The sequence below is a fragment of the Simochromis diagramma genome, unplaced genomic scaffold, assembly GCF_900408965.1.
Source record: "Simochromis diagramma unplaced genomic scaffold, fSimDia1.1 OVJJ01000501.1, whole genome shotgun sequence".
Classification (NCBI taxonomy): Eukaryota; Metazoa; Chordata; class Actinopteri; order Cichliformes; family Cichlidae; genus Simochromis; species Simochromis diagramma.
In genome coordinates this window covers 1,378,496-1,499,674 of record NW_024387320.1, presented here as the reverse complement: position 1 = coordinate 1,499,674, position 121,179 = coordinate 1,378,496, and the positions used below count along the sequence as shown (strand labels likewise).

The following is a 121,179-nucleotide window of genomic DNA, read 5'->3' as shown; positions in this document are numbered from 1 at the left end:
AAATAATTGTCTATTATCATTCTGATTTTTATGTAATCATGCGTAAAAAAAGACCGGCACCTCGGCAACACCTCGGCAAGACCAGAGGTGGAGGTTTGTGCATTTATATTAACAATGCTTGGTGCATGAACTCCACTACTACTGAGAGTCACTGCTCACCTAATGCGGAGTTTTTAATGGTCAAATGCAGACCTTATTATCTCCCCAGAGAACTCACTTCGATCATACTCACTGCCGTGTATATCCCCCCCGACGCTAATGCTAGGTTGGCCATGAAAGAACTTTCTGCAGCCATTAACAAACACCAGAATAAACACCCCGAGGCTGCTTTTATTGTTGCTGGCGACTTCAACCACACCAACTTAAAGACAGTCCCCCCCAGATTCCACCAACATGTCTCCTGCCACACCAGAGGAGACAAGACTTTAGACCATGTGTATTCCAACCTGGCTGGAGCCTACAAAGCCACACCCCTCCCCCACATTGGACAATCGGACCATCTCTCCCTGTTCCTCACACCTAGGTATTCACCACTCATCCAACGTGTGAAACCTGCTGTGAGGACAATTAAAGTGTGGCCAGAGGGGACAGACGCAGTGCTCCAGGACAGATTTAAAAACACAGACTGGAATATGTTCACCCACACAGACCTGGACCAGTACGCCTCATCTGTACTGGATTACATCTCCGAAACCACAGACAGTGTCACCACCCAGAAACGGATCACCATGTACCCCAACCAGAAGCCTTGGATGAACCGGGATGTTCGTCTCCTCCTGAAGGCCCGCAACACCGCCTTTAGGTCAGGAGATGCACACGCCTACAGCACAGCCAGGGCTAATCTAAAGAAGGGCTGCAAAAAAGCCAAACACCATTACAAAAAGAAGGTAGAAGAACACTTCTCCAACTCCAACCCCCGACGCATGTGGCAAGGACTCCAGACCATTACAGACTACAAGACCACCAAACCCTCCCCCGCATCCTCTGATGTCTCCTTCCTCAACGAGCTCAACAACTTTTATGCTCGTTTTGAGCGAGGGAACCCCACAACCACAACCAAAGCAGACATGACGCCAGACCACCAACCTCTGACTCTCTCCCCCACCGATGTAGGAGCGGTGCTGAACAGGATCAATGTCCACAAGGCTGCAGGCCCTGATGGCATCCCCGGACGTGTTCTCAGAGCATGTTCTGGGGAGCTTGCAGGAGTGCTCACAGACATATTCAATCTGTCCTTGGCCCACGCTGTGGTACCGGCCTGCTTCAAATCCACCTCCATCGTCCCGATACCCAAAAACTCCAACCCATCTTGCCTCAATGATTACCGCCCAGTAGCACTCACCCCCATCATCACTAAGTACTTAGAGCAGCTGGTCCTAGCACACTTCAAATCCTGTCTCCCCCCCACCCTGGACCCCCACCAATTCGCATACCGCCAGAACAGGAGCACAGAGGATGCAGTCTCCATCGCACTGCACTCTGTCCTCTCACACCTGGACAACAACAACACATACGCCAGAATGCTGTTTATAGACTTCAGTTCAGCATTCAATACAATCCACCCCTCACAACTCATCAGGAAACTGACAGACCTGGGCATCAGTTCCCTCATCTGCAAATGGTTACTGGACTTCCTGACCAACCGCCCCCAACATGTCCGGCTGGATAACCGCTGCTCATCTACCATCACAATGAACACCGGTGTACCACAAGGCTGTGTGATGAGCCCTTTCCTCTACTCCCTCTTCACCCACGACTGCAGACCTGCTGATGGTTCCAACACCATCATTAAGTTTGCAGATGACACCACGGTGATTGGCCTCATCAGTGACAACGATGAGGCCGCCTACAGGGAGGAGGTGGATCGTCTGGCTGAGTGGTGCGACAGAAACAACCTGCTGCTTAACACCGAGAAGACCAAGGAGCTCATCGTGGACTACAGGAGGAATGCTGACCCACATCCACCCATCCACATTAAGGGGACGGCTGTGGAGCGTGTGAGCAGCTTCAAGTTCCTGGGAGTCCACATCTCCGAGGATCTCACCTGGACGACCAACTGCTCCAAGCTGGTCAAGAAGGCTCACCAGCGCCTCTTCTTCTTGAGGACTCTGAGGAAGAACCACCTGTCCTCAGACATCCTGGTGAACTTCTATCGTTGCATCATCGAGAGCATCTTGACCAACTGTATAACAGTCTGGTATGGGAACTGCTCTGCCTCGGACCGGAAGGCGTTGCAGAGGGTCGTGAAAACTGCCCAGCGCATCACCGGAGCACCACTTCCTGCCATAAAAGACATCTACAGGAAGCGGTGTCTGAAAAGGGCTGGGAAAATCATCAAAGACCCCAGTCACCCATCACATGGACTCTTCACCCTCCTGCCCTCTGGGAGGCACCACAGGAGCCTCCGGACTAAGACCACCAGGTACCGGAACAGCTTCTTCCCCACAGCTGTCAGACTCCTGAACTCTGCCTCCTGACATCTGACCCACGTTAAACTCATGGACTGAACATACACACACCCACAATGGACAACTGTACCCTCAAACACACAATAATAACATGGACTGAACCACCACTCACAACCACTAGCACTTTATATAGCCTCTGTAGAAACTATCTACACCCTCACTTATCTTAACTGCACTACTGTATAGCTCTGTGTAAATAATCATTCTGTACATTCGATAATCTTTAATCCTACAACTGTTTACAACTTGCATAGTTCCCATTTCTATATAGCTGTATATCTCAGATTCTGTAAAGTTATTTATTTCATATTCTGTATAGTTTTTCATATTTATATCCTGTTCATAGCCTGTACATAGCTTGTACTCACTACAGCCTGTACATACTTATAGTTATAGAATATTCACAACATACTTCATACCGTGTACATTATAACATACCATAATAGACCCATTTCTGTAATATACTCACATATCTATATTATTGCTAATATATATTGTAATATATCTATATCACTAAAGCACTTCTGGATGGATGCAAACTGCATTTCGTTGCCCTGTACCTGTGCATGTGCAATGACAATAAAGTTGAATTCTATTCTATCTATTCTAAAAATGCTATAACCTAAAAAAAATAATCACATCAAGAATGTAAAATTATAGATATATAAATTCAACACTAATTAAAACTAAAACACAATTTTGTTATTGTAAGCTAGTCTGTATATTCAAATATGTGTTATGAAACCTCGCGTGTGCTGGATTTGCATGCGTTTCCCACACTCACTGAAACAGGAGCTCAGGTACCTTTGTAATTTATGACTTCCCCATCCCTTTCTTTGATCTCGTTCTCAGTTAGTTCAGAATAAATGGATTTCAGCTTGTCTTTTTTTAAAAATGTACTTTGTGCATTAGAGGTAGGATCGTAATTTAATCTACTTTTCGAGTCCTACTGATCACTCAAAGTACTTTCAACAAGTCAACAGCTCTAACTATACATTCATACAGCACTCGATTTCACATTCACTGCTGATACAGAATCACTGACACCTGCCAGAATTTTGACCAGAAACCTCCTTGCTGTGAGATGTTAAACACTTTGATACAATGCCAACCTAATGAAGAGCATCTGTCCGTGTCAAGGAGTGTACAAAAATGCCTGAACAAATATATGAAATTTTAAAAAACTTCCTTTTTTCTGTAATGTGGTCACTTCACTTGATTTGTGAAAGGCTGCATGAGATTTGTTCATGGCTAACCCAATCAGAAGTTCTAAACTCAAATAGTTATTCTTCACATTATTTTCTTCATCAGTATGTCTTTGGACTTGATAGTTCAAAGACATACTGATGATTGGTCTGCAGGACAAACAGGATGTCTGGAAAGTACTGAAACCTCTCCAAATTATTGAGGTTAAAAACTCCATTCCAGTCAGCCACCACCTCTGCACTGAAACATTTAGTGTGTAATACTGTGGTAATCGCCGTTTATATGAAACAGTAAGATGTTCTCTTATATTGTGATTTGTCATTCGTTGTCACACCATTATGTAAGATGCTCGTTATAGTTTCATAATTAGCATCAAATTGAAAATGATGTGAATATATCCAAGTATTGCACGATTGTAACATTCTAAGGACGTTTATATAACACATAACTTTGTCAAAACAGGTTTTTCCCCCTTATTTTTAGTCTTTATTAAGCTAGGACTGTTATAATTGCTGGTTTGATAACAGCCAGAGACATAAATGCTGTTAGCATTGTGTCAGGAAGAACATCTGGTGCAAAACCCTGGAGGCTCAAACATGTGGAGTTACCTGCTGTGCCAACCCCTTGTGACAATGGAACAGCTGAAAGTCACTTGTATTGAGTTGGACATGGAGGAAGACAGGAAAGCTGGGATGACACACAGTAAATGGGTAACCTACTCCATCTGGTGAGCTACACCAGCACACGGAGATAGTTTTACAAATGCAAAATAGACAACTAGAGGTTTGCAGTCAGTGTAAAACCTTACCAACTGGAATTTCCCCATAACCAATAATATTGGGCAAGCCTGTAACTTTAGAATCACAGCTCCATAAACTGTATTTTTAAATCTATTTGATCCATAATTCATATGCCTCTGGGCCACATCAGGTTATTGAGAAATAAATATGCATTACTGTCTCCCCTGCAGAGTTAAGGCTCCACAACAATTTCCCTCAATACAAACACGCCAAAACATGTAACTTTAAAGCTGTACAGCCAAATAAATAAATAAATGAATACGGCACTCAATTTTAATGTTTAATTTATTCAATTTTATTTTTGCTAAATTAAAACCTGACCTGGTCTTTTAAACATTCAAAATAACTTAAACATTTAGCACTGTGGAAAAGGAGAAGACAATGGCCAGTTGTAAAAACTTTCAGTGAACAACTGCAAAGAAAGGCTAATTTCCCTTGAACACCAAAAATAGCAAAACCAGAGCTTATTTCCCTGTTATACACAAAGCACATTCAGTAACTTAACAGTAGAACTCTTAGCATAACTTATTATGAATTTTTACCAAGAGACATTTGGTCTTCACATTCTCTTGAGTCAGAGAGACCTGATTACAGCTGTACTTCAGATTTAAGTTAACCAGTTATGCAAATGAACAATATTACTCATTAAGATCATTGAAAAGGGAACCTGCCTATTGGTGCAAAAGTTAAATAATCGTCACAGGAACAATCATTATTATTTTATGCATGCTTTATAAAAAAAAAAAAACGTAGTTGGTAACTTTACGTTGGTTTCCATTATTAAAATTAATGGCAATTGTTTTTAGTCATAAAGCAAGCAGAAGATGTTAATGGGACAGTCTCATGTGAATTGCTCAGAAAGAAGAATTTTCCAATTATTTGTAATTATTTTCCATAAACAGTTAAGTACCATCATATCAGATACCAAAAAAAAAGTCAGTTGTAAATAACATCCCTTTGTTTTCCAGTGAAATTAAAAAGCAAAATCTCAAAACATTTCCTTTTTTTTTTCCTAGTTCACAATACATCGTCATCAGTGATTCTGCCCGTTTTACATATTCAGCTTGCATGGTTGGTTCATGAAAGGCTTTCTAGCTCTCCATGGAGTCGAGGAACTCTTCTTCTGCGATGTGCTCCAGCCTCATCAGGACTGCATGTGAACTGGCGGGTGGGTAGTCTGCAACAGGGAAGTAGGTTGCGGGATCGCTGGAGGTGGGAGGGCTCTGGAAGGAATGAAAAAGGGTGCGAAGGAAAGGCAACAGCTGGGTGATGGAGGAGAGGGAGCGCTGAGGGAGGAGGGGGAACTCCAAATGCTCAGTAGAAGTTTCCTCACTCAGCTCGTCCAGTGTCTGAAATCATGCAACAGGGCAGCATAATCAGAGTGAGATGACTGAACATTACAAATAGCTTCTATTAAAATATATTTTAAATTAAAATAGAGATAACATAAGAAGTTTAAGGTAAACCTCCCTGACATTTCCACTTTGATTGTGTGATTTTGATTTTCAACGCTGAGAAACTAATACACTAAATGTGAGACACTTTTAACTCCTGATATGTATTCCTCTTACAACTGTTCCTTTCATCAGAATCAGAATCAGAATCAGAAAGGGTTTTATTGCCAAATGTTGAGCGGGTTTACAACATTAGGAAATTGCTGCATGTTGTGTGTTATCTAACACAGCTCTCTATTTGAACTTTGCTCCTGATAAAAACTCCAATTCAAGAGTTACTTTGGCATCTGCACTCAAGACAGAACATCAAACGCCATCTAGGTGACCAAGCCCTTTGTCATTCACGCATATGCGTCACTGGCTAAAAAAGCGTTACTGGTCTGTTGAAAAAAAAAAAAAAAAAGCTACAAAGCAGGCCTGATATTTGTCACTAAAGCTACAGAATGTGGTGGTGCTGCTGCTGGAGTATAAAGACGCTCCGTCAAGAAGCTGATGCCCACCATCCGTTCATTAATGATGTTTAACAATGTGCTGCTGCTTGTGCTTTTACACTGTTCCACTCGAAATCATGTTGTACAAACAGCATTTACATCCAAGTTTGAGAGTTTTGAGACTGTGTGCTTATTCAAGAAACACAAGAGACATTTCTGAATGGTTATTATGAAAATTATGGAAAAGTGGAGGTGTGAAAGACCACAAATATCTGAACTGTGAGGCCGTGATTGTGACCTGGTTTATGACTCGTTAAGCAGGGATCACAAGTTCTACGTCGGCGAATCCGTTACGGTTTGCAAGGGTTCCACTATGACATAAATTTCGTCATCAGATGTGTGACCGTCTGTGTGCCTGCCTATTTTTTGTGTATTTACATTACAATGCACAAACTATGCATGCACCACAGACGCTGGACTTCAAAGAAGTATAACAGGAATGACTACTCACCTGTCCATGTCTGCAACAGAGTATACATGGTGCATTCCTGAATAAGTCGAATGTCGGAAACTTTTTGTGGAACACACCCTCAACTTGGATTTCCCTCTTAGAAAGTCAGAGCAGACCAAAATACCCCGAGAACGTAAACAGCAGTAAAACTGTAAACTTTTATTCTGTAGTGCCAATGTTGTGTATTTTTAACTCACTCAATAAGCTATATGCAGAACACTAATCAGGCTCTATTTATGAATGTGATTTTTAAGCATACACAAATGCTGTGTTGGTAGTGATACCTCTGCATGGTTCCACCCTCCCAGAAACCAAAACAAATCCTGTTTTTCTCTAGCTATTTTCAGGAACATGCTAACGCAGAATGCAACATAATGCGGGCTTAAGCAGGCCTGCTTTCCTTGCATGCTGGAGGAAGATGATCATCTTGTCCCATTTTTTCTCCATTCTAGTGACCCTAATTATGAGTGTTTGACTCCAAAAAGTTCAAAACACTTGAATTTGGGGAAACATTGACTGTTCTTACCCCATAGCGTTGCTGTATTCCTTCTAGTACTCTCACAATGTGTGGTATGCATTCCTGTTCACCTTCTATCAGTGTATTTTCTGGACCACTGTAGCGGTTTACATCCACCTCAGGGACAAATGCCCAGCGATACCTGTGTGATGAACAGATAATCATGCAAATGAGTCAAAAACAGACAAAATTAATAATTATTAGTCAATCTCACAAAATATCTAAGCATGCTTTAAAGTCCCTTTGACCCCATTTCCTCTCTTACATCTGAAAGAGTGGTATCCGCTCTGGGGGAAAAGCCAGCGAGGTGTCCAGAAACTTGCAGGCTGACAGGTACATGTCCAACTCTGCCTGAGAGAAATTAACCTGTCCATTTCTGTCAAGGGTTCCACGCACCACTTTAGCCAGTCTTGGTGATTTACAAGAAGAAAAGAAAAGTTTTTAGACACTCAAAAAGGTGGAATGAAACAGGAATTTGTCAATAAAACAATTAACCCACTTTGAGTTGTCTTTGTCCACCTGCAGAGCCTTCTCCAGACGTGTAAAAGTGCGAATCTGAAAAACAGAGACAGACAGAAAATAGATGCTAAACACAGTTCGCTCCATGTATTAATCCACATTCTTAGAGAAATTAATTATTACCAGTTCCGTAACCATTATGGGCCAAAGAGATGTCAGGTGCTGGGTGGAAATCCGCAACAAGAAAACGCGAAACATCAGGAACATCTGGGCTGAAACAGCAGGGCTGGGGTTCATACGTAAAGTCTCTGTGAGACGCTCTAGAAGGAAGAGAAAGAACAAAACAGTTTTTTGCTTGTTTTTTGAGTCAGATTGAGCTAGATCACCTTTAAATTTGCAAAAATATCCAGTAACAGCAGCTAACCTTGAATGAGGGGCAAATAGAGGTGGTACTGGTCCAGTTCTCCGCTGAACATTGCAAATGCCTGGCGTTTCAGCAGCATGGGTTTCTGGTCAGCGTTAGCAAACAGTTTCAGGGAGCTACTCTGCATGCCTGCAGTACAATGAAATGGAGATTTATAACAGCGCCCATTTAAATTGGTAAACTACATTATTAAAAGTGACACTGCGACTGTTCTGTTCAAATTCTTTTTGTGTCTGCACATCATTTTGAATCCTTGAGTGTCCTGAACTCTTTTATCACACAAAAGCTTCACTTTTATACTTTCAGTGTCTTTCCAGAATTAAACATCTCCTGGTGTCTGTACTCACTCATGAGGTCTTTAAACATGGTCTTCTCATGAGTCAGCAGGTGGTCAATAATGGATTTCCAACTACAGAAAACACAGAACAGGCAAGCAGCAGAAATTAGAGGCTGGTGACGTCAAAGTTATATGTGTAATATAATTTCAAACTTGTAACAGATTCACATGAAATTAAAATAAGGGAAAAGTTTTTTTTTTTTAATTAATCCAACTTTTTTTATGTTCTTTGAATTAGATGCAATAAAAAGTACATAGCTGTTATATGATACTAATGGGGCATCTTAAGGTGAAAGTAAATACTTTTGTGTATTAGAAATTGACATCCAACACACAAATATTACTAACCTTTGTGCACAAGAGGCATCCATTGTGAAGAAGAGGGGGTCCATGAAAAGCTCAAAGACCTCTTTCTTCCAGGCCCTTTTGGTATAGGCATACCCACTCAGACTGCTAAGAAGTTGTGCACCCGCCTCAAAGCTGGGCATGTTGTAGGCACTACAGGAGAAAAAGTTAAAGTTAAAGGATTCCATTAAGCCCTATGAGACCAAAGGTGTTAAGATTATCCAAGTTACCTGTGGTTCTTCAGGTAGGGGAAAACATAATACATGAGACGTGAGATGAGAGGAACAGCTTTCTCCTTCTCGTCACTGCGATACACCATGTCCAGAAGCGGTGCCAAGATCTACATGGTTAGAAAGTGTGTTAAATAGTGCCTGAAGCGCAGACAAACCATGAATCCATTTATTTAATAACAAATAAAATCCCACCTCAGCCAGAAGTACAAGAGCCTGCACGCTGTAAACTGAGGGAGCAGAAGAGGAGACCATGGTGCTAGCTTGAGCTGCTGACTCTGTCAAGGACAGAAAGAACAGCAAGATAGTTTGTTAGTTGTAATAAGAGGTGTGTGGGTGCTGTGGCCACTACGTCTGACCATGTTAGTGCTTTGAATCTAGAATGGCAAAGGAATGTTACAACAGTATTCAAGTAAAAAATGAAGTAGACAAGAACCCTCAAGCAATGATTCGCTATCATGGTCGCCAGCCCGTAATGTGAACGAAAAACGAACACCTGGGTCATTAAAACATGGCCAGATGATGCTCTCCTCTAATTACAGGACTGTTCTGATCGGACAGACTGGTACATCTTTGAACAGCAGGACCTGGAGACCCTAACGGAAAACCTTGGATGAAGAGTGAATTACAGGGTCTGATCAGAACTCTGTACAGCACTGCAAGAGCGAACCCGAAGAGGGGCATCAAACAGGCCAAGGAGGCCTACAGGAGGTGGAGAGAGGGCCTGGAGAGGTACCAGAACTCTCAATAACTACAAAGGCCAAACCTCCGACACCAGAGGACCTCAAAACCTTCTTTGCTTGGTTTGAACGGCCTGTAGACAAATGATTATACACCAACCTACCCAATTTCGTTGTACATGTGCAAGGACAATAAAGGGCTATTCTTCTTCTAAATGAAAACAAACAGAGATGTTGGGTAAGTTTGATACAAAAGGAAGGGGAGTGTTTATGGTGTGGTCCTGGTACTGAACTTTAGATAACTTATCTACAACTGAAAAAAGTGCTCTTTGAAAGACTGCTGACAGGGTGTAGCCCTCCCGTGGGCCTGAACTGGATATAGACTGATAATAAAATACCCATATAACATTCACTGTATGTCTGCACTGCTCCCATAGATATTGAATGATGATGCCATTTGAGTTTAAACTATTACTCAGTTTAATAAAAGCGGAAAATTATAATAGGCCCCCCTTTAACTCAAAGAAATACACCCATTCAGGCAGGAAGCTGGGCTTGGGATTCAAGGACATTCAGATGTGAAATGCAACAAATAAAAGAAATTAATAAATTGTGAACACAACAGCCTCAAGCTTATTTTATGGCAGTTAGCAATCTCTGCTAGGTCCAACATGACTGAGGCCTGCATTTATACCCATGTCTTAACTTTCCTCAAGCAACAGGCAAATGGCCGTATCACAGTCAAGGTGACACATTTGTCAAAGAAAGTTACCACAATGGTCGCCATCCCCATCACCGTCATCTGGCTCATCAGCTTCCGGGCACACTTGAGGTTGAACTTTGACCTCAAGGCTACGGCTGAGCCAGCTAGTCTGCTCCAGAGATGACCCTGCAATCCCACCTACTGCTTCAAGGATCCTCTGAGTCACCTCCTGTGCAACAATTTAATAATTAAACACTTGCACCTGCTTACTGAGTCAATCCACTGCTTTCACTTACATTAGCACACAGCATCTCACCTGCAGATCTCTAGTATCCTTCTTATTGTCCAGGTTAGGGAGCCTGTTGACAAAGTCATTCAGGATTCTGCAAGAGAGAATCTGTTACTAAACATCAAATCCTCCCAACTGACACAAACAAGTTAAATATGAACAAGATTTAATACATCGAAGCATCTACATCAGTTTCTGTGGCAGAATTAATAATCCTACTTTTCAAAAGATGTTCTAAATACTACTGGTAGTCAAGTTAAGATGAGAACTGACCCCAGCAGTAAGAAATGTCCAGGGGGGGCCAGGTTGAGCTGAACAGACTCCCGTAACAGACTGAGGAGAGGTGCAATGTTTTCCTGCAGAGCCTGAGCTGAAATACTATGTAGGGAAGAAGAGATGGTTTCAAAATGGGATTATTTTTAGAGCATTTTTTGATCTATATAAAGCCTTGGTTTGTGCTTGAATTATGTTCTTGCTCATACCTCTGGATATAGGTGAAGCTGAACTGCAACATGGGTATATCGACCAGTGTCGACTTCTAATGGAGAGAAAAATGGGAAAGAAAAAAAAAGATTCAAGAAATGTACAAATTACAAATCTTAAATGTCTTTCCATGCACCTGTGTTTTTGTACCTGTTCTCCTTTGATCTGATGTGGTTTTTTCACCACCTCTTTGACCAAATGTAGGACAGTGTCTGTGTGCAAAGTGCTCAGTGATTTCACCATCTCCACGATGGTCTGACGAGACTCGCTGGCTACGGGCAAAACCTGAAGGAGAATAGAGTGTGAAGCTGCCACCGAGCGACTCGGATATGAACGCCCTTTCATCGTTTCCACGCGCACTGTAGGTCTTACTTTGTTTTTGTGCTTCCTTTTACTCTTCCTGTTGCTCCACACGACTCCAAGTGACGCCATTACCTGAACGCCATACTGACCAGTTAGAGGGAGCAGGAACTCCAGTATCCGCTGCCGCAAGACCTAGAAATGGCAACATTGTGTCTGGATGAGTTCATGACTTCTTCAACAACACATGCGGCATTAATGATGACTGCGATGATGCAGTCTACAGTTAACATAGTTCCAACACTGTGAACGAAATTCAGTGCTGCACAGAAAAGCTTACGGCTATTGCCGATTCCCCACTTTTCGACTTTTCTAAACAGCAAATACACACCTTGGTCGTTCTGAAATAAACAGAGGTAGAAGTGTGTCTGCTGCTCTGGCCAGAGTCCGATGCGCGCCGCTGAAACTCTTCCCTCATGACCACGCCCCATAACAATGCCATGCTACTGAGCATCTGTGGCAGCGCCTCAATCACAGCGTTGCGTGCGTTACGGACATCCACAGGGTCGCAGGCTACGAGGGACTGACGGAAAGCCAGAGAGGAAATAAAATGAGCATTAAGTGGTTGTAGATGTAAGAAGTACATACTGTATCTGTGCTCTATTTTTTACCCTTTTGTTGTCCAGTAGACAATAGTGTGTAATGGTGGTCAGACCCTCCAACAGAGTCAGTGGGTAATCAGGGGCAATGTTCTCCTTCCTACTACTCAGACTGGTAAAAAGTCAGAAGAAAGAAAGAAAATGTTGCATTAAATGTACAACTAATATTTGTCTGTGAAGGTTCTCAGTCATCCAGGTCATCGTAGTCAAAGGAGCTTGCAAAGAAAAGCGTCTGGACTTCTTTAAGTTGCTTGAAGACGTTTCACCTCTCATCCGAGAAGCTTCTTCAGTTCTAAGGTCAAATGGTGGAGAGTCCCAGATATAAACCTAGTGGGAGTATCCCCCCACAGAGGGACAAAAGGACCCCCTGATGATCCTCTAATCACCTGAGCCAAGGTGTGAAATTGGGTGTGGGACCCAATCAGCCAGAGTTTCGGGTGTGTTCATTGTGAAACCTGGCCCCACCTTGTCATGCGAATTCCTGACCTTAGAACTGAAGAAGCTTCTCGGATGAGAGGTGAAACGTCTTCAAGCAACTTAAAGAAGTCCAGACGCTTTTCTTTGCAAGCTCCTTTGACTACAACTAATATTCAAAATCCCATTCTAGGAATTCCTATTTTCATATCCTGTTAAATCCTGTGTATTTAGGTTACCTCTGGTTTGTCTTCCCTCCATCATGCTCATAGAGCTTGACGAGCTCGTCCAGGTTTCTGCAGATCTGACTGATAAGCGGAGTGACAATGATGCCTAATGAACGTCCCAAGTATGGCAGAGAGGAGCAAAGCAGCGACACCCAGTGGGGGTGCATGGCATAGCCGTATTGGGGCTGCAGAGCCCTGGCTGCAGCAGAAACAAACATGCCTTGGGCTGTGATCGGGTGGCTTTGGACGTACTGGGCTGCTTTGATAGACTGTTGGAAAAGGACTGCAGTCTGCCACTCGCGAGCAAGGGGGGTGCTGGCAGGTGAGTATTCACGAGTCTCCCCTGGTTGGCCAGGTGTCCCGCCCGGCCCAGCTGTTGAGGCAGCTCTACCTGACCACACATGGTATTCCAGGACTATTAGAGCCTGGAGAAGGTTGAGCAATTCCATCTGTAAGGGGTATTGTTCCTGTCCACCTCCTGCCCCGAAATTCACCAGACTTTCCTCCGACAGGCCTCCCTGCTCCTCTAGCAGCTCCACACCTTTAGATTGTCCCTTGTCTGTCCCCCTCTGGCTAATGTACATAGATGCAGAAAGTGTAAGCAGAGCATACTGCTGCACTTTACAACCAGAGAGGAGTCTGCGGATGGACTCCATATCGGACGCATCCTGTCCTCGCGCTGTGCAGCAGAGCTGGTTCACAATGCGGGTCAACACCGCCACGCTTTTCACCTGAACCTCTCTGTTCCCCTGCAGGTCAAGGGGACTCAGGCTCAGATAGGAAGGGTAATGAGAGCGAAGGAATCGCAGGCACAATGAAACCAGCAGTTCAATGAGCAGGGACGGGGGTGCGGAAGGAGTGGAGGAGGGGGAAAGGAGGCAGCCGTAGAAGTTCTTGCCATCTTGGGCCTGTTGGTGACGCTGCAGAAGGTTAGACACCAGGTTTAAATGTGCAGCGGAGCTCGTGTCGAGCGAGGTGAAGGATAGAGCATCCACCAGAGGGCACTCAGCACTGCTCCTCATCAAACTGTCCAGCAGACCCAAGCCTTGGAGCAGATGGCGCCAACCACCCGCCACAGGGTACAGCAGCACGTGGCGGAACAGGGAGTCGATGGCTTCTCTCTTTTCACGTTCCTGTTTTAACAGGCGAGACTTGGCCATGGCCTCCAGCTCCAAGTCCTCCTCATCTTCACTTGACAGTGAATCAGATGCCTGCGTGTGCCCAGACTCAACCCTCCGCAGCCCGTTGACCATTCCTCCTTCCTCAATGCTGGGATATGGAGTCGAGCTTGAGCTGGTGTTATCTGTGGAAACCTGAGCACCGCTGGTGTCAGCTGACTCAGTGTGTTCACTTTCAGCCTCCTCCTCGTCCTCTTCCTCTCCTTCTTCCGTCTCTTCACTCTCGCTCCTGGATGCCACTAAGCTGTCCGGTGGTTTTGCAGGATCTGGGCCGCTGTCCAACTCTGCCCACAAGGACTCTCGGTCCACAATGTTCAGGACATTTAAGGTGGTGACTTCTGTTGCCATTGTGTCCGCTGATCCTGAGGTTTTGCTTGAGCTTCGACTTCTACTGTTTAAAATCTTCAGGTTACCTTAAAAACGATGGACGTGTTAGCTCAGCATAAATGAACAGGACCAAACGCATAAGACCAACTAAAAGGTTTCATTTCATCACCAAAACAACACATGCTGAAAAACACACTTACCAGCAGTAACATTCTGTTTGATGCTCTGAATGGAGCAGCGCTGAGTGGAGGGATGCAGCAGCAACAACAGAATAGGCTCCAGGATCCGGATGACATCACTGAGGGACAGAGCCCGGACCAGCCAGCACTGAGCTGCTGCACTTATTGAGCCATCGGTACAGCTCAGACTGTCCACCACCACACACAGAGATCTAAGAGACAGGAAGAAACACGCATTTCAAAATCTTAGTAAGCAAACCTTTTGTTTCAAAGGGGCAGCAAATCAGAGGAAAGGGAACCAAGTGGGTGCAACAAAGTATAAGTTAAATGAGGAAAATTTTGAACTATCGATCATCTAAAGCTGCTCTAGTAGACTTCCAGAATAAAAGCATGGAGCTTCACATGAACATAATTGGTCCTCTTTAGGAAGCCACCAGCAACTGTTACTCAAACAGTTTCTCATTGTCATCAACTGCAAGCCTCTATTTTAATTGAGTAAATTTTATGATTATTTTATTCATTTGGCACACAACCATACTAAAAACTGCAGGAGCACTTGAACAACAATATATTTTACACATAAGAATGCAAGAATGTTAAAAAAAAAATCAAAATCAACATCAACACCCACATGACTCACAGCAAACTTAGGAAATCCAAATCAAGGATCCCAAACTGTACAGCTTTCCCACCTAATACCACACTCTACTATTTTACATCCTGTTGCATTACATATTCACATTAGGCAGCTGTCAGTGGCTGTGTAAACATTCTCTGTGGGAAAAACTAAAGTGCCAATGTTCAAGCTGATCGTTCAAAGCGGCATTTACATGCTGTTTAACTGCTACCTTGCTGATGCCAAAGAGTGTCAGGTTAATCCACTTTTGAACTAGCACCTATTTCCAGACCATTTATAACCAAACCATCCACTATTTCTGTCCGATGTACTAACCGGTCAAAGGAACGACTGAGGGACATGGTCCTGTTGGTCTGGATCTCCCGGGTGAGGTGCCACAGCAATGTGAAGCGATGTAGTGCTTCCAGCCTTACTGCCTGAGGAAAGCAAACATACAAAACTTTCACTTATTTGCTCAACTTGTCACATCGTCCATCGGGCGCATTTGCATGATGAGCTAGTTAAACTGTAACATGTCATAAAGAGATAAAAATGTAAATATGTGAAGGAAAAAAATGCAGCGAAGCAGGTCCGCAGGCACAGATACCTTGTCCTTGTGCAGCAGCGCCTGGCAGATGATGTCCTCACAGATGGATGCTGATGGAGCCAAACAGTGCAGCCTGCAGAACAGTTCCACACAGGAAATGTGCTGCTCTCGCCTCTCCGTGTCCAGCTGACTCCACAGCACCCGAGATACCCTCTGAGTAAAAACGAGCAAAAAGAATCCAAAAATACATGATAATAAGAAAAAAGAAGAAGAAGAAGAAATCACAAACCAAAAAGACCAAATTCATCTCAAATGTGCTGATGATATGGTGATTAGACTGAATTTCATTCAAAGATTCGATGAGGGTAGCTCCTTGAATTATCTGTCGATTACAGATAGTTAGCACAGTTTTGTATTTTGTAATGAGTTCAAGTTATATCCGTTTCAGTTTTATTTTTAGTCTTAATTCTTATTGTACGGAAGACATATGTCAGAGGCAAATCCGTACGAGTATATACATTTAAAAACCACGTAATTGTTTTGAAAGCAGTTGACTCTCAGTCTTGTACACATTCAAAGCCTCAATAAACACATCCATCAGTGCATCATCGGGCAAGCAGTAATTATGCAGTGTGATAGAAATTAATACATTTCTGTGATACTGCTGAGATCCATGACGATGAATTGCCTCACAGTTTAAAAAAAAAAAGGAGGTTGATAAGAACCTGGCTTAGAGAAACAGAGCACAGAAAACTCGAGTACCTGGGACTCTAACATAAGAAAGAAATACAGCCTGCAGTGTTGACATGTAATGAAAACAGAAATGGACTGGCATTCATAATGAACCTTTCTAGTCACTCAGCTTTAGACTACAAGCTACCCATACATTCACACAGTGCTTTATTATATGCACTTCTACCTCACATCCATAGCTAGTTTGACTCAATGACCTAATAGCCTAACAAGCATGTCTTTGGACTGCAAGAGGATGCCAGCATACACAGGAAACCCACACAGGCACAGCAAAAGCTCTTGCTGACTAAAGTACTTGCACCTAGAAGCTTCTTGCTACATTACTGACCCTGCAACACCACTCTGTACTGGGCAGTCTGGCTACTGGCTTGCATTTAGGCAGCTTAGAAACAAATGAACACGTGTAATTTATTATTAGTTTATCCAATTATCTCATTCAAATCCAGCAGATTTCTTGAAGGCAGTTTATTCTCTTAACTCTAAGTTTTCCTTCACATTTCCTCGTCTTACCACAGCTGCCCTTACAGAGATCTTGGTAGCTAATAATAAACACTTTGCATCAACTTGAAAGATGTTGGTGTAGCTTAAAAACACATGCAAATTAATAAATAATAATTATTATTATTAATTAATTCAATCTTATCTTACTAAACCTTACATTGTTTTATTTGACTCACGGCATGGGTTTGGAATACATTTCATTACTTTTGCGATTTTATTTATTTATAAATTTGCCTTTTTAATTGTTTAATAATACTTTTACTGCTGAGGATCTTTCATCTGTTTCTCTACTGTCTTATAATGTAAATCAGCCCATTTACACCAAGTTAGAACAAGATTCGAATGAATGAAAACCTAACCTGATAGAAGTCGGTGCCCTCCTCTATGGTGCGTAGCAGGGCAGGGTAGATGGGTGGCACAGTGACCATCTGCAGCCGCCCACTCAGTGGGTTAGACTCAGAGCTCTGGTAGCGTCTCTGCTTGTCCTGAATAACCAGTGCTAAGGATTGGGAGTGGTTGATCAGTTCCAGTAGGGAAGCCACTGCAGTGTGCTGGATGTTGTAGTCTCTGGACAGGCAGCACAGAGTCATTAAGGACCTCAGCCACACTGGGAGGCTGTCCACTTGATAACCTGATGAAAAAGAAGAGTTGTTATTCACTTATCCCTCTTTGTAGGATAACTGACAGCGGTATTAACACACACATCTATGCGCTGACCTGTGTGACCAAACATATCTGTGTGGAAAGCTAGAGTCTCCTCTTCACTTAGGTAAATGGGGAAGGTAGTGCACTCCAGCAGAAGGTGGCAGGTGGCGATGAAGGCCTGTCGACAGGCCTCAGAGATCTCTGCCTTGCCGCGGGGCATATAACCAGCTGACCAGTCCAGGTGCCCCGAATGCCCGTGATCCCTTTTCTTCTCAGCAGAGGCTGCTGAGACCCGGGTGTCAGAAGAGGAACGGGATTTACGTTTATTTGGCGTGAACAGCTCCGTCAGTTTGTCTTTGATTTCACGCCCACCCACATTCACCAACAAAGACTTCTGATCTACAGAGGAAGCACGCAGATCAGGATGAGGCTCTTCAATTGGTCCCCTGACATCCTCCACTTGCACCAACAAGTATCTGCGAATATTTAGAAATCACAGTTAATAAAAGCGGCCCATGATGATCATTTAGACTACAACCGGCTCAGATGTTCACCTTGTGGTTATGAAGGCCAGGATGTCCTGCAGACACTGGGCCATGGTGTCTATACTGCCCCCCCTTCTCCACACTCCTTCGCCTTCTTTGAAAACTCCATTCTCCTCAGTCCCCATCGTGACCCCTGGTGGCAGGTGCTGCTCTGAGGGTGAGGCGCTGATGCCTAATCCGCTGTCCTCAGACCTGAGTGTTGGGAAAGCACCGTTTGCTGTCTCTGCCTCAACGCCTCCATCTCTGTTTATCTCTTCATCCTCGTGATTCCCGTCGGCCTGACCGGGGGAGCAGCTTTTCTCTCCTTCATTCTCTTTATCCTAGACAGAGTATAACTGACATGATGAGGTACAGTCAAACTTCACGGGGTGTAATTTTTAAAGAGACACGACATCTTGGATGCCAAACCTGAGTCTCTGCGCATTCCTCTTTCAGTGACTGTAACTCCTGTCTCCTCTGCCTGCGGCCCTGCCTCAACATCCATGTAAGCCACAGGCATCTGGATCTTACTGAGGACCTTGAAGCATGCGCGCAGTCCCTGTGTGATGTCTTCCAGGCAAACAGCATCAATGTGACTGCACAGGGTTCGCAGCATGGTGCCCAGCATCTCAGGAAGATAATGTGACTGGATGTCTGCATGGAGCTCCTGTTGCAAAGAAGAAACATGATGATTGCGCTGTTTATGAATGGGTGTATGCGTGAGACTGACTTGCGATTGCTTTTTCTGTGACTTTCTGGCAAATAATCCAATCAGTTCTAAAATACCGACTGGCTGATGCTGACTCTGATCTAAAATGCAGATCACATCTCCCTGAGCTGTTGACGACAGCCTTCACAGAGATAGATCAGCAATGATGTGCAGATGTTTGTGACATTTACCAGAGGAAGAACATCAAGCAGGAAAATGATGAGGATGGACATCTCTGAGACGGAGGGAGCGGGATGACTGCGGTCCTGTTCAGGAGGCGTTGGTGGGTCATCCTTGTTGCTAGAGTAGAGCGAGAAACAACGATCCTTGTAAGGTGATGTTTGACAGCAAACAAGAAATCTTCACATACACGCTGCGTATAATCTTGGCACTTGTTATTTGTTTGACTCAGCCTTTAGCTTTTTAGAATTTCCCATGCAAGAATTCGGTGTCATCCTCGTACCCGAGAGAGGCGCAGAAGCGTCGAGTCATGTACTCCCAGAGATATTCGCTGTTCATGGAACTCACGAGCATGTTCACCGTCTTTATGATTTCTGATGCATTCTTATTCTCTTTTATCTTACTGTGGAGGGAAAACACAAGAAAGCATGTTTTTGGATTCATCTCGCCGTTTGAAGTTTTGTCACATGCAGTTCATGCGTTTTACCATTTACTGCTCTTACCTAGCTAGCTGGTTGCCTGAGAGTCCTGAGCTGGTGATGGTTTCCTCTCCCAGCATTTCTCGACAATAGCTGTAGAAAGCTCGGACCACCTCCAACAACACACGGCTCAAGACAGGCGGACCTGAGGAGAAATATGACTATTATCAAATAAGTGATTGATAAAGTAATTCAGACTTTTGACGTTTTTGTGTACTGCACACATGCTGCTTACCTATCTCCGGTTTATCGAGCAGGCTGATAATGATGCGAAAGGGCCTGAGGTAACTAGTCACATTTTCCGGGTCACTATTCACATCCTTCTGTTTGAGGATGTTAATCAGAGCCTGAAGTCAGAGACATAAACAAATGAGACTTAGAGAAACATGTGACAAACATCTATTGATGCACACTTTAAACAAGTGTACCTCACCTGTTCAAGTCATGTGAGAAAACGCAGACGCTTAACCGATGCATACCATTCTTTGATGAAGAGCACACATTTTATTGCTACTTAGTGAGAGGTTTGAACAACATGTGACCTGCAAATCAAGTCATGTCAGAGATACACCGCAGTATCTCTTACTCTTATTCTGTAACCCCTCGTTTCACTATATCTCATTTTCATTTTCAATGAGATATGAACTGATCTTTTTCATTTGAAATTAAATAAGTTACACTGCTTAATATTCTCAGTATCCTCCTTTAGTTCCATTCCTCTTGAGAACACATGGGATGCAGTGAAAGATGCGACAAATGTGTAAATGCTATTTTTACTTCTAAGTATTCACCGTCTCACAAACCACAGCATGAGCAGGTGTGCCACTTAGCTTCAATATTTAATGTAAAATAATCTTAAAATGCATAACCAGAAAAAAAAACAACAAAAAAAAAACAAAACAAAACAAAAAAAAAACACAAAACGGCCACTACAATGCAATCCTACTTGTCAGACTAAGAAAACGGTCTATTTAGATGATGGACTCCTGCCTGCCTTTCAGTGGTGAAAACTCCAACACAGTTTCAGTCTTAGTTGCAACACTGACCTCAGCTGAAGTTTAGTACTGTAGTAGTCTGTTGCTTCGGGAAAGAGGTCTGGTGATCAATCTACTGTCACAGAACCTTAAGTGCTTGCTAAATTTTTTTTATGATGAATCGTATTTTTTTTATTTAAGTATTATTATTATTATTATTATTATCCACATTGTTAATTAATATCATTAATTTGTTCCAATGGAAGATAAAAATAAGCACAGACAAGTACATGTACATGAATGTGCAAAAGTCTTGAGTCAGCCCCATTTCTTGATATTTTGCTTTGACTGTAAAAGCAATTCCCAAGAACTACTTAAAACAGTGATGAAAAAAAAAACTGCCTTTCAAGCTCATTGTACACAGTCAATTTTTGTCCTTTATATTTTACTATATTTCCATGTATGTTTGCACATGCTTCAATAAATAACTGCACCCACTTCTCATTTTTCTACCAAAATATAAAGAAGTGAGGGGTGGCTCGTGACTTTATTAGTACTATACATCAGGCTAAGGGGAAATCACACCGAATGAGACCTTCAACACATGTAAATAACAGCTTTGCTCCAAGTTTCACTACAGGAATCTCTGCGGTGTACCAGCAGAAGCACTTTGAAACTACTAAACCTCCATAAAACAGTCAACCAGCCACTCGTACTCATTTTTACTTCACTCTCATGAGCAACTTCCTCTCATTTATGGTCATTTTACAGTTTTGGTAAATACACTACACATCTGCTTTAATGCAGTTAGTTAAACAGAAGTTATGTGGAGGACTGTTTGCAATCATTTTTAGAAGACTCCATAAAAAACTGTTTAACACAAGATCTAACAGGCCAGTCAGTGATGGTTAGATGTAATTTGTGATATGGTTGAAACATCCACATCACCTGTTACTTTTTGTTTACCCCCAACCTTTAGGTTAAGTAAACCAGCTACTGGATTCAGAAACATATATTTGATGTTTAAACTAAAAAGCAAACATGCATACAATATGTTTTTGTGTATTCTTGATGTTTTTTCTCTGCCTATTTGCTATTAAATACATTAGCTACCTTCACAAGGAAATCCCTGGAGTAGGTGCTGAAGTAAAATGCCGTATGCTCCTCCATGGTGGTGGAGAGCTCGGGATGTGGAGCCACCATTCCTCCTTTTATAGCCGTCCCTGGAAACGACACACATATATAGATGAGAAGTGTAAGTGAACCAGACAATTTTGCCAAACGGTGGTACGTATGAATTTTCACTCTGGTATATTCTGATGACAAGGACCTAGAAGCCAGGCGTAGAGGCGTCTGTTGAGGGACATGTCTCTTCTGAGCAGCGTGAGTGAGGCTGCAGAGACGACTGTGATCATGTCTTCAAAGCTCAAAGCAATGGTGGGCTCTGCTGGGTTCTAGCCAACAACAGGAAGATGCACAGTTAGCCGAGTAACAACAAAAAAAAGTCCTAATACTATAACAGTATTACCATAAACACGATACATGTGTTTTGGTATAGTCAGTCTTTGATTTGAGAGTCTGAAAAGTTGAAAGGGTGCAATTCACGCTGCCCCCCCCCACTGCCCAACCCCAAATCTAATATATTTGTTTTTGCCTTACATTTGTGTTGATCATGAAAACATTCATTGATTGTAATGCTTGAAATTTTCAGCCAATGCTGGATCATGAGCACAAGGAGCATCATGTTTTACAGTTTAACTCAATTATTTCAACTTAATTATTTGTTAGGAAAAATAAAGCACTAAAATGCCAACATCCGATGGACTTTTTCCACAAGTGAACGGAGAATGAATACGACACAGACGCGTGCTTGCTGTGTTTAGATAACTGGATTAACTGACCGTCTCACCAGACTGTTAAGCACTGGTGCACAAAATGCTGTGATAATGAATAGAAACAAGACTGGTTATAAACAAATTGTTTTCTTTGGACATAAAACTGGAAACGGGTCTTAGATTAGGATAATAAATGCACTTAGTTTGCTTAGTGTTAAAGATATAAAGTAAGAAAACAAAAGAAAACACAAGGAGTGCCTACCAGGGATGTTGCAAATGGGAAAAAGTAGAGCAGGATTTCAAGTGTGTTCCTCTGCACCAAGGCATTTGAATCTTGCAGCGATAGACAAAGTGACTTCACCTGTAGACAGAAAGAAGTTCAGACATTCGATAGCATGAATTGTACCCATAAGCAAGGATTTCATGTGCAGAGGCACTCACCACTACGCGCTGATCGTAGCCTAGCATGTACGCTTGTTGGCTCAGTGAGGCCATTCGGTCAAAATGTGTGACTATAAAGACGGAGGCAGGCAGCCGCACCATAGGAGTGACCAGCATGCTCCCCCACAGGGCACCATAGAAGACCTGCTGACCCACGAGCAGTGACAACTTGACCAGCAGAGCATCGGTCCTTGACAGCAGAAGGGCACAAAGTGGAGATGACTCAGTGACACGCACAAAGCAACACGTACAATTACAAATCTATATTTCTACATTGCCGTCAGTGATGTCACGTCAGTGTTGTTGTCAGTGCTGACCAATGATATCCACTGACTGAGTATAGAAAGAATGAATAGTCAGGACACGGTCCTGTGGAGCCCAGTGACTCACAACATAATTTTCACTTGTGAAACTTTTGCCGCAAGTTAAGTCCTGAATAATGTTTGACTGTTTTTCCTGTCTACATCCAGTGCTGTGTACATTAGTGCAAAACAAACAATAAAAAAGGCATTTATGGTTAGACTAAAGCTGAAATGTTGACAATGCATGTCTGAGTGAGCAAACAGAAAAACGGTAAAGTGAGGACTCGCTCTACTGCATTAGGTCAGCTGAGAAGCAAACGTGTTATGAAGGCATGCATAAACAGCAAACTTGAATGACTTAATTTTTATATTGTTTTGTGTTTTTTTGAAGTGCCATCCTTGCGCACACCACTTTCAGCATTCCTGCCATTTTTGGATCAGTACCTAAAGATTTATTTATTTGTTTTTCATGACCCGTGCTGGATTTGGTCCACTGTATCGGGACGGTGACCACGTTCAGCCTGAATCTCACGTTGCAGAAAAGGAGAGGGTCACAGGTATCCATATAAAATTGTGAGTGGTTAGTGATGATTGTGTTGGTGTGGTCAGAAAACTGAACAGGATGCAGGATGGATGAATTGCAAATTTGTTCCTAAAGAGGGATCAGACTGGAACTTCCAGGCAGTGATCCAAATGTAGCAGGAGCGCTGGGAGTGCTGATCAGCTGCACATGGAGGCAAATTTCTAAGGAACAACAACCAAACTTAAATCATATATGGGGTTCTTTTTCATTTTTTTCAAAACTGTATAATTGTAAAATATTTGATAGCATCTCATAAATAATACCAGAATTATACTAAAGCCCCTCCCTTATTCACAGGGCTTGCCACGGCGGCCAGATCTGGATGGCTTGTTTGTTAGATGCATGCTGCATGCACAACAAACACCAAGAAAAACCCTGAAAATGCAAATGTCTTTGTTCCTTCAGAGGTGCAAAGAGATGTTTTGCATTTCTACTTTCATCTTCGGATTTGGTGAACTTGTAGGTACTAACAGCATACGTGGAATTCAGTCATAATAAACTGTCTTTTTATGCTACGTACCTGTCGTAGACCTCCAGTCCTTCTTCCAGGCCTGGTAGGAGGCCTGTTATGAAAGCCTGAAGACTGGGCAGCAAAGCCTTCTGCAGAGGGAGATAGTAACGCTCATACAGCGTCAGCAGGACGGGCTTTACTGCCATGGCTGCGTGGGCCAAAAGTGGGAACAATCCTGAACTAAAAAGCACAAAAACACACAGGCTCAAGTAAACTTATGAACTCTTTGTTTTTCTTTAAGCATCAAAGGTTTGGTTTTTCTACCTGTAAATGAACAGATCCTTGGCTAGCCATTTTGTTCCAATGATTTTGAAAATGACCTCATAGGTCTCCAGAGCCTTGAGGTGTACACCGCTGGGCAGGGCCGGGTGTAAACACTGAGCCAGACGCTTCCCTATGATCAGCCTCTTGGGCAGGAGGGAGTATCGCAGATTAGTCTGTAGGGCCTGTTTCAAATGCAGAGAAAATAATAAGAAAACTATTTAGATGACGGCGAAAAACCGTTAAGAGGAAATGTGAGAACCTGTCAAAACACGACGACTAAACTAAACCCCCCCACAGATTACACTTCAGTGCTTAAAGTCATTTACAGTTTTAAATCAATCAGGTAAATTTCTCCCTCGCATTCCAACTGTTCGACATCAGCACACACAGACACTCCAAAGTCAACATCTTGCTGTACTGAAAAAAAGGACAGTGGCTCATTTATTACTAGTTATAAAGCTGTTAAACACATAGGGAGAGTTTTTATGTGGGAAATGAGAACTAATGCATAACTATAGGGAACTGAAAGACAGGCAGCAGCGGTGAACCAAAAATGTCAACACCAGGAAGACATGGAAAAAAAAGAAAGAGCTAAAAGCATGTCATCTCTGCACATTCAGACTGTACCTTATTGAGCTTTCCCAGGGACGAGATGAGATCTGCCCACTCACTCGAAGACTCGAAGTTTCGCAGCGCTTTCTCGATGACTGCCGCATAGCTACGATAACGGTAGTCATTCTGAAGTTCCAACTCCTCAGGATCCATGATACTTTAGTCTGATCCCAGCATCATCAGCATAATATCTCTGGTAAAAATGGCAAATGAGAGTTTTTGAGGGAAAAAACTCAAAAAACAAAAAAAAACAGTAGCAGCATAAATGTGTGTGAAACCTGCTGGATGTCCTCAGCCTCTGAGGCTTGTTTATTCCAAATAAAATGATCCAATTAGCTCTGTTCACTGACATACACGAGCTCTGAGGCAACGGAGACAAATGCCCTCATTCATGACTGCTCGGTGTTTGGCTGTCTGACCTGTCTCTCAGTCTGAGGAGGAGGACTCTTTCTAACACGAACTGTGCAGCCCTGCGAGCACAGCCGCAGAAAAACAAGCAACGAGCTGAGCTTAAAAACACACAAAGAGATGCACTTTGCATCTCTCTTGTCTACAGGAAAATTTAGAACAGCATTAATTGATTTTTGGGCCCATGGGAAGCAAAAAAAAAAAAAATGGGGCAACATTGCAGCTCGCTTAGCTTTTAGGTTCAGCAGAGAAAACTTGCTAGCAAACAGTGGCCTGCAGACACAAATGAAGATTAAGATTTTTTTTTTTTTTTTTAAAGAGTTTGATTTTGGACCACCTGTTGAATAAATACACTGAAACCGTGTTTCAGTTTCCACCAACTTTTGACTGAAATGTCTGGCCCTTAGGTTGATTAATGCTCCACCGGTAAAGCCCAGTTATTACCTGCTTTGTTTTTGCGGTAAAGACAGTGGCTTGTGAATACATGTGCATATTATGTGTTCAAATATAGCTAAACAAAGGGATGTGTGGGGGAGCAGGAAGGCAGGATTAGAGAAGCACGGGCATCTGGACTCCCTGTGGCTGATCTAAGAGGGCTTTACCACTGTAAACACCGTCCCGAGCACATGCTCAGGACGACAGTTCATTGACGGGGAAAATCACATGCCATTTGGCAGATTTATAACCTACAAAAATTTAGGAATTGATTGAAAGAATTCAAATCTAATAAAAGACAAAATGTTAAAGCCTACCAATACAACTCTGCCTAGGACACCAGTGAAAAATAGACAAACCCAGCTCTAGACTGAGTGAGTGAGGATGTGAAAGAGTTGAGGTTATTTCATGTGATCAACTGAGACCTTGCTTTTTCATATCGTCCTGACAAAGAGCCTACTCATTTATGTCCTATATAATTGACGTTTGTTTTTGGTCTATATCTTTTGACTTATTTGAGCCACCCTACTAAGTCCTGATGTACTAAATAGAGGACACCCTGGGCTTTCCATTGATATCTCGTGTGTTTGGGTGGCTTCTTTTAGCTCCAAAGAGGAAGGAAATCACAGAAAACGTTCAATGGGAAGATTCCCCTTTCCTCGGTTCTCAGGAGGATATGGGCATATTATATTTTGGCTTTTCTTCACTTCATTGTGATCAGTGAAGTGTTTTACACGTTGTTGGACAACAGAGTCTTCACTGTGTTAGGCTATTAAATAAACACACTGCCCCATATTTACATTTAATTTCTGAAAATAAAGAATAAAAACTTTTTAAAGGCTCTTCTTTGGACATTTAGCAAATTTAAAAAGAAAAAAGTACACACAACGAACAAAACAGAAAAACACAGGCCTCTCCACAAAGCTGTGTAGGCTAACTGGCCGGTAGATTTGAAAAATGAGTAAACATTATCCTACATATACAATTACTGGTGTCATCCTTAAGTTTTGGCCTTCCAAAAAAAAAAAAAAAAAAACAAAAAAAAACCTGGTTGGTGATTTTTACAATTAGTTTAATAAAGCTAAAAATGCATTTCTTTTTTTAAACAGCAAAAACCAAACAAAACCCAAATCTTTCAATTGTACCTTTTTTGGTCTCTTTAAAAATACTCTTGGATGAAACTGGTGAATTCATCTATCCATCCATGCTCCTCATCTTATCCAATTCAGGGTTGCACGGTGGGGAACCAGCGGTGGGCAATTAATTTTCCAAGATGCCGCATGAGAAACTGGGTGTATGAGCTCACGTTATCAGTGTGGCCCTCCACAATAGTCCCAGTTTCTCATGAAGCCCCTTCGCAAAATTGGTCCTGATAGATCACCACTCAGCCACAGGGCTAACACAGAGACAGACAACCATTCTGTTGTCCATATTCACATCTGCAGCTAATTTAGAGTCATCAGTTAGCCTAACATAAGAGTGTTTGGACTGTGGAGGATACATGCAGGCACACAGAGAACATGCAAACACAAACCAGCGTCTACATATTATTGTGTACTGTAATTTGGGAACAGTGACAAAAATATGTGGAATGGAGTATTAAAAAGACTGAAGTCACTGCAGCCATTTTCTGCGCTTCTCGTCTGAGCTTTTTGTGGTCTTCAATGTTTGTTTGTTTTTTAAACTGTTCCTCTTCTGTGTGAACTTTGCTGTCACTCTGTTTCCAGTTCAAACTTTTCAAATAACTGTAATTCGACCTGTTCATTAGATCATCTTGGTGGAATGGAATTCAGGAATGCACTGTCCTTGTGCATTCCCACAATTCCCTCCCTCTGCATGGCTAAAACACTATGCAAAGTGCCCCCAACATAGAATCTTACATTAGTCGAATGTCATGCAAAAAGGGGTGACACGTTTTAAATACATAAAGTGTCCTGCAGTGGTGCCAGGTTTGCTAAATGACCTCAGACATCGTCATTTCTGTAGTGCGGATTCTTACTGCTGGTCATAAAAACATCATTGTGCACATCTGTGACAAGAAAATACAGGCCGATCATGTATTAATCTTAAAAAAAAAAAAGTGACATCTTCTTTTTGTGTGTGTGTGTGTTTTAACTGTAATGTGCATTGAATATTAAAAAAGAGCCGGTTCAAAAATACCCAGAGCATCCATGCACGAGTGTGTATGTGTGATCAATGACACGTGCACGTGACACATGTTAGCTCTGTTCACAAAGAGTTTTCTTGACCTACGGACCAGCACCACGGCAACTATGAGGTTAGACAGTCTTTCATCAAGGCTTGCTTGCAAAACCAGCACTGTTTGTAAAATCCAGGCTTTCATCCCTGTCACGGGTGGATTGGACTGATGATATGTTTCAAAGTGGGGGGTTTTCTCCCCACTAACAGAACTTATATAGAAGGGTTTCAATTAGAAGACAAATAACTCTAAACACTTTGACCAGTTTAACGTGTTTTTAGTCATACGTCTGCCTGCAAATACTCTGAGTGTGTGTCTGTGTGCATGTGTGTGTGTGTGTGTAGCGACTGGGGGGGGAAAAAGCATTCTGGAGAATCACAAGTGACAGCTTGATAACCAAATTGTGCAGGCCGGGCAGAACAAAGTTTAAATTCTCACTTCCTCATTGTAAGTACCGGCAAAAACAGCAAGTGTGATAAACCCGTGCATTTCTACAGAAACAGGAGTGTGTGTGCTTTGAGGGTGGACGCACGCTCCAAGGCACACAACAAGCCCCGTCAGCTGACTAACACCACCACCACCAACACGGCCACAGCAGGCTTTAACGTGACGGTGCTGGCGCATATGATGATGATGAAAGAGGCTGTGGATGCAGCATGAAATGTGGCCAAATAACAGTTGGCTGCAGCAGCCTTTAGCCTGTAAGTACACTGTAGCATTAGAGCCTACAGATTATGTAACAGCACGACTTCAGACCAAAACCTGCATGATACTATCACTACCTTACAGGCTAGGAAATATATTAAAGAGTAGTCAGACACGTTTTTCCCCCATAGGTAAGCAGATAAAAATCCTAAAAATAGAATTTTCCTATTTTTTCCTAACGTCACAGGAAAATCACATTTGTTTTCTTTGGTTGGGGTTTCTTTGGTTATAATAACAAAGCGCATAGTGTTAAAGCAAAGAACCCCGCCGCAAACAAAATCAGCTAGCTACGTGGTGCATGAATGACTCACCGACAGAAAAAGCAGCACGAGATGCGCGGGGCCACGCTCGCTTCACAGCACTCAGACACGAGCGGCAGACAGTCCGGTCCTGATGGTGCATCCTCCAGGCAAAAGCCGCTCACAGGAGAAAAAAGGATGCGTGTGTGAAAACAACCATACCCGGAGCACCAGGGCTGACTCTCGCAACTGGGCGGGGATCTCCTATAGCTGATCAGCTGATCCAGCACCAGACGCTCACTTCCTCACAGAGAAGAAGAAAGGGTGGGAGCCGGGAAAGTGTAGTCGGTAAATGTAAATATTCGCCTTCTTGGTGCCTTAAAGAAAAGTCGATACACGACAAAATGTGTGCTAAAAGAAGCATAAACTAAACACTTTGTGCAGTTGTGAAATTGAGATGTAGACGGTAATGAAATGTCATCACTCCCCCTCTGCTTTGGTACGTTCCAGGATGTGCAGTGTTTACAAACCTCTCACCTCGCCGTCAGAGATCTGACCACGGGGTGCGTTCGGTTAGGCCGCATTGCTAATGAAGTTTCCTTAAATTTAGCATATTGGCATTTATGACTGTAATATTTTGTTATAATAATGAGATTGTTAGCTAAAAACTCACTATTTTTGTCCTTAAGAATTACTCCAATTTGAATATTTTTGAAAAAACCAAAATTCAATATTTCTAGACTAGGACAATATGAGGTCATGGAGAGATTTCCATAAATTTTGGACAGTCACACGCCCATAAAACATGCGCTCTGTTGCTTTGTTGTTTTACAAATATAACAGTTGTCTGACACAAATTTAAACCTGTTTAATTCAAATATATCTCCATTTTCATCCATTATATGTGTTGCAGACCAAATTTGTTTTGTCATCCATTCTTCCACAAGCATAGATTTCCTCCGATTCAATATCACCCTATTATTCCACAATGGAACGGTGTGGGCACTAAAGTTATGTTTAAACATTAATTTCCAATTTAACAAAACTTGTTGATGAAATTTGGAGAGTTTTATGGGCAGTTTAGAAATTTCAAAATCACATACTAATAGAAATTGGATATCCCCAACTTTGTTGAAAATAAGATGGTATCAAGAACCAGATCTCATCAATTTTTTAAGAAAGATCAGAGCCAATTAATCTTTAACATGCCAGTCATTATTTCAAAATCGATTGCTTTTAAACCCCCCTCTTCATAGTCTTTTATCAAGTCCCTGTTACTGATATAGTGATGTTTATTTTTCCATATGAAATTAAAATTCACCTTATTGATGTCTTTTACAATCCTTGGTGAGATGACTAGGGAATAAGCTGGATAGATTAATCAGGACAAAGATTCAACCTTGGTTAACATTGTCCTTCTGAACAACGTTAAATCTCTCTGTAGCCAATGGTTCAAAGGTTTTTTTTGCATTTGTCAATTGTGTTCTGAATATTCTTTTTTTTCACTATCAGCCATGCATTTAGTTAACCAAATTCCAAGATATTTGATTTCATTTTTGACAGGTGTATCATACAAAGAAGAGTGAGAACAAGTATGGATACTCATGAGTTCACATTTGTCCAGGTTCAGGCGTAGTCCAGAAGCATCAGAAAAGATCTTTATTGTATCTAAGGCCAATGGAATTTTTTCTTTATTTTTTTTAGAAAGATTGTTGTATCATCGGCAAGCTGACTTATAATTAATTTGTGGTTATTTATGTCTAATCCTTTTTATGTTTGAATTTATGACAGTAATAGCAAGTAATTCAGTGGCTACAATGAATAAAAGAGGTGAGATGCTGCAGCCCTGCCTGATGCCTCTTTCCACCCTGAACCTGGGACATGTGCCTTGAAAGGGAAACACAACTATTATAATATCAGTGTATAACATAGTCATCATATCCAGAAATGCATCTCCAAACCCAAAATGTTTAAATGTCTTAATAATAAAAGTCCTTCAAATACAAACAAACACGCCTAGTAGCAACTATCACAACCACCAGATTCACAAGACATGCTATTTTTAACCATCACGTTTCGCGCAATTTACAGTAAATTGCATGTTTCATACTGTAATAAATTACATTTGCACAGTTCATTTGAATATTCTCCTCTTGCAAGAAAAACACACAGAACTAAATAATCCACAAGTCCAGCAACAAAAATATCCCTGTCCACAACTTTCAGTCACACAACTGACACAGTGCCCCTTTATTAAATCCAGTGTTTTTAACAATAAACAAAAAACCCCACGCGCCTTCTCCTTTAACATTCCAAACTTTGTAGTAAACGCTTTTTTTGGACTGTTCCTAGTTTACATAAGTGACATAAAACAGGAGGGCAAGAACATGTTGTGGTGAACTGAGATGTGCGTTTTGTAGTCCAATTTCTGCACATTGTAGTTTCAACAGGAAGAACATCATTCACACTCTTTTTTTCTAACTCCTTATCTTTTCTCCTACCTGCCGAACATAATTAGTAAAAGGAAACAGGAGATAGTTTCATTCATGTTGGAACGTGTTCCCAGATAGTACAAATACTACATTAATAGTAAGATTACTGCAAATTAAGCATTCTAAAACACATGAGTACTGTAAACAACAAAAAAAATATTTTATTTCTTGATTTCTTGATTGATCAAGAAGACACAACATGCACCACCATCTGTTCAGATATGGTACTGTACTGGAAGCAGTGGGGTCAGTGCAAGACATGTTGGACACTTTTTTTGTGTTATATCCTGGAAAAAACAAAACAAATGAAGATGCTGATATCAGTGTATCTGAGACAGCCCAGTAATACAGTATACAGATCAGATCCAGGTTCTAATGATTAGTGTCGTGAGTTCGTAAGTAGTGCTTTTCTTTTCTGTTTCTGCATCTTTTCTGTAAGCACTGCTTTCTATGTTATGTTTTGACTGTTTCAAATTCAGTGTTGTGCAAAGGACATTTTCATGTTGAAATGTAGTGAAAGCTGATAAAAGCTGAGCAGGCTATTTTACAAATAAAAAAAATATTAAAATAAAAGTGCCCTGCTAGGGACTTTTATTTTATTATTATGAACTGTCACAAACACCAATATACGGTGGCTTGCAAAAGTATTCGGCCCCCTTGAACTTTTCCACATTTTGTCACATTACAGCCATAAACATGAATCAATTTTATTGGAATTCCACGTGAAAGACCAAAACAAAGTGGTGCACACGTGAGTGTACACGGGGTGTGTGTAATTATTCAGCCCCCTTTGGTCTGAGTGCAGTCAGATGCCCATAGACATTGCCTGATGAGTGCTAGTGACTAAATAGAGTGCACCTGTGTGTAATCTAATGTCAGTACAAATACAGCTGCTCTGTGACGGCCTCAGAGGTTGTCTAAGAGAATATTGGGAGCGACAACACCATGAAGTCCAAAGAACACACCAGACAGGTCAGGGATAAAGTTATTGAGAAATTTAAAGCAGGCTTAGGCTACAAAAAGATTTCCCAAGCCTTGAACATCCCACGGAGCACTGTTCAAGCGATCATTCAGAAATGGAAGGAGTATGGCACAACTGTAAACCTACCAAGACAAGGCCGTCCACCTAAACTCACAGGCCAAACAAGGAGAGCGCTGATCAGAAATGCAGCCAAGAGGCCCATGGTGACTCTGGACGAGCTGCAGAGATCCACAGCTCAGGTGGGGGAATCTGTCCATAGGACAACTATTAGTCGTGCACTGCACAAAGTTGGCCTTTATGGAAGAGTGGCAAGAAGAAAGCCATTGTTAGCAGAAAACGATAAGAAGTCCCATTTGCAGCTTGCCACAAGCCATGTGGGGGACACAGCAAACCTGTGGAAGAAGGTGCTCTGGTCAGATGAGGCCAAAATGCAAAACGCTATGTGTAGCGGAAAACTAACACTGCACATCACTCTGAACACACCATCCCCACTGTCAAATATGGTGGTGGCAGCATCATGCTCTGGGGGAGCTTCTCTTCAGCAGGAACAGGGAAGCTGGTCAGAGTTGATGGGAAGATGGATGGAACCAAATACAGGGCAATCCTGGAAGAAAACCTCTTGGAGTCTGCAAAAGACTTGAGACTGTGGCGGAGGTTCACCTTCCAGCAGGACAACGACCCTAAACATAAAGCCAGGGCAACAATGGAATGGTTTAAAACAAAACGCATCCATGTGTTAGAATGGCCCAGTCAAAGTCCAGATCTAAATCCAATCGAGATCTGAAAACTGCTGTTCACAAACGCTGTCCATCTAATCTGACTGAGCTGGAGCTGTTTTGCAAAGAAGAATGGGCAAGAAGTTCAGTCTCTAGATGTGCAAAGCTGGTAGAGACATACCCTAAAAGACTGGCAGCTGTAATTGCAGCAAAAGGTGGTTCTACAAAGTATTGACTCAGGGGGCTGAATAATTATGCACACCCCACGTTTTAGTCATTTATTTGAAAAAAATGTTTGGAATCATGTATGATTTTCGTTCCACTTCTCTCGTGTGCACCACTTTGTGTTGGTCTTTCACGTGGAATTCCAATAAAATTGATTCATGTTTGTGGCTGTAATGTGACAAAATGTGGAAAAGTTCAAGGGGGCCGAATACTTTTGCAAGCCACTGTATATCCAGCTACATTATTACCTTGCTTTTAATTTATAACAGTAAATATAACTAATGTTATATTCCATGTAGGTGCCATGACCCTTTCTATTTTCACAGAAAACATTTTGATCTCTTACAGCAGAACCAGAACAGATGTCTGTATAATGAATGGTGGCTGAAGCTGTGATTTAAAGGTTTTGTTATTGCATGCAGGCTCACTGTCACTCTGACGTGCTCTTTTATAAGACATGACATGACATTGTAGTTACTGGTAATATGCTGATATATCAATTTTTAGAAGTTATAGTTTTTCAAATGCCTGTTCCAAACCACAAAATCAAACTATATATTTTCATAAACAAGCAATCTGAGGTTTCTGAGTGTCATCTTAAACGTGACTTTCACTTGCCAAGGTACGTGTCAAGCATTATTATTATTATTGTTGTTATTGTTGCTTTAATGTCATTTCAAACAGTTTTTCCAGATAAGAGGAGTAGGCTATAACTTACAATCCAATATTATTTCAACACAGACTGAGTTATATCTCCACACTACACATGAATCTGCGCTAGCCTCTCAGACCAAATTTAAGACCTTCTATGTCATTATAGAACCCATCTTACTGGACAAATGCACCAATTCATATAATTGAAGTATTATATATTGCATAATAAGTCTTAACTGCGACTTGTGCAGTTATATAATGGCACTGCTTTTGCAGATGCTTCCACGCATTGAAACCTGCGAAATCGAGTTTACGTCTGTAGATGGAGCTCTTGTAACTGTAGATATCTTTTTTTTTTAAACTCCCGCTAATCCAGCTGTCACCTTACTTAAACACCATGACAATGCTTCAAGCAGAAGTACAAGTGAAGCATTTTAAATACTACAGTTTCCTCATATTGCAAAATTGAAACATGAGACATACAACATGAGTGTGACATAGTGCAGCGTGTGGTGCTTGTCTATCTCTGACGTCCCAAGTTTTTAACAAAAGCTACAAAAATCTTGTACTTTGACAGAAAGACAAGAGTTTGGATTATTCTAATCAGGTTTTTTAAATATGTGTGAGCCGCTGTAATCGGGCACAGTTGTAATGAGAATGCCTTCTTGTGCACTTAACAGTGGTTCAAGTTTGAAGAAATTCAATGTATTTATAAAACTAAAAATGTTAGCAGCCCCATTAGTTATACCTCCATGTGTCACAATTTGGTAGGCAGATGTTTCACAAAAAGTCAGTTGCTTTGTCATTTTTGTGCAATTTTTTCTTCCGTTTTGGCCATTTGCTATTTGTTTGATAGACTCCTTTTTGGCTGTCTTATCTGTACAGGAAATCTGATGTGTTTTAAGTTCAGTTGAGGTTACACAGCCATGTCTCCAGGCTACTAACAAAAGAATGTGACTTTCATTGAATCAAATAAGTTAGGCTTCATACAGTGCTTCATGTACTCTCTGTCCTAAACTTCACATATGTGATTACAGTCCAGAGCCTGAAAGTGGCTGTCTTATTTGATAAACATCTACACATCTCATACAGGACAGCGGATTTTCTCCGCTGTCACATGGCAGGAGATGACTTGTAAGTCCATTGGGCAACATCTGATAAGAATCCAGGCCTGAACGCGTCTACACGCATGCAGTAAAACCTCAACTTTAACTATGTGGCCTGATGTGTGTGAAAGTTCAAGGACGTAATCATCACCGTGTGGACTTTATTCTTTCTCATGTAAACGTTAAATAAAATACATTTAAAGCAGATACACTTCTATCATTTCTTACAGGTTTTGGGGATATATTTTTTCAGTAATATCCCTCACGATGTAGAAAAGAAGAAGTTTTACACTATTTGAAATAATAATGATAATTTAAATGTGCTTATTTTTGCCAAAAAAATGTTGTTACATTGTATTGCTTAGGCAAGGTCTGGAGGATGAACACAGAAGGAGTAGAGGTGGTGAAGTTTAAACACCTGCAGTGATTTGTGACAGAAAAATGTCAGCAAGAGTTTAAAGATGGTATAAGACCATCTTATTTTCAGTGGGAGTGACTGGGAAGGATTAGAGATGAGAACATCAGAGGTACAGCTCAGGATGGGTTAGGAGATATGCAGAGGCGGGATAGTGGATACGCTGTGTGAAGGATGTTGAAGATGGAGCTGCCAGGCAAGAAGAAAAGAAGAAGAGCACAAGATTCATGGATATGGGGAAGGAGGACATGCTTGATGTGACAGAGGAGGATGCTGGGAAAGAGTGAAATGGAGGTAAATGACCCGCTGTGGCGAGCCCTAAGGAGCGCAGCTGAAAGAAGAAGAAGACACAGATTCTTCCTTCTAACACAGCGAGCTATAAATAGATGCATACTGACCATTCTTTGCTTCAGATGGTTCACAGTTTACACTGATGCTGGGACACAGAATAAAATAGTTTTTATGGTTTTTAAAATATGACACCCACAATTTCCTCTTGTCATTTGTGATCGTGGTTGCCTCGTGACGAAAAATTATATATAAATATATTTTCAGTTTAAAGTTAGTTGAAATAAAGTGTATCTTATCATCACAATTACTTGTACAGTGTGTCTGAATAAGAGGAACATCATGTAAATCTGAAATCGGAAGCTCCTTTTTTCATGTTATGTGAATACCAGTGAGTGGCATGTTATCAATAATCACTAGATTTGGAGACTATGTCTAATAATAGAAAAGATTTATATGGGTCGAGTGAGAAATTCCAGTATTGGGAAGTGCTTGCTCACTGTGCCCCAAAAATGGATCAGTGAGTGATAAACATCTTATTTGCTTTGTACACACAGTTCATGCCAAGTCCTGAGAATTTGCCAGGCTATTTTTAACACAAAGATTTCTGAGGACGTTCAATTCAGGGGACCACGAGGGCCGTTTGGAAAGCTTCAGCAATGTCTCTTGAAGCTCCTTCTCATGGATTTTGAGTTTTGCATTTTGGGTCATTGTCCTGCTTTAGCATTCACCCTGCATTAAAAACATAGTATTTCCACCCCCATGCTTACTAGTGTTCATGATGCTACTATCAACAAATGCTGTTCCTTCTTTCTCTAAACATCTTTCATGACTCTCAAAGAGCTGATTTTGAACTTTATCTGTCAACAGCACTTGTTTCCAAAACGACTCTGGCTCATTATTGTTGTGAACGCTTCAGACACTGACTTTTGCGAGGAGGCCGCAGAGAAAGTTTCCTTTCCTCCTCGACATACATCCCCATTGTGCAGCCTTCGCCAGCCCTCCTGAACATTCCTGCATTTGTTTTGCAGTCACTTGGGTAACTTTGTGTTGCCTTTCTGCTCAGTAGGCTTGCAGTTGTTCTTAGTCCTCTGAATCTCTTGTGGATCCCCTTAACTGGTAACTATTAATAACAGTTAACTTCATTTTAGATATCTAGTCAAGACTAGAAACACCCACTGTAGATTAACAGGCCTACCGAGTTAATGAGGTTTTGTGTGTCTTACAAGTTTTGTGCACAAACCTTTGACTGCTCTTTAACTAATGAATTCATTAGTACTAATGCTACTGTAGTGTGGAAACTTGAAGATCTCTGTTACTATGGACATAAATGCAGACGCATATTAAAGTGCATAATGAATACTTTCTAAACTGGACCGTTTAGCTTTTGTAGTTCTGATGCTCTCTGAATGCTTCCAGGTTTTAAATTTCTGAGCCAAGTTAGCTAATTTAACTCAAACATGCTTTAAGACAAAAACACGGATCCTATAGCTATGTTTACACTCTAAACACAAAAGTTGTGCTACAGTATTTATGATCAGACACAACAAAGTTGGACAAAGAGGAGGGGAAAGATTTGATTTATCCTTCTTGTTAGTCTTCTGCCTCTCTTTTCTTTTTCCTGTCTGTTTCTTGCCCTCACGTTCTCTTTCACTGATGACTGGTTTCTCATTAATACGCTGTTAAAATCTCACATACATTGTGTAATTTCATCTTAACTGATACTACATCTGCTATGGATGAACTATCCCAAATGGCACATTTCTGTGCTCCCTGGCCTCAAGGTGGCTCCACAACTACACAATAGATTTAAACAGAATAGAACACAATAGAAAAAAACATAAAATAGAACTTTATTGTTTGTTTTTGTTGTTGTTTTTTTTCAGAAAAGGACTGTTTAGCAGCTCTTGGATTGCCAGCAAAAGAAAAAGTATCCAACAAAGTTACATAGCGAGGTGTGCAACATGATAGTAAACAGTGCAACATGTGGTCCTTCCAGATACACCTGGCTTTCTTTGGGAGTCGACCAGTCTGGATATTTCTGAGAAAATGTTAGTCATTCTGATAGCAGACACGTCTCTGTGATCTTGACTAACTGAACTAACATTTTACACATACAATACTTCCACATACCACACCCAAGATACAGGTGCCTTCTGCAAAAGAGATCTGTGGTTTGTCTTTCTTAGAAGAATCCAAAGAAAGATATTATAAGAAAACCCTGAAAACAAACTTAGAAAGTACCAGCCTCAGTCAAATCAAATCAAATGACTTTTTATTGTCACATCACAGTGCTGAGTTCCTTACGATTACACTTTAACTCCTAAGTTAACATTTGTTATGACTTTGACCATGAATTAAAACAATACAGCAGCTGCTGAGATGAACAGCGTCAACCTTATTTATAGGCACCTGCCAGACGAAGGACTTTTCCTTGGATATTGTGTCCTACATTTCTCTTAATATGCAGTGTTGGTACTAACAACAAATTCGAGTGACCTAGACTACACGAGACACCAGAGGTTTTCCCAAAAATACCTTTTTGGGTTAACAAAGAAAGTATTCACAGCTGTAACGATCCAGCACAATCTCCCAAAGTCACCTGTTTACCGAATGCTTATTACTGGTGTGAACGTGAGTTATTCTGCACCCCAGTTCTCCCGCTAACATTTCCTCTATTTTGCTTGAACATTGAATGAGGTAGGGCAGCAATGTGTGGATAGAATGAACAACAATGTTAACGCACTGCAGTGTGAGTCATATCAAACCAGTTAGGCGGGATAGTTTTTGTCTTTTTAACAAGTTTTTAAAATGGCTGTTGGAAAATAGTGTACACATATACTTCTAACCTTCAGCACTAATCCAACAATACTAGGAAGTCAAACCTACAGTGCAGGAACAACCACTAAATAACTGGGACTGTAAAGTGTCTTGCTACTCTCCATCTGTAACGCCTGTCTTCTATAACAATATCTAGATAATTGCAATCTCATTTGGCTTTTAAATGTGGAAGGCTTGCAAAGTGAAGAGTGTATCTTCTTCTTTTGTCTGTGTGCACAGATGTGCTGTTAAGTGCAGTGAGCCTTTTCTGTGTTTGATCGATCTGCATGCTGACTTCAAGCTCTGCATCAAGTCTTATTCAAGTGAAACAAAATTGTCTTACTATTGCTAGGCTGAGGCTCCTTCTAATAGACGGCAAAAATAACAAACTAGTATTTATTTGTAGTCTATTTATAGTCATTTCTATATTAATTTCACATTAATTGATCTCAGGTTTAAGTAAAAATTGTAAGCTATGATCACATTGTCACTCTTTGTGATTTAAACTGCCACGACGAGAAGGACAAATGTTGTAAAATTACTACTGATATAGAATCTAAAAAAAGCACACAATAAAAATGTAACTACTGTTCATATAACAGACTACCCATTACATTGCACACCTACTGTTCTTTGACCTGAAAATGTGTTGAAATATAGTGATTAAAACATGCACTTTAATGGGCAACTGACCAGGCTGTTATTTTAGGGTTCAGCACTCATCCTAAGCAATTAAACTACTTCAAGGCATAAAAGCCTGTTTATAAATAACCTCACAACCAACAGGCCAGAACCAAAATTGTCAGTTTGTTTAATCCCCCCCCATTCGCAGCTGTTCAATCTAATTCCGATCAACACCACAGGTTTTATGACTGTGACGATGAAGCAATACAGAACGGCCGGTGTACACTGGAAACTCAAAGTCTTTTCAGATCTCTTGGGAGAGGCTTGTAAAGGATTACTCATTCAACACATGACACTGGGTGGCATTATTTTGGCATAAATAAATAAAAAAATCATATTGGTATTTCAAACAAAAATGTTTTGGGACACTTCGGAGGTGCTTTTCGTGGGAAAATGTAGATAAAGCAATTCAAAACAACAGAAAATAAAGGACACTAAAAGTGAAGAGAGGAAAAGAAAATCTAATATGTAGGTCAAAGGTTAAAGAACTGTAAGATCAAAGTGCAGACACTTTCACTGCTCTCTGAATAGATTTTAATGTTTCGAGTGGGATGGATTAATAAAAAGGCTTATTTGAGTATACAAACTTCCAAAATTCTGTATTTATTGAAGTTCAAGCAAAGCATCGGCATCAGCTGCTGGTGGTGTAATGCTGTGGGGGATATTTTCTTGGCACACTTTAGGTCCCAAAGTAACAACTAAGCCTCATTTAAACACCACAGCCTATTTGAGTATTTTGAGAATGTCCATCCCTTTATGACCACATTGTACTCATCTTCTCATGTCCGCTCCCAGCAGGAAATCACACCACATCACAAAGGTCAAATCATCTCATACCAGTTTTCTTGAACATGAAAATAAATTGTCTATATTCAAATAGCCTCCACAGTCACCAAATCCCAAACCAATGTGTTTCTAGCACCTTATATAATCCATGCCACACAGAAGAAAAGCAGTTCTGAAGCCAAAAAGGGGCTGAACCCAGTACTGGAAAGGAATACCTAATTAAGTAGTGGGCGGGTGTATTTATTCCACTATGTGATTTCTTCTAGGACGTTATACAGATATGATGTAAAACGCAAATAATTTAGACAGGGATAAAAACAATAACAACAACAAAAATTATTCATTCATCCATACACATGTTAGTTTACTGCAGTAAAGTTTCCTACCTCTTCCTCATCTCTTCAATCAATGATGCTTACTGGGTACAAAAACCATGAGGCAAATAATTTACTATTAGTCTCCCATTTGACTTAAGACTGTAACTAAGGAAAAAAGGGGAAAAGGAGCCCCTCTCTAGCAATTAAGCGCTCAGGCCATAGTCTGGTAGGGAATATAACTAGGTTTTACCAGAAAAATAAAAAAGTATAAAGTCCAAAATAGATTAAATTTAAAAATAAAACAACAACAAACAAAAACACACACGCGCTCACAAAAGTCAATCAATTCCCACTTCCTGGTGAAATCGAAACACACCGCTGCCATAGAGCAACTTAGTGTCGCGCAACAAAAACGCAACAGAAAGAAGATGCGCAATGCCTGCTGGGAAATGTAGTCTTTCACGAAATGGAATTTTCCAAGATATCTGCGAGAGAGGAGTGAGTGGAAATTTACTCCGTTTCCCTCCCTCCGTAGTATGCAGAACTGTGTCTGCCGTGCAGGATGTTTTGTTGAAACTCAACCAGTAGAATCATATTCTTATCTGTCTGCTGAGGCTGTTGACGGTTATTATCATGGTCAGGGCAACATGCCTGATTACAGCAATATCTTTTGGATTATTATTGTTATAATATTGTTATGCTCTACAACCTTCTGGTACATTCTTTATATTATTTGCTCAGTAGTAGTGCCAGCTGTTTTAACAGAACCCAAGCTGTGCGGTTGATTATAGTGAGTGTTTTAACTTGCATTGCAAGCCTCTTCTAACACAATCTACACTATGCAACATACACACGCACAAACAGACACACACTGAAAATTTGGAGCATGCAAATATTTGCAAGCGGTAACATTAATGCACACACCTACTTCACATGCACACACTATTTAGGGCCCACTCAACACAAGAGGTGCTGCTGTCTGATAAGAATCAGACGCTTGCTTTTCTCCCAACTGGATGTAATGTTATTATGATTGTTTATAGAGAGCAAAGCTCATGTGGCTCAGCTCTGTGTTGCAATGCAGTGATGGCACAACAGTCACTATAAATTAGGTGTTGATGATTGCTGGTGTTTTCTCTTGTTGCTCTACAATGACAACTATTTCCTCCAGATTGCAAGCCCGATGCTCTCCAACAAATAGCAGCGTCCGTGCCAGGTCACTTGGAAAATGAAAACACGTGTTGTTGCAACAGCAAAGTATGCATAACTTTATTCCTCTGATGGGCATTGTTGTTGGCATGCGGGCCAAAAATTCCTTTCTGGGGAGACTTCAGCAAAAAAAAAAAAAAAATCTCATTAGGAGCTACACTTCAGTGACCTGGCCTTGAATGGGTTTCTAGCAGTTTCCCCGATTGGCAGCAGCTCGAGACCTTCCAGGTGTGTTAGTTCAGGTTAAGCAGCCACCTTGGTATCTAATTACGGGTACATAGAAGATTATGGAAGATTTGGCAAGCTTAGGGATGCTTTGTCTGATCAGCAGTGGAAAGTTACTAAACATTTAGACAACGTTACCCAGTTAGACAAACCAGTAAATACTAACATCTATTCTTCATTTTCACGTTTAAGTAAACCCGACACTTTTTAATTTTCACGAGTTCGTAAAAAATGCATATGCCTAACCTACTTATTTTGTTTAAGGACAAGCAAATGATCTTCCTCATTCAAAGCACGCTGAAGAAAAGGGTGGGCGTGACCCAAGGACTCTCGACTTCCCGTTGAATCGCTCAGTGTGCACCTGCCTGTCTTCCTAAGCTTACATAAACAGACAGGTGACCAGGAGAACCAGTAGCCTAGTGATAATAAACCGGAGCAATTTCTAGTAGGCGGTATTTTGCGCCCTGTAACACGTCACGGGTGTAATACACGTGTGGGGCGTGGAATCGAGCGGATGCCTATAAGGAGCGAGGGCAGCATTGTCTGACGGGCATCACAGCTCTCTGTGAAAGTCGGAAGAGACACGCCGGCAGTTAATGTGAAGTCCACAACCTGGAGAGGCGACCTAGGTGAGCCGAGGAAGCTGCGAGCATTCAGTACGAAGACGCTTCTCCACACACATCTCCGCCTATGGGGCGTGGAGAGAGACGGTTGTGCATCTCTTTGCTTTTGGCGCGTTCGCGAACACTAGCGATCCAGGTACATGTGTAGCGACTTGTTTTGACTTTTTTTTATCAGCAGAACCGGTGAGTGTGTGTGTGGAGGCTGAGCTGTTTTCTCAATAAACCAAAATATCCGAGCACGTGCCAGCGGGAAGTCCATTGAGGCTGCTTTTATTTAAAGCTACGCTAGGTCTCATTCAATGGGGTGCCAACTGACTGTTGAGCCACCAGACTCATGTTTTACAGCTGACGTCAGGCAGGGGGAAATGACGGGTGTTTTAAAGGGTAAAAAGTGTGAAGGAGTACGCGTAGAGCCGTCCGTGTGTGTTTGGAAACGGGTCCCGCATCTCGAGGATGGCTAATGATGACGACTGCTATCTCCTGGAAGATGCGCAGTTTTTGCAGGCGGATGAATGAGTGACTGTTCTAGAAATTTCCCCCCACTACTTAGGTGCAGTTGGGACTACTTGCCTGACCGTGGTAGACTGGTGTCGCCCTCCTCTCTGTATTCACAAAGGCACTCTCAGGCTGTCACTCTCAGGCTGTCAGGCACATCTGGCATTGTTCTGTACACTAACTATCCATTATACCACTGCTCTCCACGATGGCGTCAGTCGGCCTTTGCTCCAAAGCCCTTGATCTCTTACTGTGTTATTAGACATTTAAAGCAGAGGTGCCACATTTGGTGTCTCCCTGTAGGCTGCTGTGACCGTTGCCAGAGAGCGACATTCATTTAAAATCCGGCTGTGCAAAGTAAGCTGCTCAGCATAAGTTTAGTCCCTAACGACTCCTTAAATAAATTGCAGCTTCTGTTTATCCTCAGGGTTTATATATTTTATTGTAATTCATAATCCCAATGTGGTATTGGCACAAGCCAGGACACGTTTGTCTTGGCGTGCTTCTCTGCTGTCAAGTAACTGCTATGCACTTGCACACTAGACCTTCTTAGATAGGTCTTGGCTTAGAAACAAAAAAGAAGAAGAAAGAAACTTTAACTACATGGATTTATTAATGTGTTATGCATGTGCTAAAGTCTGCCCCGTGGCATTATTTAAACCCATGATGTCAGTATGTAGGAGCATGCTGCGCAAGTCCCCATCCTGGCACACCGGGGTGTTGGTGATTGAGCTTGACTCTTGCATTAAACAATGATATTGCAAATACAATTCTATTTGTCTGCTGAATGAATGAATGCTATATTTCAGAGTCAGAGTCTCATGGGCAGTTTGTGGTGAACACATGGAGCGCAGGCCTTGATGATGAGATGGTAAAATGAAAACAAAGGCTTCTTTTACAGAGAGGGATGGTTATGCATAAAGCATGGTTGTGAAGTCCGATGCGTGGGGTTATTTTCTCCCATGCATGGCAAGCTGAAACCTCAGGAGGGGCCTGGCAGCCAAGTGTGTGTTTGTATGTTTGTGTGTGTATGTGTGTATGAGACTGACACAAAACAGATGTGCTCTGACATCCCCTTGCATATTACTTTTTGCTGACACAAGAATTTTATTTTAATCCATCCCTCTTGTAAACTTATGTTCCTGCAGAATTTGGAATATTTAGCATATGCAGAATGCAGTTAGCTATAAACTTTTGGTGCAGTTAAATGTCCTTCTAATTTCAGGAGTGGAATATGACGATGCCAGTTTAACAGATTCAGGTGTGTCCATAAAAGCAGACATTGTGAATCGGTCCTTGTTTTGTGTGGTATATATAAAGGAGCTATACTCCTTTAGCTCCATATTTAAACTTGTAGCCCTAAATGTATTTTTGCTACCTGTTTATTTTAATGCGCTGCAAGTTTTTGTGTAAGACACAAGTCAAACTGCACATTTGGTTGTGGCGCAGCGGCATAGTCTTTGCCACATTTCATGATGTCTTACATAATGCTTCTTTGAAGGTTTTATAGTAGTGTGGCTTGAGTCCTTTTGTGTTTAAACAGATTAACGAGGAAAGTCACAGGAAGTCTAATCCCACTGGAAAAATACTAGAGTTGCAAAGCTGGAAATGAGCAATAATATATTGAGCTTCATGTAGTTTACTGAGCGTATTTTCATATATTTACATATATTTTCTTTTATTAGTGATTTTTGATCTTTTTATTTTTGTCATCAGATGCAACACATTTCTGTAATTTCTTTTTTTTTTTTTTTGCCCCCGCTACACTTCAAATCAAACCTCTAATGTGGTGTTTTTCTTTGCTGTCTTGCAGGAATTTTAACTCTTGGCTTTTCTAGACCAGAGACGTGCAGCATCCTACGCTTAAAAACTAGAACGACCTCAGTGCCAGTGGATAACCCCATCCAAGTAGTGTATTTGACCAGACAGTGGATCTTAACAACTTCCATCCAGACAGCAAACCAAAGCACAACATTTCCATTCCATTTAAACAAGTGCAAAATAAGTATATTTATATATTTCCATTTTTCTTTATTTTCTTTTCTTTTTTTTTTTAAAGTTTCCCGTAAGACTTTTTTTTTTTTTTTTTTTAAAACATAATCTGTAAAAAAATGGCTGGTGGAATGGAAGCAGCGGACATAGCTGTGGTGGCACTGTATTTCGTCCTGGTGCTAGCCATCGGGTTTCTTGCCATGTGGAAAGCCAATCGCAGCACTGTGAGCGGCTACTTCCTGGCTGGACGCTCCATGACATGGATTGTGATAGGTGCCTCGCTGTTTGTCAGCAACATTGGCAGTGAACATTTCATTGGCCTGGCTGGGTCAGGAGCAGCAAGTGGCTATGCTGTAGGAGCGTGGGAATTTAATGCACTTCTACTTCTGCAGCTGCTTGGCTGGGTGTTTATCCCTGTGTATATCCACTCAGGAGTCTACACCATGCCAGAGTACCTATCAAAACGCTATGGTGGCAAACGACTCAAGGTTTACTTTGCTTTCTTGTCTGTGCTGCTTTACATTTTTACCAAACTGTCTGTGGACTTGTATGCTGGAGCTCTCTTTATTCAGGAGTCCCTTGGATGGAATCTCTATTTGTCTATTGTTCTGCTTATCAGTATGACTGCTCTGCTCACTGTCACTGGTGGATTGGTGGCAGTGCTCTACACCGACGCCCTTCAGGCAGTGTTGATGATCGGTGGAGCCCTCACCTTAACCATTATGAGCCTGATCAAAGTCGGTGGGCTAGAGGGTGTCAGAACTAAGTACATGCAGGCAGTTCCTAATGTTACCGCTATACTAGCCACTGGAAACTACACATACTCGCCTTCATGTCGCATTGACCCTAAACCAAACTCGCTGAGCATCCTTCGAGGTCCCCTGGATGAAGACATTCCTTGGCCAGGTTTTCTTTTTGGCCAGACGCCTGCATCTATTTGGTACTGGTGTGCGGACCAGGTCATTGTCCAGAGAGTACTGGCAGCAAAAAACATTGCTCATGCAAAGGGCTCAACACTCATGGCTGGATTTCTCAAAATCCTGCCCATGTTTCTAATAGTCATTCCAGGAATGATATCCCGCATCTTGTTTGCAGATGAGATTGCCTGCATCGGGCCGGAGCACTGCATGGCTGTTTGTGGTTCCCAAGCTGGCTGCTCAAACATTGCCTACCCACGTCTGGTCATGGCGGTGATGCCTGTGGGACTCAGGGGTCTTATGATGGCAGTCATGATAGCTGCCCTGATGAGTGACCTTGACTCGATCTTCAACAGCGCAAGCACCATCTTCACCTTGGACATCTACCAGACCTTTCGGACGAAGGCATGCCAACGCGAACTGTTGATTGTGGGCCGCATGTTTGTTGTGGTCATGGTGGTCATCAGTATTGCCTGGGTGCCTGTCATTATTGAGATGCAAGGTGGACAGACATACCTCTACATCCAGGAAGTTGCTGGCTACCTCACTCCACCAATTGCTGCCCTTTTCCTTCTAGGTGTATTCTGGAAGCGATGTAATGAGAGAGGTGCATTCTGGGGAGGCATGACGGGTTTTACCCTAGGTACCATACGACTGATCCTGGCATTTATCTACCGTCAGCCTCGCTGTGACCAGCCAGATAATAGGCCTGCCTTCGTTGTTCGAATTCACTACATGTATTTTGCTGCTGGGCTGTTCTGGATTTCAGGGTTGGTGGCAATTGTGGTCAGTCTCTGTACTTCTCCACCAGATAAGGAGCAGGTTCGCACCACCACCCTCTGGGGGCTCTACAGCATTGAAATGACTCCCCCTAAGAACAGAGAGGAAACGTACCGGCTGACTGAGAAGAACCACTGTAATGGTGACACAAGCCTGCGTAAAGAGCTGCCCCCAGACGTTAAAAAAGAGAGGTGCGTGGACGGGATGGATATCAAACTTCTGGTCCCTTCCACAGACCATGACCCAGCAACACCAAGTACAGAAACATCCCCTGCCACCACTCCTGGAGCCCAGATTGGTAACAGAAATATGGAGACAATCAGAGCAGAGGAAGGCTGCCGCAGTGGTGCAGAGACGAGCAGGTGCATGCGTTTGCTGGACTGGGTTTGCGGCTATAAGGGAGAATCGCAGAGCGCTCAGCAAAAAGGGGCGAAGGAGGACGCGAGAGCCATCGCAGAGATGCTGTACGAGCCACCTCGAGTCAAACTTCTCCTCAACCTGGGCTTGGTCTCAGTCTGCTCTGTGGGCATCTTCATGTTTGTTTATTTTTCACTGTAGTAACAAGGACCGAGTGGGGTGGGAGGTGTCTGGGGCTTTTAGAAAGAGTTGACTTTTCAGAGATGTATGAAGCTCTGTCTGTAATATTTACAGTTGTATTTTGTAGCTCTCTAACAGGGATCTAAGCTTAGTGTAATCATTTTTTTTAAATGATGAAAGCTTCTTCACATTTAAAAAAACCCCAAACCAAAACAAAAAACTATGACTTCTCTATGACTCTGAATCTTATTTGACACTAGCGTGTCAATTTTGTACAGCGCTTATTGTTAATCCTGTATTCAAAATATCTACTGGGATTTTTAGAATTGTTGTACTCTAAGTGAATTCAATATTTGCCTTATTTGACATATGCACTTGTCTTTTTTGTATTGTGAAAATAAATGTATTCTGTGATTTTTTTTTTTTAATTTTTTTAATTTTTTTTTTTTTTTTTTTTTTTTTATTTTTTTTTAAGCTTTTTATTTTACTCTTGTTCTCAGTGACTGTAGGCTTAGTTGCTGGTGTAGCATACATATATTGGATATTAACAAATATCCATTTATTTTTAATTTTTTCTTTTTATTTGTTTGGTTGAGGGGCCATTATGAACTTTGGGGGGAAAAAAAGAGTTAATGCTGCGAAGCATTGCATTCGCTGCTGGTATTGAATATTACCATTATATTTATTGTGATTATTATATCTGTTTGATTTAGCCTACTGAAGGTGTTGCATCTAAATTTAGTGAAACTTACGGTTAATATTTAATGTTTTTAATATATACATCTTTTGCAGTACAGAGAGAAAAGAGAGAGCAGAAAGAAGCACAAGACTAATAATGTTGTTATTATCGCTACTATCATTTCCCCTTGCAATGAATGACATAATGTAAATGGTCCATTTGAATTGGCTGTTTACGATGTTGTCACTGATGACCTAAATCAGGGCATAACTGGAGCTGTACTGCTATTTTTATTATACTACATTTCCTAGTAGTGTGTTTTCTTCTTTGTTTTCATTACTTTCACTGTTATTTTTATCTTTCTGTGACTGTATTGTGTTGAAAGTTCATGCACTAATATTGTATCGTAACAAAAAGTCACAAGTACCAACAGTCATGAGTTGAGTTGTCAGATTGTGTTTTATGCAAATTTCATTTTGTGCTCTACATTACTGAAATTTGTCTCTATTGCATTATGTCCTCATTGTGTACAATATACTTCAGGGCTCACTGCATCACCTACAATGTACATTTCTTCTATAGCAGGCTATCTGTTGTGTATCTACTGTGTGTTAATGTATTTCTAGTGCACTGCAGTGCTGAAATGTCATTTAATCTTGTTTGAAGTGCATCTTTTATGAACCTCCTACCGAATGTGTCTTAGTGTGCAATGTTAAAGTGACAAAACATCGACGAACACAGACTTTAAGTTTTTTAAGTACTGAAACTTTGTGCAGTAGATACCACATTTCTTCTTTTTTTTTTGTTTGTTTAAAGTCATTTTCAGGATTTTGTTTTTCTGTCATGTAGACAGTTTTAGTTAGCATTAACAGATAATGCTAAGCAGAAATGACATTTCAGGCATTTGTTGACAAAGTAGCACTTTACTGGACGAGCTTAATCGTGAGATTATTAAGAGCAATTCAGCTCTTGATTTAAAAAAAAAAAAAAAAAAGCAATTCAGCCAGGGTGCTTGAAATCATTGGCCTTCTAGATTGTGGTCATTATTCCCACAGTGTAACGTGTTCACGCATCAACACCTCACCCCCAGAATACAAAAATAAACGAAAAGTACTGTGTTTGTATGTATTTTTGACACCAATGTTGAATGACCTCAGTCCAAAACGTCAGTTTTATAATGTGATAGGCCAATCCCTATCTGTGTCAGGCGTGAATGATGCATAACATGGAGGATGGTTAACAGACGATTGCTGTATGAGTATGGGGAAAGAGCTTTAAAACGCTTTCTTTCTTTCTGAGAGACTTTACATTGTTATTTTTATGGATTTTATTTTTAGAGATTGAAAATAAAGTTTTCGTGGAGACTAAAGCCAAATGTGTTTTCGTTCTTCATAGTCAAAGAAATGAAACGAGAATGAAAGAGTAATGAAGTCACTTCTGGACAATAATAGCATTAAGTTGAAGTATGCAGCAAACGATTTGTTTGCTGGTGGGGTTTGCTGTTATTGCAGCATTATAGGCACATTTTATTGCAGTGTAATTATCTGCTGGTTCCAAGATGCAAGAAGTCATAGGCATCTGTTTAAAAAACAAACAAACTGCTAAATGGTTTTAATTCAGATTAGTTTAATTATGGACCTCACTTTTCAATTCCTCTCGTGGTTCTGTTGGTACTGACTTTCATTACAACTTCTGAATAACTGCATTGTGTCTAAATGGCATTTTGCAACTTGCTGTGATTGAGATGTTGTTTTCAGAGCTGCTGAAGAGATGAAGGATTCCACGTTGGATTTCTATAGTAGCAAAATTTTCATCCCATGTGTGTGCAGTGTTTATATATGGAGGGAGCTTTTACTTATTGTTGACCAGGATTATATAAACCCTGGCAAGGCTCTAATAATCTCCTCAGGGCCAGACATGGATTGGGTGATTCCAGGCCCACAAGATTCAACCAATCAAAAGGCCAGCATTGGTGGCTTATAAATCTCCACTGCTTACCAGTTTAGCTCCATACATCCTTTTATCCTCTGGCGACCAAACCTCACACTTCTGTAATTTTCCACAATTAAGGGTGGATTAAAAGTTACATTGCGAAAACAGACATTCATCATGCAAATTTGCTTGGCATGAAGCACAGATGCCAAAGGCAAAATGCTATATTGTACGGTTAGGTAATCTGTTGACTAATACGGTGTGTTTTTTAGAGTGACACAGTCATCACTGCCATTAACTGCTTCTAGTCAGAGGGTGGTATTTAGTGGCCATGATCTGTTTCAATTTAGACGATGACTCATATCAGCGATGTCCTGTGACTCCCCATAGCAACAAGTTAGAATGTAGCATTCACATTTCAAAGGCGGCTGTGTGGGTAGCACATTGGAATAAAGGAAGACAAACACAGACTTTCCTTGGCAGGTTTTTCTGAAGGTGTCATGACCGAAGCATGTTAATTAATAACTTAGAATTGTCACCTGAAACCCTGCCTGCAGATTCTCAGTTGGTTTTGGGAAAAGCATTGTTTTGTTAGAACTGTGTCACAATGTTGACCTCACCGTGAAGACATGATTAATGTTTATGGATTATTCATACAAGGATGAGGACCATGAGTGTCTGAGCATGTATAGCAATGGACTTCATTTGCCTCTTATGAAAGAAAATCTGATAAACAAGGCAAAAAAAAAAAATGGTTTAGTGAGCTGATCAGGCAATTCCTCCTCTATGGGTACTGGTGTAGCAGTTCATTTATTTTGAAAGTAAGGTAACCAAGAACATTTGCTGAAGTACTGTATGTAATGATAAATCAGAAAATGTTGCCTAAGCTTTTTAGTTCTAGGCCACTTGGCTTATTTTAGGTTATTCAGTGTGTGAATGTGTGTGTGAATGGGTGGATGACTGGATATGTAAAGCGCTTTGGGGTCCTTAGGGACTAGTAAAGCGCTATATAAATACAGGCCATTTACCATTTACCATTTATTTTAGGTGAAAGGTGTTTAAACTATTTTGTGGTTGTTGCCTTGGAGATGGACTTGACAGAACATGCCATGACCGCATTGTCTTGAGAAAAAATGAATACATGGCATGACTGAATAGCTTGTGGACCCACCTTTAAGAGCAATAACTTGAAGTACTCATTTTCTGTGTGTGTTTGTCAGTCTCTAAAATTGCCTAGTCTTTTACAACATTTCTTCAGTTTATTGAGGTTTGCATTCAGCATTCATTTATGCAGAGGTCTTTCAATTAGGTTAAGGTCTGCACTTTGACTGGGCCTTTGCAACACCTTGATTCTTTTCAGCTGCGCTTGAGATCATTGTCCTATTGCTTGACTCAGTTTTGACTTAGCTTTCTTACAGACGACCTCACATTTGACTCTAGAGTATTTTAGTTTTCAGAGGAGTCACGCTCAGCTCAATTACTGCAATCTGTTTGTTTTACAGTCACAGGATGTAAAACAAACCCAACTCATCAGCCCTCCACCAATGTGCTTCACGGCTGTGAAGGTGTTTGTCCTTATATGCTATGTTTGGTTTTTTCCACATGTGGTGCTGTACATTATGAGCAAACATCTGCTCTTTAGTTTTGTCTCCAAACGGACATCGCTCTAGAAGCCATACTTGTGACATTTGTAATTCTGTTGTTGTGTTACTGCTTTGTGTGTGTGGACGAATGTCTGTGTATATAATGCATATGGTCCCTTCTGTTTTACTGTGTAAACCTTTGTTTCATGTGCAGCACTTTTGTTCAACTTTGTTGTCTTTAAATGTGCTTTATAAATACATTTGGATTGGAGTTTTTTTCTGATTGTACTGTCATGAACCTGTTGAACCTGAATGCCAGGTGAAACGCAAAACCTCTACTGTCACAGAGGTGCTCACATTCACAGCTGATCACTTAATCAATGTGTTTCATTTGCAGCACCTGGCTGCTATTTACCTGCTTAATTCCTATTGAAGCAGGAGGGGGGGACTTTTTTTTTTTCAAAGTATTGCACAGTATTTCTTTTTCACATGACCTTATATTCCCCCCCACTCTACCATAATATATACACTCACCAGCTACTTGATTAGATACACATGTTCAACTCCACATTAACAGAAATACGAACCAGCCAGTCACAGGACAGCAACTCAATGCATTTAGACATGTAATAATGGTGAAGAGTGCCTGCTGAAGTTCAAACTGCGCCTCAGAATGAACAATAAATGGATTTAGGTTACTTTGAACAAGGTTGCTGTTGCCAGATGGGCTTCTCTGAGTATTTAAGAAACTGCTGATCTGGGTTTTTCTCTTGCAGTCACCTCTAGGATTTAAAGAGAATGGTCCAAAAAGAGAAACTATTTAGTGAGAGGCAGTTTTTTGGGTGAAAATGCCTTGTTGATGGCAGAGGTCGGAGGAGAATGGCCCGACTGCTTTGACCTGATAGGAGAGCAACAGTAACTCAAATCACTGCTTGTTACAACCATGCTGACCTTGTCCATCCCTTTAAGAGCTCAGTGTACCCATCTTCTCATAGCTGATTCCAGAAGGATAATGCACCATGTCACAAAGCTCAAATCATTTCAACCTGATTTTCTGAACATGACAGTGAGGTCACTGTGCTCAAACGGCCTCCACAGTCAACAGATCTTAATCCAACAGATGACCTTTGGGAGGCAGAGTGTTCATGACTGAAAAATAAAAATGATTGGCCAGCTGTGATGAATAAAGAAAAAAAAAAAGCAGACAAACCTAAAAGTATTCATTTTCTTTCCCAGACATCTTTTGTTGGTCATAACTTAGTTAAGTACACTTTGAAGCTAATATTACGAATATAAATGCATGGAAGTTGCAACTGCAATAGCTCTTCTTCAATAAATTCACCATCATTATTATTAGTACTGCTACATCCAAATATCCCCATTTCAGATACAATACTTTAAGATCCTCCATTAAAACCAACAACCTGCTCTTAAATTAAAGCCACAGACTGGGATTCCAGCACTCTGGTTTTGTTGTGATTTCATATCACTGCTGAAATATACAAGAAACCACTTGACCCTAGTTATTTAAAATAGTTGATTTCTTGTTGCCATATATCATTCCAACTCTCTTACAAACAGGTTTTTCTCCTCAACCAGCCCTCACTCGACTCATACCTTCCCTCGTTCCCAAGAGGAAACTAATGATATTGTCCTTGTGGAAAAATACTGGCATCCAGGCCATGCTTTGTTCATTGTCCATATTGGACAGTGAAAACACAAACAATAGTCTGAGCAAATGCTTGAAATGACAGTTTGGATAGAAACTGTGTCAACATTACAAAGTGTCAACAGCTACATGTAATAACCATCAAGTAATACATTTGTCATTACAGCATGTATGCAGCTTCATAAAGTTTAATGACATATTAATTGTTTCTTATAAATTGGATCAAGAATAGTCACAGAACAAAAGGCTATATTTTAGGACAGAATAAGCAGAACAACACAGCAGCTTCAGAAGACAATAAAGTGCTGTTTATGGTCCTGAATGGATGTTGAGGAGGAGAGGGTTTCCCAGTTAAACATAGCAACTTCAATGTAACGTACTTCTTTGAAGGAAACATATAGTGACATATACAGTACTTCCAAGGAGCCAGATGTTCAAGAAGCTGCAGCAAATGGTGAGCAGTATCTAAAAGTAATTTCCTTAAGAAACAGGAAAAAAATCCTGTTAATAAATGACGTTGACATGGAGGAAGAGATGTACAGCCGTCTGTAAAACATGGTGGGGGCGTGGTCTTTATTTATTTATTTTTATTATTTCAACCAGTGGTGTTGGGGAACTTGTCGAAACTGATGAAAGAATAAACAGGGAAATGTATTGTAAGATTTTAATCAACCACATGATACCAAAATTGATTGGCAGCAGTTTCATTTTTGAGCATGACATCGATCCCAAACTCACTGTGAATGCAGTAAAAACACACCTGGACAGAAAAACACACAATGCAGCACTATCAGTCATTGATTATGCTTTCCAGAGCCTGTACCTCAACTTTACTGAGGCTGTGTGGGATCGTCTCGACAGAGAACAGAACAAAAGGCAGCCAACAACCAAAGAAGAGCTTTGATTGTTCCTTATAAAACCCGGAGAATTATTCCTGAAGACTGCTGTAATAAATGACAATAAAGCGTGCCTAATAGAGAAAGAGAATGGTAGTAATAAGAAATTGTGGTTGTAAAACTTAGAATTGCACATATTTTATAAACTGGATTTACATTTTTTAATAAATTGCTGCACCCATTTCTGATTTTCCTTGCGAAATATTATAAAATGAGGTGTGACTCTTTTCTTTTGCAGCAATACTGATATAGATAGAACACCTGTGATTATATAACATTAGATGATATATCTTTTTTCAGAGCTCACAAGAAAAAAACTAAAACAAAATAGATGGCACGATAGATTGCCACCTGTGCAACAAAATAAAACAAAGAAACAAACAAAAAAATGCCATGAAGCCACTCCTTTGTTCAAGCACAGGTAATCCCCTGCATTAAACCTCCACCTGCTTCACGCTTTAGTTGAATTAAGGTATGTAAGTCTCTACAAGTCTGAGTTTCTAGCAAATGCCCCCCGGCTGGTGGCTAAAATTCACACCATATTGCCAACTGTATTCACTCACCCATCCAAATCACTATGTTCAGGTTTTCCAATCACTTCCACGGCCACAGGTGTGTAAATTCAAGCACCTAAGCATAGGTCGCTCTCAGGAGCACCGTCGATTCCGGCATGGCATCATGATAGGATGCCAACTGTGCAACAAGTACAGTCATGAAATTTCCTCACTGCAAAATATTCAGCAGTTAACTGTTAGTGGTATTACACCAAAGTGGAAGTGCTAGAGATCAAACTTCATGCGGCCTCCAGATTATTGTAACAGTGCGTAGAGAGCTTTATGGGTTTCCATTGCTAAGCAGCTAAATCCAAAGCTTTGTATCATCAAGCACAATGGACAGCATTAGATGCAGTTGTCATGATCCGACTGTGTGCAAGCAGGAAGAGGAGCTTTTATTGCTGAACAGAAAACTCTACAAAACCTAAACTGGGAAGAATCTAACAAAACACACGCATTGTGCTCAGCCCCTTAGTTCCAGAGAAAAGATCTCTTAATGCTTCAGCACACCAAGACTTGCTCTTAACTTTGTGGGGACAGTTTGGAGATGGCCCTTCTATGTGACTACGTACTAGTGCACAAAGCAGGTCACATAAAAACATGGACGAGCAAATTTGGTGTGGAAGAACTTGACTGGCCTGCATTCACCAGTCTCGCAAGTTTCATATACATTTGAAGGTAGACGAGCAAATAGTTTTGGTAACAAAATGCAGCTTTTAGGGGGCATTTGGCAAGTTCTAAATGTCTTTAAAGTATCAGCTTTAGATGTTTTCAATGCCTTTGCTATTGGCATCTAAATACTAAATTCCCACCTGCTGCTCTGTGTCCCACTTTTAAGCAATTTCCATCTATGTTCATTAGAGCCCTTTAGAACCAGAAGCTGGACTGCATTATGAGATAACATTAACAAAGTATTATACAAACCCTAGACTTGTACTTACCTAAACTGGTGCATAGTATCACTAGTTTTGGTGCTTTGAAAGTCCCTCTAAAGTGGCTGCTATCTCCTATCCACATGTAAGTAAAGGAGGTTGTGCAGGCCATACCCCCTGTAACCCCTGCAAAACAATAAAAATATTACGTATTATTTATTTTTTTACGATTTTCTTGAAATGAACAATTTCTGGTGGCACTTTTGTCTTCGTCTGATCCTCGCTCTAAGTCAGTAGCTGAATCCAGGGGCATGTGGATGTTGCATCTTGTTCAGTTTAGATGCAACAGCTCTGCAAGCTGAGTTTATAGGGCTTATGTTTCCTAATGCCTTTATCTCTGCTCTGACATCAGGGAGGCAACGATGACAGAATTATTCATGAAGCCGCTGAGTTTGACAGAGATAAGTGGCAGAGAATTGTGGGTGGTCGATAACCCTTTTCTTTATTACATTCAAATCTATTCAAAACTATTACTGCGTCACTGGGAGCTGATACGTAAAAATTATGATCCTACCTGTCAAAATATAAATGAGTACTGCTAAAATAAATTAATCATAAGTTAATACAGTTTCTTTTAATTAATATAGTATTAGTATAAGTTATGTGCAGAGGTTGCACTGCCAGTGAGGTGTGCCACTTCTGTTGGGAAATGCAAATCTGATGGAAGTGGTTTTTTATTCCAGTAACCTCCAAGTATGTTCCAGGAAAGGCAACCCAGCGGCTTTCTTTTTTTAAAATATATGTCTGACTTCACAAGATGGTACGATAAGGTAACTTAACCTGAATACATTCAGTCAGCCATTTAGTGACTCTTGTGCTTTAATAGTAAACCCAACTGACCAATTTCAATGTCAGTCAGTTCACATGATGTCGTCCAGTGCAAAAACTTTCAGGGCTCTCAGCTTTGTAGGACAATTAATGGTCGTTGTTAGCTGATATTTAAGATCACATTTTACTTAGGTGTTGTTCAAAGATTTTTTAAAGTATGTAAGTATATAACGAAAGCGATAAATATTTGTTATTAATGCTACTTTGAGTGTGAAATGAACATGTTGCAATGAGCTGAGCTAATGAGATAGCTGCAAGTTGTAAGTTGTATCGTGCGCCCTTTTAGGTCACGTTGCTATCCAGACACTTTGAAACATCAAAAACGTCTCTGTTGTTCTTTCTTATTGAAGTGACAACGGAAGCAGCCATGTATGCAATGTGCTGTGACCTTTCAAATATACGGCAAACACATAGTCAATGCATTCCTGACGTTCCAAATGCACCGCACCGACTAAACTATGGCGGCATGCCTGGGATTCTGCATTAATCCATGGAATAGGGCTTCAATGGCAAAAGGAAATATTTACCTCTTTTAGAAATAACAGCTGGGAGACTAGTGTCTAGGGCCCCAGCACAATAACTGTGAATCACTGAAGCCAGCGAGGTCTTTTCCTATCTTTCTGGGTCAAATTGACCCCTGACAACAACATTCTTGATGAGTTACACCTCAACAACACAGCTGCTGATAAAGGGATTGCTCAGAGAGAAGCAGCAAGTTATTGATATGATGTGCAAAAAAAAGTAGACCAATTTAGTTAATACGCAACCAGCTAAATCCTTATCAATGCTGGTCAATACTGTATGTCATTATAAAGAGATAAACAATCCTTATCACTCTTCTTACATTAGTATTATCATAGGACAGTAAACTCACTGCAATAACTTCAGGCAAATAGGTGAGAGTGAATGGAAATATTTAAGAGTGTGTTATATTTCAGGCCCTCCAGGGTTAGAACTTTACTCTCCTGCCATGTGTTGTATTTCTTTAATACAGGCACGTGCTGTAATAGAAAAACATCAATTTTCCATATGGTCAGCACTGTTACCAAAGTCTGCTTGCAATAGGAATAAAAGCAACATCATATTTGCAATTATTGCTAGGCCAAGCAATGTATTTTTCCTTCTGTTACCATGCCGAGTCATCTTAACTTTGTTAATAACATATCCCAAGCTTTGGCCCGCAGCAGAATGTGTGCATGAAACATTTCCTTTCAAAGCAGATTAAAATTTATAATTTACATTTTATGGCTAGTCCTGTCTAATTTGTGGAGCATTAATTTAAGTGATAATATCATCATAATTACTGGACCCCATGACCCAAGAGACATATATCATACTGTATCTCTAGTTAGACTAGCGAACTGGGTATCCATCACATTAAACAGCTTTAATGTCTTCATCAATAAAGTGTAGGGTTCTTTAATTATTTTGTTTTTCCTGCTTTATTGTTTCACAGCCAGTGTCAGGCACTGCAAACAGATGAAGTCCACACTTCTTTATTAATCACAGCATCAGCTTTCCTGTCGACTTGTGGTTTCATTACAGACTGAACTGTGTGCACCACATGACCAGTATGTGGAACGTTTTCATTGGTAATCCATTACTGTCTTTTGCTTTTACACATACACACATATGTTTTTAGCATCAAAATGAGGACTCAGAAACGCAGGGAGATCTCTGTTTTGAACATATTCATGTTATCCTTTACTTTTTCTGCCCTAACGTGCACTTGCATCCTCATGTAAACACAGTGTGACTGCTATCTTTTGCAGTATCTCATTACAATTGCACCAAGTCACTGAGATAGGAAGAAAGAATGCTAACGTAAGAATGCTCATGTGTGGAAAAGTACTGCAGCTCCAAGGTCAGGTGAATCACAGTGGAAAGACACAAAGGCTCAGTGTCAAGCAAGTTAAAACATGAGCTATGTCAACATGATTAAAAGGCATAATTGAAATTTGCATCAAGGTGCCCTCTTTCTTAGAAAGGTATTATTTATTGAACTGCTACATACCTGATCAACTGAAAAGACATCAAAGTCTTGACTGTACTTGTCGATGATTATATAACCATGAACACTGACTCATGTGAACCCAGAATTTGCAAACCAACACTTCATGGTAAAGTGCTGCCAGGACCCCATGAACATACACACAAACTCTTTTGAGGAAACTGAGTGTGCTTTTTTTGAATGTCATCCTGCAAGTATTGTGACAAAGAAGAATGATCAGAATGTAGTTTTAGTGTGTGTGTAGTTTGTGTGTTTTTTTTTTTCTTTTTGCGTTTCTAAATCTGCATTTCAGAGTTTATATAACTTTCTGGCCTAGCTATGGTTCGCTGTGTCCGGTGGCACTGCCCTCTGTTTTGCATATGTCACCCTCGCCCTTGGGGTTTCTTTTGCCATCCGGTCCTTCCGTGACCACTGACGTTTAATCCAGCCAGGCTTGCGATGACTGCCTGTGTTGCCCTTTTTTCAGATCACGTTGTTGTACATTCCACTCATCCTTTTACTAATAATTCGGGGAAACTCAGTTTCTCTGTCTGGCTCTGTACTTAATTTTTCTCAGAGTTTTTCAATCTGCCTCCCTTTAGAAGCCAAAAAACATGTATTCAACACAGCCCTGGATTTCTAGAAAGCACTCAGGACTCCATGCCAGAGGACCCATGTCAGTGCAATATTGAGTTTGATATAATCAGAGGTCATTTTAGGGGTTTTCTTAGCTTTCATGTCAGAGTATTGAAGCAGTTTTTCTTTAGTGCTGCTTGATTGTGACCTTATAAATGATTGCCGCACTCCTCTTTGATTCATAAACCCGTTTAGTTAACATGGTTTATAAATAAACCTTGTTAACTAAGATACCTGCATTTGCTGCCTGTGACAGTAAGTGTCTGCAATTTTAGAAATGCATGAACATAAAACACATGAGAATGATGGTATCATAAGTAAGATTATATAGATTATAAATTACAATTAAGGATTTAAGGGTAACGATTAATGTCACACTCACTAGTGTTGCATTAAACCTTGCAAGTCAAAAGCTAATCTGTCAACTAGTCTATAGTTGCTTTGTACTCTAAAGCATCATTACAACAGGTAATTGTAGTAATATACGACAGACTCTGAGTGACTTATTTAATGCCCATCTGCTGTATGCTTGCATTAAGTGCAACAGTCAAACTGTTCATATAACTGTATGTTATTTTTTTCCATTCATTTCATACATAAGGTGGATGAGATAACAACTCTCTCGAGGCTGATGTAGTGTACTTGCCTTTTATTGCGAAAGCATGACATGTGGTCTCCCGCTGTCCGTCCATTTCACCACATATTGTGTTGTAAGGAGCTTTCATCAGACTAAGCCAACTGGAAAAATTCACCTGAAAAGTGTCTGAAAACTGACCAGAGTTAAGAGAAACAGAGAAAAAATCCAGGGTCAGCGTGGAGACCCTGAAACACTTGGACTTTTTTTTTTTACTATGCAAAATCTCCTTTTATCTGATTTGCACATGAAAATTTCCATCAGACACCAGCCTGTAACTTTTCCACGAGGACCTACATTTGCAAAGTAGATAAGGCAGTTTCTATTTTACTTTTTAAGACTCTTTCCCCCCTTTTCTTTCTTTTTGGCACACTGGTTGAGGAATTTTGCAAGACATATTCCACAGAATGTCTATCGGGTTACAGACTTACTGTTTTCATCTATTCTGCTTCTGTTGTCTCTCTCCTTTAGGCTAGAGACAACTCTTTTCAGTGTGTCTCATTGCACTGATGCTCTTTGTGCAAAACCTTCCATATGCCTTAAGTTTTGTGTTTACAGGGAGGAAACCCAGCAGCTATCCAACTGCTGGCCCAGCAATACAAAGCATGAATGATCTGGAAATGATCAGATATAGTAGGAGTCATCCCTTACAGCAACGTGGCTCTGTTGGGCAAAAACACCAGGCTTTCAAACAATTATAAAGTATGTTATCAAGCATCCTTTTTACACACAGACACAAAGCTGGAGTGTCCTTGAGACAGACCTCTTATTGCTCTTGACAGCTGGTACTGGAAAATTTACTTTAAACAAGGACTTCATTTTAATTCCTTGGTTTTTCGCTGAATATGGAGTCAAGCAGTGTTTGCAATCTGAGAACTGATTTACTGGGGTAATTCATTAATATATATATGTATATGTATATATGTATGTGTATATATATATATGTGTGGCTCTTAAATGTGTTGCATTACGTGTTGCTGCCATCTAGGGTAAGCCTGTTTAAAACTGCTTTAGACTGGCTATCATTCAATTTTATACTGCGCTCCCTCTATGAGGGCAAATGAGGAATTACATTTCAAACAAGTCAGGCCAAACCAATAACAATAAAGTGATGTTATTTCTTTTTGTTATATGGGAATTAATGGGCGTATAAATGTGTTTTTCACCTTTTAACCACTATCAGCACTCTTATGTCTCAAGTATCCAAAGCAAATATCAACATTTGAATATGCCTTATTCAAGGTCATGCCTCACTATCGCACACACACACACACACACACACACACACACACACACACACACACACACACACACACACACACACACACACACACGAAAGATAAAGACAGCAAATAAAATATAAGCAGCTTTCTGTGAGGTAATTACTTCGTAGGTTACTCTGACCGGCGACGCTCTTGTGCTCTCTCCCTGTTTTTCTCTGCTTTCATTCCAAAGTGATTTCCTGATCAGTTCCATGATGTGGCCTTCTCAAACATGGCAAAAGGTTGGTACAGTTGAAGCTTAAATGTTTATAGTCTTTGTCACTCAGTAATGTTAAATTGTTAAATCTATCTCTGTATATTTAAGAGCAAATTTGTCTTCAGGTGACATTAAATGAAATAAATAAAGGAAAAATAACGCACTGTTACTTGTTTTGTGTTTTTGAGCTCTGAAAACTCATTTTCTCACCTGATAACAAATGTGTTACTTTGTGTATTCAAAAGGGCACATGAAGGGTGCATGTTTTAGTTGGTTACCAAGAGAAATGTCAGTTTTCTATGCTTTTTCTTTTATAAGCAATTAAAGAAAGAATTTCAGTGTAACAATAAAAAACCTAACATCATGTTTTGATCAGACTTGCAGTGTTTTACATTTTATGCTGATAAAAAACAGTAAAGTACTGTTGACGCAAATCAAATGAATTGAAAGATCAACTTTGAATGAAAATTGAATTAAAGAATACCCAAGAACATCTTCTTTGCTGTTTTTTCTTTTTTTTCTTCTTTATGTTTTCCTTTATTTTTTGTGTTTGTGTCAAGCAGATTTTGGATTTACAGAATTTAAAGCAAACAAATGGGGCTATAAAATACATTTTCCATGTTTTTTCAATTTTTGATAAAAGTCTTGTGGTTCTTTCAACTAGTTGAGTGACACTAATTGGTCAAACTTGACCCTTCATCTTGAGACGTCCCTTACCAACGCACTGAATCACTTCCTGGATAACTGGAGGCGCAACGTGACTGCTGCAAGCAACTCTCTGGACAAGACTCTGGCTGAGGAGAACTTCAGGGACGTGATCTGGTATCTCGCCGTGATGATCGGCATGTTTGCCTTCATTATTGTGGCCATGCTGGTGAACACAGTCAAATCTAAAAGGAGGGAGCACTCTAATGACCCCTACCACCAATACATCAAGGAGGACTGGACTTCTCAAAAACAGCAGGGCGATGTCATAGCTAATTTTGAGGCTAGATAATGAGGGCAGAATGAGGTCACAGCAGAGATTTGCTGTGAAGACCAGCAGAAAAAAAAGTCATATAAAAAAAGAACCATCATTAATCAGTTACCATTACTAATGAGCACAACAGCAGATTTTGCAAAGTTATTTCTTGATGTCCCACTGCTAACCTGTTAGATGAGCTTCTGAAGAACAGCTTATATGTAGATGTATAACAATGCAATACTGGAAATGTATTAGGGAACAAAAAATGTAGATTTTGAGATGTTGCGCTTTGAAACATATAAAAAATTTGCACTTTGAGCTGTTGTTTCTTTACTCTCACATATATGCACCCACACAAACATACCTAGAGACAAGACAGAGACGGAGAGAGAAAGAAAGAAAGGAAAAGAAAAGGAGGAGGTACACCAAATAAAGGTTTATAATTTTTAACCATTGTGATGGTTGTGATGTAAATTTCCAGAGGTATTTGTTGGACAGCACTCACATAAAAACATTTTTTCTGCCAATGGCCATCTGCTGTGTGTGTCCAGATGGCACCTATTATCTCATTTTCTTTACTAATCAACTCAACTTACAGTCAGTGTTCCCTTGTTGTAAGTAAGTATGGGCTGTGAGTTTTGGGCAGAACTTTACTTGATAAGTAGCACTCTAAAAATGTAATTGAAGTATCAGAGGTCTAAGGTTTCCAAAGCAACAAAAGTGCATAGTGAACATAAAGACATTCTGACATTCATGCACATTTTTCAAAGATTCAGCTTTGTGTAATCACACCTGCACATGCATTCCTGCTGTGCTGTGGCCAAAAGTGCTATGAAAAGGTTTGTCAGCAGCCGTACATATTTTGGCCTGAGGAGGGCAGCAGTACCTCTATCCCGAGATCTTACAAGCACCTACAGTACTTCAAGCAGGAGCATGAATGCAAGACACCAAAGCAGAAGTGTTTCTAATGCTTTTTTGTGGTTTCAGTGGTTATTAAAGATGCAGTTTACTAGCAAAATTGTGTTAAAATCATTTGAGGTACATTTAGTTATGAGAAGCCAGTGAGACATAACAATTCAATCACATTCCAGCCAAAGCAAAAGCTGTTATATTATCAACACACTGGACAGCAGCACAGTGACTGTTCTTTTATTTGCTTGTCCTTTGCACATCTGTTGCCAGATTCCATTAAAATACACCAACATTTTCCACTGTAGCACCAAGCTCCTTGTGGACTTTTGGTCTTCACCGATATCTCAGAATAACTAAACCCTCAAATCTCTAGTGCTCAGCGTGCTTGTCCCACATTACTAACTCTCCCAAAGAGACATCACAGTGAGCAAGTACTGTAACTCATTATTAAACCCCGACTGTCATCCTTCACTATCCTCTGTTCTCAGTTTGCTCTTCTATTTTTAGCATTCAAACAACTGGTCTCCTAAAAATGGGCCTATCCTGCATGAGTAGTGGAAGGGGAGTGCTGCTATGTATGGTATCCACCCCCAGTGTCTTGCAGCCCTTGCAGTACTCCTCTTTCGCCTTTGTGTCTGCAGGCGTGAAGAAGTAATGACGAAAGGAGTTTCTTGGCCCAGAGGATACGTTAAATTTTTGGATTTCTTTGGACACCGGGGGATGCCTGCAAACTGCCACTGACGGACCAGCAATATTTCTGTTTCTTACATTTCCTCATCCTTTCATAGGCCTTATAGGTGACCTTTCTGACCGTGCACTTTCTTTATACTGTGAAACTAAATCATACTCTGGGGGTGTGTGGTAACTCTGGACCATGCTCTCCCTGTGGTTGTTCTTGCTCCCCTGCCTAAACTTTGTGCCTCAGGCCCTGTCTGAGAAAGGCCTGGAGTTGCCACAGTATGATGGGAAAGACCGTGTTCTTGATATCAATGACAAGAACTACAAGAAAGCTTTAAAGCAGCACAGCATGCTCTGCCTGTTCTACCATGAGCCCATAGCAGACAGCAAGGAACTGCAAAAACAACACCAGATGACTGAGTTGGTGCTGGAGGTAAAGTATAAGGAAAAAGAAATCAATGTATGCATTGCAGAAAAAGATTTGAAAGGTCAGGGAGAAAAGTGCAGATAACTTTAAAGAAAGTTGAGTTAGCACTCAAGGAGATGCAGCAAAGAAAGGAAAACTCATATGATTTGGTTGGGTGACAGCGGTGTGAGACAGAGGGCGCTCAAAACCCATCAAACAGACTCATAAGTGACTCTATGTTAGTGCTACAATAAGCAGAGAGGGACCTGGTGAGCTATAAAACTCCAGAGCTCTCCATTTTAATCTCTGTATATATGAGCTTCCTCAAGGTCATTGTGTGCACAGATGCAATGAGATGCAGTGCTGCCACTTCAGGTTATTTCAGCCAATTCAGTGTGTGCCTCCTATCCACAGAAATGCGTGAAATTTATTCTCCTTGTGATTATTCTTTGCTGGCAGAAATAATCCAAGAGCTCATTTATATAATGTTTTTAAGCCACACATGTGAAGGCCGATGCGACCTTCTCTTCTTTGGTATATTAAAGGTATTTATTAGATTGAGTAAGCAGCTGGAGACACGTCTATATAGGAGATTTTAGTCTGTCTTTGTGAATCCTGTATGAAACTGTTCATTCTACCCGTCTCGTGTGACACATGGTGGAGGACATGTTGCTCTTTGAAATGTTAAAGGAAACCTGAGCCCATACGTGCAGGCAGAACAGGTAGGCCACGTAGTTACTCAATAAGGCAAACATGACACCATGCACAGTGTATTTGTAATAGCTGAAATTAAAATATAAATTCCCAGAGACAGGATTAAGTTGTGGCACATTTTGTTTGTGCATGTAAAAGTAAAGAAAGTTGTTGAAATGAACTTAAGTCAGGCTTTGAAAGACTGGCAACCACAGCTCTCACCCCGTGACAGCTGGGACAGACTCCAGCCTCCTCACAACACTGAAGTGGAAAAGTAGAAGTAAATGGGTGGATGGATGGACATGTGAAATGAAAGTGCTCATATAAGTAGATATTTCTGCCAAAAGCAGACGTCCATTTAAAGACGCAATAAAGTAATCCTGTATTAGTAACTACACTGAGCTCTATTCACTTTTTTTTTTACTGTAAATCTTGATGCACTGTTTCATTTGGAACAGGATTGTAAAATAAATAAAATGAAGATCCACTCGTGAGTTCTTTTTAAACTCCATGTTATAATTTTACCAATCTTGATTATTAGTTAATCAAAGTATTAGTGAAGCTCATCCACCTTATTTCACACCACAATTGCCAGGCCAGTCATGTGTATAAACTTACCTGGCTATATTTAGAACAAGGCAGTCTAAATGATTATGTAACCGTATCTCTGTGTGGGCAGCTTGGACACCTCTGTCATATTGCCAACTTTGGTCATGCTGTCAAGCTCCCATTCACAAACAGTCCCATTTAACATTTTAACCGAACCTGCATTACTGTTTCCAGTACTCAGAAGCCAAAGTGAAAGTTTCTTTTTGTCTTGCCTATTTACGTGCTATGTGTTCAGTCCTGTTCTTACAATTTAGTCCTCTGTGATGTTTTTGTGTTGGTTGCAGCTTGTAGCTCAGGTTATGGAGGAGAAGGACATCGGGTTTGGAATGGTTGACTCCCACAAAGATGCAAAGATAGCAAAGAAATTGGGTGAGTATTGGTAGTGGTACAGACTAAGTCTTTTATTTAACCTCAGTCTGATTGGTAGATTTTGATGAAGAGAACTGCCTTTGATAGTAGTCATTTTTGTTAAGAGTTGGACAACTTTAGGTGTTTGACTGAATCTAATATCTTATCATTTCTTCTGATCGCAGGCTTAGAGGAAGAGGGAAGCATGTATGTTTTTAAGGCTGATAGAGTTATCGAGTTTGATGGTTTGCTCTCTGCTAACACTCTGGCCGAGTTCTTGTTGGATGTAAGTAAACTTGCTTGAGGGTTGATTCCCAGTTGCTTGCGCTAATCACCACCAGTCACACCCTGCAATCCTCTCCTCTTGCTTTATGCTTATATTCTAGCTGTTGGAGGAACCAGTGGAAATCATAGGAAATGCTCTGGAGCTGCGAGCTTTTGACAGGATGGAGGAAGACATACGTCTCATTGGTTACTTCAAGAGCGAAGAGTCCGAACGTGAGTGTGTATATTTGTAAAACTCATGTTTTTTTTCAGTCTGAACACACCACACCGCCTCGTTAGATGGATCTGTGAAGGACTTTCTGTGGCCCATGCCCTTCATTATAACATGGATTTTTAACCCACTCGTCTCCATGGATTTACAGATCCATTTTTACCGCTACTGCACGCGCAGCTGCCACTGCCTGGCCGCCCTTTCACACACTGTGGAACAACTCAGCGTAGTATAGTTAACTTGCAGATACATCCCATCTGACCAGCTGTGGGAGTGATAAGCTGAGGTCAAAGTTCTGCTATTTCCGCTCCCCATTGTGGAAATGTCAAGTACCCATCGGCCAAAGAAAGGACAAACAGATGTACGTCCAAAAAACAAGGAAAAAAACTGTTTAAAAAGCTAACTTGTTCTTTCTTCCTCTTTCTTTTTTACCTTAGACTATGAAGCTTTTAAAGAAGCCGCTGAGCAGTTTCAGCCCTACATTAAGTTTTTTGCTACATTTGAGAAATCTGTAAGTTACAAACAAACACATAAGGCAATGAAACACTTGCATGTGTAGTCCTAACAGGTCAGTTTTTGTTGCTGTAGGTGGCCAAAGAGCTGAGTCTGAAGTTAAATGAGGTAGACTTCTATGAGCCCTTCATGGAGGAGCCCGTGTCCATCCCAGGCAAACCTCACTCTGAGGAGGAGCTGGTGGAATTTATAACTGAACACAGGCGGTAAAAAAAAGATTAATGTCGTACTTTATGACTTTAGTAAAGTATAAAGATATGTTTTCAATTTAACATCTAATGTTTTTTTTCTGTGCCGTCAGACCAACACTGCGAAAGCTGCGTGCAGAAGATATGTTTGAGACCTGGGTGAGAAAATTAATCATTTTAATTTTAGTTTCCCAAATGCTTTAAATAAATTCACATTTTGGTCTCTTTCTCTCAGGAGGATGATATTGAAGGCATTCACATTGTGGCCTTTGCAGAAGAGGAGGATCCTGGTGAGAGCATATTATATAACGATGGACCGCTGTTTTACTCGAGTGTAAACATGAGATGCTGAGCATATTTCCTGCAGATATGGAAGGCTAAACTATTCAGTCCTCAGGGACTGCTTATGTAAAATGAAAATTATAAGAGGTATGGACTTTAAAATGGATCAGGGTCAGCCTAAGGAGGTAGAATTTTTTCAGAAAGTTTTAGGATGTTTTTTTTTAAATTTTCTTTTTCTTTATTTTTTAGATGGTTATGAATTTTTGGAAATCCTAAAGGAGGTGGCCAGAGACAACACTCACCTACCTGAGCTGAGCATCGTCTGGATTGATCCCGATGACTTTCCACTGGTGAGAAGAAAGAGAAGCAGACAAATAATGAAAAAAAAAAGAAACAAACACACACGCAAAAGGAAAACCTGAAAATGTAGATTATTTTCAGACCTCATGCTCTTTCTCTTTCTGTCCTGCTGACTCTGTTCAGTTGATCCCCTACTGGGAGAAGACCTTCAAGGTGGATCTGTTCAGACCACAGATCGGAGTTGTCAATGTTACTGATGTAAGTCCCCGACTGTCACCACTAACACCGACGACACATGCTGTGCTCAGTTTTTACTGGCACTGTCTGATCTGTGTGTCTCTGTGTGTGTGTGTGTGTGTGTGTGAGCAGGCAGACAGTGTGTGGTTGGAAATGGATGATGAGGAGGATCTACCCACAGCTGAGGAGCTGGAGGACTGGATTGAAGATGTGCTCTCTGGCAAAGTTAACACTGAGGATGATGATGATGATGATGACGACGACGATGATGAGGATAATGATGAAGATGATGAGGATAATGAAGATGATAATGAAGATGATAACGAGGAGGAAGATGATGATAATGATGACGATGATGAGTAATTTACAGTGTTATCTGAGTATCCACTGTTTCCTCTTCAGAGTGTCTAATGTGGATATCAGTGCATCAGCTTTATGCTACAATAAGTTAATTTTTTAAAAAAGGTAATTTTTGCACTTAATGTGTGCCTGCTATTAATATTAAAAAGAAATAATATCAATAAAGGTCATTTTTGACTGAGAGAATAACTTTCCCAGTGTCTGGGTTCTATGTGAGGATCTTAGAAAAGATTCTAGAAGAGACAAAGAAACAAAGGGGTGAGGGCTAAAAAACAAACACACATATACAGTGGCTTGCAAAAGTATTCGACCCCCTTGAACTTTTTGTCACATTACAGCCACAAACATGAATCGATTCCATTGGAATTCCACGTGAAAGACCAATACAAAGTGGTGTACACGAGAGAAGTGGAACGAAAATCATACATGATTCCAAACATTTTTACAAATAAATAACTGCAAAGTGGGGTGTGTGTAGTTATTCAGCCCCCTGAGTCAATACTTTGTAGAACCACCTTTTGCTGCAATTACAGCTGCCAGTCTTTTAGGGCAGCGGTCCCCAACCCCCGGGCCTCGGACCGGTACCGGTCCGTGAGTCGTTTGGTACCGGGCCGCGAGAGTTGAGGCTCAGGTGTGAAATGTATGGTTTCATGGTTTTTATCGGTTTTCAGCGTCATTTTGTTATCGTTTTTATCGTTTACTCGGTTTTCCTGGGTCTTTTCATGTGTGTTATGAATAAATCTTTTTTTTTCAGTACCGGTACTAGTTTTATTTTGTTGTATTTATCCGCGACACCTTAAAGGCCGGTCCATGAAAATATTGTCGGGCATAAACCGGTCCGTGGCGCAAAAAAGGTTGGGGACCGCTGCTTTAGGGTATGTCTCTACCAGCTTTGCACATCTAGAGACTGAAATTCTTGCCTATTCTTCTTTGCAAAACAGCTCCACAACTGCCCTGTGACGGCCTCTGAGGTTGTCTAAGAGAATATTGGGAGCAACAACACCATGAAGTCCAAAGAACACACCAGACAGGTCAGGGATAAAGTTATTGAGAAATTTAAAGCAGGCTTAGGCTACAAAAAGATTTCCCAAGCCTTGAACATCCCACGGAGCACTGTTCAAGCGATCATTCAGAAATGGAAGGAGTATGGCACAACTGTAAACCTACCAAGACAAGGCCGTCCATCTAAACTCACAGGCTGAACAAGGAGAGCGCTGATCAGAAATGCAGCCAAGAGGTCCATGGTGACTCTGGACGAGCTGCAGAGATCCACAGCTCAGGTGGGGAATCTGTCCATAGGACAACTATTAGTTGTGCACTGCAAAAAGTTGGCCTTTATGGAAGAGTGGCAAGAAGAAAGCCATTGTTAACATAAGAAGTCCCATTTGAAGTTTGCCACAAGCCATGTGGGGGACACAGCAAACATGTGGAAGAAGGTGCTCTGGGCAGATGAGACCAACATGGAACTTTTTGGCCAAAATGTTTGTGGCTGTAATGTGACAAAATGTGGAAAAGTTCAAGGGAGTCGAATACTTTTGCAAGCCACTGTATACAGCAGGTAAAATAAGTACAGAACAATCCATCCAACCCACAGATGCAATGAAATCAAACCATAGATGTCCATAAAATAAAGTTATGTGTAGCAATGAGTAAGGAATTATGGTATTGCAAACATATTATGTTAATTGTGCCAAAAATACACTTTACATGAAAGCAAATTACATGAAATTTTCTTATTTACATATAATAAGTGCTACTATTGTATGTAAATATGTATGGTTAACAAGTTTGTTAGACCAACTGTCATAACAGAAGAAATATTTTGGAAATCTCAAAAAAGTGATTTATTAGGCAGATAACTGATCATAACTAATAATAAAGTTTTTATAGCCAAACGTCTCCTAGAAGAATATACACATCTTGCTGCATAATTAATATAATATGAGATCAAAGTAACTGTAAGCCTTAGATGCCACATAAAGGAGCCACAAATGTCCCTTCTAGTAGCAGCCATAACTAAGTAACCGTAAATGTAGTTAAATCTTTAAAAACTTCTCCACTACACTTATTAATCATCACAACATGGAAGTAGAACAACAATCAAATTCCCTGAAAACATCAGTACAAATATTTATTTCTTCATTTTTATTTTATTTTATTTTTTGTACAAATGTGACTTTGACACCGCTGCATTAATGTTCAATGTTATGCTGTATAAAAGGAGACGGGAGCAACTCACGACCTGTCAGCTGCATCACATTTGGACATTTGGGAAAGCGATCTCTGTGTTTTCTTCTTTTCTGTTTTACTCAGTTTCTTTCTCACACACATATGCTGAAACACACAAACTTGAAAAACCGCACATGTATGCTGAGCACATCCTAAATATGTCAAACCAGGCACGTGTGTAGTCGTACAAGAGAAGGTATTTACAACCACCAACACCCCTAAAGAGTCCAAAACAAAACTACACCCTCTGTAAGCACAGCAACACTCTTGTAAATATAAACTTACAACACATCAAGCCTTATAAGTAGAAAAAGTTTAAAAAATACACATCAAATATCCTCACTCATTAACAGCTGATGCCTAGAACAGTGTTCCAGTAGTTGTAGGCAGGTGGCAGTAGTGAGACACCCTGATGTCCAATACTGGCAGCACAAATACTGATACTGAGTTGAGTTGTTCACAGTAAGTTATTACTATTGTTTTTTTGTTTGTTTTTTTAATTCTTGAATGCTTGCAGCATGAAATAATGCAATATGAATTTTGGAGTGAGCGATTCATTTTGTACATAAAGTACTTAATGTTTTGAAATTCTTCAGAAATCTGATTTTAGGTAATCCTTTAGGTTGTGTGTTGCATTAAGCTTGTGGCTGATTATAGGACACTGGCCAACAAGATTTACATTACATGGAGCCATAATAAAAAAACAAATCGAGATGAAAATCAGGGCCATATGTTCTGAAATAATACAGCAGTGGGTAAAATTTTAACTTGAAATTTACGGATTTACTTTACCAACTGGACCATCCCAGCCTTGCCGTATTGGTCTATTTGATTCACCTTTGCTTTTATTGTTTATTTTATTTTCATTTGCTGAACACGGGACAGACTTGACTGGGGAAAAGAAAAGGGAGAAAGAAAGACGGAAAGATGAAACATGAAATATCCTAACAGTATTCAGGTGTAGCCATCCGCACAACTCTGGATTGGATAGTTGGTAAAACATTTTTTTAATGGATAGTAGTTTCTTTATTTAGGTATTGGAGCTGGGACAGGCTCCATCGCTCCCACAGTAGGACAGTCAGGTTTCTATATTTATCTGCTTTAATTCTTTTTATAATTTCTGCTTCACTGTGCAAATACATGGCCCATCCGATTGGTTGATCAATGCCAGGACACAACAAACCTAGCTGTCTCTCATCAGCTAAGTACAGAAATTATAATTTATGACACCTTTTTATAAATGAAGGCCTATTTTAATTTTTTTTTAATATTAATTACTATGTTTAACAAATCAATTTATTTATGATTTTTCAGTCTTCTTCCTCTGCTTTTTTTTAGTACATGAGACTTCTTTGAATGATCTGACAACTACAAACACGTCTATCTACAGTCCAATTATCGTAACAAGTACAGCGCAGACAGACAGGGTAAAAAAAAATGTTTGAAATGATAAAAAAAATCATTCAAGTGATACATGATTTTGGTATAAAAAGTCTGTAGGGATAAAGTATTATTCACGTATAAATACTGTACATACATTTCCAATACAAGACAATTAAATAATAACTGCTTAGACTGAAAAAAGAGAGGTTCAGTTTATATTAAATGTCTTGGAGAGAGACAGACCCCAGTGTACACTACGATAAAAACCACACTAACGCACACATTTGCATTCTTAAAATCTCAAACGCTCCTATGCAGGCACGCACCGGCACATGCACGTAAAGGAAGCTAAACGTTTGTGAGGGTCATCTGTAGTGCATAGAGACATAACTGAACTGTGTTCTGCAAATGTCACGACAGAGGACATTTCAGTGCATTTCTCCTCATTTTGTGTCTTTTATCATCTTTCAAGACTCCTGGGACAAAGACAAAGACATAAATACTCTATATGTGAGAAAACTACATAAACATAGGTACAAAAAACAGTACAAAAAGATATTTCTTGAAAAAATTCAGTTGGATAACTGCAACAGTTCTGCAAGTCCAGAGCAGCAGCGCTCGTCCACTCTGCCACTGTTAAACTGAAGTTTCTGATTGGAGCAACAGTAAAAACTTGTGCGACTTGGGATCGATGTACTCTTCGGTCAGTCGGATATAAGGGATGCTCTTGATGGTGATGGCTAAGCTAAAGTCGAGACACTTCAGAAGGAACTCTGTCCCCTGTTTAATGCCGCTGGTCACAGACGCTTCGCTCACTAAGGTCCACTGATCAGCCATCCAGCGCTCGGGGCCGTACTGCAGGGTTGGACCAGGCACGAGATAAGCCTCAAGGAAGGCCTACGCACACAGAGAAGCAGCTGATTATATCAAAGTACCCACAATGAAAAACAAAACAAAATTGATGTGTAAAGACAAAACTTGGGATAACATCTATATGGCAAGATTAACTCAGTTTATTAACAATCTCCTGACCGATGAAACCATTTCTAATGTCAGTGAACCAATAAAAGTTGACCTCATGGCCCTTCTTGAATGACAGCTTGCCCCTCTTTTAGTTTCATCATATGATAATAAATAAATTAATCAATAAAACTGAAATTAAATGGATGCACAAGGGGGATTTAGCAAAGAATGCATACAAAACTAATAAAACCTCTTTTCACTGATGTGACACGATTAAGTAATGCTTCCATTTACTTTCTGTCTGATAGCTGATGTTATTTACTCAGTTTGAGTCACAGCTTGTTAGACATAAAAAAATAAATGTCATTACAGCCTCTCTTCCAACTCATATCACCCATACCCATATCACCCCATCCTTTGCATTCTCCTCTGCATTTCCTCCTTCAATACATCCATAAATCTTCTCTGTGAACTTCCTGTTTTCCTCATGATAGCTCAATCTTCAACATCATCTTTGTCCAGTACATCCACTATCCCTCCTCTGCACAAGTTTTTGTCTTCAAACCTCTTGATCTCTTGCCTCTAGCTCCAACTCCTGTTTGTTAGTGCCACCATCTCCACCTCATTCATCACAGCAGATCTCATTATCATCTTGTAAACCTTCCCTTTCACTCTTTCTGCTATCCTTTTGTCATAAGTTACACCTCTTGGTAAACACTGCCTTAGTGTAAAGCTATTGACAACAAATCTGACCTTAGGACTCATGTTATTGACCAGGCAGAAAGCAAGATGCTTCTGGATGCTCTCCATGCTGTGGCAGTGTTGCCTCCTGGTGGTGCGGAGGTACTTCTGCAGGGCCCGAGCCATAGAAGGAAATATAGCCAGAGCTGCCTCTCGCACATCCATAATGTCAGACGGTGTTGCACGCTCATCTTCTTTCTTCATGCGGCGGACATGTGTGAAGGCCTCCTCAACAGCAACTACCAGCCTGACAGAGAAATACCACATTGTATTTGGCTATATACAGTTGTTTTTACTGATCATTGAGCAGCACCCTAATGTTAAGACAGATTAAACGAAACTGCAGACGTATATATCTGTTAAAGTAAAGGTATTTAAACGTACTGTGGAGGACTTTCCATGCAGTTTTTTAGTCATCAAGTTTACATAATAACGTGCATAGCTAAGTGCTTTCTCACAGCCTAGTCCTCTTGACAGTTGTTTTTAACTACACATGTGCATGCACCAGCGATCCCAGTATGTGCAGCTTCACAAGTTTGATTTCTACTTCTGTGCAGAATCTATGTGGAACCTACGACAAACCATGTGCAAGTGGCTAACACTAGATTTATAACAGTCCTGTTGTGCCTCTGTCGCTTCCAAAACGGTAGTTGGCGGTAGGGTTTTTCTCTTGAAGTTGATTTATTTTCTTCCCAAGAAGAAGTAGCCAGAAACACATAGAGGTAAACGGGCCATTAAAGTTTGTAATGGGCTGGCATTAACATGCCAGCCCATTACAAATTTCTAGGGATGTGGATATGTGGCTACAGCGTAAGTTACAGAATAACTGTGGTACAGATTTAATGCAGAATTATTAAGCCACTGTAACAGTGTGACACTTTGCTCCCATGACTCACCTGGCTCTACGTTTACGGACTCTTCTTTCATAGTCGGCTTCCTCGTAGTACAGCTCATTGTGGGCGCTGTCTTTACGTTTGCCGGCAGCTGTAACCATAGCCCGTGACTGATTTCCATTACTTGGCTGAGCCCCTGCTGCATTCCCTGGGGCTGTATCAGAAAGAAAGGACAGTAGTAAATTGGTTAAATCAGCCTGACCTGGGAGGGCAGTCCCCCACCAGTGATTAATGGACAGTATCTCAATCTGAATGATTGAGGGAAAACTCATAATGAAGGACAAATTCAGATCTTATTATTAGTGGTGTAAAACAGCTGTAAATCGACCTTCCCAGCCAGTATTATTCCCATTTTATCCTCCACTTAACTGTGAGAAAGGTTTGATAGTTATCTGGGTAGTGTCGCCAGTCTGAATCACAAAACATTCTTAATTTTAGCACTGAGAAAAGAGGCAATTTCCACTGGAAGCATCCACATTTCTACACACACTCTATGATGCAGAAACCTTTTTATTGGGGGTCTGGATTAAATATTCATTATTTTACACATCAAAGACCATGTGTGAATTTACTGGTTTGTGTGGCAAACCCATAAAACTAATGGGGCTTATATAGCAGTATATTAGAGATCCTGTGGTGTCACTGAGGCGGAGTAATATCTGGTCCATATTCATGAAGATCACTAAATCTGGGGGTGGTTATAGATGGTAAATGCTGCAGGTCAGACAAGGATATAAATTATTAATCTGATCTGCATGGGCGTCTGTTTATGCTTGTGCGTGCAGGTGAGAAAGAGAAACTGAATTTAGTGATGAAATATGGATGAAAAATCCTCCCAGTGCGAGTACTGTGGAGCAAATGCAGTCAGATCATTTGCAAAAGAAGCACTGTAGATACTTTCCAATGAAAATAAGAGTAAACATCCTTATACATCCTGCCCTACATATTTGTACTGCTTGTACAATGAGAAGAGTGACTGACTGGTATAGCGTGAGGGAGATGTGTGGGAGTTGACGACGGGAAAGAAAGGGGAAAGAACGAGCTGGAGACAGTGTGAGCAGGAGGAAGGAGAGATGTGGGAGTATTTGAGAAATCAGCGTTACACTGATGAATTATTTAAGGCTTGGAATTCCACGGCCGCCTAGAGACCCTTCCATTGCACTTTGATAGGAGAGGGGGTGGGGTGGATGAAAAGCACTGTGAGGACACGGTATCCAACATTGCATCCCTGCTTTATACATCAACAAATCCAGCGCTGCGCAGCCAGTGGGAGATTAATAGGTGTTGAGTGGAAGACCCTTTTAACTCCAGGAAAGAGTGTGATATGTGGCATTACAGGATGTGTGCAAGAAAGTAATATATCAAGAAAATTGTAGCATTTAGAAGAGTGCTTTTTCCCCCTGCAAATTCAATATATGCATTATGTCAGAGAGGGAAGCTTCAGAGTGGCGCTTCACGACTGAAGCGTGAAATTAGTGTCTCCCTGTGATGGTGAGGGCTTTTATCTGTATTTACTGTCAAAACGGTATGTTCTCAGTTTGTTTTTCAAAGCTGCTCATTGAAACCAGAGTATCACAGCAAGCAGAACGAGGAGAAGACAGTTAAAACAAGGGAAAGTAACGGTATAAACAAAGGGACATCAGCAGAAATATTACATGCGGTGCACAAATAAATTAAAGGAACACTTTTTATGCGAGTGTAGCATCAAGTCTAGTTGATTAGCAGGGCGGGTTGTTAATCAGTTTGAGCTGCTTTGGTGTTAATGAAATTAATAACAGGTGCACCTGTTGTTAATTTCTTCTCCTCTTTTTAAGAAGGAACAGGATGAACACTGCCAGAGCTGCAAAATGATCTCCAGCAGGGTATGGTGTGAAAATGTCCAAACAATGTGTCTGACCAATCAGAAACAGACTTCAGAAGGGTATCCTGAGGACCCGATGTTTCTACGTGAAAAACCCAATATATTTTTAAGCAATTTTAAAAAACAGCCAGATGTAGCAAATATGATACAAATGAAAATTCATATATGGAAATTAAAATGTAATTATTATTTGATGGTTCAATAAGCTCTCCAACATAAAAAACGTATCTTACAGGCTAGGCAATGGGCCACGACTGCTACCAGTGAAATCCTCGGACCCACTGTCAAACCCTGTGCTGGTGCAGTGGTTGCTGGATTCCTCCTGGAGCACTACAATGTCAAGCCCCATGTGCCAAGAGTATGCGGGCATTTCCTGGACAATGAAGAAATTTATACCGTTGACTGGCCCCCATGCTACCCTGACCTTGTGAAGGACACAATAGAGCACCTCTGTGACATCATATTTCAGTCCATCAAACATCACCAGGTTGCACCTCACTGTCCAAGAGCTCAGTGATGCTATGGTCCAGATCTGGGAGGAAATCCCCAGGACATCATCTCTTTCCTCTCATTAGGAACATGCCCCAGTGTTATCAGGCATGCAGGGGACAAACAAACATGCCTGCAGCATGCTTTTCTTTGAAACTTTTATTCTGGGGTGACATAGATTCAGCCTTCTGTAGGTTGATCATTTTCATTTTCATCAAACGATGTGTTATCTTTTATTTCCTAACACATTACCCAGTCCATGTCAGTATAGCTTTTCCCCCCCATTGAGATCTGATGTATTTCCAGAGTGTTCCATTAATTGATTTGAGAAGTGTAGTACAGGAAAAAAATAAATAATTGGGACATATGAGGCAACTAACCGTCTACATTGTAGACCTTTAACCCAGCCAGGTGTTTGGCAGCTCGGTGTTTGGAAGCAGAGAGAAGGGCCGGGTTATGGAGTGGAAAATCTCTGTAGTAATACTCCAAAATGGACAGAGCGGCCCTTTGAATGCTGTGTGAGGCAAGAGAGAAAAGAGAAAACTTAAAAACAGTACAAGACAGTATAAAATCCCCTTGAATCTGGTGAACGAACAGCCCACTAAACAGTGATTGAATTACAAGATAATGTCGTCATTTAGAAATTCAATTAAACAATTTGAGAACAAACATTAGCACAGATGTGATCTATTTTATTTAATAAAATCCTCTTACTGGCCAAACTTTTGCATCTACATTACCAACGATGCACCTCAATCGCCGACAGTTCAGTGGGAGAATCTGTTGTTTTATGCCTCAGTGCAAGCATCTGACAAAAGATGAGCAGGCTGGTGAGCTCACTACTTTATAATCCCTCATCCCTGGCTTCTTATTTTAAAGATTTTATTTTGACTTTATTTGACAGAGAAAGATTTTAATTCTTTCCCCCCATAAAGACATTTAGCGACCTCTCTTGTAAAGTTAAAGACACCTCAATATATGTAAAAAAAGATGTGGCTCGACGACTGTCAGAACAGGTTTCAGTAGCTCTCAGTTCACTCAGTTCAGCAAAGAGAAAAAAAGGCTTACTGCTAGTAGGCATCCAAGTGGGGGGTAAAGAGTTAAGAGGGATTCAGCCTTTATACAAGCTGCAGCACTGTACCACGTGAGCTGCTGAGAATTGAGTCATCGACAATTTAATTTTCATATTTGTCCTCTTCAACCAATGAAGACTCAACTGACCTGACATGAAGCCATTTACAGTGTCACCATGTAAGCCACCACAACCAAGTAAGCCATATAAATTACTGGAAACAGTTAATGCAGTATGAATCCTTTTCTTTCTCCTCCGCAGGTCCTAACCTCTTGTTTACCATTCCACAAATTAGGAATCCGAAGAACGCCCATTATTAACCCATTAAACTGTTAGCCTCATTAAACAAGCATAAATACTAATGTCTCCTAGTCTTGTCATAGTAATAAACTTGTCCAAAGAAGAAACAAAGACAGTCATATGACGAGTCGCTTTTTCTCATCTCTCCTTTCCGAACTCCTAGAATAGCACACTAGCCGAGGTCACCGTAGAGTAACTCAATTACTGCCTGTGCCTGTCTTCCCTGTGGCCATAAGCTTCCAATTACACAAATACATCAACAAGGAGAGTGTGGCTGAGCACCGTTGTGTACTTACTGTGCACAGTACAGAAAGGTTATATCCGCATGCGAAAGTATGAAACTTATCTATGTCGGTCAGCCTTGTGTTTGCTTTAGGAAAGACACACAAAGCTAATATGGTGCAACTGCAGCGTGCTCACCTGAGCTGTCCTATGTTGTAGTGACGAGTCTCTCCATCTGTGGAGCGGATGACACACACGCTGTAGCAGGGCTGGAGTTGGCGGAGTTCCAGAAGTACGACTGCCAGGTAGTGAACAAACAGCTGGGAGTCCACGAGGGACACAGCAAACTGGACGATGCCGTGGTAATCCTCATCCTGCTTGGACCACACCATGGGCTTAATGAAACTTTCATTCTCATTAGATAAAAGCTTAAAAAAACAAAACAAATTACAGCTTTATTTAAGACTAAATGGATTAAACTGAACTAATACTCGGCTACATGCAAACAACATACCATAAAAAACAAAAACAATATGTCCCAAAAACCGAATCAATCAACCTTTATCTAAGAGCCATTTAACACCATTAAAGCAATAAAGGAAATAAACTCGGAAAAAAATTGTGTATTTGCATGTTAACTATTTGTTAAATGATCTAAAAAGATTGACTCATGAAAAAAAAGTTCACTGCTTAATGTGCAAAATTAAGAAAATACATAAATAAATACATAAATAAATTAAATACATCTCAAACCCACCTGAGCATCAAGGATCCGGACCCCATAGAAGAGCCAATAAGACATAGTGAGCAGGAGTGTGAGTGTGATGAGGAAGGCACGATACACACACACTCTTGGCAGGCAGGCCCGGTTGGGTCGCAGAAACAAGGCCCAAACAGCTACCAGGAGGATGAGGAGCTTGAAGGAAATGGAGAGGAAGAGCCCCTCGCAGGCTGCACCACAGACCTGCAGCCTGTCGGGCCACATTACTGCTGGTAGAAGCAGGAACACCAAGGGCGTGGCGAGCACCAGCAGCCCCACGCATGAGCCCACAGCCAAGGGAAGGTAACGGCGAAAGCCTTGGGTCCGGTCTTGTATTCCTTTCCCCAGGCCCACCACCTCCTCCTGGGAAACACTGAGCTCTGACGTTCCTGTGACAGCGGTAGTGGTTTCTCCCCAGTTATCATCCTGAAAGGATGTAAAGGAATACATGAAGGAAATCTGGGTTTCATGCCACAGATGTACATTTGGGTCTGCTGTATTGTGTATGCTGTCAATTAAAGTATTTACCTATTTCAGGTCATTTATTAAAAGACTGCAAAAGTCTTGGGAAGTTTTCCTCTATACACCAAAACTGGAATTTTAATTAAAGATATGATAAATTTCAGGCCTTCTTTTTTAATTTAAGGGGTTTAACAAAAAGAGTTATAGCCATTTTCACTCATAGTCCACCACTGTCAGAGGTTCAAAAGTAAAAATGATGTATATATGCATAACAATGGCTAAAACTACTAAACAATACTTTTGTTAAACCCCTAAATTTACAACTAAAAGTCTGCACTTTGAACACATCTTGATGATTTGACTTAAAATCCAGTGTGGTGGTGGTGGTACAGAAGCAAAACTCCCCAAAAATATGTCCAAGCTGTATGAATTGATTTGTTTGTGGTGCTAGGTAGATACACTGGGTTCATCAGCTTCATAAACAACATCCCAGCAAACACTAGTAAAACAGCAACATTGTGAAACTGTCAGACTGTCAGTCCCTCTTTTACTGACCTGAGAAATATTTATAATATTGTAAGCGCACGCGTCTTTGTTTGTTATTACACCAACTTTTGATTGACAGTTAGCTGAGACATCAGGTACACAGACTAGTACAACTAATGTTCTTGTTTGGTTTGTCAGTGATAAAAGGATGCATCACTCTCATGTCCACAACTAATGTACACAGAGGACATCAAGCAGACACTGCCACCACATTCACTCTTTTTTTTCAACCATAATAATGGGGTGTCTTCAATATTTGTTCAAACAACAAAATATTGCATATCATCCAACATCAAAATGTTTGATGGATCCTTCCATGGGTAGAGCAGAAATGAGCTGAAAGACACTAAAAATGCTGTGGAGGGCCAAAGGGGGAAAACAGATTTGGGTATATGTGGGTTTACTATTTCATAAGATTCACACAATCATTTGGTTCACTGTTTATCCACTGAGTAGATCTTTAAAATGGATTTTGTTTAATGCTTTGGACACCAAACAAATGTATGAGACTAATATGTCAAAACCTGGGCCCATAAAATAACATAAGTTGAAAAACCAGAGTCAAATGATGAATGTGAATCAGACAGACAGTGCTTCCATTTTCCCACTGACTCCTTTCTTGGCCCACAAAGGCCCCACAGAGTCTATGCACCATGAATGCAGCACATCCTTAATTTTTTTTCTTTTTGAGCAAGTCAATATAATGGCAAGCCTTTTAAATTCTGTTTGAAGTAATAAAGGATGACAGGATGTGCATGCAAGCAAAAGCACACACACACACAGCATAAGCCAAAGCTTTCCATGCCCATCATCACAAATTAGTCTGTTTTTTTCTTCTTCTTAACTACCGTGGTCATTTTGAGCATAAATATTTCCGACAAAGAGACACAAAGAGAATAAATTAGTGACAAGTCTACTCTAAAGAGACATTTATTTTTGTTTGCCTGCCATTAATTCATGTAATTAGCCATTCATTGTGCTCCAGAGTGTCACTGCATTGTACCTCCCGACAACCAATCAAAGGAGCAGCAGCTGCAGCGAGAGGGATGACGGCTGGAAAATTGACAGGCTGAACAGATAAGCCACCCTGGCTTCACACACGTGTGCGCACACATCCACCTAAGCACCATCAAACAGTGCTTAGATCCACACTGAAGCCACATGAGCCTCATGGAGCTGCTGTTAGCAGCACAGCTCGTTGTCATATACTCTTCACCTGTCTAGAGCTTGTGATTCCAACTATATGCAAGATCCTTTCCAGTCTATTAAAGTTAAAAGAAGCCTAAGTGAACCCCGCTGGAAATCTGACTTACTTTGCATATTTTACAAATTGTAATATAAATATGAATTTTGCTTCTCCAGCACAGCTCACAGCCAATTAGCTTAGCCTTGCTGGAGGAGGAGGAGGAGGTGGAGGAGGATGCCAACGGGAGCCAGAAGATGAATGAGCATGATCAGAGAAGAGGGGGGCAATGCTGCAGAGGGATGGCAGCAGGTTATGAGCAGAGAGAGGAGAGGTTGGGCTGGCGTCCTGAGTGTGTGTTTGCCAGACTAATGTGAGAAACAAGAGGTCAGCTGTGCACCGTAGGTGTAACATCAGCTTCATTTAGTGCCAGATCTCATTTGTATTCAGCCCACACGTCTTCTTTTTTCCCCCTTAGTTTCTTTCTCAAGCCAACCCCCCACTCACCAACCTGCATCTGTGAACAATCAATGTCATTCCGCGTTCCACTGTGACAAATGAACAATTAGGAACACAGAAACAACATCTTCCTGTTTGAACACAGATGCTGAGTAGTCACTTAGCTAGTGTCCAATTTTCTCTCATTGTTGTTCTCTAATCTCACTAATCTGGTGTTTTTCTTATAAACCCAAGAATGTTAGTCTTTCAGTCATAATTCTGAAAGTTTCAAAATAAACCTCTTCTGGCACACTTGAGAAATGCTCGGTTGTAAAAAAGATGACAATTTTAATGGAATCAAGGGTGGCTAATCACGGGCTTATGGGATTAAGATTTAGCTCAGAATTTGGCATTTTTCATACTTGTGCTGTATGCATGTTTTGTGTTCTGGTGAACAGCCTCTACCTTTAATATTTACAATCAAAAGCAATATATAGAGTAACTTGTGTTAACATTTTGAAAGGAAAAGAACAAATGAGGAAAAGTAAGCATAAAAGAGGTTTGTGCAGTACTTTTTCAACCCTGGGTGCTTGACTGATCTTCTCATGCAGCTCTCTGCAAAAACAAGAAAAGAAAAGCTTATTTCCCAAAATGCCAAACAATTTCTTTGAACCCTTTGTGATCACAGAGAACAGGAGGAAACAGATCACAAACAGAGACCAGACTGTCTGGGCACCTCCTCTTCACCAGATGTTGGCTAAGAGGCACAGCTTTGTTTTTATTTGTAGAGATTTACTCTGTTTTATTTTCCACTTATTTAGACATTGAAGTGCAGTTGCGGGTAAGAGATTAAAATGTGTTGGCCAAGTGTGTCTTAGTGCACTAACCACTTAAGCATATACATTTTATATTCTATATGCGAAATGCATGACTGAAACATTTCATTCATCCTAAGGATCCTACTGCTAATGCTTTAAGGCTAATGTGTCATTTAGAGGGAGAAAACGGAGCATTATTGAGTGAGCTAATATACTGCTAATACCTATCATTAAGTCTCAGTGGATTCATGCAGAAGATTAATGCTAACTAATCAGATCAGAAAGAGAAAGAAACCAGGAGAGACTGACACAGGGAAGGTTATAAAAGCAAGAGCGGAAGGGCATGACTGCCGCCTGCTCCCTTGGCAGTGTTTTAGTCTTTTTATCTGGCAGAGGGTGAATATGGATTATGCCACACAACACAGAAAATAGTCTGCCAGCTACAAAGCCTAGTCGCTGAGCAGCACTAGCTTGGGTGAAGGTTAAAATAGGCTTTGTGAAACACACACAAAAAAGCTTCAAACGCCTGCCAGGTTTCCTTAAATTTACTGCATTCCTTTTAGGAGAAGGAGCTTTTGTGTTTTTACCCCACACTACATGCATTGCTGGTGTAGTAGCTGTGAGTAGGTGAGTATTTTAGAAAAAGGGCAAACAAACAAGTTTATAAAGCAAGACTACCATACGCTATGGTGTTGCTAGAGCTAACACTGTGAGGAAATTGAAACTGCTCCCTCTTGGCACAGAGTCACAGTGTCTAACAAAGCAGCATGGCCAGTCTCAGTAACAGATTCTCAGTGACTCACTCTTACACACACACACACACACACACACACACACACACACACACACACACACACAAACTGTGCTCCAAGACCGTATCCTTATGTCACAGGCATGCGTGTAAACATGGAGGATTATTCATATCAGCTTTCCTCCAAGTGGCGTTTGGCCGGATGCTAATGCTAATCCCAGTCTGTGAGAATGTTTCCTCTGCACTGGAGACTAGTTAGTGTTAATATGCGGCTCCGCCATCTGACAAAGCTGCTCTAAAAAGCATGGGTTGGAGTCCACCTTGGTTGACGGTGTTTGCGGTAATGCTGGTGCTGCCACTGGTGTATGGTGTGCGGACACAACCGTCTGCAGGGGTACTGCAGTACAATGGCAGATTACCTTACACTGCTAACAATGGATGCAGGCTAGGAGCTGACAATCACATGCCAGTGTGGAATGTGCCTTTCCAGCCAAAAGGGGATGCTGAGCAGAGATAGCAAAATAGGTCAGACTTCTCCAACATGGTCAGAAAGTCAGGTTGAACGCATGTTTATTTTCCAGTCACATTAAATGTTGCTAATATTAGGAAAGTATATTTTGTCAAGGTAGCTTGCACTACTGATACAATGCTTTTCTGCAGCTATTTTAAGCATGCAAGTTGCACAATAAGCCAATGAAAAATGCACTCATTTTGGGTTACTATGTATTTCAAGTGGGTCAAAGACACTGTAAAGGCAGCCCCAGGCTAGCAATATCTTTAACTCGTCTTCAGGGAAGAAGGTGCTTTCTTTATCTCTCTCATTTTCTTCGTTTCTGCTTCTACTTTAAGCTCTATTTATCTTTCAGTACAGTTTGTGCGATTCTCTGCATTTAAAGGAACCCTAATATTTTGGAAAATAATTTTATTCAGGTGGCAGTTAGCTTAGCATAAAGACATATTTATATATATTTATATATATTTTTCTCCTATGTGAAGCTTCTAGAAAAGCTTAAATGTAAAACAAGGAGTTGCAATCTCACAGTGATGATAAGACCACAGGAGGTCACACTCCAGGCTATCACTTGGCTAATAAAAGCACTCTTGTTTTCTACTAAGCCAAGCCAACCAATTGCTATCTACATGCAGACAGGAGGCAGGTATCAGTCTCCTCATTTATGTCTTGTTCAGATTGTGCTTGTTTGGTGAAAGCTGTTGATATATTTCAGAAACCAGTTGGATATAATGCTGTTTATGCTGTTTAGGGATATTCCTAATTATCCCAATCAGTACCACATAACATTGCTGTTTACAGATATGTAGAAGCTGTAACTGAGATCTCTCACTCACTTTAACATAAAACACACAAATCTATAATCCATGCACATCTATATGAAAGCTTTTTTCTGCCACTTAAAAAAATGCCAGGATGGGGAAACCTAAAATTTTGTGATATTAATTGTAAATAACACAATGTAGGGATTAAACTAATATATTCTTTTAAAAGCAGCATTAGCCACATCTGGTTATAGCTTTGGGGCAATATTTCACATATCCATATTGCTAATATACAGTCTGAAACGCGGTTCCAGAAGATGTTTTAATAGTAATTTTTTTGAAATCCTGCTGCTCAGAGACAGGAGGACGCATAAGGTTTAGATGCCTGAGGCGTATTACGCTCACCAGGCACTGTCAGCATGGAAAGAAATCGCATTAACTCAACGTTTGACTACTCCTGTTGTAGCAGCAGAGGGACCGCAATGCATGATGGTCTCAGTGCATGGATCTAGTGTACATTGTGATGATTTTAAAGCACTCTGTGTGGTGGAGGACAGTTCAGAATTAGAACAGCACTACAAAATGGCTAGTAGATGTTCCCAAAATAGCCAATAATCTCTGCAAGAAAGAAAGAACTCCTAAATATCCACACAGTATTATACTCTAATGAATCTTTAATCCTTGAAGCCTTAGTTAAATATCTGCCCTGCATTTTAAGCCTCATATCGCATCATTTTGTGTCTACACAAACCTATTTTGCTTGTAGCAGCAAAATCAGCTTTTTGATGCTATACTATGCCTTGATTTCAAAGCCATTAGGCATTACAGTCAGTATGTAGGCACACACACACACTCACACACACAGACACAGTAACGAAACACTGTCTGTACAAATCCACCCAGGCCTATAAGAGAGATGCTAATCCTCTGACCTATCTGATCCCTTGTCGCCATTGTTAGCCTATCATGTGTCGGTCAGCCAGCTGTGCGAGGGCGAGTTTATAAGGTCGGGACGCAAAGTTCATGCATGGATTACTGGGTCTTGCTTTTTCTGAAGGAAACTGATACTAGCTGCAGTTTTAGTGTGCTTTCCTACAAAACAATGTGCATCTTTCACAGTTTCACTGTTGCTGTCAGTTTTCATTTTAGAGTTACTCCAATACCTGCGCCTCATCTCCTTGTTCTGCTGCAGGTGTGGGCTCTCCAGGCAGCGGTTCTCCGTTATGAACTGGGGAGTCTTGGGAAGGGGTGTCGGGGGGATTGATGACCACAGATCTCTCCGAGCGGCTGCTGTCTTTACTGCTGCTGGCTTTGTGTCGCTCACGGCTTCGATCTCTGGAAAGTGAGAACAAGCACACATGGTGACCACTGGGATAATACAACAGGAAAAATGTACAGATATATAAGACTGAAACTGGAGCCTAACATATCGTTATTCAATGATTATTCTTTACTAATTAAAATGGAAATGAATACTAATTAAAATTAAAATAATGATCACTATATATGTCTATATAGTTTCTTTAACAGAAATGTAAATTAAACAACCATTTCAGGTCCCTATTTTCCATTCAATAAAATGATTCAGCTTGGGATAAGTACACACAAAATAAGAGCTGAGACAATAAGCTCATTAATTTATATCAATAAAAATAATGAGCCAAAATGTTTTATAGTTTATTCTTGATGATTATTTGTTTAAGGTGAGTCCAAGAAGACAAAAATTCCAGTTTCTAAAATGTGAAAATGTGCTTCTTACTTAATAATTGTTCTTAATATTTGTGAGGTTTGGACTCCTTATTGGACAATCTTTGGCTTCTGGACCTTGTGAGCAGCATTTTTTATCAGCTCCTGACATTTTATAAAACAACTTGTTAATTCTTTATTAATCAAAAATCAAGAAAATAATTTGACGGTTTCTCATTAATGAAAGCTCGTAAACAGTGAAGTGCATTAATACTCCAGCAGACAATTATAGGCATCAGGAATGAGGGGGGAGATAAACAAATGATTCTCTCGTTTGCAGAGCACACAGACTCAATCACTGAAATAGGTTAGAACCGCTCAGCTGTGACAACCCTAATCCACAAGCTCTGTCTGTCTCAATCTCTCGCTTGTTCTCTCTCTGCAGTTTCTCGCCTCATTATTTCACAACCAACATGTGGCCCACTCAAACGGAAGACAAACAAAGCTACAAAATGTTCACTGAAGGCATTCCAGTAAAAAAAACAAAAAAACACAAAAAAGCCAGGGAGTGGGATACAGCATGTGATCTGGAAGAAACAAATTCCTGTCATGGGAGTGCCGGTTAGACAGATACAGCAGAGAAGCAGACAGTCAGATGGAAAGGCTGACGACAGACAGGAAACATACCCATGCCGGTTTGATCTCCCGGAGCGACTGGAGTGATAGGAGTAGCCAGAGTGGGTCGACTCCGTGTCCATACCGACGCAGTTCAGAGACGGTGATTGGACAGGGGGATGAGGAGAGACTTGCCGTGTGGCAGAGAGGGTAACTTGGCAGCAGCGCTCAGGAGGACAAATGGGTTGCTATAGAGACAGGCTTCAAAAATCCACGACGAATGACAACTATCTTTGATTGCGGCTTCAGTGACCACATTGACCTGAGGGACAGATAAATAGCACAGTATGAAGGATGCACCAAGACATCAAACAAACAGAGCATTAGATATGTGCAAGAAAAGCTTCTGCATCTCTGATTCTCATCATTCGACACATTTACAAAGCAGACAGATTAATATATTAGCCATTGTGCTCTGCTGTGTTGTGGGTATATACTTCAGATTATCTATGATTAATGTATTAACCTGGGATATTTATTCCAATCTAACTTGATATTCAGCACACATACTACATTTGTTACAACATCCCCGTTCAATTTTTACAGCATGCCACGCCCTACTATCTCCCCCAATATTTTCCTATCTCTCTAATGTGTCTCAAAGACAAGCAAACATGCAAAAAAACAAAAACCAAAACCCCAAACCAAAAACCTTTCCTCTGCAGTCGTTATAAGTTTGCCCTGAACTTGGAAAAAGTGCATTCTGTACCCTCTGCTTGGAATTATTTACAAGACGCACTTTATTTGGAAACTCTGACTTAAATCCAGCCATTCGAATGCCACATATAAAACATGTTTCATGAAGAAGCTTTTACACAGTCTTTCTGTCTTTTTACAAGTCTCATTTTATTTCTGTGTGGATGCGTGTTTTTATGGCTTGTGCCTAAATACTGCCTTTTTGGCTTGGTCTCACTTGTAAACCACCCCCCAAAAAACATAATTATGCATCTCAGGAGAAACAAAAACATTAAGGTTGTATAAAAAATATGGAATGGCACAGACATACATGAAGAGGTGCAGGTAACAAAACAGAAAATAATTAATGTCCCATGTTAATGTTAAAAATGCCCACTTGTATGAGCTCTTAACACTCATTAGGATTAGGTTTTCTTTCAGTTACATTCTTAAAAAAAAAACCCTTCAGTAATAGAAAAGGCTAAAAAACCCCAAAACCCAACATTCCCTTTGTCAACGTACAGTTCAGACGTACAATATAGATAAAACCTGCATATTCACATAAAAAGAGCACATTCAGGTAGATCATTTAGTTCTAATCTGTACTATAATTGATCTCATAATAACTGCATTTTATTTGATAGCCAGTGATTTGGAAAAGAGAACTCTCTCCATCCTGCCATTATTAACAGGAGCTGAATCTGCCAGACTCACTTCCTGTGAAACAAATGTGTGATGTATACATGACGATCTCTCACCAAGCATTCATTTAGACCTCAATCTCAACCCTGTCTGTCTCCCAGCTGTTGTCCTGACAACCACCTGCCAGTCAACTTCCCCATCACCATCTCAATTTACCAGCTGAGACTATTCTTCCCATCACTTACAGGCTATTTGTTATCTCTACAGCAAATGATGCATACTAACACCAAAACAGCCCATTCAGCATATTAGGATGTGAATGCTCCAGAGATCGTATTCTGAAGGGTTAAGAGAAGACACTGCTGTGCAGCAGATTTCCATTAAGAGAGTTTAAATGGTTTTTATTTCCCTCAGCTGCCTATTCCATTAAAAATGTTATACAGTACATATAAAGTCTGTAAGATTAATATTACAACCTAAAGAATTACTTTTGTCAGATAAATACAATCTATATTGCTGTTCTTTGGGCTGTAGACTGGCTCCATAGTGTAGTGGGTTACATGTTTGCCTAAATGCATAAAAAAAAAATCCCTAGTTTGATTCTGGGAGAACCCTTTTGGGGCTGCGTGGGGAAGTGCATCCAGTGAAAAAACTCTGCCAAAGCAAACATGTGGAGCTACCTGCTGTGCTAACCCCCTGTGAATAAGGAAGCAGTTGGAACTAGTGCAAGACTGTAGTGTCTTTTATTACTTTAGACATCAACCGTGGAAATGTCTGTCTTACATAAAACTACTCGTGGCAAAGTTTTAGGATTATTTTGAGCAGTTGGAAAGAGATAGTGCTTAACAAGTGCTACTCAGTTTCAATTCATTCAAGAACAAGTGGACATTTATCCACAGCTCCCATAAATCTTGATGACACCACAGCCCAGAGGATTATTATGTAAATTCGATTTTGGGATGAAGTGTCAGTTTAAGTTGGGATGAACCAACCTGATGCAAAATGATGCCCCAGTGACAAAAAAGTGCAATTTCTCAGAGAGTGACTGCATCAGTGGAGGCTGATGAACGCTGAGGGAACATAATGTTGAACAAGGCAGAGCAGCACTTACAGAGAACGTCAATAAATAATGCACTTGAACACACTGTAACATGCTACTCACAGAATCAAAGTCAGTGGTGCAGTATCAAATTTTAAACACAAGCCTGACTTTTAACAGGATTGTCATATGTCTCATCTTCAACCCACATCCGGAGCGTCCGGTGTTACCTTGGCAACACTGGAGGCAGGAGGCTCCATCTAACAGCAGTAATCAATCTGCCCTGCTGGGCCTAAATTTGTGGATGCACTTAAGTGCGTATGTGAGAGTGACGTTGGGGTGAGGCACAGTGAGAGGGCATAAAGAGGAAACAATAGCCTTCCATCACACCCGTCACTCGCGTGGTTAACCGAATCCCGCCTGGTGATTTGAATAAAAGCCATTAACCCCCTGAGTGCTGATCTCTGGGCGCGTGGCAGTGGTATGTGGGGCACAGGGATCCCACTGAGAAGCCACTCATCCACAGGACGAGCATGAAGAGGCACAGTGAACCAGGCCATGTGGAAAATCGCAGCCACGGGGTAAGAAAAACTATCAGTTACAAGCCAACGATAACTATGAATGAAACATGCGGGGATAACAACGCGCATTAGAGACGTGCGCCTGTCTGAGCTTCCTCCGAGACTGTCCCAAAAATGCAGTACTCCTCCGAGAGGGAGCCTGTGCGGAAAATTGACTCTGCAGTGAAGCACAGTTGCATCACTGCAGACCGTTCTGGTTGGCTGCACCGAGAAGAGATTCACCAAGGCAGAAACTGACACTAATGTAAAGCAAACATTCGTTAGGGTGTTTGTTTAGTGGAACGAGGCTGATGCACAATGGGAGCTACTGTAATTACAAATGGTCAGGCTCAGGGGTGCACGCACACCCGCTCTTACGCTCTTATTGAGTAATTTTTTACTCCTATTATAAAGACAAGGCATAAGCACACTTTAGTCTTGCAACAAATAAGCATGGGGCTCGTTGAGGAAAAGCTGCAACGTATGATAAGTAAAATGCACTGTAGCATTTTTCCCACTGCTGATTCAGCTTATAAGTATAACGTGAGATTTTGACTGTATAGTAATTTGCCCTCTAAACTGAGCTGAGAAGGAGGGGTGTGGCATTGAGATTCCATTAAGGTATCCAATGCAGTGCTGGCAAATGAAATGGCACAGATGAGTCTCATAGCTCAACAAGGGCACATGCTGAGGCCTGGTTACCATGGCATCTGTGCCCTCCCTCACACCTATTAGCTTTCATGCCTTCCTTCCTTGATGTGCACCCTGCCCCGGTAGCATTATGCCATAATCTTCCAGATACAGCAGCTGGTAATCTGATGAATTTCTTATATCAGCTGTTTTGCAGCTTCAAGGCAAACAAACTACAAAACTCCCATCTACTGTTCAAATATACAGTGGATAGTAGATTTCTGGATGGATATCAATACAGATGTTCAAAACCGCAGTTTAAGCACATTTAAATGCCAATGTAAATATGTTTTTTGGAAGGTAATCATATGTTTTAAGGTGTTTCTTTGCGAAATTAATGTGACACTACAGATAAATATCGGCCACCGGCATGGGTAAATGTCATCTTATTTACTTGTAAGAAGACCTATGGGTCGATATCAATGTTGGCTCACTTATAGATCAATACCTAACACGCAGTAGGTATATTAGAGCCTCATCTTAGCTTAGTATAAGCTAAACCCATTTCATTATTGATTCACTGTTATATCAGATCACTGGTTTGCCGGAATTGAGAGCAAATGCCAAAAACATTTCATTTACTGCCATATAAAAACAAGCCAAAAGCCACATTTTAGGACCTGAAACAACCAAGGTGTATATTATATTACTGTTTTAAAATGCATTCTTTTAAAATGGCAGCAGAAACAACAAGTCCACACATGCACAGGAATAACACAGTCCACTAGGCTGTGTGAAACCTCTGAAATCAAACAAAGGGTGACAGAGTGTGAGCCCGTGTAATATATAGTGGTTAATATCTTAAATCCGTTCGTGGACTACAGATAACCCAGAGGAACTGCTGCTCATTAACATATTACATTACCACTGGGCTAAAATCACATAAAACTGAGTCAAATATGCAAGTCATGACACTCCCTTAGAAACACCCCCCGTTTTTTTTCTTCTTATTTTGTGCCCCTCACTGCCAGGATATCTGACGTGATCAGGAGTGTGTTCCTGTGTATTTTTCCACAAGTATTTGCAGAAGCAAACCTATGACCTTTCAGTTACTGGATATAGCTACTCCCACCCTGCTGCCCATTGTAAAAGGAGAAAGTTAAGACCTGACACAGTTCTCTGGAATGCAAACTTTAGTCCCCTCTGATCCGCTCATGTGGAATTAAACAGAAGTACAGTAGAAGAAGAGAGAGAGGGAGAGGAGGGTAGTGCGGGCTGAGAGGGCTGTTGAAGAGATACCTCAGTACATTCCTACTTTAGGTGCAGGGCCTTTATGTCTCCAAATCCACAACTGTAAACTATACTGTAATATATTGCGCACTACCCCATGCTCCTCCATTACCTCTCTTTAGCCTAAAGGTAGCTTCAGTTCTCGTTGCACTTCTGACACACTGCCCTGTCGGGCACATTTAAAGGAGAACAAAGGCCAAAGCCTTGCCAACATCACTTTTGATCATCCATGGGAAGAACTGATAGCTTCCATGGGTTGACTCAGCTATTCAGGGAGGGTTCCCAGGCTGGCAGTGTCCTCAAGCTCTCTGCACAGGACCCATCAACACTGCTCAATAATAAATAACTGTAGGTGCTACACGGCTTCACTGCAGCATCATGACTCTGACCGACAGAGAGAGAAGACACGTGAAGCTGCTCCAGTCACAGTTAACACCTCATCCAGCTGTGTGCTCTCCAGACAGCTGCTGCTGCTGATGGAGACATCTCCAACCCCGCTTTTAATATAAAGGCTACTAGGTCGCACAGAACAAGGGGAGCCACTTCTCTATTACACAGCTGCAGCTTCTGTTACAGCAGATCTCCTTTCAGTCTCGCCCTGAACCCCATTAACCACACAAGACTAAATCACTTCAAATAAACCATGCAATCTGGATGATCGGCTCAAATAATATGCTTACATAAAAAGCGATACTAATGTAATAGAAATAAAAAGGAAAGTCATGAGCTCCAGATAAATTCGGGTTATGTGGCTGCATCTGTCTGGCGAAAAGGAAACCATTTTCCCACGACGGCAGCATTGAACTTCATCAGTGATTCCTGCGTGCTGGTGTATCTCCGGATTTTTTTTGGCAAGGGCAGCCAATACCCGGTGTGATGAACATCACAGCCGTGGATTCGTTTACCTACCTTTATCTCAGAAGCGTTTCATATTCCTTCACCTGCGTGTCGGTGTCAGCGAATCTGCCGCCGAGGAGCTGCAGCTGTTCCTGCTGCTGTGAGGCGCGTCTGCACGGAGAGGCAGCTCACAGGATCCTGGCCATTGTGGTTCGCAGGACCAGAAAGGGAGGCAGCATGGGTGTACAGCACGCTTTTACAGCGCGTTACAATGAGTATTTTCCGCTCTGGCCCGCAAGAGGTCGTCCTTTACGACTGCTGTAGAAGGGTCAGGGCCGTCAGTGAGTGTAACTGATGTCTAAATGTGATTTGCTACTTAACTTGACATTTTTTCACGAAGACGCTCACGTGGAACTTCTCTAATTAGAAAATGAAAAGATTAAACCCCGCCCAAACGATCCTATATTTAACCTGTCGACTAAAATAGCAATTATTATTATTTTGTCATTATTGATAGATGCGTTTAAAGCCAGTCATGTTTCGCTGTGCAACTGAACACAGTATATAGTATAGTGTATGCACTTTTTTATACTACACGTCTTTGTGAAAACGTTGTAAATTGAAGACTGAAGATTTTGATGGGGGAACTGACAGATTACTAAGAATAGGACTACATTTTCTGTCAGTTAAGGGTGTCTTTAATAGCATAACAGAATTAAAGAAATATCCAGAAATATCCACCCAGAACCATTTCAGTTATTTTACCTATGATGAGCAACCCGTAAGGATGGCCATTACTTTGAAGATAACGGTTGGATCTGTTTAACTATGATCATGGTGAGACCTTTGTTAATTCATCTCATACTTTGTCCTTATCTTTAATTAACTTGTATGGACTTGCTTTTGCAACACATCAGCTTAACACATGATATTAATTATAGAAGAAAGAAGACTTAAAGGTAGGGTTAATAGGGGCTTAACACCTGCACCTGATTGTGTCATCTCATTAGTGTCATACCAGGGATGCAATTTCTATAATAGTTCGAGGTTCTGGTGTCATAGCTGACACTTCCAGGGCCCTGGCGCCTCACCTCTGATCTCTGCAGACAGAAACTGTCTGTGGGCTCTGTAGTGGATAAATTGCCAGAGGAAATTCCATCACAGGTAAGTGACAGAGACAAAATGTAGAAGGGAACGTGCCACTTTTCACTGTTATTAAAAGAACCAACTTTGCAATCTGAAAAAAAGTGAGATTTTCTTGATCCCCGGCACAACAATAGCAGTAATCAATAAAACACAACGCAATGGTGCTAGTTTTTACTTAACTCCTGACCTTGAACACAGCAGTTGACAGGAGATACATTTAGTTGTTTCTCTCTTGGGTTTTTAAATGCATCACATCTTCGACAGGCTGAATTTCCCTTATGGCGAGACTTTTTCTGCATGGATTACACGGTAATTAAAGCATATGCTATTGAGGAATCTCCAGATGCTGCAGAACCTCTTGAGATATCTTATTAAACAAACATTTCTCAATAGCTCAAGATACTCAAAACCCGTATGACAACTATGATGTCAAATATGATCTATATAATATGATAACAAAAGATGTATTTGGGCCTGCTCGATAACCATATTTTAAAAACTGACATCACACCACGAAGAAACCGCTTACCGTATATGTAGTTCTCTACAACGCCAGCAGAGGGCGACGTTGCTCCTTTCAAGAAAAAATAAACTGGAATGAATTCTGAAATTTACAAACTCAAATTCGAATACATGTGCAGGAGGAATTGCATTAAACTTAATATTACATTAAATATATTGTATCAAAATTCTGTGTGTGATCAATAAGCCCTTGTTTCACCATTTAACCAACATCTCTAAACACACACAAGCTTTATGCTTCTTTGCCCTATTTGCCCCGAAATCTGACATTAAGCTGAGCCCCGTGTTCCCTGTATTCTCAGAAGCATTGTGTTCAGTGTGTAGACCAGTGCGTGTAATGTGCTGCATGCACAAAGGACTCTCGCTCTTGCTGCTGGAGTGGACATGAACAATACCTCGAGCCCCATGGGCCACATTACAGATTCGCATAAATGGACGACAGGAGGAGCGCAGGCAGCCTCAGACTAATGGAGAGGAAAACCACAGGGGCGAGTGAGCTGAAAGCTACATCCTGATGTCATCCGGTATTTGGGCAGAATGTCAGAACCTTGAAATGTTCGGAAATCTGTTTTTGAATGCCCAGAAATTAGACCTGTGTGTTCGTTTACCCATGACTAAGACAAAGGTGTCAACTTCTTTACAAACACTACAAACAACCCTCTAAAAGAAAATATAAACTCACATTTATTTCTCAGCATTTTGGTGAAACTTTATTGTTTCTGAACTCTTCCGGATTCAAAAATATTACAAGATGAATTTGAAAAAACAAGATGAGCCTTTTTACTGTTTATTTTAAGCAAATTTGATTTGAAATGAAATTCCAGCTGCCATTAGAAGAAGGAACACAGAGCACACGAGTGTTTTACAGTTACATATTATATTATATAAGTTTCTTTAATACTTGGTGGAATAAGAACCAACCCCAAGCATGATAATGTTTCCATAAGTTAGTGATTAATAAACAAAATGCAATATGTGATATAGAGATGGTCCCAAAATATTTTCCATTCTTCGGGTGCTTCTACGGATGTTAAGTTTCCAGTGCTGCAGCTCATCCTCATAATGAAACATCATCATGCAATAATAATGTCAGCGTGGTATTCCATTAGGATACAGACCAGGGATTCCCCATATCCCTTGTTCTTTAGTGGCTGGATACCCCTGCCACACTTGTCCTAAATGTCCAGCACGTGGTCGAGATATGAGATGTAACAAATCGCGAGTCGCAAGATTTCAATCTTGGACAACTTTTTGTCTGGCGGGAGCGTTGGGAGCAGTTTCCTTAGTTCTGCAAAGGCCACATTGAAGGCTACGACACGGACCCGTTCCCTGGTGGCATGCGCAGATCGATATTTGGCTGTGGCGCGCCTCTTGCGCCTCTTCTCTTCCTTGGAACGCACTTTGGCCTCTCCATCCTGGGTTCCGACCGGCATGGACCCACACTGCGCACCGAGGGAGTCCAGAAGGGTGTCCGTGTGTCCCCAGGGGAGATCAGACTCCTGATGATCACCGCTGAGCATCATATCAAAACCTCTGTTAAAAATAGAATAAAAAAATACTACTAGGCAAATGAAACTGAGGCAATACTGTAATTCTATAAAACATGCACAAATCATGGATGCAAATATGAAAACATTTTATTTTCTTCTGGCTTTTCCTCATTAAATGGCAATTAGGAACAAATGCAGGGATATGAGAGACTCCTGCTGCCCTTCAGTGGAGAATCTGTAGTATTACCACTATAGCGACGCTGTCCGAGGTACTGAAACATCAAGACAAGAAAACAAAGCGAAGCAGCCCTTGTTTGTTTTGCAAAAAACAACTGGTATAATAAGAATAGCACACATTTATGATATATTTCCTGAAGATAATATCTATATGTAGAAGAGTGTGCAAGAGGAACATCGGATTGTTCGTGTTTTTATCTGGTAATGTTTCAACTTTCTTGCAGATTTCGACGAACCAAACAAAAAAACAAAAGAAAAAAACGAAAAACGCGCAGAAGACCTTGGAGTAACGACCGTGGAAACAAAAAACAAGGCTGAACTTACCTTGTGCATTCGAGGAGAAGGTTTCATCTCATTCAGCAATATCAAATATTTAAGCTGCAGGTAAAGTTATCTCGCCAGCAGCCTTCATGGTGTCTGACTCTTGATTTACCCGAGTGGAGAAAAATAGCTGAAAACTGGACTTGAAGTGGAGTAAAAATCAGCCCACCTCGTCTTTCCCTTCCACCACACTGTCACTATTGTATGGCTCCATTCAGCAGCAGCATTTTTTGGTCTTCTTCACCCCCCACCTCCCCTATGCTTCCTCGCCTGTCTGTGAGCAGGATTAGACACTCTCGTCTTACTACTCAGAGACGACAAGCAAAACGGCTGACGCTGTCTTCTTTCGCTTTTATTAACCAGCAGGTAAAAATAAAACCTGCCTGCCTCCCCGCCCTGTTTTATGAGATTTGTTTTTGCAGACGGTTCATTTGAAAGGTTAAATCCAGTCCACTAAATTGAAGGTCCACTTGACGAAAACTTCTGCTAGTGACGTCACATTTCCCTGGCTCTTATTAGCAGAAGGTCAAGTGAGCACCTGGGTCTACACAGAAGGAAATCAAAAAGCCGGTGGAATATCTGCTGTAATAGCCTTGACCTGATGCAAGACTGAGTCATATTTGTGAAACTGGAGAATTAGAATGTGACAAGATTGCTGGTAGAAAGCTGTGGATCTGCAAACCAGTGTGCACAACTCTTGCTTTGGACTCAGGAGGGGAAGCGTTTTTAATTATATACACATGAAAATCTAATTTCATGCAAGCTATGCATACCATGCATTAATATCTATTTTTATGTTGAGGATTAGTTTTTGTTTTTTATACCTCGTCTGGTCCAGTGTGCTAGTTGCAGAGCTGCGGCTATGACATTTTGATCTGCTCATTTCTGGAAATGTCAACGCTAATCATTACTAACATAATCACTGAGAGTAAATCACCACTGAGCCTCCACCTCTGTGGTAGTGGAAAATGTTTCCTCAGACGCTGTCAGAAATGGCACAGTAAATGCTCGACTGGATCGTGTGAAGTTATTGAGATGGCCTTGGCATATGGCTAACATCATTACCGTTCTCTCGAAGCCGCTGCATGACCATTTATGTGTTGTCGATTTGAAAACGGCGTGGATATGATGCTCATCACAGGAAAGAAAGAGGCGCACGTTATGACAATGGCTTCCCAAAATTGCAGTGTTGGCAAACATGTGGCCTTTTCAAAGAGGACTTGACAGACATGATGGCATCCTTTGCTTTTCTTTACACCGCTTAGATCTAATGTCTATGTATCATTGACTTTTTCTTTTTCTTTTTTTTGCAGGACTGTGAGCACTTTAAACATCTGAATGAATTAATTTACCATCATTGCTGAAGCAGTGATGATCAGCTCTGCCTGTATCTGGCTGTAGCTGTAATCTTTCAGCAAGTTTTTATTTATGCTGTGATATCCTATAAAATATAAATGCTGGCCGGTCTGGCCCGCTGGCAAAATCACGCAATCTCTTTTGCCATCATCATGAAAAACCAGTACACGGATAATTTTTATTGATAATGAATAGTAAGAACATTCACAGTAGAGAAGGCATGCAGCAGCCAGAATAAAAGACCATTTTATGAACAGCTACTGTAATTATCAGTGTAAATACGATTTAATCAATCTAAGATAAAACCATACATAACCTTGTAATGACTTGCTTCTTGATATTGCAGCCCAAAAAATGCTTTTCTCACAGATGTCTTGCAGGGTTACATCAGGCTGCCTTTTGCAGATATATACTATATATGCAAATGCTCTGTTTCTGTGCTAGTTTTTCTATTCTTTTTTACTCGTTGACCTTCATTTGTCTTCTTTGACTGCACAGTTTGGCTTAATGTCAGCAGATTCTGGAGATGCTCAAACTATTGCTCAGATCTAATGTCTGTCTATCTATCTATCTATCTATCTATCTATCTATCTATCTATCTATCTATCTATCTATCTATCTATCTATACACACATGTACATATAGAACCTGAGTCAACACCACATTATTCAATTCAAGCAGCTGTGACCATAAAGTCTAACTGGTCTTGTATCATCTCCTCCTTTTCTTATTGGTTCTTCTGGGTTTAGCTTCTCATCTGTCTCAGTCTGGACACCATCTGTTTAAAGGACACAGACACAAACCTCATATTTACATCTCCTTATTCTCATCTGTTCATAACACTCATGCAAACCCGAGCATTATGAAAATGCATTTGCTAAATATTTTGCTTACACACAATAAAATTACAAAAAAACAAAAATCAAACTAAATTTCCTGTTTTTGTCAAAGCTTCTATTTTTACTGTGAAGAAAATATGCCTTAGTACCCCCCCCCCCCTTTCTTTTTATTATTTTCCAGAACTTTACCTCCATCATCATTTGTCAGCTTCTATAATGAGTTTGCAGCAAACAGCACAGTAAATGTGAATGAGTTAAAGTAGTTAAGGTTTATTGTGTTCCCTATTCCTCCCCCTCAGCCTGGTTAACATCTGCTGTCATATTTCGTTTCTGCTGATTTGGACTTTGGTGGCATCTAATCAATCAGCTCAGTCCTCATGGTGACAGGGAAGGAAACAAAGAGGGCAACGGAGGAGGGGAACGACAACAGTGAACAAAAACAACAGACAGAGAGAACTCTGATGACAACATCAACCTGTGAGCAAATGTTCCGAATTATTATCAAGCTTTGCTGTAAAATTTAAGCTGACATTAAATAATTAGTAAAGTAGAGAGATAATTTTATTCTGTACACTTCCAGTACATAAATTTTAATCACTGCAATGCCAGTTGGCTTTTGGGGTTCAACACAGGGTCAAAAATAATGTATTAACAAGTTTTCTACTGTCACACAGAAGTGTACAACATGTCAGAGATAGAGGGAGACATTAACCATAGAGAACTTTTTCATGCTTGTGCTATAACATCAAACAAATATCCGGGAGGTTTGTGTGTCATCCACTCGACAGAGAACACAGGGCAGTGTTTCCCTGCTAGACACTGCCACAGTTCAGTGAACATCTCTTCATGGTGTTGCCTTCAGGGGCTTTGAATTTGAAAAAATCTATTTGCTTGACAAACATATAATAAGTGACTTATTATCCAGATAAAAAGTACTAAGGGAGGATCAGGAAGGGGCTGGGCGAGCACGCCGGCACGCACACACTGACTAATGTAGAGAGAGAGCAGAGATGTGCCTTTTAAAAAATGCATCACTTTACAAAGGCACAAAATGTGAAAATATAGATTAAAAATGGCAAATGGCAACATGTACTTGTGAAGAAACTGCATACATACCAGAATCTTGCACTGTTACTAACTCTGTGTTTCTCAGTATGACTCCTTAAAAAGGAATTTTTGGGGTTTAAAGTTTCAGAGCCAGTGTAATATTGCTCCAGGACATCCCCATGGATCTTTTCCTAAAGGCTGATGCAGCAAACCCATTTCTTTCGCTGCCAGGCAGCAGTGCTGAGGTGGTGCCAAAAGTCTCCCAGTAAATCCTGGACTTGTGTTTACTTCTGGTCATTGCAGTGATTAAGCCAGTGACATTAATCTGTGAAAGGTTGCAGTATGCATGCTTCACAATGATTCTGTTCTGTCAGTAGCAACAAATCATGACTCACCATCTGGATGCCCATCACTCACTGTTGATTTTTACAGTTTGTGATTAAACCATAAATTGCATCAAATCAATGTGTTGGGTCCAAGAGAATCAAATAATGTCGCCATCTAGTGGTAAGTCAGAAATACTTAATAGGAAAAGTGGAGAATGGAGAATTATTTGTGTTATTCAAATATTTGTAATTCATATTAAATATATTCAACAAACGCTTTATATGAAGTAGTACCTAAACATGATCCAACAAAACAGTTTTTGAAGGGTTGACAACACAAGTCAGGATGGCCGAGCGGTCTAAGGCGCTGCGTTCAGGTCGCAGTCTCCCCTGGAGGCGTGGGTTCGAATCCCACTTCTGACATCATCTGTTTTGTGTAAAACTGAACAGTTTCCAATCTGACATCTGCGACCGAGGCTTTGAACTATGAAAAGTTTATAAATCGTCATATCGGGGTCCTGGTTGATGTCATATTGTTCAAAATGAATCCACTAGAGGGCACATCTGGCTCTTTTCACTCTGTGCATCCAGTAAAGTGCCATAGAAGTCTCAGCGAATAAAGGAAGATTTAAAAAAGAAAATCAAGCTGTTGCTTTTTAAATGAACTCTTCAGACTAAGCTCAGTGCCTCATACAGTGAACCATGAACAGCTTCTTGTTTTAAAATCACACAGAGTTTTTAGAGTGATCGAGTTGCTTGTTATTATTTATCAGTGATGTCAGCGGAAAACAGAATTAATTATTTAGTGAAAACATATCGTATGTTTGTCTAGCTAAAAAGTTTCAACACCTCTTACTTCTCAAGCACATACGATTTTCAGTCCAACTTTAAAGGGAAAAGGGTTAATATTAATATTAATTAATGAATTCATTTTATATTTTTATTATAACTTTTTAAATTTTTTACATCTTTAGTTGTGACTCCACAGCTGCTGTTACAAAACTTCTCGAATTTTTGGTGGAAACGTGTGGATCTGGTTCCAGATTGGGCACAAGCACCAAATATATTCCCAATAACATTTATTAAGCTATTTATTTACATCTATCTATTCCTTTTTTAATCAATATTTTAATACTGCTATATATCTTTAATTTGTATGTAAGTATTTGTTTTTACTTTAGAGAAATAGAAATACAACTGCAAGACTTTGCATTGTCCACACGATGGCACTGCAACTCACCTTTTTCTGTTAATACCCACATAGATAAGATTGATATGTAATTATGTTTGCTTCTTTTAATGCCCATAATTTACATGACCGCAGGCTAAACTACAATCTAATGATGGTTTCATCTGTGTGTAACTATGTGTTTTGAAGCCCCACTGCAACATGTGATCAACCACGAAAACCCACTCCTGGTAATTGTGCAACTGTAGATTGAGAGGATCACTCAGCCACCGGATTCACGTAAGCACAGCAGAGCACACAATGCTGCAACAAAACAGCCTGGGATCGAGTAGCTGGATGTATCGCTGTAAAAACATACCCCCCAGCAAAACACATGATCCCTGTCTGTTACAACAAATGTACAAAGGGAGGGAATGCTATGACAAGCTCAGTAAGAAGCACAGTCAAGAGCAGCACACTAGAGTGAAGTTTAAGAAACAGAAGAGCCACAGAGATGACATAAAACGTCTCATAAACACTAAAATGCTCTGCAGTTTTCCAAAAATCTAAGAACTGCTTTGACAAATGTCTGCCAGTCATTAAAGATGAATTCAGGCTCAATAAACTAGAAAAAAAAGACAGACCACAGAATGAAACATAGCTGACAGTGCTTAGGCTATACTGTATGTCTCATTCAAGTGGCATGCTGCTATGCGTTAATATGCAGCAGTTGCTCGTTACCCACCTCCTCCTCACAGTGGCTGGGATAGAGAGACTTAGGACTGCCTTTGGTCCCAGATGTATGCCAGCTCATGTCTGCCTTTGATGCCTTGTGCTGGCTCTAATTTTTCTTTTCTTTTCTTTTTTACAGGGCAACTTCCATGAGTGGGCTTCACCTCCGGCAACTGTTTCTTTGCAGAAAGCTAATGCAAAGGAAAACAGTGCTGGAGACCAGTAACAGTAGAGTGAGAGGATCACTCAGCCACATCTGTTTCATGTGGCTTGAAGACTTCAGGAGTGGCACACCATACTGAAAAACCCCAAAGACAAAGAAAGAAGCACACACGCTCAAACATCTACAGTTGCTGCACAATAGACCACACATGCAGAAACGCAGACAAACATGGGCTCTGTCTCTCTCAGGATTGGCCCAAATGGGAAAAAACTCACATTGTCTTGAAGCAGAAGAACTACTTGGATTTTTTAAGTTTAAAATAGGCTAAATCTCCAACTTACTTTCAGTGAATCCACATAAAAGTGCTACCCATTCTCAGTAACAGATATATGGAAATAAGAGGCATGAGAATTAATCCTCCAGTGGCAGCTGGCTGATTGATGACCTCGATTGCTAACTGAGAGCACCTTAGTGTGGCAGAGCTAGATGGGCATAGACAAACAGCGTGTTAGGCTTCACACTAGCCTGAGCAGCTTGCACACATTAGTAAGCCATCATTCATAGCTGACACTTTGCCTCAGAAAAAGGAATTTTCTTTGTCTAGTTTTTGCTGGTAATTGTGGAAAGTTTTGCTTCTGATTAGACTTAATCTAATCTAAATATTTCTTTTCTTGGCAGCTTGGAAAGCCTTGACTGTGTATGCTCACTAGCTTATTCAGCGCTGCTGCCAAAGATGCTGCTGTGGAGGTTTCAACAGTTAGGAGCTGCACAGCAGATGTAACAGAGCTGGCATGGCATGACGTTTGAAGTCACTGCTTTTGCTGTGGACATCAGCGGTATAACTTCGGGTTGCAGGAAAAGTAAAGAATCACAAACACGTCTGTTATGCAGGGAAAACCTGCACAACTGGTATGGGAGGAAGGGAAACCAACATGAAAGGGCAGGATTAATTCACAGAGGAAGAGCTTTATTATTTTCCAGGTAGAGCCTGAGTGCCTGAGAGCATTTGTGTTGCCCTGTAAACACATATTAAACCTAGTTGTAAACGTTTTTTATTAAATCCTCAGTTACTCATTCAGTGTTCTTGCAATCATGAAAAACTGGATGGATCAGGCGCTTACACTACTTAAAAGGATCAAATACCACGGGAGCTTTCACAGTAAGGGCTCATAAGAGATTTTTTAAATACTGTCTGGTTATGTGGAATATTTCCCCCCACTGAATCTGTTTACTACTTATACAGAACAAGAAAGCCATTAGGTCTTTAACCTCTGGGAGTTCTGAGTAAGGGTTTAGTGAAGATGGCATTAAAAGAGACTAAAAGTCACACTGTACACACTGCCAGTGTGTTTCACTACAGATAAAAAGGCATTAAACAGGCAGATAATGGTGGACATGATTTACTACATCCTGCACAACTGTGGCACCCAGGTGCTCAGATTTTCTGGGATCCAGCTCATGTTTCTTCCGAGCCCCGCAACGCTATGCAAAAGGGCTTGCGTGCATGACTGCAAACCTTCCAGGGAAAAGAGGCACTCTTCTTTTACTCCCTTGGACTCCTTTGATTAGGAAAAGGATTTCCAGCTGAGGCTCGAGGTCCTTGAGAAACACGATAGCAAAGAGTTTAGACTGACAGTGGAGATCCACCTGCGCAAAAGCTACTAACAGTGTTTGTTTAGTTGATGGCAAATTAAAGCTGCTTCTATTCTGAATTTATAACTGAGTAGAACATTTTATTTTCCTGTTAGACTTCCTAGATGGTAAATATTGTCATTAAGACCTAGAATGTCTACAGCTTGTCTTGTGTTTGGTATATGAGATATAGCCAGGATATCGTAAAAACATCTGTATGATGTAAAATATCATTGGCCAAGTAGAAAATTCTTAAAATTCAGCAAATGTGTTTATATAGTTTGTAATTTCAGCTGTTTTTTTTAATGTAAAAAATAGGTTGCAGTATATTTATCAGAGAAAAATCAGACAGCAGATGAAAACTGACTTTATGAAGTAATCCTATTTCCCTTTTACTGGTAAGCCCACTCCCATTTACGCTGCTCATGTGGTGAAGCTTGCGCTTTGTCTCGTTCTGGCGTTTTTGTGTAAAGCTTCGACTCGTGTGTTTGGGTGACCTGACTGAATGTTGTTTTGAACAAATCAGTCGTCTTGCATGCCATCTGGGTGAAGCTACGGTGCAGTTTGTAAACAAGCGCTCTGGTGAGTTAAGGGTCCGCTTCCATGCAGGAGCGAGGTCTGCGAAGACGCATGAGTGGCTGAGGCCTTTTCCCAGAGAAACAGCTTTTGTTTGGGTATGGAGGAAATGAGACGGGGGGAGGGGGGACGGAGGGGGGGGAGGCACACTTAAGGAAATGGCCTTGCACTCAGATGTGCAGACCACAGCCTGTCACATGTAGGGACTGGATGGTGTGCATATTTCACAGCTTAGGTTTCACAAGGTCACTGCGTGTTTGTTTGTCTTAGTCGGGTCCAGCCTCATAATCACCTGTCTTCATAGCAAGAACATTTTCAGATCATATCCTTTTTTTGTTGTAAAAAGACAAAATAGAAAAAAAAACTGTTGAGGTAATTACTAAAGACGTCATGCAGGTCAGTGGAGGTTTATCAGCTAACGTGTTTTAGCACATAACATATGTAACTCATTATGGCCTAATAATGAAAAAATATGGCAATCTTCCATGTAAGTAAATCTACACAGCAACCTCTCAATGCCATGAGAAGATTCTGAGGAGCACTTTTTCTGATGACGTCATCGTCCCAGACACAAAACTATATAGTGCTGGAGTCTGAAGTGTTTATGTATGTTAGGGCTGTGCCATGCTCTGTGATCTGGTGTCCATCCTGCTCTCCCATTGTCCATATCAGTTCTCCCACCCTGTCCGCATTGAAGGCCATTTTTGGCTGGTTCAATGGCAGGAAGTGGGCACCATCTTATACCAGTGATTGAAAAGTCTCCGGAAAAACAGTGCTGGAAGTCCAAATGCAGATATTCATTCAGTCATAAATAACAATCTAATGTTGTGACCTGAAGGTAGATCTGGTGGACGCAACATTTCCCAGGCCCTCTTTATGTGGAGTATATGGAATATATATATTTTTTAATTGTACAAAAGCAAAAGAGTAAAAACCACCATGTGCAGTCTGATGTTATAAGTTTTCTTTTCTCATCCGTGAGTTCCTGGAATTTTCATTTGCTGCCTTGCAAAAACTGACACATGTAAAACAGAGGAAATAACACATTAATTAAGAGGCATTAAAGGAGCAAGTTCCTTTTTTTTGTTCAAAGCAGAGGAAGACTCTAGTGAGATGTTCCATCTTGTTTCCAGACCTAATCAAATGAGCCGAGGTTTCTTTTTTTTTTTCCTGTAGCCTTCTTTACAATTCAACTTATTTCTACAGCCTAAAGAAAGTCTGTAGATTTAAGACACTTCTTCATTAGCTTTACTTTTTAGACCAAGAAGCTACATAAAATTCTATTTGCAATCCATGACTGGGTACTCATCTAGTGTCATTTTTAAACATACATGGTTTGTGCTCTGCTGTAGCCAGATGTCATATAAAAACTCACAAATGTTTCCAGGAGGTGAGAACAAGCCACACAAACTTCACCCGGTACAAAGGACAACTGCAGAGCTACTTTTTCTTTACTCTTGTTTTTAGGTTTTTGTTTTGATTTACTTTAGGCACAAAAATCTTTTGATTAGGTTTAAGAAAGGATCACGGATTGGGTTAAAATATATGCTTTGACAATGTTAACTGCATGTTAGAACGTAAACTTCTTCCAACTGTAACAAGGTTCTCTCTCATTTTCATTGTAAGTGGCACTGTCAGTGAAGACACCGGCTGAGACCTTTGGCTGGAGTTTCACAGAATCTTTTTCAGACTCTGAAGGACTCACGCCTAAGTAATAAGTAGTACACAAAAGAAGTTCTTCTGAATGTGTTTATTTCAACTGCACACTTCAAGAAATGTGTTTCTCAAAAAGTTAAAAGGTAAATATGAAGAATTTACAGTGTAAAGTAAACACTTTCTTCTACTCTAAATCTCCGAGTAAATCTCTGTGAGCCAGATATGACTGTTTGTTCTTTGTTAACTTTTGGGAGTTTTGATTAGGTCATAAATCGGTGCTTGTGTTTGCACCAGATGTCACAGGGTTAACAACAGGCCAGCCTTTAAATATGATGACTCACAACAGAGTGGGAGAGAGAGAGATGGTAAAACGCTGAAGAAATATGAAGCAAATTATTTATATCATCCATCCTTTCAATCTTTCGAGGGTTACATTAAAATCCAATCGGTTATTCCTTGACAAAGAAAAATGCAGCTTGTCGAACTTTGCTTGCGTGTGAGAGACTGAATCCATGTGTGCTTGTACACGAAGAAAAGCGAGGCGCGCTTCAGACCACTTCTATTAAGATTGGCAGCAGGAAAGGTCTGTAATGAAGAACTACCGGCGTTAACTTTTATGCTTTGACTTTCAGCTGCCCCCTTTACCTTCCCATCACAGAGTGCCCATTGTATGTTCCCCATCATTATGGAACTGAGGTATTTACTCTGACATCTGAGTACAATCCCTGGTCCAAAAGCCACACCAATCAGGCTAGCCTTTTAAACCACATTTTTCTTGCAGCATGTAGATAATGTTGTTAAAAATGACAAATTCAGATCCTGTGAATAAAAAAATGTAAATCTCTCAAAAAGCAATATCACAGCCTGTATGAAAAGAGTCCATTACAACAGCTGTGGAGGAACAGGACCAAAACACTCTATACAAAGGCCTGAAAAGGAGGGAAAAAACACGGGTGAAAAAATAATAACAAAAACACCACCGCCTTCCTCTTTTCATGAACTTCTGCAGGATGTGTCTTTCATCCCTTGCTCACTTTATCCTCATCCTTTGTGTTAGTCTTCCTCTCACCTATGTTAAAACTCACAGGAAACTTTTACCACAATGGGAAATTTAACACATTTTTTACAAATGAGTGATCTGAATGTTCATCGGAGATGTTTTTCTCTGGGGATTTAACCATAGATTACCACATATAAACAGTCCCACAAATTAGGCTCCTGACAGGCATTTTTACTCGGGTCAGCTGGCATTGATAGGGCCCAGGCGAGCCTGCACTTTGCAACTCTGTAACTCTCACACGGAAGGCCTGCCATCGTATGTTTTGATGAATGGACATGAGGCTATTGGCTTCGATTCAGACTCTGATGTATAGGGTGCCTGGTACTGAGAGGCTGACGTGAGGCAGCAAAGCTGTTTTGTATTTACAAGCCAAGGTTGAGTGTGGCTGGGAGGTTCTTGGAGGCTTTTGGTGGTTTGGAGTGTCAGAGTGACAGGGTTAAGGCTCCAGTCAGCCATTACGCTCCCTCTTTAAATGCGTTTCTGTATTCTAATGAGAAGCAGATCTCTCTTGGAGCATCTTCACCTCAAACTGCAGGGTGATGATAAAAACAGACATACGATGAACACAGCACACCCCATTCCTCATTTCTGTTTGGTCCTTTGCACTGATGTTCAGTTTTGTTTCTATTTGACTTGTTTTCTCTCTTTTTTTACTCCCTGGGATCATTATGTCTCTGTTAAACATCAATAAAAGCAACGAAAGACTGGAAATGGCCTCATATGTTTTTGTCTGAGAGCAAAAGCTGAAACTAGGCTCCGGCTTAGAAATGAGACTATGAGGAAAGGCTAGATGAATGAGGGTGCTAATGCTAGTGCCCCTCTCTAGCAGCCCAAGGCGCAGAGGGTTGGACTCCAGATGAGGCCTGCGTTGCCACATCCTGGCCGTAATCCCCCTGCAGTGCCATGTTCACATGTGTGCATGAAATCTGTGGGGAGACCAGGAATGGGAACCACCTGGGAGAGAGACAAATGGCTTGAGGTAATTTTCCATCGTATGTTGCTCTTGTAATTTTAATCGATCACTCAGTTTTTTTTCTTTAAAGGACATGATATTTATACTGTACCACCATGTAGATCTTTTTTTTCCTTTTTTCCCTCCATTTAACCGAGTCAGACTTCGTTCTGCTAGCATGTTTACCTACATTATTTATTCCATCATCATGTTTGAGTGCTTTGGAGTCGTGTTTATATCCAATAAAACCCACACTGTTTGGTCTTCTCTCAGTGCCTCACGCTCACATAAAACCTAACATGTACTATGTTTGCATTGGAAATGTCGCTTTGTGTAGGTCACCTCGGCATGTTGATGCAACGTAAAAGTTTGAAACTTGTTATAACACTGTGAACTTGATCCCAGGGACCGTACGTCAGCACCAAGGCTTTCATGTACAACCATAAGCTGGCAAAGACACCTATAAGTATTGAAATATTGCTGCAGGCTTCTCCAAAACAACACCGCATTCCAGAAATCCTGATGGTCCATTTTTCATCTAATGTTACAGGACAATAGGGGTGAAAGTTACCTACAATTTCTGTGAACTTTGTCAGCAGGATCGAAAGGCAATGTGTTGCATTGCACATGTCAGGATTGTCAGGATAGGATTACCAGATTAGCTGTAAACCCTGGGGTACAAAAAGAGAGGGACACCTTCTCCTGCAGCTTGTGGAGAGATTCTGTCATTCACTAATCCATACTGGACGTTCAGTGTCCCCTGGGGCTAGACTTTTCTTCACCTATTACCTATCTCCTGCATGATCTCGGTGACCTGGCTCATAGTAATGAACATGAGCAGTTTGCTGTGTGTGTGTAAAGGAAAGAAAAAGAGTGTGGGGTGTGTAAACGGCTTGGGGAAAGCAGAATTTGCTTTTTGTTTGAATTACCAGTGCGTGCAGAGATGATGGACAAAGTCAATGGAGTATATGAGCCGCAGCCGGTCATGGCCAACGACTTAGCATGAAGGCACTGACAGATTCAGTGAGGTAAGGGAACGTAGAGCAAAAAGAAAGCTCTTCCAGAGAGCCAGAGGAAAACAATGGGAACAAGTTAAGACTTCAAAGTGACTGCTCTGGTCTCTAATATTAAAAAAAAAAAAGGATCAGTTTACTGTCCTGGAAGTGATCAATCCACAGAGAATTATCTTTACAGTTCTGTTCAGGGTTTTTAAGTTTTGTACCATCTTTAAACTGATCCCTCACAAGTATGCTGCTTTGTTTCACTCTTATTGTTCTCTTCAGAGCCATTTTCCTCACAGGAGGAAGCGTTTTTTTCAGCAAAAAAGCTCCGAAAACCCCTCACTGTTTGCTCAGAACACAGATATAGTAACTTACCAGTGAACATAATGGATCTTTTGGCAGCTTAAGACCTATTTCCCCTAAGAGCAAAAAGGAGAGTGAATACATTAACCAGATGGCCAGGATTAAAAAAAAAAAAGCTTACATAATCAATTGTTTCAGGCAATTTTAGGAATATTTTTGCATAAATGTTCAGCACAGAGACTTTTGACATTTTCCTTTTTTTTTGGACATCTGAGCAGGTCTCAGGTTTCACCTACATTCATGGAGCTGCTGTAAGGTATGCTCGGTCGGTGTGAGGAATGCCTTGATTGCCACATTTCCTGACAGAGACGCACTGTCTCTGCCAGACGCGCACCTGCACGAACAGATCCCGAAAGATCACCTCATCAGAAGCTCCGGTAAAAATATATTATTTTGGCAGAGACGGGTTGCAAAAACCCGAGACAAAGTCCAGCTTAATAAATAACTTCCAATCTTTTGTCCTTTGAATAGCTTTGTAAGGTTCAGTGGTCACCCCTCCCTCATGTTCATGCACTCCCTGACAAGCTCCATCCTTGTGCGAGCTGCTTTCAGCTTCACTCACGCAGGTCCTTCTTGGCTTGAAAGATAAATGTAAATGAATAAGTAATTAAGTGAAAAATGAGTAAGGTTGGAGCAGTGGATAAGCTGGAATGTGCGAGTGTAGAGAAGTACACGGGGGAGCCTCTGAGCAGGAGGGGAAGTCGACTGTAACAATGTGGTGGGGAGAAAGTTTGAGAGGTACCCTTTGAATGGACATTTGCAAGAAAAAGAATGTGTCGGTCAAACCCGCCACCGTGAAGCAGGGCTAGACAATGCAAACAGCCGTCATTTGCAATAACTGATGCAGTCTTTCTCCGTTTTGTTCCTACTCACTGTTTTCCCTCTTCAGCATCCCTATCCTTTTCAATCCACTTATCTCCTGACAGTTTATCCTGCTTCACCTTGATTTAATTGGGCAAATATCTCTCAAAAACTGTGCTTGAATGATTAAAAACAGTAAGCCTTTATCAAAACAGATAACTCAGGATGTCTCTATTTAAGACTGTGCAAATGAAGAGTCAAATGCTGCATCTCAGGAATTTTGGCAAAGACAAGCAGATTTTACTTAACCTTGTTCCCTTAGCGAACAAACCTGTCTAAAAGAGTTTTATAGTCTGTATAGCATGAAAAGAAAAGATTGATCGTGGACTCTACGCGTAGCCTGGTACGTGCTAGGTGTGGGATTAGTGAATCAGACGTGGAATAACACAAGTATTAAAGCTGAGTTAAGTAATACTTGACCACTTAAGGGCAGTGGAAAAAATACACATCACTTATAAACTAACAACTACTGTGCCAGTGTATTATTTAAAATATGGCTCCTATTTACTTACTTTAGAGATCCAGAATATTAACCACACATCTTTTTAGATACAGTTTCTCTTAGTTTACCAGGTTTTCTGGACTTGATGATCAAAACTTTATGCTTTCTTCTCAACCAAATGAACTTCTGAAGGAAATTCTCTCAGATGTTTTCTCTCTCTTTCTCTCTCTCGCGACATATATATGCAGTAAACATCATGGCAGCAGCTAAAATGAAGCGCATGAAGACGTGAGCTGAAGATGTTTTTAAGTAAATAAAGTCAAAATGTCTCTAATGTTATCTAAGTGAATTCTTTACTCATTACACCTTTATTAAGGATGTTTTTGTGGCAGAAAGCATGTTGAAAGCAGAAAGTACACAACACACACTCTCACACACACCCAGCCACCCCTGCTGTTCCCACTCTGGCTTCCCTGTGAATGAGGACAGCAGAACAGAGGTTGGCAGCAGTCTGCGGGGCTACGGATGCTTATCAGAAAGGCTTACAAATCCCCCCCTGATGCTCCTGATATGGAGGACAATGGGTATGCGTGCGTAGTGGGAACTCTCTTTAAAGCCTTATTGAAACTGACTTCACTACTTTGCTCTTTAATGAGGTCAGAGTAGCCTGCTGGCTGTATTTCATTGCTGTATACAAGGCATGCAGTCATAATAAACTTTAGCCCAATTGGTGACCCAAGCAGGTCAACAATATCATTTTCATAAAGAAAGGCTGGACACTCTGTACCTGGTTAAGTCAATACTTCCCTCATTAAACACAACATCAAAGACATTACTTCCCTCTGCAGAGGCTCATGAGCCCGATCAAAGTATATTATTATGATTTGACAAAGCAAATATCCTTTTGCAGTGGACTCCTTAAATAAATCCCACAGTTTCTGACTCTCTTTGTGGTCCCGTCTTTGTATTGAACTTGGGGTTAATTGCTCCGGTGGTGGCAAAAGCAGCTGCGAGGCCACCAGAGTTGCAGGTGAGCAAAAGCTTTCGACAAACACACAAACCTCCCACGCTGCTTTGTGGCGCTTTCAAAGAACATTCTTGAAATGAGACAGCGTAAGAGTCAAATAAGAGGATAAAGACTGAAGTAAAACTGAAGAAAACTTTTAAAACGAGCATTGCATTTCATGAATTCTTTAAGAAAAAAAAAAATAGACAACACCCGCAACACCCCTTTGCATCATGATTTGGTCGGATTGTTCAAAATGAACCTGAAACACAGCAAACATTAGACAAAAATGTAACTGTCATTATTCAGAGGGTGTTTTCAGTTATCTTTCTGGGGCTGAATATTGGGTTTAACCCATGTCTTGGTTTTGGGTGGGAGCCAAAAACAGTAAATGTGATTTACTGAATGTCTGCAACTGGTTTCATATTTAGTTGACTAGGGCGGGTGCGGCAGGGAGTTGCCCTCATATGAATATGTCTGCTGAATATAATGATTTTATCCTCAGTACTGGGATGTACTTGTTGTAATTATTTTATACATAAAAAACAGTGGAATTTATTTTGCTGTATGAATTAGTGTAAAATTGGAGTTTTGAAATAATAGCAAATATGTTTTCATCATTTTTCCGATCATATCATCATGTTTTAATGATTTCTACCAGTTTTCTTTCAATTAGAGACCATTCTTTGTACCAACACAGTCTCACTGCAGTTTGTGAAATTGCTACTAAGACAAGTGAAGGGCTCTTATTTTGAAAGAATTATTAAGTCTACTGTGGGAAGTTGGAAAGTTGGCATAACTCATGGGACTTTAACCCAGGACACTGGGGTTCAAATAGCCTATGATACCATTGTTTTTAGACTTCCTCTGTTATTTTGCCTTCACACCGCCAACAGCCATTATCTTCGTCTCGTTCTTGGGAGCGTGATATCTCTTCTGTCTCTTGAAAGAATTTTTTCAACTTTTGGAACAAATGTTCCCTTTGACTCAAAGAGGAGCAAGTCACACGACACTGTGACCTCAGAAACATATTTTTGGTCATAGTTCAAGAATAATAATGACATAATTTCACACCAGTGAAAACTCAAATTGCTGTATGTGAAACTGTCCTGAAAGAAAAAAGAATCTGGCCATTATCCAACATCATAGCTTATGAGCAGAAGGCGATAGTATGACCATAGTTCACGTTTAAATACCGAATTGAAGACACTGATCTGTGGTGTCCTCCAAAGTCCACACTTGAATATTTCAGTACACCTGGCTGATAGAAACATACAAGCTACTTGGTTGAGTTTATCATTGTTTGAGTTAAAAGTATTAGAAAAACCTGTTTGGCAGAAAGCCTTGAGACAAACTTGTTCCATGTGTCTGTAGGCCTCTGCTGCTGGGAGACCTCCCTGATGCACTGATCACTGCTTCTCTCTTGCACTCTTAGTGCACTTGTATGCTCCTTTGGGGCTATATATAAATATATATTTATTTATTCTTTATTCATTGGACAGTGGGGATATTACATATTCATAAACTTACCATATTACCAGTACCAGTACTACAAAGTATTTTTTCTAATGGTTTCTTTAAAAATAACATCCTTTGGGTATTATTTAACAGGAACAAAGGATGTTGAAGTAACAGTCAGGACTATAGCAGTATTTGCCAAAATTTCAAATTTACAATAACAATATACATACATCTCTGTATTACAAAGTGGAAGAGTTACTGTGACTGCCCTGCCAGTGTCTGTGTCTGTTGTGTCTTGAGACACATTCAGTTCATAGTTTGACAAACGTTTGATGTGTGTGTGTAACCAAATAGTAACCACTTAGTTATTTTTTAAAGTATCCATTTCTGTTCAAATGAAAATCAGTGTTTCCCAACACAAAGACACTAAGCTGTTAGGGTATGTTAACATTTAGAACCTTTTCCATTCCAGAGCTGTGTAACTGCTTGACCTCCTTTGGATATTATTAACTTAATATCTTCTCTCTCACAGAGTTGTACTGTTGCATTTCTCTCCCTTTCTCTTTCTGCGAGCTCTAGAGCTGGATGTTCCTGATCTACGCTTACAGGCCCCACCAAACTGCCAAGTATTTTTTGTTATCTGTGTTTATCTATTGTTTCTCCGCTCTACTCTCAACCTAACCGGTCGAGGCAGATGGTCTCCTTACCTGAGTCGGGTTCACTTGTAGGCTTCTTCCTGTTTTAAAAAGATTTTTTTTTACTCCTCCTGCAGATTACAGATTACTTCTGTTGTGACTTCCTTAAATATAAATAGAGCTCCAGTGAATTGAAGGAAAATAGTGAAGATAAGCCCATAAGCAAAAAAACAAAACAAAAAAACCCCAACAACAACAAAAAACAAAACAACAACAACAACACTTTGACCATCTGCCAATAATGTTGACTCCTATGAGTTCTGTGTGAACCATCTGAACAGGTTGTGTTTATATATCTTAACAGATTTTTCATATATGCCAAGTGCTTTCCAAAAATGCCAATCATGGCAAAATATAATGCAGTTGCAATACTACAGCTACAGCTAATATACTATGCATAATTACTTAGAAAAACAATGCACATGCAGCACAAAGTTAAGGTAGATGTTGCATGAAGATTTTTAGGACGTTTACTATCTAAAATGTAAAAATGATTGTCGTGGTCTACATAAAATAATAATAATAATATTATTATACATCATATGTTTTGTATTGGCTATGTGATAACAGAATAATTATATTACAGTGCATTGTTACAGTGAAGACGTACAAAAACCTGCATGTCATTTCAAACTTGCAACTGAAATAAAATTTGCCAGTTTTACATATTCTTTTTTAACCGTTTAGCTGAATTAAGGGAACAACAGTGAGGCTAAACCGAAACTCGCTGGGCTGCTGACTGTTGATTGAACGCTTGGCGATGCCATGTCAATACGCATATCTGTTTAGGACCAGCCTTAGAGGCGTAGCTCTTAGGAGTATCAGCAAGTGCAGAACAGGAGGCTCGCATTCATTTGAGGAGGCGGAGGGAAGCGCACGCAAGTTTCCTGCGGTGGATCTGAAGTTATCCTTTTAACATCAGGGGTTATCGCAAATAAACCTGCTCTTCGAGAGAGCTGAAAAGGAGAAGAAAGACAGGTACGGTGCTTAATAAGCAGCTGTGTGGCAAGAAAAGTGTTCTTTTTTTTCAACTTGTAATACCTCTTAAAAAATTCTTCTGAAATGCGCGACGTAATTTTGACCGCTTACTTCTTATACCAGCAGCTGTTTCTGTTCTATTTATTACATTTTGACACTTTTATCGACTCTTTATCGTTATAACAAATGCCAGACGAGGGGAAAGTATTGCTTAATTGTTCGTGAAACATAAACACTTTATAATAATAGCCATTTTATTGCTCTCAATCCTTCCAGTCTGTCTGTAATCTGTTTGTTTGCTCCCCTTTTCAAATCTGGAGTCGGGCTTCTGTATACCAAGCTCAAATCTGATAACAGACATTTGTTTCTCGTCTGATATAAATCAACAATGACAACAATGACATTGCATGTCTGTCGTCGGAAGCAACTTGGATTTAGTGCTTGTGCGTAATGACGCACAAAACAGCACTTTTACTGTTCATCTACGCGGAAACCTCATGTCCTGTCTTAAACAGCGAATATCTGATTACAGATTGTGAACTGTAAATCGAGCCTGACAGGAGAAACTTGTGACAAACATGCTGCACCTGCACGATCCGTGTGGGCAGCATTTGCACATGAAAATCGTCCTCCCTGCCTTTTATTTTCTGTGTATTGAGATACAAAAGACTTTGAACCTAATTTGTAAGTGGATAGTGGCGAGCTAAATAAAAGAAGAAAAGCTGGAGAAGAAAAGCTGGGAGAGAAGAGGTACGCTGAGCGATACAGCGAGTAAGACAGAGACGGAGAGATAGAGAGGGGTTTCATGCGCTGTCTGCGTTATCTAACGGTGTGGGTGTTGAAAGGTTAATTAGCTTGAAGCCCGCGGAGCTACCTGGCACCTGCAGGTATTTTCCATACAATATAAGGGAATTAGAAACAATTGAGGGGGATTACACTTTGGAAATCCCTCCAGGATGAATGGGTCTCCATGCCATCCCAAATAATTGAAAGTAAAAGTAAATGTGTGATACGTGACATCTTTTTAAACTGTTTTATCCCAGGCCATGCTACAGGTAGTACTTCAATTTATTATAATGTAAAAGCAATAATAGGAATGGATGCTGGAAGTAATGCTGGATCAACCGCCTGCATTCAGTATTACCACAGAACCTTTTATCTGATGTTGATATTAAAACCAAAAATTCTCTACTAGCCCTTTCTGTTACATGTAATTTAACACTACATATAAATTATTATTATTATTATTATTATTTTGATTGGAATTTCCTTTTTAACTCATTCTAATGTATGGTATTGCTTAAAAAATGTATCATGTCATCATACTGATGCAAAATCTTTAAAGAATCAAATATTTTCACAAAGTTTTGCAAAAACGTTGTCACCAGTCCTGCAGCTTAAAAGCAAAATGGTGCAAAGTAAACTGGACTGACCAATATTACCCAACATTTGTCACAGCAGAGGTGTAAAGTGACATAAAATGAAAATAAATAATCAAACTGACTGCAGGCTTCGAGAGCAGACATAACCTTCCCTAGACAGCTGCACATCTTAATATGTTCCAGCTGTCATTGTTTAGACTAAAATTCAACTTGTCTTTTTGTTCATCATCGTTTTTGAACTGGTGCCAATTATTATATGTACAGCACCGTTTTCTTACACAGACAGATGTCTGATATGGTCACATTTCACAGCTCTGTGGCGTGCTGTATCACGCAGTGGTTGGTGACCTCCATGTTTACTGTGGTCGGACCATTTTGAAGGCGTCAAGCCTTCCCGCTGGTCTCCGCGCACAATTCACTCTGTGGGCGTACAAGTCAGTCGGGGGCGACGGCGGGGTTAAGCCTCTTGTGTTCTGGTTTTGATGTATCCCCTTTCACCTCTGATCTTTCACACTGTGTCAAGCTGACAGTTAGCTGAGAGAGACATCACAGCAGAATACCGTGAATGAAGACCATGTAAGGGGGAATATTTTGGTGGTCCGCCAGGGTGAACAAAATCACACCGGGTTTTAGACTTGCCAAGGTGATCCAGACTGATACTTCTTTAATCTTACATACTGTTTCAGTCACCTTATTTGCTGCATGTATGAAGCCTCTTTTTTAAAAAAAAAAACGTGTGTGTGGTGTGCCATGTGCTGCTGCGTTATAAGATTCAGATGTTGCAGAATGACGTATTCAAAGTTACGAGCTGCCTTTTCTTTGATCATCTGGGGAGTGACAGCTGATCTTTGCCTGCTTTAAGAGCAGAAAACAAACAAGACTCTGGCGTCAGGTTTCCCACCCTGACCACTGCTTTATCTTGGAATGCCCGGAACGTCCAGGAAATACACCCTGTTTGGACTTCTCGATCCCACTTCCTTGTGTCTAATCTGCACTCTGAGCCAGTGGAGCTAATGTAAACATTTATTGTGCTGCCCCCTGACTGCACATCAATCATAGTAAATCCCACTGTTTGTGACACGGTAACAGAGAGCCTCTATTAAGTCATGAAAGCAGTGTTTTAACAAGTTAACCGCATTAAGATTCTTTGGGATCTGGTGGCATACCACAAGTGGGTTTATGTTTTATTAGTTCATTCAGTGCACATGAGTAAAATAAGCCAGGCTTTATGCAGCAGAACCTCAGATCTTAAATATAATACCCGAAGGTTTGTTGAAAAACCTCTCACATTTGGCAGCTGTGTCATTATCAAAATAAATATGTGTTACAAGAAATTATAATTTACTGTCATGTTTTTCAGACTCTGTCCCAATCAGAGGCGGTGTGTGTTACCTCCCAGCGGTCTGTTGTCCTCTCCGAGTGCGGAAAAATGAGTCTAAGCAGCAGTGATATGGAGGTCCTGTGGGACTCTTTGGATGAGCTCAACTTCTCTGACCCATTCAGCAACATAACAAGTGTGGAATCAATGGTGTGTGCAACGGCATTCAGCCGTACGGCTCTGCTGAATTCCTTGTGCGTCCTCTACACTTTCATCTTCATCGTCGGCCTGGCCGCCAACGCCCTGGTCCTCTGGGTCAACATCCGCGCACAAAGAGACTCCAGCCCTCGCCACGAGACACACATGTACATCACACACCTGGCAGTTGCGGACCTCTGCGTGTGCGCTACTTTGCCTATATGGGTGAGCTCACTGGCCCAGCATGGCCACTGGCCCTTTGGTGAAGTGGCATGCAAACTCACGCACCTGCTCTACTTCGTCAACCTTTTCGGGAGCATCTTCTTCCTGGCCTGCATGAGTGTGGATCGCTACCTGAGTGTGACGCGGCATGCAGATGAGGGAGGTGCACGCAGGAAGTTGATCCGCCGTGGTGCGTGTGTAGGGGTGTGGCTTCTGGCTCTGATGGCCTCCGTGCCAGACACCTACTTTTTGCATACTGTGAAGTCAGCACACGGGGACATCATGCTGTGCAGGCCTGAGTACCCAGAGGAGAACCCCAAGGAGTGGATGGTGGGGGTGCAGCTGAGCTTCATCCTGCTTGGCTTTGTTCTCCCCTTCCCCATCATTGCTGTGTTTTACATCCTGCTGGCCAGAGCTTTCGCTCACTCCTCTTCCTCTTCTTCTACTTCATCGTCTTCCCCAGTGGAGCAGGAGCGCCACGTGAGCCGCAGGGTGATCCTAGCTTACATTGTGGTTTTTCTGGCCTGCTGGGGGCCCTACCACGGTGTCCTTCTGGCTGACGCTCTGTCACAGCTGGGCATAGTGCCGCTGACCTGTGGCCTGGAGAATGTGATCTACGTGGCCTTACATCTCACCCAGTGCCTGTCCTTGCTTCACTGCTGTTTCAACCCCATCCTCTACAACTTCATCAACAGAAACTATCGCTATGACCTCATGAAGGCTTTCATTTTCAAATACTCGACGAGGACGGGTCTGGCACGTCTCATCGAGGCTCCGAACGTGTCTGAGGCCGAGTACTCTGCTGTAGCCGTAGAAAACCCACCACAGATTTAAAAGTTACAAATCTCTGCAAAGCATTTAATGAAGCTTTAATTCAGTGTAAACTTATTTTACAGCTGATTTGTTTTGTCTATTATCAGCATTATGTTTGACATTAGAAGAAGAAATGCTAGAGTCACAGAAAAGCTTGAAGATCGTGACACTTCATCTTTGGTGGACTGATTGAAAAGCACTTAGAAAGCAATGTTATTATAAAATCTGTTACAGAAATCATGGAGCTAGTATCATTGCAAAGCCAAACCAGTGATTGTAAATGTGTTAAGTTTTTGCTGTCTATGTAGAATTATATTTGTTGAAAGTTTGTATGTGTATTCAATGTATATATATCTTTGTTTATAGTTGTATTTATATGAGTTTAAATGTGTTTTCCTCTTAAATGTCTTCACACACTGATTTCTGCTCAGAGCTCCACGTCATACAGTGCTGCCTCAGTATTTAAGTCCTGCTGTGTTATTGACCACAACCTCTTCTCAGATCAGCAAAAAAAGCCTACTAATAAGACAAAAGACTTTTTTAGGTTTCTACCTATTAAAGGAACACTTCAACTCTTTTGAAAGACAGACTTTTCACTCTGACTGAATTTATGATATTAATGCTATTCTCATATTTCTAAACTAAACATAAAGACAGCAAGTTGCTGATTAGCTCAGCTCAACTTAACCTACCCTCCTACTTTAACCTTACGGCTCAGTTTTATTTTGGTCGTAAATCTTTCCAGACCATCAGTCTGGAACCATCAGCTGTGACTACTGAGCTCAAAGAGTAGATGCATGTCGCTTCTGACTGTTCTGGAAGGCATTATACCATTATACAGTATCCATTGCTGTCACTCTTATCTTGTATCTGTGCTAGTTAGATACACATGTCCATGTGGTATTAATCCTGCTGGGTTATCACGCAGGCCACAGACAGCGCAAACCTTATGACCAAAATAAATGAAAAGCTTTATTCCTCTCATACAGGCAACACCCAAGTGTTTATTGGCAACCAAATAACAAAAGCATCATCATGTTTGCATGTGTGTGTGTATGTGTGTGTGGAGGTGTCCGGGTATTACAGATGCCCTGTGTCTGTGTATGAAAGGGCATGACAGCAAAAGAGGACTTTTACATGTTATAAAATGTAAATAATACAGTCGACCTGATGTCTGTTGTACAAATCAGGATGTTTTCTTTCTTTAATTTTTTCTTTTTTTTATATGCTGACACAGGCACATCTTCTCATGTGATTGGTTACATATGTAAGCTGTTACACTGAAATGTTTTTTTCATGTTGCAATTCGAAAGAAGTTGAGAAGCAAACATGTGTCTACAAGAACAGAGGCATTCCTTTGACACGGTAATGTGTAACACGTGTATTATTCTATATTAAATGCAGACAAAATATTTTGCTTCAGTGATTTCTTCTTCACCCCAAATGATTGTTTATTTTTCTTAAACTTTTTTTTTTAAAAAAATGGAATGTGGTTCAGAAAAAGCTTTTGCTACACTGTTTGAATAAATCCATCCAAAGAATCATCAAACTTCAGCTAAAAAGACAAGTCAGTATCACTTTTCATTGTTAATCCCAGCTGCCACGTCTAATATACGCTAAACTCTAGGATAGGAGTGGTTCAGCTATAGTTCATGAGATATGGTTTAGTATAAAAAGGAAAACACATTTTCCAGTTATTGTCATACTGAAAAACTAAAGGAAAAGGAAACAGACTTTATTTTCAGGGTCAGATGAAAAGCCTTGATTAGTTCACATCTTGCCACCAGATTAATATACAAATGTGGGTTTAATATCTTTTTAGCAGCCGTGCTGCCACCAAATTGCAAAACTGTTCCAAGAAGATACAAACTAAGCACTTTTTTGGATTTTCATGCCCAGTGCTTGACCTGCAAACTTCCATGTGCATGCAATAAATTCTTTAGCCAGTGCACACCCCTCTAATGGGATGACGAGCTCATTAAGGAATATCATCTTGATGGCCAAGAGGGAGGTATCTTGGCCAAAGTCAATGCTCATGTTTGCCTGAGGGCAGAAGTGTTGATGCAGTTCCTTCCAGTGTTCCCTCCTATCCTGAGGAAATGGATAATATTTTTTTTTCTCAGGAGTCACTGATAATGTTATCCTCATAATTTAAAGTACCAAAACTCTATCATTTTATCTATAACAATAACTCCGTGTTGGTTTTGTTTCTGAGTATGTGCCTGCTCTTTCTAACGTTTTAAAACAACACATTTTAAAACAGCTCATCAACCCTTGTCTACATATTTTCAGTGTCTTGACCTCCTTTTATTGCGTTAAGTCACACCACCAGCTGTAGTAACCTTGGGACAGTATAGTCTTGCTGACACGCTGTGTTGCTGTGTTATATTGGGAGCTGAAGAGCAGATCAGCAGTCTTCGTTGTTGAACCAGGAGTGCATTTATGTCAGACTATAATAAATGACTGCGATAAGAAAGCTGTGCAGGGATATTCAAAGGTCAACCTAGTCAGTGCTCTGCTAATGATACTCTCCCGGCCTCCTTCTTGTCTGAGAGTCTGCCGTGATCTTTCAGCACTCAGCGTGTGGTAGTCGCCTCACCAGAGCTATGGCCTCTCTATCTGTTCTTGTGTGAAAGATTTTCCACACACAA

At 40.7% G+C, this 121,179-nt stretch overlaps 7 protein-coding genes and 1 non-coding gene across 8 annotated transcripts; 5 read left to right on the top strand and 3 right to left on the bottom strand.

The window, feature by feature from the left end:
- Nucleotides 1–5,279: 5,279 nt before the first annotated feature.
- On the bottom strand, nucleotides 5,280–29,636 carry dop1b (DOP1 leucine zipper like protein B). Its single transcript, XM_040005316.1, has 39 exons — nucleotides 29,157–29,636; nucleotides 25,113–25,290; nucleotides 24,486–24,667; nucleotides 24,231–24,401; nucleotides 22,826–23,015; nucleotides 22,647–22,745; nucleotides 21,880–22,003; nucleotides 21,663–21,772; nucleotides 19,811–19,922; nucleotides 19,600–19,720; nucleotides 19,380–19,499; nucleotides 19,108–19,216; nucleotides 18,632–18,874; nucleotides 18,238–18,548; nucleotides 17,756–18,159; nucleotides 17,398–17,669; nucleotides 15,845–15,997; nucleotides 15,574–15,674; nucleotides 14,643–14,833; nucleotides 12,950–14,528; nucleotides 12,309–12,408; nucleotides 12,029–12,220; nucleotides 11,710–11,832; nucleotides 11,488–11,622; nucleotides 11,337–11,392; nucleotides 11,128–11,232; nucleotides 10,882–10,948; nucleotides 10,635–10,794; nucleotides 9,378–9,460; nucleotides 9,183–9,292; nucleotides 8,956–9,105; nucleotides 8,618–8,679; nucleotides 8,271–8,399; nucleotides 8,030–8,166; nucleotides 7,887–7,942; nucleotides 7,653–7,796; nucleotides 7,397–7,529; nucleotides 6,871–6,966; nucleotides 5,280–5,823 (listed from the first exon to the last, which is right to left on the bottom strand). Exons 2-39 carry the CDS (start codon nucleotides 25,248–25,250, stop codon nucleotides 5,566–5,568), a joined length of 7,026 nt encoding a protein of 2,341 aa, XP_039861250.1. The 5' UTR covers nucleotides 25,251–25,290; nucleotides 29,157–29,636; the 3' UTR covers nucleotides 5,280–5,565.
- A 13,010-nt stretch (nucleotides 29,637–42,646) lies between these two features.
- slc5a3b (solute carrier family 5 member 3b) lies at nucleotides 42,647–49,395 on the top strand. The gene is made up of 2 exons (XM_040005367.1): nucleotides 42,647–42,762; nucleotides 44,935–49,395. Exon 2 carries the CDS (start codon nucleotides 45,233–45,235, stop codon nucleotides 47,366–47,368), a length of 2,136 nt encoding a protein of 711 aa, XP_039861301.1. The 5' UTR covers nucleotides 42,647–42,762; nucleotides 44,935–45,232; the 3' UTR covers nucleotides 47,369–49,395.
- On the top strand, nucleotides 42,657–63,508 carry LOC120717408 (potassium voltage-gated channel subfamily E member 2-like). The gene is made up of 3 exons (XM_040005369.1): nucleotides 42,657–42,762; nucleotides 61,136–61,184; nucleotides 61,824–63,508. The coding sequence occupies exons 2-3, from the start codon at nucleotides 61,155–61,157 to the stop codon at nucleotides 62,154–62,156; spliced, it is 363 nt and encodes a 120-aa protein (XP_039861303.1). The 5' UTR covers nucleotides 42,657–42,762; nucleotides 61,136–61,154; the 3' UTR covers nucleotides 62,157–63,508.
- Nucleotides 63,509–63,667: 159 nt separating this feature from the next.
- On the top strand, nucleotides 63,668–68,334 carry casq2 (calsequestrin 2). The gene is made up of 11 exons (XM_040005368.1): nucleotides 63,668–64,146; nucleotides 65,706–65,790; nucleotides 65,955–66,055; nucleotides 66,156–66,267; nucleotides 66,703–66,776; nucleotides 66,854–66,984; nucleotides 67,080–67,125; nucleotides 67,202–67,256; nucleotides 67,498–67,598; nucleotides 67,732–67,806; nucleotides 67,918–68,334. Exons 1-11 carry the CDS (start codon nucleotides 63,910–63,912, stop codon nucleotides 68,146–68,148), a joined length of 1,248 nt encoding a protein of 415 aa, XP_039861302.1. The 5' UTR covers nucleotides 63,668–63,909; the 3' UTR covers nucleotides 68,149–68,334.
- A 1,941-nt stretch (nucleotides 68,335–70,275) lies between these two features.
- Nucleotides 70,276–92,868, bottom strand: LOC120717591 (vang-like protein 1). Its single transcript, XM_040005700.1, has 9 exons — nucleotides 92,638–92,868; nucleotides 86,905–87,154; nucleotides 85,695–85,866; nucleotides 79,056–79,484; nucleotides 78,497–78,672; nucleotides 77,085–77,218; nucleotides 74,358–74,508; nucleotides 73,474–73,708; nucleotides 70,276–72,654 (listed from the first exon to the last, which is right to left on the bottom strand). The coding sequence occupies exons 2-9, from the start codon at nucleotides 86,973–86,975 to the stop codon at nucleotides 72,394–72,396; spliced, it is 1,629 nt and encodes a 542-aa protein (XP_039861634.1). The 5' UTR covers nucleotides 86,976–87,154; nucleotides 92,638–92,868; the 3' UTR covers nucleotides 70,276–72,393.
- Nucleotides 92,869–95,236: 2,368 nt separating this feature from the next.
- LOC120717468 (helix-loop-helix protein 1-like) lies at nucleotides 95,237–95,758 on the bottom strand. Its single transcript, XM_040005494.1, has one exon. The coding sequence runs from the start codon at nucleotides 95,754–95,756 to the stop codon at nucleotides 95,409–95,411; it is 348 nt and encodes a 115-aa protein (XP_039861428.1). The 5' UTR covers nucleotides 95,757–95,758; the 3' UTR covers nucleotides 95,237–95,408.
- A 4,431-nt stretch (nucleotides 95,759–100,189) lies between these two features.
- Nucleotides 100,190–100,272, top strand: trnal-cag. The gene has a single exon. It is a non-coding gene; the product is annotated as a tRNA-Leu (tRNA).
- A 14,184-nt stretch (nucleotides 100,273–114,456) lies between these two features.
- ackr3a (atypical chemokine receptor 3a) lies at nucleotides 114,457–119,940 on the top strand. The gene is made up of 2 exons (XM_040005681.1): nucleotides 114,457–114,595; nucleotides 117,338–119,940. Exon 2 carries the CDS (start codon nucleotides 117,407–117,409, stop codon nucleotides 118,547–118,549), a length of 1,143 nt encoding a protein of 380 aa, XP_039861615.1. The 5' UTR covers nucleotides 114,457–114,595; nucleotides 117,338–117,406; the 3' UTR covers nucleotides 118,550–119,940.
- The last annotated feature ends 1,239 nt before the right edge of the window (nucleotides 119,941–121,179 follow it).

Excerpts from the sequence above, each read along its gene's own strand:
- dop1b (XM_040005316.1), bottom strand. The coding sequence starts at position 25,250 with ATGGATCCTGAGGAGTTGGAACTTCAGAATGACTACCGTTATCGTAGC. Across the intron at positions 11,233-11,336 it reads AGCTTCACCTATATCCAGAG|TATTTCAGCTCAGGCTCTGC; the intron begins GTATGAGCAAGA and ends TTCCCTACATAG. Across the intron at positions 7,530-7,652 it reads CGGATACCACTCTTTCAGAT|GTATCGCTGGGCATTTGTCC; the intron begins GTAAGAGAGGAA and ends TTCATCACACAG.
- slc5a3b (XM_040005367.1), top strand. The coding sequence starts at position 45,233 with ATGGCTGGTGGAATGGAAGCAGCGGACATAGCTGTGGTGGCACTGTAT.
- LOC120717408 (XM_040005369.1), top strand. The coding sequence starts at position 61,155 with ATGATGTGGCCTTCTCAAACATGGCAAAAG. Across the intron at positions 61,185-61,823 it reads CTTCTCAAACATGGCAAAAG|TTGAGTGACACTAATTGGTC; the intron begins GTTGGTACAGTT and ends TCTTTCAACTAG.
- casq2 (XM_040005368.1), top strand. The coding sequence starts at position 63,910 with ATGCTCTCCCTGTGGTTGTTCTTGCTCCCCTGCCTAAACTTTGTGCCT. Across the intron at positions 66,056-66,155 it reads TGGCCGAGTTCTTGTTGGAT|CTGTTGGAGGAACCAGTGGA; the intron begins GTAAGTAAACTT and ends CTTATATTCTAG. Across the intron at positions 67,807-67,917 it reads GAGTTGTCAATGTTACTGAT|GCAGACAGTGTGTGGTTGGA; the intron begins GTAAGTCCCCGA and ends GTGTGTGAGCAG.
- LOC120717591 (XM_040005700.1), bottom strand. The coding sequence starts at position 86,975 with ATGGACACGGAGTCGACCCACTCTGGCTACTCCTATCACTCCAGTCGC. Across the intron at positions 85,867-86,904 it reads GGGAGATCAAACCGGCATGG|AGATCGAAGCCGTGAGCGAC; the intron begins GTATGTTTCCTG and ends CTCACTTTCCAG. Across the intron at positions 73,709-74,357 it reads GTCCGTAAACGTAGAGCCAG|GCTGGTAGTTGCTGTTGAGG; the intron begins GTGAGTCATGGG and ends TTTCTCTGTCAG.
- LOC120717468 (XM_040005494.1), bottom strand. The coding sequence starts at position 95,756 with ATGATGCTCAGCGGTGATCATCAGGAGTCTGATCTCCCCTGGGGACAC.
- ackr3a (XM_040005681.1), top strand. The coding sequence starts at position 117,407 with ATGAGTCTAAGCAGCAGTGATATGGAGGTCCTGTGGGACTCTTTGGAT.